Source organism: Diabrotica virgifera, chromosome 9, assembly GCF_917563875.1.
Source record: "Diabrotica virgifera virgifera chromosome 9, PGI_DIABVI_V3a".
Classification (NCBI taxonomy): Eukaryota; Metazoa; Arthropoda; class Insecta; order Coleoptera; family Chrysomelidae; genus Diabrotica; species Diabrotica virgifera.
In genome coordinates, this window is record NC_065451.1 from 182,222,492 (window position 1) to 182,345,217 (window position 122,726).

The 122,726-nt window shown below is 33.6% G+C and overlaps 2 protein-coding genes across 2 annotated transcripts; both read left to right on the plus strand.

Annotated features, from left to right (window-relative positions):
- The first annotated feature begins 17,984 nt into the window (after positions 1–17,984).
- LOC126891875 (zinc finger protein 271-like) lies at positions 17,985–70,160 on the plus strand. The gene is made up of 2 exons (XM_050661211.1): positions 17,985–18,286; positions 64,479–70,160. Exons 1-2 carry the CDS (start codon positions 18,058–18,060, stop codon positions 66,815–66,817), a joined length of 2,568 nt encoding a protein of 855 aa, XP_050517168.1. The 5' UTR covers positions 17,985–18,057; the 3' UTR covers positions 66,818–70,160.
- A 13,754-nt stretch (positions 70,161–83,914) lies between these two features.
- Positions 83,915–120,857, plus strand: LOC126891878 (zinc finger protein 271-like). Its single transcript, XM_050661215.1, has 2 exons — positions 83,915–84,314; positions 118,613–120,857. Exons 1-2 carry the CDS (start codon positions 84,080–84,082, stop codon positions 120,457–120,459), a joined length of 2,082 nt encoding a protein of 693 aa, XP_050517172.1. The 5' UTR covers positions 83,915–84,079; the 3' UTR covers positions 120,460–120,857.
- The last annotated feature ends 1,869 nt before the right edge of the window (positions 120,858–122,726 follow it).

Sequence of the window (122,726 nt, forward strand, 5' to 3'; positions counted from 1 at the left end):
TTTTACTAAGCAACAACATTTTTGTTTATTTAGTATTATTTTGTATTTTGACAACGACACCCGACTTGGGCGTCGAAACGTTAATAAAATCATTTTTAGGTAAAATTGTGGCTTATTTCCCATTTGAATGTACTTGATTATTAAAGAAAAGGCTAAAATAAAAAAAAATAACGGAATCCATCTGTTCGCGAAAAAATCAACTATGAAAATCAGCAGAATTTTCTATATCCCTAACTTTTGACGAGCAGTTTATTACAAAATCTATTTGACATTAATTTACAATTGTTTTGATATTATTTTCCACAGCTAGCTCTGATTTTAAGATAATTATGAAAAAAATCAATGTATGTTGATGTAAGTGATGCAAAGGCCACGATTTAGCGATTTTTTATTATTATTGTTTGAAATAAATAAAAAGATCACAAGGTTAATGTTTTCAATAAATATTAATAAAAAAGGCAATAATAATTAATATATATATATATATATATATATAAAACAAGGCTGAAATATTGGGGTAGCAGCAATCTCAAAGAAAACTCTTTATAATAGTTCCAAGCTTTCGAAAATGTTTATTTTCATCATCAGGGAAACTACAATCATAAATAGACAGTATTTAACAAATAGGCTAACTGAAATCAATAATAATTGCTATATTTGTGTTACCAAAAATCCAGAACACCATAGTTTCCTCTCACTAAACCAGGTGTCGAGGATCCCCAAAAACACAAAAACAACAAAAAATTGTTTTGAGAAATGCAGAGTCAATACTTTCACTAAAAACACTGCACATCACAAAACAATCTTACTAAAGAGTTACTTATATGTTTGTACTTACATTATTTGAGGATGTTGAGCCTAGTTGTTAAACACTGACATATAAAACGAAATTTTGTCCTGGTACAAATCGTATATAAAAATTAAAATTAAAAACTATATATAAAAAATTGTTCTAAAAATCGAGTATAAATTGAAAAATGGTAAAATATTTTAAAAAATGATGTATGTCAAATGGCATTTTTGAAAATGTCTAACAAATGTTATATCGATTTTTATTAAATTTTGTTTGAATTCATACGGAAACGTCACTACCACTGAACCAATTATAATTATTTAATAAATGTTTTTTAAATTTTGAAATAGGAAAATTCCGAAATGAGAATAAAACAGTTTTAATCAATGCAAAGTTTTTTTAAAAGTAGATGTCTTTTTTATTATGTGATTTATATTGAAAAAATCTATAAATTATATATTAAATGAAAGAAGAATTTGAATTATTAAATTTAAATTGGTTATTTTTATCTAAGGTGAGTAAATAAGAATAAATTTCACTGAGATGTCTTACATCTGATTTTTTGTTTATTGAATTTTCTTCTTGAAAGATAAAAGCCATTTCCAAAAAGAGTCTTTTGTTATATGAGTTCTCAGAAGCTAGTACTTTAGTATATTGATAATCCATTGTATGACCCTCTTTGGAAACGTGTTCTGCTAAAGCACAACGTTCAGGATGTAGTCTAGAATCACTTTTATGTGATATTATTCGAGATGATAAAGTTCTCGAGGTGATACCTATATAGTTCATATTACAACTATGACAAGGTATACTATAAACTACATTGGAACAAGATAATGCAGGAGTTTTATCTTTCAGTCTAGTAAAAATTGAGTTTATAGATAATGTGATACTATTAGCTATTTTTATGCCACTAATTTGATTAAAGATTCTGCATAGCTTTGGTGTGATGTTTTTAATGTAAGGGAGTGAAAAATATTTAAAGTTAATGGGTTCCTGGTTTTCTGTAACATTAGGAAGATTATTTAAATTTTGGTTGTTAATACTATTATTATTTGTGTATGAGATGTCAGATGTGTTAAAAAGTAATTTCTTTATAAGGGTTGTTGGATAGGAATTGTCAGTGAATATATTAAATAATATTTTTAGATTTGTATTATGAAATGAGCTGTCTGATATTTTTAAAACCCTTGATTTCATTTGTTTTATTAAATTAACTTTTTGAGAAAATTTATGGTATGACCAATAATTCATATACCTACCTGAGCTTATTGGTTTTTGGTACCAGTCAATCATTAAGGTGTTTGTAGTAGTATTACGAATAAATTTAGTATCTAAGAAGGGTAGAGTACCATTTTAACAAATAATCAACATTTTAAGTCAACATCCTCAAATAATGTAAGTACAAACATATAAGTAACTCTTTAGTAAGATTGTTTTGTGATGTGCAGTGTTTTTAGTGAAAGTATTGACTCTGCATTTCTCAAAACAATTTTTTGTTGTTTTTGTGTTTTTGGGGATCCTCGACACCTGGTTTAGTGAGAGGAAACTATGGTGTTCTGGATTTTTGGTAACAAAAATATAGCAATTATTATTGATTTCAGTTAGCCTATTTGTTAAATACTGTCTATTTATGATTGTAGTTTCCCTGATGATGAAAATAAACATTTTCGAAAGCTTGGAACTATTATAAAGAGTTTTCTTTGAGATTGCTGCTACCCCCAATATTTCAGCCTTGTTTCCTAACTGTTCAGCAAATATTATATACCTGTTATATATATATATATATATATATATATATATATATATATATATATATATATATATATATCAATCGGTTTTAAAACGTCTTGCGACGTTGTCCGATGCCTAATTTCCATGACACTCTATCATCCCATTGGCCCTCTCTAAGATCTCTTGCGCTCATCGCCTTCGTTACTCCCTCTCTCCAAGATTTCTTGGGTCTTCCTCTCTTTCTGCGGTTTGGTGGTACCCATTGCATAATTATTTTAGGGAGTCTTGAGTTATCCATCCTCTGGACGTGTCCGTACCATATCAGCTGTTTTCTTTCTATGTCTGTTGTTAGAGAGCCGTCCACCCCCATTCGCTGTCTTATCTCATCATTACGTATTCTCTCTCTGCGTGACACTCCTACTGATCTTCTAAAAGCGTCCATTTCTACTGCCTCCAGTTTTCTTCTGTTGTTTTCGGTTATCCGCCAAGTTTCTGCTCCGTACAATAGACTGCTTTTAATAAGAGATTCGTAGATATTGTGTTTTCTTCTTTTTCCTATTTCATGATTCCACAGTACGCTGTTTAGACAACCTATTGTTTTTCTGGATTGTGTTATTCTTCTCTTTATTTCTTCATCATCTTTCCCCGTTGTGTCAAAAACGATTCCTAGATATGTGTAATGGTCGCAGGGCATGATGATTTCATTATTTTCTAAAGTGATGTTCGATAGTTCGGTACCTATTGGCAGGTATTTTGTTTTTTCTGTATTATTTTCTGTAATAATTAATACGGGACTTATAAAAATATGTAGATTATCATTTTTTGTTTTTGGTAATTGCCATAAACTGCAAATTCCAAAGGTGGGCCAACTGAAATGGAAAGGGGCTCGTATGATTTTGAGGTCGTTGATATAAAAAGTTTACCTGCTTTTTAAAGTTGTTTAGTTGTTCAAAAAGAGAAAATTTAGTGTGATTTTTAATTTCAAATATATCATTCAAAAGCTTTTTATTTATTCTAGGGGACTTTCGGCCATCGTTAATAAGTTAGTCTTTCATTCTAAGTTAAAATTTTTCAAAAATGTTTATTTTTTTGAGGATTCGAAAAAAATGAAAACATGTAAATAGCATTGGCACCGAAAGTTTGCGCCTATCACCTTAATACAATGATTGAATTATGATTATGAATTAATGAACCAATTTGTCATGTGAAGGGACGAACGTAGAAAAAAGAATGGAAGAAATCGCCCAAAGTCGATCTCGCCCTTGTTTCGCCCACGCATAGCCTCAATTAACTGCAATCTTCTTCTTCTACTTCTTGGAGATCTTTCGATCAGGTTAATTCTGAAACTGCCTCGGGTTAATTTCCTGGTAGGTAGATTGCCCACTATCCCTCCATCTTTTAGGTGGTCTTTAGGGGGTCTTGAGCCGGGCGGTTTGTTTTCTAGGGCAATTTTTGGGAGTCTATTCTCATCCATTTGAAATACCACATTACAATTAACTGTAATGATTTTCTAAAATGTAGTGAAATATGTCAACAATTTACAATAAGGAACACGTTATCTTTTAACTAAACTAGTATTATGTGTTGCTATGTTGTGTGTTACTAGTACAGTAACGAATCGTTACAAATATTCAAAAGAAACGGAAATTTACGTCACTGCTAAATAGCTCGCGGTGACATTTTAACAGGATTGTTCCGAAATCTGTTTAATAAAGTTGTGATTATATTATCTACGTTTAGATTTTCGTAGTGCACATAGTTGACAAATTTCAATTTGCATATTAAAATGTATTTTCGCTCTTTGGCCTAATGGTTGAATTTAGAAAAAATGGTATAACACTTTTTTGCTCTACAAGGACCCATACCTTTAAGGAACGCGCTATTTTCGGGGAGACCCTGTATATTCAAATTTATCCATGTTGCAATACAAACAAATTAAGCAGTAGATATGTGATTAAATTAATTACTTTGTTGATTTATATTATACATTTTATATTTTGAATATTACAATATTAAAATGAATTTGAGGTTTAATTTTCAATATCCTGATCGTCTCAAAGAGTATGCTTTTTACTTGACATTGCGCATGTGCCACCTTCTCGATTCAAAAATATGTACGAGAATTATTTACCTTCTACAATCGAGTTGCTGTCATATAATCCAGTCTTTAAAAGTTACAAAAAAGTGACTGATAATAAAGAATATAATAACTGTCGTTTATTGAAGCTTACAAGGTTTAAAAATGACGCAAAATAAGCTCATATCATGTAAAATTAATAGAAGAAAGGCTCATCTGATGCTGCGAAGGACCAAAACTGTATGAAAACTGCAGAAAATATGAAAACTAAGTTGACAAAAACTTGATTTTAAAATAAAACGGTTCCACAAGTTTTGCACAAATCGCTTACCTCAAAATTGGTGTTCTTTAGGATTTGGTTATGCTTGCAGCCCCAAGGGTGACGATTAATGGACTTCTTCCATGGAACTCCCGATGCACGTGCCAAGCCGACGGTACCGTCAAAGATCACGAAAAGTTCGGAATTCGGGAGTACTTTCACCGCTGAAGGTTTTAAGCGAAGTCAAGTCAATCAAAGTCATACCTTCTCTTAAAGCTACTCGACGGAGCATGTCCATTTTGATACATGCGCACCTAAAGCGATTTGCGCTTGTGGCGGGTAGAAATTGATATCGCGCTTTTGTATGAAATAAATGAGTACATGAAATAAAGTTATTCTGCATCATTTTAAAGAGGGCCGATAAAAGCAAACAAATTTAATTATTAAATTATCTAAAAACTTATTCTACCCGAAATAAATTCAATATTAGATGATTCAATATAAAATAAAGAAATAAGGATTCCCGAACACTATGGTTACTACAATTACGTTACGACTATTGCTGGGAATCTTTTTCTCATGAGCATCTTTCAGTGCGTCACAGTTTTTCGATTTCTTTCTAACGCATTAAATTGTACGTGACAGAAAAAAGGCACGTCCGTGATTACAGACATTTATAACATTTATTCTAGTTGTCGATAGATGGCGCTATAATCGAAAAAAAAATTATTACGAATTATATAATATATCTACGAATATAATCTGTACAATTTATAAGACTATACAAATCAAAGAAAGCACAATTTTATAAATGCAATAAACACAATTGATTTGTTTTTATGCAAAATTGCAAATAAAATGTGACAACTGTCAGATTTAACTAAAATGTGACTTACCTTTTTTTCTATCATTTGTGACGCACTGAAAAATGCTCATGAAAAGGACTCCAAATGTACTTATTTGAAAACTAATTAATTCAAAATTCATTCAATTTTTTTGCATATAAAGAATAATTTAGTCGGACATTAAACGTTGAAGGCACCACGGGTATTATATAATAACGCTTTCGGTCAACGTATATCCCTCGGGCCAAAGGTCCTCGGTATATACATCATTGACTTAACGCGTTATTATCCTTAGTCTTAATAACTATAATCTATTGTCAACCGTTGTTTACATAATTGGTCTGTTCCTTTGTTTTCTAGTGTAGCACTTTCGAATGTAGACTATACACAGGCTAGTATAAAAACGTAAGTCATGGGTGTACCACTAAACAAAGGAACGTTCTATAGTCCGTTTCACCTTGACTCTACAGTATAAGGAACATAGGCAATGCAGTCCTTATGATAGTTTTTAGCGCGGTGATGCCGATTTTATCAAAAATAATTTGCAGTCAAACATTAGAGAGATTAAATGAAAACTGTTTTAGAAAAGCAATCTACAATTTTAGGATTCATATGCGTTTAAGTTTATTTGATATCCTGTAGTTATTACTTTCAAGTTTATTTGCTATACTATAGTATAATATATAAATCCTAAAATTGTAGATTGCCTTTCTAAAACAGTTTTAATTTAATCTCTGTAATGTTCGATTACAAATTCTTTTTGATAAATTTGGCATCACCTCACTATAATTCTCATAAGGATTGCATTGCTTTTTGCTTATGTTCATTTCACTGTAAAGTCAAGGTGAGACGGACTATAGTGTAGTCAACGTTTGAGCTATTTGGTTAGGTTCGAAACAACAAAATAAAAAATTAAATTAAAATTTGTAGGAAATTTAGTTCTTAAAGTCACTAAAAGCTTTTTGAAGATTTTAGATTTAAATTAAACTGAAAAGAAAAAGATATTTTGATGTCAACAAACACATCTAACAGCTAACCTCAGGGCCGTGCTATGATGCAGTCGCATCAGGGGGCATCAGGGAAATCAAAATACAAATTGAACCATTCAATAATTAAAAATATATACAGGATGTTTGGTAAAGAATGGGCCATAGCTTAACCTTAGATTCCTGAGCGTAAAATAGCGTAAAACTTACTTTAGTACGAAATTTGGTAAGCGGGTTTTTTTTGGATGAGAAATCTAAATTCGCCACCAAAATGATGTATTAACCAGAGGGCGCCACATACGTCTTTCAACGCTCATTTAATACGTTCAATTTTTTTTATCCCCCACTGTACATATTTTTTGAATCAAAACTTTTATTCTCTTAATATGTTTACTTAAAAAAGGTATACTACGAGTACATTTTGAACGCATTTTAAATCTGCGATACAACATAATTTTTTGTATAATATGCTATCATCAAGATAGTCAATAATATGCTATCATAATATAGTCAATCAAAAAGCTAGTCAAAGCGTACAGACATTAATAATTAACCTTCCTGTAAAGAAATCAAAATATCTTAAGTTAAACATTGAAACTGATTATAAATTTAGTATCAATTTAAAGCTAATTTTTTTGGTTTCTCAAGTATTCACAGTGTTTTTAATTCAATTGTGTAATAATTGGTTAATCTTCAATTAACGGGAAATAACTCAATATTTTTACCTTTTTTGGTGGTATTTTACAAATCGCAAAAAAAAACAGAACTTGTCCATTATCTGTGAGGCAATTGAAAAAGCTGATTAGAGTACAGGACCGGCTTTCAAAATTTTAATTCAGAAAATGAAGTGTATGGAATGCAAGAAAGATGGTACTGAAGAAGAAGTGCTTTATTGTGATAGCTGTGACCGCCCAGTTCACAAAGAAACTTATTGTTTTGGTCTTTATTCATCAGAAATTAGGGTTATGGAGTGAAAGAAAAATCTGTTCTGCAATTTTTGGGCCAATAATGTAAATCTGGAATGAAACTTGTTCCAAAACTATTCAAATTAATTGAAAAACTGCAGAATGGGGTTAATGATATGAAATTGCAGAATTCCAAAAACCAAGAAGTGGATATTCTAAATCAGGTGTTTGAAAGACAAAAGAGAATGAGCAACTTAATTATTCATAATCTAGCGGAATCTGGGGACAGAAGAAATGCAGCTTACGATGATTTAGCTAACGTGACCTCAATTTTTAAGGATATTACTCAAGAGGATGAATGTACAAAATGGGGCGGCCAATAGAGCCTGATACACTGCGACCTTTGCAGATCTATTGTTCCCCCTTCTTTTAAAGCACTTCATCTAGCTTGGTCCTTTTAATGCGACTTAACAGGCTTGATAGTGGCCTTTTATGGAGCCTGGTGCTTCCGGTTTTTCCTCCCCGAGTTCTAGAAATCGCACTCGAGACCTTTGCAATGACACAGAACGTGTAGAGCGGTTTACTCTTCTTCCAGACAGAAACGACATAGGTATCCTCTTCTGTCAGGCCTATGAGTCTCAAGTGTCTATTGAGTCTACATAATAATACATCATATATTAAAAGGATTCTCTTCTAATCTCTCAAAAAGCGTACGATGCTCATGAGCAGTAGATATTTTTGGTCTTCCAGAACCTTGCTTTCTTTCGAGAGTTTCTTGTTCTCTCCATCTTTTATTAATTTAAAAACTGTTGCTCTGCTTACGTTAAAATGATTCGCTACGGCAGATAGTAACCAACCATCTTCTAATTTCGTTACAATTTTTGCTTTTATTTCTGTGCTAGCATGTGGAGCCATTTTTTGAGGTTGAACAAAATAACTTACAAATAAGTATTTAAGCATAAATAAGTTACAAATAAGTTTTTTTTTGTATTTGTCATTCAAAATACACTGCTCAATTTTTTACAAAATCCGCTTAAACAGTCGTATCAGTTTTTTTTGGAACCAGCTGTACATACCTTTTTCTTTTTTAATTAAATATCTCACCAATAATACAATAAAAATCAATAAAATTGAGCATAAATTCCCCATGAACTATTTTCAATAGGAAATAAGCCACAATTTTACCAAAAAATGAATTTATTAACGTTTCGACGCCCAAGTCGAGTGTCGTTGTCAAAATACAAAATAATACTGTATTATTTTGACAACGACACCCGACTTGGGCGCTGAAACGTTAATAAATTCATTTTTTTTTTGGTAAAATTGTGGCTTATTTCCGATTGAAAATAGTTCATTATAAAAATGCCACAAGGAAATAGCTTCAGAACAACATTAAACTCCCGATCATAGATAAGGTATATATAAGTAGGTATGCTCCCGATATAAATAAATTCAAGGACTACTATCGGACTACCTTCACAATTGCCAATTTACTCATTTCACGGCTTGTTTGTTAAGGTGGCTGTGGTACCACATATACATTAAAAGGACATGACAACAGTGCCAAACTCAAATATTTTAATGTTCTGTTCTTAGATAAGGAAAAAAGAGAGGACGGGTAACACCCTTAGAATATAGATTTATTTTATATTCTAAGGTAACACCCATTTAACACACACGTTCCAAAAGTGAAGCCAGTTTTTGGTTTGTTTGTCACCAGAAACATGGCGGTCACGTCAAAAATAACAATAGGTTGCCAGTGGTGGGTGTTCGTTGAAGGTTAAAATTTCATAAAGTAAACCATCATCTAAAATTCGTAATAAAAACATATGTATGTATTGAAACATATGTACGTAATATGAGCAACTTAATAAAACATTTACCGTACACAAATTCTTCATTTTAAATACATTTCATGTTTTTATTTTAAATACTCAATGCATAACAATACCCCAAAGATACTTCGATGATCAAAATCTCTGGTGTCAGTTTGGCTTCACTTTTGGTCATAGGATAGGGGGCCTGATTCTAAATCAAATTTCGACACTAAACAAGTCGCTTTCAATATGGCGACGGTTGAAATGCGATTGTGCGAGCCTTGTGGATTTTAGTTGAACTAACGAAGTGACGTCATGAAATAGCGACTATCGAAATTAATAGCGACTTTAAAAAGGGTGTTGATATTATAATTTCGACTGTCGAAATTATTTGACACGGAGATGAATGATTGGCCAAAAGCGAGGTTAGGTTTAGTTTAGATGTGTTTTGTTTATTTCTTGCAAGGAAAACTAAAGCAAAAGGTATTATAATATAGCTGGGTTTAATTGAAATTTGCTTGTTTTGAGGAATTAGATAGAATAGTATTAAATTAGAAATATAATAATTGAGAATGTCCACAACATGAATCATCAACTCAATGAAAGATGTAAGGTAATAATCTGGGAAAATTAGTAAAAAACAAGAAAAATTAATTACCAGCTATTTTATTGCTGGACATGCTGAAATCAAATCTTAAGACTTCCTATATTAGTAATATAGCTGTGCAAAGTCCACAGAAAGTGTGCTATTTTGTTTATAAACAAATTAGTGCTCCGAAATCTTTTTTTATTATTGCTCTATAACTCCGAAAATTTTAACTTTAAACCAAAACACTCACATAAAAATTGACAGTAATTCTGCACATTGATAATTTATTCCAATTTCCTTCGACGGAAATTTTCCTCGGAAAATTCGGGTTTTCCAAACAAAATCTTTAATTTTCAACTAAAATTTGAGGGAAGTAATTATTTATCAATAATTAAATAATTTGGTGACAGTGTCATAAATCTTTTTTGTTATAAGTGTCTTGAAGATATGAAAATTTGTATGTACAAAGAGGACCGGAATTAAAAGGTATCTAATGGTTCAAAGATTAAAATCCTGTTGTTTATAACTCTGTCGCAAATGCCGGTCAAATTTGACCGGTTATACCTGGAATCACTCCTCGCAATTCAATTTGTTTTTCTTCGTAAAGGACACAGAAGCCGTGCCCTTTTCAACAGCGTTAACTTAATTTAATTAAATCTAATATTTTCTGAGGGGTTCTATTTGTTTATAAGCCAAAAAATTGTTTCTTTATAACATTCCTGAGACCGCTCAAATGGTCCAATTTCAATCCTGTAAGGAACGTTGAATAGGTATAGTGCTTTTTTATACGAAAATCATAGTTATTCTGGTGTATCATAATCTTTCTGGTTATTATTTCGACCGAAATTTTTTAATTAACATTTTAATTATTGCTAAACTATTGGTTAGATTGTCGCCGGTCTCCTGATATACAGAGAGGGGCTAAATTATGGAATAAATTCATTTTCTCTAAAATGGACGATTTTAGAGAAAAATCCCGAAACAGGTCGATTTTTATTTTTAAATTAAATTTCTTGGCATATATTTCAAACTAGTGACGTCATCCATCCGAGCGTGATGACGTAATCGATTATTTTTTTTAAATAGGAATAGGGGTTCGTGTTGTAGCTCATTTACAAAGGCGTTCAATTATCTATTCAGTATTATAAACATTAATATCATTATTTATACAGGGAGGCCAAAAAAATTTTTGAATTAAATTAATTGACGCAAGAAGAAGAATGCATGTAATTTATTTAACTCAAAATACATTCTATTGCTGTCAGAAAATAGAAAAAAATGTTTATTTTGCAAATAAACATTGCTTTTAGCTTAAATTAAATGTTCAAACTGCCAATAGGTAGGAGGGAGGCTGTTTGTGATTTAATTTAAGCGAAAAGAAATGCTTATTTGTGAAATAAACCTTTTCTTCTATTTTCTGACAGCAGTACAATGTATTTTGAGTTAAATAAATTACATACATTCTTTTTGCGCCAATTAATTTAATTCAAAAATTTTTTTTGGCAACCCTGTATAAATACCTAATGATAATAATGTTTATATTACTGAATAGAGAATTGAACGCCCTTTCAAATGACCTACCACACGACCCCTATTCCCATTAACAAAATTATCGATTACGTCATCACGCTCAGATGGATGACGTCACTAGTAAGAAATATATGCCAAAAAATTGTAATTTAAAATTAAAAATCGACCTCTTTCGGGATTTTGCTCCAAAATCGTCCGTTTTAAAGAAATGAATTTATTCCATAATTTAGCCCCTCTGTATAATCTACTATAATAAATCTTTCATGTCATCAATTATTTAATTATTGATAAATAATTAGGTACTTCCCTAAAATTTTAATTGAAAATTGCAGATTTTTTGGGAAAACTCGGATTTTCTGAGTAAAATTTTTGTTGAAGGAAATCAGAAAAAAAATAACTTTGTGCAGAACTAAATTACGGTGAATTTTTATTTGAGTGTTTTTGGCTCAAAGGAAAAATTTTAGGAGTTACAGACCACTAATTGAAAAATAAAGAAGATTTAGAAGTGCTAATTTGTTTATAAATAAAATAACACACTTTCTGCGGACTTGTCATACCCCATATTACTAATAAAGTAACGCATAAATTCGTTATTTCGTAAAGTGGTTACTTTAAGGAAAATTCCCGAAACACGTCGATTTTTATTTTTAAATTACGGTTTTTTGGCATATATATCATACTAGTGAAGTCATCTATCTGGGCGTGATGACTTAATCAATGATTTTTTTAAATGAGAATAGGGGTCATATGATAGCTCATTTAAAAGGGTATTCAATTCTCTATCCAAGAATATAAACATTAACATAATTATTTATACAGTGTGTTCAAAAAACATTTTTTAATTAAAATAAGTGAGACAAAAAGAAGAATATAATGTAATTATTTAATTCAAAATACATTTTACTACTGTCAGTAAACAGAAAAAAATTTTATTTGACAAATAAACATTGATTTTCGCTTAAACGAAATGTTCAAACTGCCAAGCGACAGGTGGGTGGCAGCTTTAACATTGAATTTAAGCAAAAAACAATATTTATTTCTCAAATAAACATTTTTTTCCTGTTTTCTGACAACAGTAAAACGTATTTTGAATTAAATAAATTACGTACATTCTTCTTTTTGTTTCAATTATTTTAATTAAAAAAATGTTTTTTGAACACCTTGTATAAATAATTAGGTAAATGTTTATATTAGTGAATAGAGAATTGAATACCCTTTCAAATGAGCTATCACATGACCATTCTCATTTAAAAAAATCATCGATTACGTCATCGCGCCCAGATGGATGACGTCACTAGTATGATATATATGCCAAAAAATCTGAATCTAAAAATAAAAATCGACCCGTTTCAGGATTTTTCATTAATGTCGCTGGTTTACGAAATAATGAATTTATGCGTTACTTTATGGACGCACTGTATATGCAATCTTAAGATTCGATTTTAGCAATAAAATAGCTGGTAAATAATTTTTCCCAAAAATGGCATTTTTTCGATAATTTTCCCAGACTATCAACAAGTTCCAATAAACGGGAGCGCCAACCCAAATTCTGAGCAGTCTCAACATGATAAGATTAATATCCCCAGTTGTAACTAATATCGAAATGAATAAGAATCGCTATATTCTGCGGCTGTCATGGCGGTGTCGAAATGAAATTGCGACTGTCGAAATGAATTAGAATCAGGGCCCAGGGCCAGGATTACTCGTCCTCTCTCTTTCCTTGTCTAAGGTTCTGTTGCTTTCTGGATATCATTTATAGCTATCTTCACTTCACAGATCTTCTTCACTTTCATCAGTCATTTCTCATCATTTTGTTGGCACTAGTTGGCATGTGGCATGTCATAGCCACCTTTACTTAACAAGCCATAAAGTTGAAACTTGGCAACATCTATTGGTAGACCGATTAATTCTGGCAGTTCTCATTTGTTTTTAAATAATTTTCACTGTATTTACAAAGAAACTGAAATATTTTACAATATTTCGTGCTCCAAATTATAAAGAACATTAAAAGGTATGTTATTAAGATGATTTTAGTTCAATATAATATATTTTTATATAAACTTGCGTGCATATAGAAATCCGTCCACTTAAAAATTTTGTCATTTTTAGGGCCGGTACTTTATGTCTTGATTAACAGCCCGTTAGTTAACGGAGGTTTAATCGGGACCTCTTTAGGGTCTCTTGCGTTGTAATAAATGCAATTACAAATTACAAGTATTATTATAATTATAAATAAGTATAATAATAATTATAATTGCATTTATTACAACGCGAGAGACCTTAAACAGGTCCCGATTAAACCTCCGTTAACTAACGGGCTGTTAATCGAGACATAAAGTACCGGGCCTTAATGTCTTATATTTCCTAAACCTGTTGGCAGATTTAAGTGAATTTTTTAATATGTTATACGCTGTGAGCTCGTACGTAGAGGGGATATTTACAAATTCGCGAACGCCAGTAGTGGCAAGTCTGTAAACGTTTACCGGAAATTTGACATAAATGTCAAAGTGATTAATTTAAAATTAAAATTAAAAACATTAATTATAAAAAATATTAGTTGGTCAAAGCTGTGGTATATATTTTTACCTTAAATATACTTACGTTTTAAATACTGAATTTAAGTTTTTTTAATGTTCCGCAATATCGTTGATTGAAGTAAACGGTAATCTTAGCGCCATCTACACGATAATTGTGAAAGTATCCGAAGTAAGAAATTCATATTTTATCAATAGAACATCAAAATGATTAGCAAAATATTAAAAAAAAATCGAGTACAATTTAATTAATTTTTTGCGTTGTAAATATTAAGCGATAACAATTAAATAATAAATTTAAAAATTACCGGTGGAAGTTGAATTAGTCATCCGCCAGGAGCGCCACCAGCGAAGCTCAGAGTCTATTCGCTCCGAGCGTTAACAAAGTGTCAAAGCATAATCAACCGACCTGCTCATCGTGGCGGTTTTTTGAAATTTTATAAGGACGCTTTGTGTATGTTTAAATGAGATATTTTAAAAAAATGCCGTGTCACGCTAGTGATACTATGTATTAACATAAACAGAAAATAAAAACACTTAATCTGATATAAATTCTTCACTTTCCAATATTGATTATCAGTTTGATTTTGTATACATAACCTCACTATCGCAGTTTATGGCAATAAATCTTTATTAACGAAAAAGAAAATATTTTTGTTGCACTATAAATTACAGTATAAATTAATAACTAATGAAAAATGAATAACCATTTTCAATTTCGTTGCAAAACGAAAATACAGCCGAACCATATTCCAGTCCAATCAGAGAGTGCTGCAAGCACCTCTACCGGTTTCGAAACTTATTAGTCTCTCATCAGGAGGCACATATGCTGCTCTCCCTGATCCAACCAAAACAAACCCCAGCGTGCAGTCCCGAATTGCAACGAACAAAATGGCATAGATGCCCTAGCGGCAACTGCTAGCAAAAGACTAAGTTTTCACTCTAATGGCACATAACATATCCCACCAGAATGAAAACAATGGGAACCTTCTCTGGTTACACCTCCGAGGCTTCTACAATTTGCAAGCCATACGGATGCTGAGACTAAGGAAGATGAGGGAATTCTACAATTTACAATTCACGTCACATCTGCTCAGCGCGGTAAAGTTCCAACGAGACTGGTTCCCTTCATACTCCACACAGAGTAAATGTAAATCAAAAATGAATAACCATTTTCAATTTCGTTGCAAAACGAAAATACAGCCGAACCATATTCCAGTCCAATCAGAGAGTGCTGCAAGCACCTCTACCGGTTTCGAAACTTATTAGTCTCTCATCAGGAGGCACATATGCTGCTCTCCCTGATCCAACCAAAACAAACCCCAGCGTGCAGTCCCGAATTGCAACGAACGAAATGGCATAGATGCCCTAGCGGCAACTGCTAGCAAAAGACTAAGTTTTCACTCTAATGGCACATAACATATCCCACCAGATGTTTCATTCTGGTGGGATATGTTATGTGCCATTAGAGTGAAAACTTAGTCTTTTGCTAGCAGTTGCCGCTAGGGCATCTATGCCATTTCGTTCGTTGCAATTCGGGACTGCACGCTGGGGTTTGTTTTGGTTGGATCAGGGAGAGCAGCATATGTGCCTCCTGATGAGAGACTAATAAGTTTCGAAACCGGTAGAGGTGCTTGCAGCACTCTCTGATTGGACTGGAATATGGTTCGGCTGTATTTTCGTTTTGCAACGAAATTGAAAATGGTTATTCATTTTTGATTTACATTTACTCTGTGTGGAGTATGAAGGGAACCAGTCTCGTTGGAACTTTACCGCGCTGAGCAGATGTGACGTGAATTGTAAATTGTAGAATTCCCTCATCTTCCTTAGTCTCAGCATCCGTATGGCTTGCAAATTGTAGAAGCCTCGGAGGTGTAACCAGAGAAGGTTCCCATTGTTTTCATTCTGGTGGGATATGTTATGTGCCATTAGAGTGAAAACTTAGTCTTTTGCTAGCAGTTGCCGCTAGGGCATCTATGCCATTTCGTTCGTTGCAATTCGGGACTGCACGCTGGGGTTTGTTTTGGTTGGATCAGGGAGAGCAGCATATGTGCCTCCTGATGAGAGACTAATAAGTTTCGAAACCGGTAGAGGTGCTTGCAGCACTCTCTGATTGGACTGGAATATGGTTCGGCTGTATTTTCGTTTTGCAACGAAATTGAAAATGGTTATTCATTTTTTATTTACATTTACTCTGTGTGGAGTATGAAGGGAACCAGTCTCGTTGGAACTTTACCGCGCTGAGCAGATGTGACGTGAATTGTAAATTGTAGAATTCCCTCATCTTCCTTAGTCTCAGCATCCGTATGGCTTGCAAATTGTAGAAGCCTCGGAGGTGTAACCAGAGAAGGTTCCCATTGTTTTCATTCTGGTGGGATATGTTATGTGCCATTAGAGTGAAAACTTAGTCTTTTGCTAGCAGTTGCCGCTAGGGCATCTATGCCATTTCGTTCGTTGCAATTCGGGACTGCACGCTGGGGTTTGTTTTGGTTGGATCAGGGAGAGCAGCATATGTGCCTCCTGATGAGAGACTAATAAGTTTCGAAACCGGTAGAGGTGCTTGCAGCACTCTCTGATTGGACTGGAATATGGTTCGGCTGTATTTTCGTTTTGCAACGAAATTGAAAATGGTTATTCATTTTTGATTTACATTTACTCTGTGTGGAGTATGAAGGGAACCAGTCTCGTTGGAACTTTACCGCGCTGAGCAGATGTGACGTGAATTGTAAATTGTAGAATTCCCTCATCTTCCTTAGTCTCAGCATCCGTATGGCTTGCAAATTTTAGGAGCCTCGGAGGTGTAACCAGAGAAGGTTCCCATTGTTTTCATTCTGGTGGGATATGTTATGTGCCATTAGAGTGAAAACAGTCTAATAACTAATGAATTCTAACAATTGTATTCGGTTATTATCACTACAAAATAAAATATTCAAGTTTAACAAAATAATCCCATAAGACTCAATGTTAAAACGTCCTTACAAAATCTGACAGCGTGCCACGTGACTGTAAGTAGAGGGGAGACGCACGGAGCCAATAGCCTAAATGCCGCTGTAATAATATTGTTGCTAACCAGTTAAATTTTTAATGTGTACCGGGCATTTATAAAATACTGAAATTAAAACCCAACTATAGACTCCGGTTTTCTTAACATTCTGTTTTTTTGATTAATTCGCTTATGTTTAACAACTAGATTTGTCCTTTGTCAATTCAGGGTGTTTCTAAATAAGTGCGACAAACTTTAAGGGGAAAGGAACAAAATGCAAAATTTTGACGCCAGTATTTTAAATGTAATCATTTTTTTCGAATTCTGAGAAAACTAATAAGTATTTTTGACAAATTTAAACGCAGAATAAAAGATTACTTTATTACCGAGGGCCAAAAGTCCCTTAGAATGAACAAAAACTTTTTTTAATAACATATTTGAAACTAAAAATCACACTAAATTTTCTTAGTTTTTCACCCCTGTAACTTATTAAAATAAACATAGAAGTTTTCAGGGACTTTGGGCCCTCGGTCCTAACGTAATCTTTCACTCTGCGTTTAAATTTTTGAAAAGTACTTATTATTTTTCTTAGGATTCGAAAAAAATTAATCCCGTTTATATTCTTGTTATTGGTTTTTTTTTGTATAATAAACGTTACTTACAAGGAATTACTTTTAATATTATTTTGTACAAACTTCTAATTAATAATATTTTCTTGTTCGACTCAAAAAATACTATAAATTTTACCAGAATTTGTACTTTAAAATCGTAGTTTCGAAAGCGGTAGTCCGAAAGTCAGACTACGGACGTCATCAATTGCGACGTTGCCTTTTTCTCTTCATGGCTTGTAAAGTAAAGGTGGCTATGGGCATGTCAATTATGTCACAGAATGTTTGTGTTGTTATTTATTCTGTGATTATGTCAAAGTCAAACTCAAATAATTTGTAGCATTTTGTAGTTTTTTACTGTTGTAAAGTTATCGAAAATCGAAATCTATAAAACCAAATGGATGTAAAGCAAGAGGTTACTGAAGAGATGTGTGAAGTAGAAATATATAATAATGAGATGGATGATGGTTTCTTGAATAGCTGTAAAATTGAAATTCATGAGGAACCCAAGAAAGAAAGCATACATGACACATTTGTTTATTCAGACTCACAGGAATTCCCTACAAAGATTGAAGTAGATCCAGATGAAAGCCAACTTAGACCAGCTGAAGAAATAGATGAAAAAGGTATGTAAATAATAATGAATATTTCTCCCCTCTTTATATATATCTCAGGAGCTTGATTCCAAAGGGGCCAATGTCAGTTTTAGACTGTTTGAGCATATGTGTGTTTTTAACTTAGATTTCAAATAAACAATACTGTGTAAAAGGGGCCAATGTTTAGATAGAGTCCCGAAAGATTTTTAGCAGTGTCTAACTCCAATGAACACTAATTTATAACACATTGCGTGCAGTTGTCTAATCCTAAGACATACTCATGACTGACAAATGAAATTCATATTCCAAATGTGTATTATCAATGCCATACATGCGAGCCGTCCGGCATACATGGAAGGCATCATGTGGCTCACATATATGCCATCCGCACGGAACATGTTAAAGCAAAAAGGACTATTGCATACTTTGGCCTCGATGCTTCTAAAAATTTTATTTCTATACAGGAAAATGTTGACAGCACTTCCTTGGATTTGTTTTGACATTGGCCCTTTATTTCTAGGTTGTAGTAATGTTGATTGTAGTTACTTTCAAGTATTCGTTACAAATCGTTACTTTTGTAATCATTTACAGTATTCGTTACTTTGATTACTATGATTATTTTTGTTACTTTTGTATTTGAGTACTGGTAATCATATGTAGAATCTTATTTCTTGGTAGGTAGGTATTTTGTATAGGTATTCTGTCACACCCTTAAAACACTTCATACCGATAACGATATTTGATAACACTCATAAAATACCAGTCCCGTCTGTTACTTGCTGGAATATGATTGGTATTTTTTAATAGAAAGTAATCAAGTGTACTGGTTGTAGATACAATAGTCGTTACTTGCTCTAATACGATTGGTACGAAATAACGAAGTAATCACGAGTAATTAAAGTAATCAAAGTAGATATAATAGTCATTACTCACTCTGATATGATTGGTACGAAGTAATCAAAGTAGATACAATAATCGTTACTCACTCTAATACAATTGGTACGAAGTAACGAAGTAATCAGAGTAATCAAAGTAGATACAATAGTGGTTACTCGCTCTGATACGATTGGTATGAAGTAATCAGAGTAATCAAATTAACGATTTGCCTCTCTGTATAGTAATCGTTACTTTTGGTATTCGTAAGTAACAAGTACTTTGTAACGAATAGTTATTTTTTCAACATCACTACTAGGTTGGGTTTCTGTGTAATTACACCTTCAATTTACCATGCACTTCTCATAGACTGTACCAATAAGCTACAGTCATGTTGAGGCACTGCAGGGTACCCAGTGGATTGCCTGTAAATTTTTTTTAATTAAAAAAATAACTGCGCATTACTACAATCTTCCTTGAGGCACTTAGGAGTGGAAAGTTATGTTGCAAAATTTTTCATCAAATTTAAGGGAAAAGATAAAATGTTAGATTTTTTTCTCCGGCTGGGTATATGCCATCAGGCCCTGGTGACTTGAAAGAGTTGAAGCACGATATGGCCCATCTTACCTTTTCCTCACTAATTAATGTTCTGGCAAGATGCCAGTTCATTCGGTGTAAGTATGATTATTTCTTCCGCTGAGTTCGGTGCTTTTGAGGCACTAGAACCGGGGAAGTGTGTTTTCATCAGAATCTCAGCACTTTCGCAAAGGTGGGAAGTTTTACTTCCATCTTCCTTCATTAATATGCCGATGAGCATCTCTTGAGAGCACTTTTTGTAGCCTGGAAGCCTGCGGAAAATCTTAGATTTCCTCACAGTAGGCCCTCCAAGCAGCTCTTTGTTTTTGTCTGCAGATTTTCTTAAACTCTCTGACGTTGGATTGATAAATATCCCAATCCTCTTTGAGTTTGGTGCGTTTTGCTTTATATGACGGACCGCTGCTACGGATTATTTGACGGACCGCTGCCAGAGGGTGAGATTTGCAGGTGTTGAATCGGAGAGAGGATGCTTGCGCATAGGAGTTCCTCAAGGCTCTGTGTTGGGTCCCTTATTATTCTTGATATACATCAATGATTTACCACTTTCATGTCAAACTGCGCATTTCACTCTCTTTGCAGATGACACAACAATCTCATCCTGCAGTAAGGATTTGGTAACAGCAGTGGGGAGTTCGTGGGGTTCAGTGTCGGAGGCAGAACAATGGTTCCATTCTAATAGGCTGTTTCTCAATACAACCAAAACACAGTCCTTACTTTTTTCAACTAGAAATATTCCTGATGAACTGGACAATGCATCCTGTGCTAAATTTCTTGGTGTTCTGCTGGACCCTGGTCTGATATGGGATGCTCATACCACCTCTTTAGTGGCAAAGCTATCATCAAATACATTTTTGCTTCGTGGACTTTCATCCTGTGTTTCCGCTTCCATACTAAAGCAGGCATATTTTTCTTTGTGTCACTCACATATCTCCTATGCTATTCTTGCATGGGGCCATAGTGCAGGAGCGAAGGATGTATTCAGACTGCAGAGAAGGGCCATTCGCATTGTCGCCGGCTTGCCATATAGAGCCGATTGCAGACAAGTTTTTATAGATTGGAAAATATTAACATTACCTTGCCAGTATATATATGATAATCTTATATATGTAAAATGCAATATGCATAAATTCCAGACTCATGAACAGATTCATAATATTAACACACGCTTTAGAGGGAACCTTGCCCCAAAGTTTCGTAGGCTGGAGAGGTGCAGAGATGGCCCATCATGTCTGGCTATACATTTCTTTAATAAATTACCCCTAATAATTCGAGAACTGCCCTTAGATACATACAAAATAAAAATCAAAGAACTTCTTTTGGTGGGTGCTTACTATTCTCAGGAGGAATATCTCGGGGCTACCCTGTTGTGATAGTCCGACAGCTCTCTTAAATGTTCTGTGTGCTCTTGTGTTTTATGATAATATTCTAACTTTGTGTTAAGTATTTAGACTGGGTGATAAAATTTTATAGATTTTACTTATTAAGTGTTAGCTTGCCAATGTATTTCAATGATGCATTTTAACAGACTTTGACTTATGTAAATACTCTGTATATTAACATCAATAAACTGAATTGAACTGAATTGAATTGAATATTAAAAGCTGTTCTTGTTGTCTTTCTAAGGTGTTGCAGTTCTGTGCACTACCAAGAGTTCGTTTTGTGACTTTCCTGGACCAGCCTTATCGGACAAAATTTTTTATAAGCGTAGCTTATTTTGTTTAGGATAGATATAGTGTACCTTTCCAATTCTGTGTTAGTTACCGGAGCTTAAGTTTTAATTCCGCAGAGCATCTTCTAAGAGGCAGTTGTAGAGTTCTACATCCATCCTCCTAGGGCCGCGAGATTTGATAAGGCTTTTTTCCAAACTAATGGTAGTATAGGTCAACCAGCGGTGATGTCCAGATGACCAGATGTCCTCTGAGACCTGCCAGTTCTGAATTTTATTAGATATTTCTGCTGTTGCTAGTGTGATATCTATGACTGTTTGACTACGAACATTGATAAATGTATAGGTCTGGATCCCGTGTATGAAAAAAAAGTTGATTAATAGCAAGCTGAAAATTTGTTAATAGCTTAAGGGTGTCTAGTCGGACAAACTTTGATATATGGGAACACTGGAACAGGGGAAGTTTTAATTGTGGCACAGGTTAAAAATTTGGAACGGTCAGAACACGAAAACGGCACATGTATTTTGTCCGACAGAACACACTTAAACTCTCCGAACAGATTATAAATTCTCATGCAAAAATCAGACTGCTATTTATCACCAAATGGGCGTTTTAATGAGTGGAACATGTAGAATATGTCAAATGACAGGAATTATGACAGGTGATAAATAGCAGTCTAATTTTTGCATGAGAGTTTAATCTCTGTTCGGATAGTTTAAGTCTGTTCTGTCAGACAAAACAAATGTTCCATTTTCGTGGTCTGACTGTTCCAAATTTTTAACCTGTTCCACAGTTAAAACTGCCCCTGTTCCAGTGTTCCCATATATCATAGTTTATCCGACTAGACACCCTTAAGCTATTAACAAATTTTCAGCTTGCTATTAATCAACTTTTTTTTCATACGCGGAATCCAGACCTAGTAGGTTCCGTGCCTCTATTTACATTATACAAATCTTTTCTAATAATATAGTCATAAAGAGACTTACCTCGAGCGTTGTTACCTTTACTGGCCCAGCCTAGATGGGGTGAGAATTCTAATCACAGTCAATAAATTCTACCTTCTGGCTGAGACAATGGTCTACCAGATCTTCCATCGGCTTTGTTGGCGGTAGGGTAGCTGCATCTGAGGATAGGTAGACCGATGCTAGTATCAACTGTCTGCTTTTGCCTTTTCCCCATGGGAATTTTACTTTAACCGCAGTTACATCTGAGGTGCAAAACTGCACCAGGGGGGAGGCTTTGATTTTCCTGGGAACATATATATTGCTGTTCTCGGTTGTTGGTTGCTTGGTAAGCTGAAGATTTGACCATTTAGACTGCTAAAACCAGTTATTTTGGTCTTAATTGTCCAAGGTTAATTTATGCTATTGCATCCTCCGTTACATCTAGGTGGCAGCAGAGTGCTGCTGTTGCCACCTTTTTGTGTTCGAGATTGCATTGAATAATAGTTACCTTTTTTCCAACATCCTTGCCCATGGCGAAGGTGTCGTACTGGTTCTTTTAGGCATCCATTTCCTCCTCACGTGGCAACCTTAATCATTTCAACCTTCCTCTGTAAGGTTCATCAACCATCATCTGATGGTCGTCGTCCTGCAGGTGTCTCAGTCTCAGTGGCCGTCTCCGGCTGCCGAGCAACTGAGGTCCCGATCATAGATAAGGTATATATAAGTAGGTATGCTCCCGATGTAAATAAATTGAAGGACTACTATCGGACTACCTTCACAATTGCCAATTTACTCATTTCACGGCTTGTTTGTTAAGGTGGCTGTGGTACCACATATACATTAAAAGGACATGACAACACTGCCAAACTCAAATATTTAATGTTCTGTTGCTTTCTGGATATCATTTATACGCTCTGAGCTTCGCTGGTGTCGCTCCTGGCGGATTACTAATTCAACTTTCACCGGTAATTTTTAAATTTATTATTTAATTGTTATCGCTTAATATTTACAACGGTAAAAAGTAATTAAATTATAATAGATTTTTTTAAGATTTTGCTAATCATTTTGACGTTCTATTGATGAAATATTAATTTCTTACTTCGGATACTTTCACAATTATCGTGTAGATGGCGCTAAGAATAATTTATAATTACATATTACGGAACATTAAAAAAACGTAAATTCAGTATTTAAAACGTAAGTATATTTAAGGTAAAAATATATACCACAGCTTTGACCAACTAATATTTTTTATAATTAATGTTTTTAATTTTATTTTAAATTAATTACTTTGACATTTATGTCAAATTTCCGGTAAACGTTTACAAACTTGCCACTACTGGCGCTCGCGAATTTATAAATATCCCCTCTACGTACAAGCTCACAGCGTATAGCTATCTTCACTTCAAAGATCTTTTTCACTTTCATCAGTCATTTCTTATCATTTTGTTGGCACTAGTTGGCATGTGGCATGTCATAGCCACCTTTACTTAACAAGCCATGAAGTTGAAACTTGGCAACATCTATTGGTAGACCGATTAATTCTGGCAGTTCTCATTTGTTTTTAAATAATTTTCACTGTATTTACAAAGAAACTGAAATATTTTACAATATTTCGTGCTCCAAATTATAAAGAACATTAAAAGGTATGTTATTAAGATGATTTTAGTTCAATATAATATATTTTTATATAAACTTGCGTGCATATAGAAATCCGTCCACTTAAAAATGTTGTCATTTTTAATGTCTTATATTTCCTAAACCTGTTGGCAGATTTAAGTGATTTTTTTAATATGTTATACGCTGTGAGCTCGTACGTAGAGGGGATATTTACAAATTCGCGAACGCCAGTAGTGGCAAGTCTGTAAACGTTTACCGGAAATTTGACATAAATGTCAAAGTGATTAATTTAAAATTAAAATTAAAACCATTAATTATAAAAAATATTAGTTGGTCAAAGCTGTGGTATATATTTTTACCTTAAATATACTTACGTTTTAAATACTGAATTTAAGTTTTTTTAATGTTCCGTAATATCGTTGATTGAAATAAACTGGCCGTCTCCGGCTGCCGAGCAACCGAGGTCCCTGGTTTCGAGGAGGTGCCCTCCATTTTTTAATTTTTTTGGTGCTCACGTTTGGAGTCAATAAGGTGAACTCGTAGCTCAGCCTCATTGTTCTGTTCTTAAGGACAGCCATATCCTCGTCTCCAATTCCAAAGACGAACAGGTGTCAGTTTGGATCTGTTTTTGCCTTATGGTGAAAGGTGCACCATCTCGCAACTGACATTATCTGGATTTTGTGCCGTTAGCGTCCGCAGCACTCTTTCTGGATCATCGGAGGTGTTAGTAACATCCTCCGAGATTCTTAGAGAGGCTTTGGTAAGCTTCGGGAGCTTATCCTAACTGACAACAGCTAGTGATGCGTCTTCTCACGGTTTGAAGTCATCTATAACCTTGTTCAGCCATGCAAGTGTCCCGTTGTCATCACAGACTACTCCGATAGAATAGGTCCATGACTTAAAAACGTAGGTGCTTTTGCTTGGCTGTTAGAGGTGGACAAGATTGCTCTGTCCAATTCCTCCATCAGGCTGCGCTTGATAAGGTTTTCCCGATCAGCAGTGACATTGCCGTACGGGTTTACCTTATCTATAATTGCCACATTAAAGACCTGGTTTGTCTGACCAGATCGACCCGAAATATTTCGTTGATACAGCACGAAAAAGATCGCTCTATCTCAGGAAATTATTCAAGCAAGCAAGCATAGTGATTTAACCCAGCCTGAGAGACTTGCTCACCCCTAGAGAATGACATTCGGGTGATACAATTCATTGGGGCGAGGAGGATTAACTCCCGTAAGCAGGAATCACTCCACCCCGCTTCAATGCTCCAGACCATCCACTTACCCCCCGATAGCACTCTGATGCGCTATAGGGGCTCTCAATCAGCAAAGTGCTTATCATATGGGAGTCTTGGGTACACGAACTCCCATATGAAATCCTACCCCGATCAATGCCGGCCAGCGTGAGGCGCTCTATTCCCGCTATCTCTAGTGACTTATCTTCGATCTGTTTTGCTTGCTCGGGCGCCGAGTCCCCGCTCTGGGCTATGTCCAGTTCGGCGACTCGGCGCTCGAGGATGTGGGCCCCTCATGCCCTTTTTTGGGTTTTGTTACTAATATTTTTTTTGTGGCTTTCGCCTATTGTTAATATTTTATTGATTTGTTTAGTGGCTGAAGCCGTTTTGAAGTTTTTTGTATATTTTTTTTGAGGGATGTCTGAAAATTATAAAAATCAACATTAATAAATATAATGAGATGCCAAAGGTGAGCAAGTTGTCTTCTTTTGATAGAGCTACTATTATCTAGCCTTTATTATATATTTACTAATATTTGTTGTTTGGGTCTCCTATGTTTCCATCTATGGTACACATCATACCTTAATATCTCTTTCAAGATCCGGTTTGGGTGGTCTTCTAGCTCAGCAAATTTTGTTCTGGCTTTTTCCTCCATAATATCCAGTACTCTTATTTGTTTTAGGTCTCTAAATAAGAACCGTTCGGCGACGTATCTGGGCACGTTTGCAGCTTCTCTGAGGCAGTTGTTGTGTGCCGCTTGTATCTTCTTTTTGTTACTTTGACTTATGTGACCCCATGCAAGAGATGCGTATGTAATTATTGGCAGTATAATGCTATTTATCAGTCTTAATTTTGTTTTCATAGCTAATTTGCTTCTTCTTCCTGTGGGTCCTCTTATTGCCGATCTGGCCGCTGCTGTTTTCTGGACTGTTGCGTTGACATGTGATGTGAATGTAAGACCTTGGTCCATTGTGACTCCTAAATATTTAACTTCGTTTTGCCATTCGATGGGTCTGTCTTGCAATGTTAGCTGTTCTTCTGGGTTATTCTAGCAGGAAATTATTCCGTTCAGAAGTTTCATCTGTTTGTGGTTTGTATCATACAGTCATTTCGTTGCCATATAAGCTTCACTGTCAATTTTATGTATTAAAAAGAATGGATGCAGACATGACTTTGTTTATTGCTATGGTCTTAGAAGAAGAACAGGGTGACGACGAGGCGTCTGCGTTTTTTTATTTAATGGCATAGACATTAGTCATTCAGCCAGATGCAATAAAGAATATACAATCCTATCCCTAATACAAAATTAATCAGAATCAATATACTAATACAATAAATAACAATGCAATAATAATACAATAAAAACAATGATGGATTTCTGATAAATTGATATAACATGTATGATAAAAAAGGATGCAAATCTGAACATAAATCATAAAAAATTTCACTCCCGCGTACAAATCTTATAGGACCGTTCGTGTACCTGACAAGAAATCTATAATGATATTGTATATTTGTTGTGAGCCTGTAGCCAACAGAGACTGGATATTGAATGGTGCATGCATATTAAGTTTAATTAAATTTTTATAGAGAGAGTTTGAATGCTGTTTAAACTTAGTACCTACATTCAAAAAATATATGATCAAGATCACCCTGTTTTCCGCAATGTTTGCAATTATCATCTTCAATCAAATTTATTTTATATAAATGACTTGGATAGCAAGCATGCCCAAAACGTAGTCGATTTATAGTTGTTATAAGTATATTTACGTGGAGCTTTAAAACTCTTAAACCAAGTACTTTGTTTGTGGAATCACTGGTTGTAAAGTGGTGTATCTTGTGGGGTTTGTTAAGCAGTAAAGGTTCCATTGATCTTTCCATATCAATAGTTGGTTTCTTTTAAAAATAGTAATAACATCAGATACACATAAAGAATAGCAGCTGAAAGTAGAAAACATGCGTTCATTAATTATAAACAGAATCCAACGCTCCAAAATTTAATAGAGTATAAACGACTTGACGCTGTTGCAAAGAAAATCTTCAAACAGAAAAAAAAGAAGAATTGGATTGATTTTTGCGAAAGCCTAAACTCAAGAACACCATTAAAAGATGTCTGGCGAAAAGTTAATTGTTTTAAAAACCGCAAACAAGCCAACAGAGTACCTATTGATCCAGAAGATACATGGTTGCAAGATTTCCACAGAAAAATTGCTCCGGCATGGGTTCCAAATGACGACACCGTACAAGAAGATATTCAAACAGTATCCAGACAAAACCACAATTTTGACGAAAATTTTCATCTATGGGAATTGCATCGAGCCCTTGAACAAAGAAATAATACTTCTCCAGGTATAGACAATGTGTCATATTCGCTGTTGTACAACTTACCGATCGAACATAAAATTTCACTACTAAACATTTTCAACAATATTTGGACAAATAAGATACCAGTACCAAATAGTTGGAAAGAATACCTGATAATTCCTATTAAAAAACCTGGCAAACCAGACCGTGATCAAAATTCTTACCGACCTATCTCCTTGTCTTCATGTCTTTTAAAAACATTCGAAAGAATAATTAAAAATAGATTTGAACATTGGTTAGAACACGATGGTATACTTCCAAGATCCCAATATGGTTTTCGCAAGTCTAGGTCTACTCAAGATGCAACTGCAGCTCTAGTTACGTCAATTCAACTTAACTTTACAAGAAATAAGTCTACAGCAGCTGCGTTCCTTGACATTTCCGCTGCTTTTGATAATGTTAATTTAGACATTCTTTACAAAAAAATGTTGTATATTGGAATCCCTAATTCATTTGCTCTCTTTTTAAAATCTTTATATTCCAACAGATTAACTTATTTAAAAATTAATAATGATGAATTTTCATATCCTCGACTAACTAATATTGGATTGCCACAGGGAAGTATTTTAAGCCCGATTTTATACATCCTGTACAACATAGATCTTTTGTAAAAAATTTTTATTTGATTAGTAGTTCCAAAATGACACAAAATCTAGGCATCGGATAAAAAAGTTTATTTGAAGAAAGTGTATTTTTTGTTCTTCTTAATGGCGGTACAGGCTCGTTTTTTAATATTGTATTTAATTACAGAGTCATTTCCACATATTAATATATTTTTCAAATTGTTCTCTGTACCGCCATTCTTTATTATATTACGAATACGTGTGTCAAATATCTCGAAAAACTATTCAAAATTACAGCCGCAATCTTGGAACGCGTTTTCGCTACCTGTTGATCGCTACTGTTTCCTCTTAATAGTTTGTTTACTTTTACCAAACAAACAATTTTTCTTTTTAACATGACACAATTTCGTTTTATTTTTCTCTTTTTTTATCATAAGGTAAATAGTAACTACTTGACTTTTTATTCTAATAATCAGGACTTTTATGTAAAACAAAAGTGGCACTATAAGGAATTTTTTTTAAAGATTTTTTTCTAAATTAGTTACATTATAACTTGCTTTCTTCGGTAGAAAGTAACTACTTTAATCAAACTGTTAAATAACATTAATTATAATACCGGGTGTCCACTTATATTTTCCCCCATTTTAACTGCCTATAACTTCTAAAAGGTTCAAGATAGAAATATGCGGTTTTCGCTGAAATGTTTTATTGTAGTAAAAGTTTTGTCTGAATGGATTGAATTTTTTATATCGCTTGCAAATACGAAATAAAAAATGGCGGATTTTTGAAAAAAACTTTGTTGACTTTTTTTAATGGAACACACAGTATATCTTTTTGTAAATTCAAAGAAAGGTCATTCACCTATCCAGCGATATAAAGCTTTTCAAAATCGGTTGTCAAATCACTGAGTAATTAATTTTTAAAATGAGGGGTGCAACGTGGATATCACATACCTAAATAACATAACTGAGCAAAATGATATTATGTAACGTGATTTCCACATTGCATCTCTCATTTTAAAAATTAATTGCTCAGTCATTTGGCAAACGATTTTAAAAATTTTTATATCGCTGGATAGGTAACTGACCGTTTTTCAAGACACAAAAAAATATACTGATTGTTTTAATAAAAACAGTCAACAACGTTTTTTTTTTCAAAAATCCGCCATTTTTTATTTAAACGCGATATAAAACATGGCCATTTACCTAAAAACTTGAAAAAACGGTCATTTATCTATCCAGCAATATAAAATTTTTTAAAATCGGTTGTCAAATGACTGAGCAATTAATTTTTAAAATGAGAGGTGCAATGTGGAAATCACATAACATAATATCATTTTGCTTAGTTATGTTATTTAGGTATGTGATATCCACGTTACACCTCTCATTTTAAAAATTAATTACTCAGTGATTTGACAACCGATTTTGAAAAACTTTATATCGCTAGATAGGTGAATGACCTTTCTTTCAACTTACAAAAAAATATACTGGGTGTTCCATTAAAAAAAAGTCAACAAAGTTCTTTTCAAAAATCCGCCATTTTTTATTTCGTATTTGAAAGCGATATAAAAAATTCCATCCATTCAGACAAAACTTTTACTAAAATAAAACATTTCAGTGAAAACCGCATATTTCTATCTTGAGCCGTTTAGAAGTTATAGGCAGTTAAAATGGGGGAAAATATAAGTGGACACCCGGTATTTAATTCGGTTATTTTAGTTCAACATCCATTACAGAACTGTTCGAAAAACTTTAAACGGTCATACTGAAATATCTAGATTTTGGGATAATGTCACTTTTGTTTTCAAGGTGCGAATTGATAACACCTAGTGTTACATCTAAAAATAAAGGAACAGACCTATTTTTATATCATTTACTACTTCTGCTGATTATTTCATTATTTTCCTTTTTACTCAAATATCTAATTACATTAGAGTTGGTTTGTATTTTAGGTTTACATCTCCAAGATGAAAACAGAATGGAAATTACGGAAAAACTCGTTGAAGATTCATCTTGCGAAGGAAATGACATGAGTCGCCACACTGAAGAAAAACCACTAAATAAAAATGTGAAAGTTGTTACTGGAAAAAAGCCTTATAAATGTGAAATTTGTTTTAAACAATTTAGGAAAGCAAGTCATTTGAAAGAACATTTGAGAGTGCACATTGGAGAAAAACCTTGTAAGTGTGAAATTTGTTTCAAGCGATTTCGTCAAGGAAGTCATTTGAAAAGACATATGAGAACACACACTGGAGAAAAACCTCATAAGTGTGAAATTTGTTTCAAGCGATTTAGTAAAGGAAGTGATTTGAAAAGTCATCTGAGAATACACACTGGAGAAAAACCATACAAGTGCGAGATTTGTTTTGAGCAATTTCGTCAAGCAGGTTATTTGAAAGGACATTTGAGAGTGCACACTGGAGAAACACCTTACGAGTGTGAAATTTGTTTTAAGCAGTTTAGCGAAGCAAGTAATTTAAAAGGACATATGAGAATACACACTGGAGAAAAACCGTACAAGTGCGAAGTTTGTTTTAAGCAATTTGGTCAAGCAAGTGCTTTGAAAAAACATTTGCAAATACACACTGGAGACAAACCTCATAAGTGTGAAATTTGTTTTAAGCAATTTCGTCAAGCAAATACTTTGAAAAGACATATGAGAACACACACTGGAGAAAAACCTCATAAGTGTGAAATTTGCTTTAAGCTATTTAGTCAAGCAGTTAATTTGAAAGAACATTTGAAATTGCACACTGAAGAAAAACCATATAAGTGCGAGATTTGTTTTAAGCGATTTAGTCGAGCAGGTACTTTGAAAAGACATTTGAGGGTGCACACTGGGGAAAAACCTTACAAGTGTGAGATTTGTTTTGAACTGTTTAGTCAAACAAGTACTTTGAAAAGACATTTGAGGGTGCACACTGGGGAAAACCCCTTACAAGTATGAGATTTGTTTTAAGCAATTTTATGTGAAAAGTGTCTTTCTGGTGAAAAATAACATTTGAAACTGCACCTTGAAAAATTTCTTTTAATAGTTAATCATAAAAATGCCACAAGGAAATAGCTTCAGAACAACATTTCTTTTAATAGTGTGCAAAGAGAAAACCCGACATACAATATCTGCTGACGAGGTTTTCTTTAATTTAAATTTGAAGCAAGTAGCATTAGATACTAAGTAGCAAGATAAAGTGAAGTGACAGACACAACATGTCATAAATAAACTTTCTTAAAATTAATGTCATAAATAATTAAGACATTATTAACGTAGAATAATTATTAGCTTAAGCTGTTGTTACTTCATATTTTCAGGTAGTATAATATTAAGTTTGTAAATATTAAAAAATTAATAAACTTCGTATTTTCAGAGCAACACCAATTTAGTTTTAAAAAGTCAAAAAGTCCCAATAAGGAACTTGCACATTTTTTTATTACATATGTTTTGTATGTATTTTCAAGATGCATGGCAAATAGCTCTGCTTTTTGTGCGCTACTTCTGGCCCAGTTACCATTTTCTAGTTTAATAGGAGGAGAGTGCATAATAGGTCTTTTCAGTCTTTTAGTAGCTTTCCATAAGGAATAATCTGTACTACCGTCATATGTTAGCTCCTGTAAGTAAGAATTAATCTAGTCATTCTTTAATTGAAGGATAGTTCTTTTGAGTTGTTGACTTGCACGATTTAGTTTAGTCTTATCTTGAGGAGACCTTGTTTGTTGCCAAATTCTTCTCAGTTTTTTTTCAATTATCATGTTCCTTATTTCCTTTGGATAACCTTCATTCCTTCGTTCCTTTGGATCTTGAAAATACATTCAAACCAAATGAACCTCAAGGGGATGAAGAAATATGGGAGGAACCCGTTCAATTAGAGGAAGAAATTCGGCTAACTACACCAAAAGAAGTGCTTGAAGAAATAAGGGAAAATATTAATCCGAAGAAAGCTCCGGGCTATGATCTAATTACGGGTGAGCTGTTGAAAAATCTTCCCCGAAAAGCTATCGTAAAATTAACAAACCTCTTTAACGGTGCATTCAGATTAAAATATGTACCAATGATATGGAAGATGGCGGAAGTCATTATGATTCCTAAACCAGGAAAACCAGCACATGAGGTTTCGTCATACAGACCGATATCTCTGCTTCCTGTAATATCGAAGCTGTTTGAGAAACTGCTCCTCAAGCGAATAAAACCAATTATTGAAGCAAGAAATTTGATACCGACACATCAATTCGGATTTAGAAATAAGCATTCAACAATTGACCAGGTGCACAGAATCACAAATATTATCGAAAGATCCCTAGAAGAAAAGAAAGTCTGTTCAACTGTATTCCTTGATGCTGCACAGGCTTTTGATAAAGTCTGGCATGAAGGTTTAACATACAAACTAAAATGTTTTTTACCTATACAGTACTCAAAACTTTTACAATCATACATAAAAGAACGACATTTTAGAATTAAGCAAGAAGACTGTTTTTCAGACTTAAAAGAAATTAGAGCAGGTGTTCCACAAGGCAGTGTGTTGGGTCCAGTCCTATACCTATTATACACGTGTGACATACCTGTACTGGAAGACAACACAGTTGCCACCTTTGCTGATGATACAGCTATTCAAGCAGTAGGGACGACAAGTGAAGAGGCGACCAACAAGGTCCAAATAGCAGTTAACCAAATCCATAAATGGACACAAAAATGGAGAATCAGGTTGAATGAAACTAAATCTGTCCATGTTAATTTCACCAACAAAAAAATAGAATATATACCAGTTATAATCAACAATATCCAAGTACCATATGCAGATACTGCTAAGTATTTGGGTATAACATTAGATGCAAAACTACGCTGGAAGGTGCACGTTAAGAAAAAAAGGGAAGAACTAAATATAAGATATAAAAAATGTATTAGCTAATTGGAAGAAACTCCACATTGTCGATGCATAATAAGTTACTAATTTACAAACAAATATTGAGACCTGTATGGACTTATGGATGCCCACTATGGGGGTGTACTAGACCAAGTAATATAACAGTAATACAAAGATTCCAGAACAAAATACTAAGAAATATTGTAGATGCTCCTTGGTATGTTACAAACAGTGATCTCCATAAGGACCTAGGAATGGAAACTGTGGATTTAATCATCAAGAAAATGGCAGGAAGTCACGAGCAACGACTTCATATGCACGAGAATATTGAGGCCATCCAGCTCCTCGATACCACTGGGCAAGTTAGAAGACTGAAGAGGACAAAGCCTTATGAACTAGTTTAAGTGATAGGTGATAGTGAAAAGCAGAGCATAGTGCTTGTGCGCGTTAGTGAGTATGCTAGAATAGTGCACTATCTTGTTAGGTTAGATAAGAGACGCTATGGGGTAAGCTCTTAATTTTAAGAAACATTAATAATTTAGGTTAGACTAAAATTGCTCATTGGTCAAGTATGACCAGATTGTAATTGTAATAATCATCATCGTAGTGATGATTATGGAAAAAAAACATATGTTTTGTTTAAAAACATGAGATTCCCAAAATTTCACGCTTCAAAAACTCGTAATAACTTAGAAATACAACTTTAAAATCTTCTGCGGTATAAAATAGTCCAAACGACTCGTGACGTCACATAGTTTTATTATATAGTCATGATTATGGTTATATTTAGGTATATTATTCTTCTCCTTTAGTTTATTGGCCTCCACCTACTTGGGTATTTGGCCAACTCATCGTCGCGGAATACGGGAAAAATATTTATATTCTAATGACATGTATCGTATGTCATTGTAATAATATATATCAGTTTGTTGAGATTGGAGTTTGATACAGTTTTTTAAGGAAAAGAAAGAAGGTTTACTATGGAAAATAAAACCATTTTGTAAAAGTACAAGTTTTCTATGAATAGTTCAAACGATCAAAAACACTTGTGACGTCACATAACTGTATTTTCTACCGACGGACGTTTATAATGTCTAATTTAAAATTATATACAATTTTGTTTACTTTGTTGGTGCAGAATGTAAACATTAACCGTATGACGTCACAACGCGTTTTGGGCTAGCTGCTTCAATTTGAATTTAGAATCATCTTTAGGGGCCAAACGAAACACAAAACAACTTTTTTTATCATTGATTTGTTTTAAATTATGCTGTAATTTAGCCATTTTTTTCGAATTTAAAATTTTATGCAAGTTCCCTAATCCCAGTCTATAGTGGTGTAAAAATTAACATATTACAAAACAACAATTTTGCGACACTCAAAAATGGAAAAAGTAAGGTTTGACTTTAAAATGGTAGAAGCACAAGATGGAAAAACAAATATAATGTACATAACTTCAATTGGCACACCAGATGAAAAAACCTTTTTATTACCAGATGAATTTCAGCCAGCAACTTTGCACAAAAAAATGTGCAAAACACAGGTATGTACAGTAATAAAAAAAACTCTATAAAGAAAAGAAATCAATCTAGAAAAGTGTGGATAACCGTAACAGAAGAATTATCACAAACATATCTAAATGAAGATGAAAATTTATATTTTGAGAATCAATATTTAGAAGACCTGACAGAGAGTGATAGTGAACCCACACTAGATGTTCAAGTTGACACAATACAAAAACTATTGGAAAAACTGATTGGAAAATAAAGAAACAAATCCGAAATTCAGAATTTAAGCAAAATAGCAAAAGATTTTAGATTGAAAAATTTGATGGAAAGAATATGAACGCAAACCAATGGCTATCTGAATTTAAAAAAGAATGCGAACGGTGTGTAATACTAGAAGAAAAGAAAAAGATTGAAATTTTAAAAATTTTCCTTGATAAAGCAAGTATGGACTGGTACAGCTGTATGATATTAAAATAATTTACAGTAGAATCAGATTGGAAAGACCGGAAAAATAATTTTTGTGAAACTTTTGGAAGTATAGGGTGGTCTCAAATCCGATATTCTCACACATTTAAATACCAAACTGGTTCCTTATTAGAATATGCAACAAAAAAGGAAAAGCTACTACTGCAGGTGAGTAAATCCATTGGCACAAGCACATTCATAGATTTAATAGCTATTGGCCTACCAAATAATGTTGCAGATAAAATTGATAGAGGAATATTACAAGGTACTCAAGATTTATACAATGAGATAGGTAAACTTGATCACCGTGCAACTAGAAATCTAATGAAAAAGCAAAACTATGCAGAAAATAAATTCAAACAGAGGAAACAACTCCTTGTAAAATATGCGAAAATGCAAATAAAGGGAAACGGTTCCATTCTGAAGAGAATTGCTGGTTTAAAGAAAAAAAAGATAAAGCTGGTCAAGTGAGGACAATAAATAACAATAACAATGCAATGTTAGAAGTGGAATTGAGCAACGAGAATCCAAAAAACTTACAATAATACCATTAATTGTGTTTAACGTAAAAATAAACAACATAAGTACTGAATTTTAATGCACTGTATGATCCAGGATCCAATGTGTCACTGATAAATTCAAAAATATTGAAAATAAAACCAAAGGAATGTAATAATAAACATTCAGTTAATCTAAACACAATTAATAGTACATAGTTCAAAAACAAAAGGTATGGTTACATTAAAATTAAAAGTTTTAGACGTTGAAAAAGAAATGAATGTTTTTTGTTGTAGAAAATGAAGAATTTAAGTATGATTTTTTAGCTGGTTTGGATTGTTGTTTAAAATTTAATATAAGTCACAATGAGAAACTAGAGATTATACATAACAATGATATAAATAGAAATAAAGAATCACCAGAAAAAAATAAATATGTCAAAATTCCTGATGTACTAGGTGACATAAACAAAAAAGAATAAACATGAATTTCAATGAAAATTTAAATATTGATCAATTTATAATAATAAAAAATCATCTGGATTCAGATAAACAAGCTAAAATTGAAAAAATAATAGATAAATATGCAACGGTATTGGCCAAAGATAAAATATGATGTTGGTACAGTTAAAAATTATGAAGCCCACATTGATCTAATGGTATAAAAATCAAGTAGCAAAATTATTGGAAAATGGTTTAATTAAAGAGTCATATTGTTGCTCCCGTCACATTGGCATATGAAAAACAAGAGGGGAAAATCAAGACTGTGTATAGACTTTAGAGAACTTAACAAAATAGTCGCATCTCAATCACAGCCTTTTCCATTGATAGAAAATTGAATAGGTAATTAAAACAGTAAACTGTAACTACTTTAGAACATTAGATATTAAATCAGCATTCTGGTCAATTCCAATGAAAATTGAAGATAAACATAAAACAGCATTTGTAACACAAGAGGGACAATTCCAATGGACCTGTCTACCATGTGGATTGAAGACATCACCAGCCATTTTCTAAAGAATACTGAGTAACATAATAAGAAAATATAAAATGTCAGATTTTGCAATAAACTTTATCGATGATATAATATTCTCAAAGACATTCACAGATCACATTTCACATATATCTACATTATTGGAAACAATTATGAAAGAAGGGTTTAAGCTAAAATTCTCAAAATGCTAATTTGCGACAAATAGTGCAAAATACTTGGGTCATATAAGCGAAAAGAATTCGGTGAGACCATTAAAAGACTACGTGACCGCTGTAAAAGATTTTCCAGTTCCGGAAAAAAGGAAAAATATCTGCCAATTTTTGGGAAAAATAAATCTTCATCAAAAATTTATACCACACAGAGCAGTTATACTTGACCCGCTATATAAACTATTAAGAAAAGATGTTAAGTTCATCTGGACAAAAGAATGTCAAGAAGCTTTCGATAAGATAAAAACTTGGTTGTGTTCACAACCAATTCTGAAGATATTTGACCCAAATGTGCCAATTAAAATCTACACAGATGCATGCATGATTGGTGTGGGAGCTGTGCTTAAACAGGACGATGAAAATGGTAATAGTAGACCAGTGGCATATTATGCAACGAGCATTTAATGATGATCATTATTATGCAAGTATGAGGGCTGCGCTATAAGCCGCGAAACAGAGAATGTCATATAGAATACGAGCATTATAATGACATGGTAACTAAATGCTAGTTGTATACCTACATGATTTTTTATACATTTATTTTGTAACATAAACAAATTAAGTAGTTATGTGATGAAATATTAAATTAATTATTTTCTTGATTTATATTATGTATACATTCTTATATTTTGAATATTACAATTATTAAAATGAATTTGAGGTTAAAGTTGGATTTATAGTTTGACGTAGCGTAGACGTAAGAAACGGACTGCAGACGTAAGAAAATATTTTGTCAATTTATAAATTAACGCAGCGAAATTTTTGCGCATGAGTAGAAACAGTGACTTAATTCAACAACATAGCCTAAAAATTATACGAACCGTAAACAAGATTTTGTGTTTATTTATTTATACTATTATTTATTATGATATTTATCCGTTTTGTGTGTTACAATGGATTAGGAAATAAACGAAGGTATGCTCCTTGGTGTCGTGGAATTTCCAACTATGTTGTTTCATTTCTTGGTCTTTAAAATGTTCATTGGATTTAATTATCGTATATGTGTGGATAACCCTGAATTAACAGATACTCATATTTATCTGAAGTATTGAAACTACACTATGAAATATTTTTATTAAATTAATAACTTAACATCCATTGCAACAAATAATTAACAAAATTCGAATATGTTGACAAACAAAAGGGATGAGGGGCGGGTCCACTTTGAGTGACAGAACAAAATTCTTCCTTATGATTGGCCAGACGTAAGAAACTCACTGTAAAAGATGAAACGACCGAACGGACGAGTTTGGCAACTACCACTGTCACAGTGACAGCTTTAGTTGACATACTCCTCTGATACGTCTAAAGGTGGGAAAGAATCAATATAATGTAAATTAATAGGTTAAATCGCTAAATTTCCCAGCTCGACTAGTTTCATTTCTTTTATCTCACAACTTAATACGTTTTCCATCTTTTGCGCTATTTTGCCGGTAATTAGCGCGCTCATCACTATATATTGGGACCGTGCAAGTTCGGAAAAGTGACACCTGGGCCCGGATTACGAACACTCGATACGCATCGTATCCGCCATGTTTTACCGTAGGGAGTGATTACGAAACCTCTTTCCCTACGTTGTCGATGCGAGTCAATTCGAAGGCACTGCTCGATACCGACGACCCTATCGAGTTGCCAACTCGAACTATCTATCTCTCTCTGATAGATATCTGATCTCCTATAACACTTTCTCTCTTGCTGGTCAAAGTATAAAAATTAACAAAAGTGAATACATAATGACATAACCTACTTACTTCACTTCATACTTTGATGACTTTGATTTCTTCAATTTAAAAATAATGTAAATCGTTGATCAAACGATATTTAGATTATACGATTTTGATAAGAATTCTCATATTTTGAACATTCAAAAAATATATTGTTTAAATCTCCCAGTGAGGTGTTATTACACTCATTATACTGACAGGAGTTCTCCAATACTTAATCCTATTTTAAAAAGATCTGAAGAAAAACGTCCATGGTTAATTTTTATCCTTATAATATTTGCAGAGTAGGGTTTAATGGCGAAAAGGTAAGATAAGGAATGCTCTGGCTCTGAGGCAGAATTCGATGAAGGGAATAGGTAGTTAGCAGTGACTCTTACGAACTTTAGTAATATTTTTATATAACGTCTCCCATCTTTCCCTGGCCATTTAATCTTTAATAACGGTAAAAAATTATAATTATTCTCAGATTCTACTCATGTTCGAAAATCATATATTTATATATCTAGGTATGTATACGTTATCACTTAATCATCCTTAGAATATAAAATAAACGTTTATAATAATTAAATAATAAAAAGTTTATTTTAATTTATAATAATTGAGGTTATAATGAGAGAAATTCCGTGGCATATAACGTGCAAATAATTCCATTTGTTAGAAATGTTATCCCGTAGGTTCAAAAATACGATGATTGCCGATCATTTTCTGACAGTTAACTCGAACCCAGTTCGTAATCACTTTTTGGCTTCGATGCGTATTCGCATCGAGTTTGCCTACGGTTCGTTTTGCGATCTCGCATCGAGTGTTCGTAATCCCGCCCCTCGAGTGGGATTACGAATCGTATCCGCCATGTTTTACCGTAAGGCGCTACAGTAAAACATGGCGGATACCATTCGTATCGAGTGTTCGTAATCCCACTGTTGGTTTCATAGCTCAGCAACTTTTTTCGCACTTTTAATTATATTGGCCAATTATATTAGTCCTGGTTGCTGGACAAATTGTCAAGGCCGTAGCACAAAAAAAATTATAAGAAGAAAAAGTAAGATGAGGTTATGTTATTAAAAGGCAAACAATTGTATGTAGTAAATAAAATTAGTTATTAAATTGCAGTACTGCAAGCAAAATACAATTAATTAAATTTATTTTATATAATATTTGCATATCATATCAATATTGTGGAGCAACATATAATTTTTCTTCTTCAATGACAGTAGGTATACAATATACGTCAATTTGACAATATGAATAATTTACAGTCGGAAAAATGAAAGAATACCCATGAACGATCACATCATTTGCTGTCTTTTTCTATAAATAGCAAACATTTGTTATAGAAAATGACAGCAAATACAAAATAAGTAATTGATGTGATCGTTCTTGGGTATACGCTCTGAGCTTCGCTGGTGTCGCTCCTAGCGGTTACTAATTCAACTTTCACCGGTAATTTTTAAATTTATTATTTAATTGTTATCGCTTAATATTTACAACGCTAAAAAGTAATTAAATTGTAATAGATTTTTTTAAGATTTTGCTAATCATTTTGACGTTCTATTGATGAAATATTAATTTCTTACTTCGGATACTTTCACAATTATCATGTAGATGGCGCCAAGATTAATTTATAATTACATATTACAGAACATTAAAAAACGCAAATTCAGTATTTAAAACGTAAGTATATTTCTCTCTCTCGTTCCATCCCTCCTTGTGGAGTATTGGGCGCTTATGCGTTTCTTGGCCAAAAGTGTAAGGTTGCTGTCTGGCCGGGACAGCGCATCTTCTTTTGTTTTTATTCTCTGGATAAATTGTGAACTAATTCCCTCCACTCTCTTCTATCTTTTGCTCTCTTTTTGACTTCGCCCCATCTTAGTCCAATTTTTTCGTGTTCTCTCGTTGTTGTTCTTTTCCAGCTGTTGTCTGGTCTGCCCCTCTTTCTTTTCCCCTCTGGTTGGTATTCAAGTGCTTGTCTTGCTATGCTGCTTTGGTCTTTCCTTAAAGTGTGGCCGATCCATTTCCATTTTTTTTCCTTGACTGTAGTAGATACGTTAGTTTGCTTTGTCCTTTCCCATAGTTCTGTATTAGTTATTTTGTTTGGCCAGTATATTTTCAGGATTTTTCTTAGAGATTTGTTTACAAATGTTTGTAGTTTTTTAGTTGTATTTTCGTCCTGTTTCCATGTTTCTGCTCCATAGAGCAGTATACTTTTAATGCAACTGTTAAAGATTTTAATTTTTGTTGTTTCTGGTATTTCGTTTGTTTGCCAAATTTTATTTAAAGCGTTGAATGCGTGTTGGGCCTTTGTTATTCTCGTCTGTATATCCTTTTTACACCCCCCGCTCCTTTCCATGACAGATCCCAGATATGTGAACTTGTCTACCTCTTCTACTTCTTTACCGTTTATCATTATTTTATTATTTGAATGGTTATTATTTTTTAGAAGTTTAGTTTTTTCTGTGTTTATTCGAAGTCCGATCGTGTCGGAGTACTGTGCCAATTTGTCAATTTTTGCTTGTATATGATTTCGGTGTTCAGTTATCAGGCAGATGTCATCTGCAAATTCGAGATCTTCTAGCTGTTTGAAAAGGTTCCACCTGATGCCTGTTCGATCGTCGATTACTTTCCTCATTACCCAATCTATCATAATAAGAAATAAGGTAGGAGATAGTACACAACCCTGTTTGACTCCACTTTCTATGGATATTTCTTCTGTTACTTCACCTGAATGTTCTAGTTTGGCTTTGTATCCTTCGTAGAAGAGTTTAATAAAGTTTATGATTTTTTGTGGTATCCCATATAATCTAAGGATTTTCCACATCTGTGCCCTATTTACACGGTCAAAGGCCTTTTCGAAGTCGATAAAACTCACATCTATATCTTTATTTCATTCATTTGTTTGTTCCAAGATAATTCTAAGGGTGCAAATGTGATTCAATAGTGGAATGGTTGGAACGGAAGCCTGCTTGGTTGTTTCTCAGTTTTTTATCTAGTTCCGGCTTCAATCTTTCCAAAATGATTTTGGTCAGCACTTTGGATGTGGCACTTAGTAGTGTTATTGCACGCCAATTATTGCATTTGCTCAGGTCTCCTTTTTTGGGTATTTTTATAATCAATCCCTCTTTCCACTCCTTTGGCAATTCTTGGTCCGTCCATATTTTATTCAAAAGTGTATGTAGCATCTCTACTGACTGCTCGGTGTCTGCTTTTATTATGTCAATGGGTATATTGTCGATTCCTGCGGCTTCGCCATTTTTTAGTAGTTTTAGGGTGTTTCCAATTTCTTCCATTGTAATTTCTCCAATATTCACTTCTAGCTCTGGTGATTCTACTTCATCTTCTATGATTTGAGTTATTTCATGCTTAGCATATATCTCTTCGAAGTATTCCTTCCATCTTTGTATTATTTCTTTCTCATTTTTTATTCTGTTTCCTTGTTTATCCTTTACTTCTCGTATATTTCGTTGTGCTTTTCCTGTTAAGTTTCGTATGATTGTATATTGTGTTCGTAAGTCGTTTTCTTTCGCTGCTTCTTCTGATATATTTAGCATCTCATTTATATAGTTTCTTTTATCTTTTCTGGCTTGTTTTTTTACTTCTGCGTTTTTTGCCTTGTATTTCCTTTCAAGTGCCCTCTCTTCTTCCGATCCTTCCTTTTGTAGAATTTCTTCTTTGATTTTTTTTCTTTCTTCTATCAGTAGTAGAGTGTCTTTGGTAATCCATTTTTTATTTTGTCTTCTTTTTAATCCGATTGTTTCTTTTGCTGTATTCATCATCACTTCTTTAAAATATTTCCATGTTTCTTCGACTGACTCTGCAGTTTGTTGTGATACTGTTCGGTTTATTGCCAGTTTCTCACTGAATTTATTTCTTATACATTCTTGTTTTAGGGCATCAACGTTGTACTTGTTCCTTCTGCTGATTTTTTGGTTTTTATCTCTGGCTAATTTCATTTTTAGTCTCGCTTTGATTAGCATGTGGTCTGATCCCACATCAGCACCTCTTAAGCTCCTGACATCTTGCAGCCAGCTTCTCCATTTATATTCAATTATCATGTGGTCTATTTGATTCTTGTATCTCCCTCCCGGTGATTTCCATGTTTCCTTATGTATCCGCTTATGTTTAAAGATGCTTCCGCCTATTAAAAGTTCATTTTGCTCACAAAATTCGATTAATCGATTTCCATTGTCGTTTCTCTCTCCGATTCCCTCCTTTCGCATCACATGTTCATGTCCTTTATTATCATTTCCTATTTTTGCATTAACGTCTCCGATTACTATTTTTATATCTCTTCTATATTTATTATTAATCTTATTAAACGTTGTTTGTAGTTGCTCGTAAAATTCTTCCTTTTCATTTTCGTCGTTTTTATTTGTGGGAGCATATACATTTATTACTATTATGTTATAATATCTTGCCTTCAGTCTCGCCCAAATAATCCTTTCTGACACTGGTTCCCACTCTACTAGAGCCTTTCTCCCCTTTTGGGCTAGCAGTATTGCCACTCCCTTTTCGTGTTTGTCATTTACATCCGTGTTCCCAGAATATATCATTAGCTGTTGGTCACCTACTCGGGTTGATCCACTACCATTCCATCTTGTTTCGCTTAGTCCGACAATGTCTAATTTGTACTTATCAATCTCTTGGCTTACCTGCTCCAATTTGCCGGTTTCGTGTAGGGTTCTTACATTCCATGCACCTATAAATATGTTCTCTCTTATGTCTATTTCATGTTTATCTTTCGTTTTTGCTCTATTTCTATTTTCGTCCTTGCTCAATTCCTTTTTCTGTGCCTTGTCTGTCGTGATTTGTGCTTTTGTTTGTGTATTTTCATCTTCTGTTAGTTTTTTGGATTTCCCTGGTCTTCTTCTAGCTGGTTGCTGCATTGATTCCATTTGTGTGTTTTTCCATCTATTATTAATTTATTATATTTTATTGTAACACTTTTACCCTTATTAATTTCTTCATTTGCGACTTGTCTTATTTTTTCTGTGTTTGTAGTTCTTCTTTTGTTATGCCATTATTTATATATACTTTATTGCCTTTTATGTGTTTTAGTTTAGCTTTATTTTGCATGATCTTTTCTTTTTCAAACTTGTTCTGTAGTTTGACCAAACATGTTTTTTCTCCCAGTTTGATAACTTCTTCGATTTGAACATTGATATTCATTTCTTTTTCCATGAAGTTTCCTACAGTTTGTTTCAGTGCATTTCTATCGATTGTATCTATTGGCAAGCCTTGTATTACAACATTATTTACTTTCCTTTCCTTTTCTAGTCTTTGTACACGTATTTTCATATCGTTTAGTTCTTTTTTCATTTCTTCCTTCTCCTTGTGTTTAGTTTGGTTTTCTTGTTTAACTTTCTCCAATTCTGTTTTCAGGTCGTTTAATTCCTCCCAGTACTTTCTCTGTTCATTCTTTATCTCTTTTACTTCCGTTGTTAAATTTTTTGTTTCTGTGGTTAAGTCATGCATCATTTTAAAGCGTCGTTTAAACACAACGACAAGTCACAGCAACTAGTTGTGATGATAAGTTGAAACGCTGTTTAGACGCTGCGATTCAATGCGATACCACCTTCAACCCAACTCCAACTTTGATAAGTTGTGCGATGCACCGTTTACACACAATGATAAGTTGCAACAACTCGATTGACCTTGATAAGTTGTTTGATTTATCGCTGTGTTTAAACGACCCTTAATAATTTGATCGAGCTTATTATCTTCGTTACGGGTTTTGTTAGGCGATCTAGACACTTTTTTACTTTTTCGGAACAATTCTTCCTTTTCTTCTCTGCTCCTCTTTCTATGGTCTTCTGATGTGTCGTCGTCCGAATCCACTTTGTATCTATCCATTATTTTTACCGGTGTTAACAAATTCGAAGCCATTTTTTGTGGCGCAGCGTGCATGTATTATTCACTCCCGTTACTTAATAGTCCAATCGTTATTTTGTCACTGTTCGGTTTGCGAAAAAGTGCCGAGCCCGCCTCAAAAGCGCGGAGGCTCTTCACCTTATCAAACCTAAATAGTTACTGTTATTTATAGTTCGTTAATTTGCATACGATATTTTTGTTCTTTCCCAATAAATATAAGAAATTGTACACATACAGATTATTTTCACTTACTTATATTCACTCCCGTTACTTAATAGTCCAATCGTTATTTTGTAACAGTTCGGTTTGCGAAAAAGTGGCGAGCCCGCCTCGATGGCTCAAAATCAAGTCACCTTATCAGAACTAATTAGTTTCTGGTTTTTATAGTTCTTTAATTTGCAAGCGATATTTTTGTTCTGTTCAATAAGTATATTTAAGGTAAAAATATAAACCACAGCTTTGATCAACTAATATTTTTTATAATTAATATTTTTAATTTTAATTTAAAATTAATCACTTTGACATTTATGTCAAATTTCCGGTAAACGTTTACAGACTTGTCACTACTGGCGCTCACGAATTTATAAATATCCCCTCTACGTACGAGCTCACAGCGTATAGGGCTTTTCATTCACAGTCATTTGTTTCGAGCTTCTGTCATGTGTCACATAATATTAATATATCTACGTCATACGTTATTGGTATCTACCAATGATACAAACCTATGACGTAGCTATATTAATATTATGTGACACATGACAGAAGCTCGAAACAAATGACAATCGATGAAAAGCCCTATAGGGCCATGATAATATGCCAGGAAGATATGCACACTTGCAATTCTAAATTCAATCGACTGGCGCATGACGTCACGGCGAGACTAAACCATGGAACTTGTGTGTATCTTATTTTGACGATGAATCACATGGCAACGCTGTTTCATTACTATAAATGAATAACTTGAAACTTGAACTGTTAACGGTGAGTGGCCCTTGATGCCATATGTTGCACTAAGAATTCGTAACTAGTTACTTTATGTGAATACGTGGTTTGAAAATGCATAATTAATTTGTAAAATTAATTATAGAAATATGTGAATCTACGATTTGATTGTGTACATTACAAACAAAATAAATAAAGCTATAAGACAAATTAAATATTATACAAAGCCGATAAAACGTAAATAATTTGAAAAATAAACGAAAAGCGTGTCATACTTCAGACTTTATGAATATTATTTATTTATGATATTTATTTATGATAAACCTCCCTCAGAAATGTGGTTTACCCAAGTAAACGATTTATCGTTAGCATCCGGAATCCCATCGTCTTAACGTTCCTACAGCTGGAAGGGGGTGGTAGCCTCTTTTTCTTAATAAACGATAGGACCTTGCCCCTGCAGCGTGCAAAGAAATTGCTGAAGCAATATCTTCAATTGACCACTTAATTTGTTTTTTAGTTTTTAATTTTTTTAACTGCCCTTTAGTAAAAATTCTTTCTGTACTTTTTTCCTCCTTCTCTCTACTAAGAAGTCCCTTCAATTTTTTATTTTCAGTTTGCAAGTTCTTTATTTGTTCCATGGCTTTTTTGACTATGTCGTTTTCACTTAAATTAAATAATTTTTAAGTAGATCATAACAAATATGTATTATGTAAATTTGTAGATTTTAAAAACAGGTTTTTTCTCTTACATTACAGTTTGAGTAGCGATATCCTTAAATTTTGTGTCGCAAGTTTCTGCTACTGCTTGTTTTGCAATCTGATCTAACACATTTGACATTTCGGATTGTAGTTCATTTATGTTTTCTCTGTAATAAAAGTTAAATATATAAATAACACATTTCATTACCATATTCGTAGTAAAAAATACATCCAAAATGAGTTATTTATGGAGCTATCAAAAATAAAGTGTACTTCGAATTCAGAGTTCTATTAAAATGGCCATTAGTATATATAGAAACATTTTGTCTGTCGTTAAATTGTGTATAAAATCAAAATACTTACATGTTTTTAATACATTTCTTATCTCTATTCTTCTTTTGAGTGTATTTTCAATCGATGTTTTAGCACTTGGGGCCTTTATTAAATGAAGAGAAAGTATTGCATAATTTCTTAACTTCCACTTGTTGTCAGGTAATCCCAATAGTTTTTCTTTTAAACAATAGTCAGATTCTGTAAAATGTTTTGAGCATATTATTCTCGTGGTATCTACATTAATTTTGTCTCGCTGAAAACACTTGGAGACCCACACTTTACGAATGTGTTTGTCTCTAGGAAACACGAAAAAACGACACTTCGAAAAAGTTTTACTTTTTTACTTTATCGTACTATATACGTAGTATAGTATAATAGATAAAGTTATAGGATCGTGCAAAAAAATTTTTTCAGATTTCACTTTTTTTCGACGTTTTGAGTCCCCCTGAGTCTAAAAAGCAAATAAAAAAACATGTCGGAAGTATGTACGTACGTACGTATGTCGCCACCGCCCAGCAAAAACTACTGGACCGATTTTGATGAAATTCGGTATGAGTAAGTTTAAGAGAATTTTGTCGAGAAACTAAGCTTTTAAAAAAAACCTCTCAAAGGGGGGCCGAAATAGGGGGGTTATTTAGGGCCCATTTTTGCAAATTTTGACCGAAATGAATGAAATTCAACTCAAAGTAAGCTCATCGATAGGTAAATAAAAATACGGAATTTGACATTTCCAAATTCAAAATGGCGGCCAGCATGGCCGACCGCCCACCCGACACATTTCCCTATCTATCTAAAAACTTGTTTAAGATAAGTTTAATTTGAAAAAGTCGTTACATAGCCTAAAGATGGGGCTATAAGAAGGATGTTATCGTTTTTCAGAAAAAGTTACGGGTTGCCTATATTTAAGGGGTCAAATTTTGACATAAATTTGAACTAGATTTTCTCAAAAATGGCTCCAAGGAATTTTTTTATTTTTTGATATATTTTTGATATCCTATCAGTAAATTGAATGACATTAGTCATATATCTTAACTCCCCATAGGAGGGGAGTTATGAATTTTTTATAAAAAAATATTCGAGTGCCCGTAACTTCCTTCTTAATAGAAACTAAAATTTGAAATTTTGCAGACATATATGGTACAGTGGAACCCCGTTAACTCGAATTAATCGGGACCGCGGCCGATCCGGGTTATCGAAAATCCGGGTTAGCCGGAGAAAATGGTAAAAATTAATAAAATATGGTATGCTTACAGATAAACTCCGTTATAACTGGCACACAGACACTGGTAAACCACGTTCGCGTTCCGCACAAAACCACACATACAGAGCGTCGTCGAGAGTCTCATTTTTAGCTTTATTAGCTTTGCACCGATTGTCCAAACTGTCTTTTGATATCATTTTGAAACAAAAACAACATTTTTACGTTTTATTGCCGCAAACACAAAATCTGAATAGATTTACGAACGATTACAGAACGGAAGCGAACAATGCGACTTTACTACACACAATACCGTCTCAATCGCAAGGAAGTTATGTTATTTAATAACAGTGAAGACTAAGGCCATTGTTTGAAAAAGAATTTTAATAGTCTTTTAATCTTTTCTAAACAATGCTAAGACAGTTTCAAATGAATAAAGGATACTTACAGGTGCCTGTTGTTTTCGATAACACGACAATGAACGTTGTGTGCCATGAGTCATTTTTACTATGGTATATTATGTAGTTCAAATTACACAAATACGTATTATCTCTCAAATATTATATTACATACATTTTTATTGTTGAAATGTTTGTCTGATAATTAACTATGTACTTTGATGGGAAATAAGCCACAATTAAATTGAAAAATAATTTTATTAACATTTCGACGCCCAGATTGGCTGTCGTTGTCAAAATACAAAATATGTAAAGAAAATCAAAATGTTTATCTGATGAAAATCGGTCCGGGTTAGCCGGACTTCCGGGTTATCGGGGGCCGACTTATCGGGGTTCCACTGTACTTTATTATCTATTATCACAATAAATTTTACCAAAAATATGGCTTCCGGTTGAACCGGAAATGAATAAAAAATCTTAATTTTTTTAGATACGCCCTGTATATTTTAACATATTTTGAAAGAATGCAAAATTACCTTTCCAATGACATACAATTCATTGCTGTAGCTCAAAACTCGAAAAGTTACGGTAAATAGAAATTTTGCTATAATCTTATGTGTGTCCTCTCTCACGCGTTCATAGCAGAGCATTATTGTAGGGCAGTCAATGAGGGTACTTGACTCCGAATTCCATCCTACTACATTGATGTACTTGATATTTTCACAGTAAGTAGGGAATAGCTCAAGAAACAAAATCTACCCTATATACTATGGCGCTTTTATCTTGGGGCGGTTCCCACTTCTTCAAGGGGGTGGAAAATTTGTTGGTCAAAATAAGCACGGAAGTGGCTAAAGAACCTATTTCTAATCAAAAACTGGTCTATACTTTTTTTTTTTGAGAACTCAATACTTTTTGAGTTATGCGTAGTTGAAAATTGGCCATTTTCATTGAAAAATGACACCTTTTCGGACGGATTTTTTGTAAATACCTTAAAAACTATGCATCGAACTAAAAACACTATATAAAACATTTTTTAGATTATAATTAATAAAGAGATTCGTTCCTTCGTAAATGTTCTATTTATAATACAAAAAGAGATAGGTATGGTAGGTGAAAATAGTTTGTTTTTTGGTGCATGCTCAAATTGGTGTATTCAACTTGAAATAACAGAGGAACGGTAGGTTTTAGGTGTATAATGCTACCAACACCTTTTGTAGTGTTTGAAAAGGCCTTTAAAACGAGCACCGTTAAATGTCAGTTACTTACAAACTAAGCGAGATATGGTGCAAAAAAATATATGACTAATGTACTTTAAGGAAAAATGAAAAGTATATACATTTAACTCCCCATCTACCATAATTTAAATGCATTGTTTTCCTTCTACAATACCTTTTAATATATAGTTTTATTTCTACTTTCAAAAAGTTGAACGGGTTTAAAATGAATGGTTTTTGTAAAAAATGTGATCAAATTATAGAATGAATTTTTAAATTTTCTTAAAAATCTTCCTTTTTCTCCATGTAATTCGAAAATAAAAATATTTCACCCCTGAGAAGTGGTGGGAACTTCCCCCATGATAAAAGCGCCATAGTATATAGAATAGACTTTGAATTAGGAGATTGGGCTACTCCCAAAATTTCATTAAAATCCATGCAGTAGGATAGAATTTGGAGATAATATCTTGTTCTTAATCTCGCGCATTGACTGACGTAATCGAAATAGAATTAAATGCAAATATTGTAAACTATTAATTTCTCAGAAAAATGAACTAATTTGAAATGAAAGTATGACTATAATATTCTATTGATTTATGCAATAATCTACACATCTATAGTGTGTCCCCGAAATATGGCATCGAACATTTTCTCAAATGCAGGAATTGATGATGCGTAGAACCATAAAATACTTTTAAGTACAGTAGGTGTTTCTAAAATATCAAAATAACGAGTAACTTTGTTATTTTTATAGAATTCCAGTATCTAGTACTATAACGATAATAGATCAGTACGATAAAGTTCTCGGGCGGCCCTTCCGTCCAGTGTTTTTATTGTTATTGTTTAAAGAACCCACCAATACATGGTAAACAAAAATTAGTCTTCTTTATAAAGTAGTTACAGATAGCCGAGAGCAACTTGCGTTCGATAAACAAATTAGGTGATATTAACACAGTAAACTGAACGTTTTCACCACAAAATTTATATAACTATATAATATAAAAGTTAGGGACCTCAGACGTTCGGAAACAATTAGCGTCTCTTTGCAAAGACAATGACGTCGACTTTGCAAAGTAACAAGACACTTACTCAACACACACACTGTTTAGGCAATACGTAAAGTATCCTTAACAATAGTAACCTATACTTATTGTACGGTTATAGAGTATATTCCCATAGGTAAGCTGGTTAAGAGTAGATAACGATTTTTCATATGTAATTTAAAGTATTATCTGCATAAATGGCACAAAGAATATTTGCTACGAGAGGTATATGGTTCAAAATGCATACAGTATCACGACTAATAAGTTATGTTCACATACATGTAGAGTACTTACAGTTTTATTCCTTGATGACGTGTCACATCAGAGCTCTGATTGAATTCCATAATCCATTTGGTTCATTTGTAAGGCACTCACTAATACGCTAAATAAATCATCGTCGATAATACTGAGCAGATTGAATTATCTGAGCGGTATAAAACGATAGCAAAAAAAGCCGGTAAAATGCGGCCTTTTTACGAATAGCGGGAGCGTCGATAGATTAGAGATGATTCTCGTTAGGAAGCTTTTTACGATCTGCCCCGGCGAGGGGTTCAAATGCGAGTCTCAACAATAACCTGGAGTTTCCAGAAAGGTTACATAAATACTACTTGAATTTTAAGTAATCAGTAGTACAGGGGCGTAACTAATTATTTTAGTGAGCCGTGTATAATATATTTATTGTACATATTGCCGGGGGCGACAGGCGAGAGAGATGGCCTATATCACCTCGAAGAGAGGGGATTGGCAAAGATGTGCACAACGATAAGAAATGTTTGAAGAAATTAGAGTTTATATACACAAGGGGTAACAACGATAAAATGGAGGAAAACGATAAGTTTTCCCCCTAGGGATAGATTTTAATCTTCCAGGGGAATCACAGCGATTTTCGTAATACCACGAAGAAAATCACCGTGAGTAGTGTGAATCTTGACAGTACGAACTAGACCATCCTTACCAGGCAATACATCTATTACCCTGGCAGTTGGCCATAAGAGTGGAGGAGTACCATCCTCCTTCAACAGAACCAAATCCCCGATCTTGACAGGGTCAGTAGGGTCGGTCCATTTATTTCTTTGCTGCAGGAGGCAAAGATAGTCTTTTTTCCACAATTTCCAAAATTGCTGTTGAATTTTACTAATACGCTGAAAAAGATTCAACCTATTTTCAGGTATCTCTGAAACACTTGGTTCAGGGGGCGCGGTTAAACTTCTTTGAACTAGGAAGTGAGCTGGAGATAGGAAAGCGAAGTCATTGGCGTCAGACGACATCCTAGTGATGGGTCTCGAATTTAGAATAGCCTCGATTTGGCATAATACTGTGTTAAACACTTCAAAGGTGAAGTGGGAATTTCCTATAATTCGATAGAGGTGATACTTCACACTCTTTATTCCTACCTCATGGAGGCCGAATTGATGGGGGTTGCGGGGAACACCCATCTTGAAAGTTATGGAGTTTTGAGTACAGAATTCCTTAATCTGTTCCGAATTATTTTGATTTAAGAAAAAATCATAGAATTCGCGCATTTCATTTTTTGCCCCATGGAAATTTGTGGCATTGTCGCTCCAAATAATACTGGGCGTGGATCTTCTGGCAATAAACCTTTTCAGAGTAAGAATATAGGCTTCTGCGCTTAATCCTGTGACGAGTTCGATATGAACACATTTAGTGCTCATGCAAATGAAATAGGCTACGTATGCTTTGTAAAGCGGTGCCTTCCTCAAATGTGAGGACTTAATTAAGAAGAACCCCCCATAGTCCACTGAGACGACTTGGAAGGGTCTAGTGGGGAGTACACGATCGGGATGCATATCTGCCATCTGTTGAACAGAATTGGGTGTCATGAATCGGAAACAGTTTACACACTTACGAATTAAGCGTTTAATCTGTCTTAATCCGTCAATTGGCCAGTACTTCATTTTGACATACGAAAGTACTGTTTGCGCGCCTGAATGTAATAACTTATGATGAGCTTGAGTCAAGATTAGTTCTACAACTCGACATTTAGAAGGAAGTAGAATGGGGTGTTTTTGATTATACGATATGGGGGCGTGTCGGAGACGTCCTCCCACACGAATCAGCCCATCATTATGTTGTAGGAAGGGGTTGAGTTTACGAATGGCTTTATTGGTCACGAGTTTAGCATTTTTCAATTCAAGAATCTCTTTTTTAAAGTAGATACTTTGGATATACCTGATGATCGCGTGATCAGCGATCTCCATTTCGGGTGGCGTCAATATATCCGTATCTCGTGGAGAGTTATTTATTTTCTTTTTAATATTACTGATGAATCTAAAAAGATAAGCGACAATTCTTTGAATTTTACGAAAAGAAGAAGATTTAGCGAATAGATTTTCAAAGGTGTCGTTGAGTTCGTGATTTGTTGCTATGTTTGAGACAACTAACTTCCTTAATTCAGGAAGATCATCCTGAAAATGAGGAATTTGATGAAGAGAAAAATCGATGGGATTGTCTCTAATAAAGCTAGGTCCGCATAACCAGTCTTCGGTGGTCTGGGGATTATCAAAGACATTTATCCCTCTGGAAGCGGGGTCAGCGATGTTTTCGTGACTTCTGACGAAATGGAAATCACAAGGAAAAGTTTCCAACAAGGAATTGACCTTTTGAATTCTGTTTTGTACAAAAATGTTCCAAATGTGTTTTTTAGAAAGTATCCAAGACAAGGCAATTGTAGAGTCAGCAAAGAGATGAGATGAAGATATACTCAAATTTTTCTTGAAGATGTGAAAAAGTCTATGAGCCAGAGTGACTCCCAACACTATTCCACAAAGTTCCAATTTGGGGATGGTGAGTTTATTTTTTAGCGGAGAAATTTTGTTTTTAGAAGCGATAAGCCGCGACGATACAGAAAAGTCTGAGTATGTCGCTTTGAGATACACACAAGTGCTGTATATTTTTTCCGATGCGTCGGTGAAAATAATTAATTGAACATCAACAACTTTCTTTTGTAAAAGTAAGCATCGAGGTACCTTGACCTCTTCTATAGTTTTGAATGTCGATAAGAGGTTTTGCCAATTTTTCATAATGATGGGTGAGTCAATGGGTTGATCCCAGTCCAATTTCTGGGACCATATTTCCTGTATCAAGAGCTTAGCGTTCACAAGGACAGGGGATAACCATCCTAGCGGGTCATACAAAGTAGCAATGTAGGAGAGAATAGTACGTTTAGTAACAACATTAGCCAACTTGAAGATAGGAGTTTTAAACGAAAAGTGGTCGCGTTCTGAATCCCAGAATATGCCTAAGACTTTATCAGATCCCGTGAAGTTAAGACTGACTTCAGAGACGGGATTTAAATTGTGTTGAGACAGAAATTCTGAAGAACTGCAGTTCCACTTGTGGAGGAGGAAACCATGGGTTTCTAGCAAAGAAGTTAATTGTTCGAAAAGACAACTTAATTCATGAAGACTGTCAGCACCGCTGATCAGGTCATCCATATAGATAGATTCTTGCAGAACACTAGTAGCAAGTTCGTGGGTATGTTTGTTGTTGTCAGCGATGTGCTTGATAACTCTTTGAGCGATAAATGGGCTACTTGGGAGCCCGAAGGGTAATCTTTGAAATTGATAGCACCGTAAAGGCTGCTGAATATTGTCCCTAAAGAGAAAATTTAACAGAAATGTTTCAGTGGGACAAATGGCGATTTGTAGGAACATAGCCTTGATGTCGCCTACTAGTGCGAATTTAAACTGACGAAACTTAGCGAGAATGTCAAAAAGTTCATGTTGGACGACATAACCTTTGTCTATGACGTCACTGAGGGAGATTCCCGTAGACGATTTATTGTTTGGATCGAAAACTATACGAGTGGAAGTAGTAGAGTTGGATTTGAAAACGGGAAAGTGAGGGAGAAAGTAATTAGGTTTACCTGAGTCATTTAGCATTTTTAACGGCACTTGAATTATTTGTCCGTTATTGAGATATTCCGATATAATGTCCTGATATTTTTCCAATAAATCAGGGTTGAGTTGAAAACGTTTCTCGAGACTGAGAAAACGTCTTTTTGCCGAGAGAAACGAATTTCCCATGTCTATATCTTCGATAGGGAGTTTGAGATTGAGTGTGGACTCATATCGTCCATTGGGGAGAACATTAACATGTTTTACAAAATTAATTTCAGCGGGGTGATCATTAATGAGATCGGTGTTCTGAGGAGCGGCTTCTTCCAGCTCCCAGAATTTTTGTAAATGATCGGATAGTTCCTCGTTGGACACTACCGGCTCATTTACGGCGGAAGGAGTGTTATGAGAACAACAAGTAACGAGAGAGTTTGAATAAAATTCCAAAGCCTTTTTAGTATTTTTCGACTTAAGAGCAAAGTCTGGAACTGACCCTGATATCGTGTACCCGAGTAGAGTGCGTTGAAGAACGGGAAGACCTTTTCCCAAACGAATTATTTCAGGTTGAATGATATCGTTATACAGGTCTGCACCGAGCAGGATACCAATTGGGGATGTTACATGGAACATCGGATCACCTAATGGTATCTCTGAGGGTATGTTTAGTTTGCTCGCCGAAATAGAAATTTGAGGAAGCGGATTTGTTATCTTTGGGAGTACAGAGCACGAGATGTCAAAAGGAACGTCGTTAGCGACAGCGAAAATTGTTGTATCTACAATAGATTGAGACGAGGATGAGGTGGAGTTAATTCCATTGATCCGTAATTTTCCATCTCTAGTGGTGAGTGACAGTTCCTTTACGAGGTCAGCACTAATAAATGAAACCTGTGAGGCCGAGTCTAAAAGTGCCTTTGCGAAGACCCTCTTGCCGCTAGGAGCGACAAGATAGACCTGGAGTGTGCTTAATAACACCAAATGATTATCAAGCGAGGCTGCAGATAGAGCCATTGAATGTGGAGTCGAATTTTGAAGATTAACTTCCGTTTCAGGAGCTCTAACATGTGAGGGCCCCTGTTGTGAATTACCCTGTGTATGGGAGTTATTTGAGATAGCGGTTTTATTATGATTATTTGAGTTGTGTTGGCCAACAGCCGCGGAAGGGTTACTATGACCCGTTTTGTCGAAATGGAGCAACGTGTGATGACGAGATTTACAAACTATGCAAGAGAATTTGGATTTACACTGATCGAGCATGTGAGACCCAAGACAATTAATACAAAATTTATTTTGTTTGACAAAACTAAAACGTTCTTTAGAATTCAACTGCTTGAACTGAGGACAAGAGTAGATCGAGTGAGAGTCGTTGCAATAGGAACATTTCTTAGGACCTAAGCGAGGCGAAAGGTTACTGGTAGAAGTGTCTGAGGCTAGGTGTAAAGAGTGTCTGGAAGTAGTAGTCGATTTTGGTTTTGATTGAGATTGAATATTCTCAAGATGAACAACGCGTGTCTCGATTTCCCCTAGAAAATGGACAAAATCAGGGGTAGCTTGGCTACCACCGGATTGGAACTCAAGAGCCCTAATGGTAGGTGCGTCGAGTTTCTGAGTAGCGATATGTATGAGAAGTAAATGCAAGAGATCTGAAGGGGGCCTATTCAAGTTCAATAGGGCCTTGAAATTATTTGACATGACCGTATGAAAATTTCTTAATTGTGAGTGATTTGCGTTTCCAGAAATAGGAGGCGCATCAAGAATTTGAGAGATGAGAGTTTTGATAAGCGATTTAGAGTTGGCGTACCTTTGTGTCAGGTTATCCCGGGCTATTTTGTAATTGTCACCTGTGAGTGGGATATGCTCGAGAAGCGTCAAAGGCTCGGAAGTTAGAAAACTTTTGAGGTAAATGAGTTTTTCCAGATCACTTAATGTAGTATCAGATCCTATTATTGTATCAAAGGTCTCAATGAATGAATTGTATTCAGTAACTAAGCCACTAAATGGTTTTAACTGAATACGAGGGAGGTTTACTGTTCGTTGCCTAGCCATAGACTGTGAGGTTAGAGAAGAATTAGGGTCAAATTGGAGGGAGGGGGTAGCAGTCACATTAGAACTTTCAATGACCTCTAACCTTTCTTCCAATAGAGAAATTGTATCCAAATATTTATCAAAAACCACAGAGGAATCAGTAGAGGGGGTAGGTTCCTCGGGGATCGTCTCCAGCACATTTTGAGCATCGCGGAAAAGTCCGTAAGAATGTTTGAGTTGTGAAATTATTTCACGAATTTTATATTTGTTTAGAGAATTAAGAGTTGTGGGAACCGAATCAGCCAACTTGGTTATATCAAGTTTTGCGGTGAGCCTCTGTCGGTTATATTTTGATCGGTCAGCCATGTTGCGAGAATGTGAGATTAGATAGATTATTTGCAAATGTCTAAACCTATAAATCGATGCGAAAATGAGAGAATATGTACAATATATTATATATTACACGTTTAATAGTGTGAGATTGGCTTAATAGTATCACCCTGTATGAGCGCAGATTAGTATATGAAATGCAAAACTATAAAATTTCAAAATATATGCAATTTTCCAAAATGGGTATTTTTCAGCAAGTGTGAGACACCCTTAACAAGTATTTAAATTAATTAAATTGAAGGAAAAAACAATTATTTATTTTCTATAGTTTTCTAGAAGTGTAAAATGAGCTTAAGCGAAGCTAAATGTAGCAAAAACTTACAATTTATGCAAGAAAACAAAATTATTTTTAATAATTTTTGTAACCTGTGAACCAGGCTTAATCGGATTCAAAATTATAAATTTAATTTAAATCAAAAGGTTGAACAAACAATGTTAAAATTATAACACCCGTACTATCAGCCAAGAAATGAGTACACTTTTTGTATACTATAAACAGAAAAATATATTTACGAAAATAAAATAATGTAATATATGCAAATATTTTTTCATACAAACAAAACGACTCCTTTATTTGAACAAAGCAAGTAGTTTCTGAAATTGCACGTGTAGACCGGGCTTAACAACCTACCAGCTATTGTAGAGACGTGCTGGGTTAAATACTGAGAATTTGAGTGCAGAAAGAGAGGAATATTTTATTTTTGTGCCGGGGCGGCGTGGCTTGGAAATTTCCAAATGCAACAGAAAGACACTATAAATGAAAAACCGTTATTCTCAGAATAGAGATTATCAAAATATGCAAATACGAAGGACCTTGAGGATTTAATTAATAAATAATTAATATGATACGGCTCGATGGAACAGAAATGTTTAGGCAATACGTAAAGTATCCTTAACAATAGTAACCTATACTTATTGTACGGTTATAGAGTATATTCCCATAGGTAAGCTGGTTAAGAGTAGATAACGATTTTTCATATGTAATTTAAAGTATTATCTGCATAAATGGCACAAAGAATATTTGCTACGAGAGGTATATGGTTCAAAATGCATACAGTATCACGACTAATAAGTTATGTTCACATACATGTAGAGTACTTACAGTTTTATTCCTTGATGACGTGTCACATCAGAGCTCTGATTGAATTCCATAATCCATTTGGTTCATTTGTAAGGCACTCACTAATACGCTAAATAAATCATCGTCGATAATACTGAGCAGATTGAATTATCTGAGCGGTATAAAACGATAGCAAAAAAAGCCGGTAAAATGCGGCCTTTTTACGAATAGCGGGAGCGTCGATAGATTAGAGATGATTCTCGTTAGGAAGCTTTTTACGATCTGCCCCGGCGAGGGGTTCAAATGCGAGTCTCAACAATAACCTGGAGTTTCCAGAAAGGTTACATAAATACTACTTGAATTTTAAGTAATCAGTAGTACAGGGGCGTAACTAATTATTTTAGTGAGCCGTGTATAATATATTTATTGTACACACACTACACATTACTCCCCTGACTTAGTGATAAGTTATACAATTACGTGGCTAAAGGTTCTACTAAACCAAAGCCAGAATCAGAGAAAAAAAATAATATAAAAGTTTTCCTACATAAACGATAAACAAAAATCTCATTCAATACGTTTTGAAGCAACACGTGAGAGATAACTATTGTACTAACACGAATGAACATGAACACAAATAAAGAATTCAACTTGGCGCCAGGAAAGTTGTCTCTGGTTTACGTCACGGTGAGCGATAGGGATGCAAGACCATCATGCGCGTTGATTTATCTTCTTGTCATAGTATCATGGTATAGGGCTTTTCATTCACAGTCTCTCGAAACAAATGACAATCGATGAAAAGCCCTATTATTTCATTTTTCCGACTGTAAGAAAGTTGCAAGATTTCTCCGCTATTCTCGCATTCCCTCCAAGTACTTACACACTTCGAATACAAAAGTTTGTAAATTTTTATGTAAATTGAATGAAGGTAATAAAATGTTATGTATTTGAAAAAGTTTTTTTTATTGTCATAAATTGAATGGGTCCGCCGAATAACGTTGTAAGCGCCACATCACTCGTTTTTAAGGAATAGAAAAAAAGTTTTAAAATTATAACAATGACAAGCTTATACATTTTAAGGGTCGGTAATACAGTTTGTAAATTAATACAAATTACAAACTGTATTACTCGCACTCTCAAAATGTAAAAACTCACCATTATCACAATTTTAAAACTTTTTCTTCGACTTCTCGAAAACAAACAATGTAGTCTAAGAGCTGGGAGCGGATTTTGTGTGTGATAAGTAATATGGAAAAACTATACGGGGATATGTTGAATTAGTTGTGTACATAACTTTCAATAAACGGCCGGAAACCAGAGTTGGGGCCGAGGGTAGTTATAAGGGGTCAAAGTCGCGTATTTTATCATTTTTTTTTATGACGCTCATGATCGAGATAGTGTACCAAAATTTGGGAATAAGTAGGTCATGACGTACCTAAGTAAAATCTTTAGGGGCGGAACGCTGCGTGGCCGACAAAGGGGTGGGGGTAGGGGTGAATATAAAAAATATAAAGGGTTTTTTGCGCTGTTCGTGATTGAGATAGTGGGCCAAAATTTGGAAATAAGTAGATCATGACATTACTAAGTAAAATCCCCAGAGCCGGAAACCAGAGTTGGAGATGAGGGTAGTTATAAGGGGTCAAAGTCGCCGTTTTTATTATTTTTTTTTGTGACGCTCATGATCGAGAGAGTGCACCAAAATTTGGGAATAAGTAGGTCATGACGTAACTAAGTAAAATCTCCAGGAGTGGAACGCTGCGTGGTCGACAAAGGGGTATGGCAGGGGTGAATATAAAAAAATGTAAGGGTTTTTTTGCGACGTGCGTGATTGAGATATTGCACCAAAATTTGGGAATAAGTAGACCATGACATAACTAAGTAATATCCCCAGAGGCGGAAACGAGAGTGGCGGACGAGGGTACTTACAAGGGGTAAAAGTCGCTGTTTTTATTATTTTTTTTGTGGCGCTCATGATGGAGATAGTGCACCAAAATTTGGGAGTAAGTAGGTTATGACGTAACTAAGTAAAATCTTCAGGGGCGGAACGCTGCTTGGGGTACAAAGGGGTGGTAGGCAGGGGTGAGTATAAAAATATATGGGTTTTTTTTGCCGATCGTGATCGAGATAGTGCACCAAAATTTGGGAATAAGTAGATCATGACATTACTAAGTAAAATCTACAGGGGCGGAACGCTGCGTGGGGGACAAATGTTGTGCCGGGTCACAAAAAAATAATACACACTGCGACTTTGACCCCTTAAAACTAGCCTCATTCCCGGCTCTGGGGATTTTACTTAGCTAAGTCATGGTCTACTTATTCCCAAATTTGGTGCACTATCTCAATCTAGCACGTCGCAAAAAACCCCTTATATTTTTTATATTCACACCTACCCCCACCCTTTTATCGGCCGCGCAGCGTTCCACCCCTGGAGATTGTACTTAGTTACCTCATGACCTACTTATTCCCAAATTTTGGTGCACTATCTCGATCATGAGCGTCACAAAAAAAATAATAAAAACGGCGATTTTGACCCCTTATAACTACCCTCATGCCCAACTCTGGTTTCCGGCTCTGAGGATTTTACTTAGTTATGTCATGGTCTACTTATTCCCAAATTTTGGTGCACTCTCTCAATCAGGAACGACGCAAAAAACCCCTTATATTTTTTGTATTCACCCCTGCCCCATCCCTTTGTCGGCCACGCAGCGTGCCACCCCTGGAGATTTTACTTAGTTACGTCATGACCTACTTATTCCCAAATTTTGGTGCACTCTCTCGATCATGAGCGTCACAAAAAAAATAATAAAAACGGCGAGTTTGACCCCTTATAACTACCCTCATCTCTAACTCTGGTTTCCGGCTCTGGGGATTTTACTTAGTAATGTAATGATCTACTTATTCCCAAATTTTGGTTCACTATCTCAATCACGAACAGCGCAAAAAACCCTTTATATTTTTTATATTCACCCCCTACCCCCACCCCTTTGTCGGCCACACAGCGTTCCGCCCCTAGAGATTTTACTTAGTTACGTCATGACCTACTTATTCCCAAATTTTGGTGCACTATCTCGATCCTGAGCGTCATAAAAAAAATAATAAAATCCGCGACTTTGACCCCTTATAACTACCCTCGGCCCCAACTCTGGTTTCCGGCCGTTGGTGAAAGTCATGTACACAACTAATTCAACATATCCCCTTATAGTTTTTTCATATTACTTATCACGCACAAAATCCGCTTCTATCTCTCTGACTAATGTGGCGTTACGACGTTTTCGGCGGATCCCTTCAATTTTTGGTATGTTTATCATTTATACAATTGATATGAGTATAAAAAATATTGCATATACAGGGTGAGTGGGGAGGAACGCACCAAACTTTAAGACTGTATAATATACGTAATAATTAAAAATAACTCATGTTGTTATTCGATTTTCATTTGTTTCCGAGATACGGGGTGTTAAATTTTTCTTACAAACTGACGATTTGTTTATTGCTCAAAAACGGGTTGAGGTGTGCAAATTAAATTTGGTTGGTGTTAAGACATAGTTATTGCGCATTTTTTGTTACACAATTAAGAATTTTATATTCACCATTGGCGCGCGCACTAGTAATGGTCTGAAATTTTTTAAAGAAAAAATAGTACGCCACTAAGATATTTCAAATTAAAAATTATTTTTGAATTCCCTATTCAATTTCTGACAAACAATCTATTCACATGTTTGTTCATACGACGCTTCGTTTTCATGCAAAAAATAAAATATCTTAACGCTTACAAAGTATTCAAAATAAGTTTCTACACTAGGGTGGATCGATTATCGCAATATTTTAAAAAAATTAATACATTGATTTGGAATACCCACCAAAAGTTTCCTTTAGTAACGACAATAAAAAAGTGTTATTACAACTTTTTGATAAAATTACATCTTCTGCCCTCTACCGGCCTTTGAAAAACGAAAAAAAAAATGTTGGAATAATAATCGCAAAATAAAAAAAAATTGACAAATTGAATTCGAATACCCACCAAAATTTACCTTTAGTAACGACAATAAGAAAGTATTATTACGACTTTTGGATAAAATTACATCTTCTGCCCTCTACAGGCTTTTGAAAAACGAAAAAAAAAACAACTTTTTGGCATTATTAACACAAGCCCGGTCCTGGCGTCCCTGGTTTGTTTAGTATATTGGTCCCATCTTCGGGGTGCGGGGTGCTGCGATTTTGGACTTTCAAGAAACAAACTGAGAAGAGCAAGAGATCAATCAAGAAAAGGTTTTATGCAAAACTCTTCCGAAACTTTGAAGGCCATATATTTTGACGGAAGGAAAGATAAAACCTTCGTTATCGAAAATATTGAAGGCAAGCCACACACACAGAAGAACCGCACTTGAAGAGCACTGTTCAGTAGTTCAAGAGCCAGGCTCCATATTTTTAGGTCACACAGTACCCCTTTCTGGATCTGCTCTAAGCATTTATCAAATTGTGAACTATTTAGAGAGTTATAGGTAAAATCTACAAGAACTAGTGGTAGTAGGATATGACGGAACTGTAGTAAATACGTGAAGAAAAAATGGTATAATTTCTCAAATATGTATAGAGTTAAAATTAGGCCGCCCTTTACAAAGATTTATCTGTCAGCTTCACGCTAATGAATTGCTTTTACGGCATCTTTTCCAAAAGCTTGACGGTCAAACTCAAAGTCCAAGAGCTTTTGCAGGAACTATAGGAAATCAAATAGTGCATTGTGAAAATATGCCGGACTGTGAGTTACCAGAAGTAGATTTAATTGACTTAAGTGCCGATCAAAATATTTGTTTCAAATTTGTGTCGCAATTTCTACAGGGGAATGTTCTGTGGATTTATTAAACCAAAGCCCTGGAAAGTTAAGTCATTCTCGATGGCTAACGTTGGCGAATCGCATATATCGCAATACGTCTTTATGTTAGCACTGAAAATCCAACATTAGAATTAAAGGAACTGGCCAAATTTATTGTCACGATTATGCTCCTTTATGGTTTCAGATCAAATGCAATTCATCATGTGTGAATGGTGCAAAGCATGTTTTACAAACAATTAAGCGTAGTTGATACTTCGAGCAAAATTTGAAAAGTTTTCTAGACCCTATAATTCAAAGAAATGCCTATTTTGCACATCCGGAAAATCTTCTGCTATGCAGGCTGCATGACGCTCGCCCGCATATAAGAGAGCTTGCACTTCGTCGCATTCTAAATGCAAAAACTAAGACCAATAATAATTCATCTAACATCCGACCTTTTATTATTCCACAAATTAATTTTGAAGCAGAAGACTATATTGATTTTATTGATTGACAAAACAATAAAATAACTTGCCGTCCATTGCTTCAAGGTTTGAAAGTAGAGGATTTGAAAAATATTATTTCCGGATCTCCTGAGAAAATCATTGACATCGCTAGATTTCCCTGTCACACCCAATCTGTAGAGAGAATCATAAAGATCGTAACCGAAGCATCTTCGTCGGTTATTGGGTCACAAAAAAAGAGACAATTTTATTAAGGCAAAAATTGATTCGCGCAAAGATATGCCAAAATTTGAGTTCAAAAGAGACGACAAACAATAGATAATCAAAATTAAGGGGGAGGGTAAGGAGTGGGTAGAAGAATAAGTATGGCATATTTCAAAAATATTACAATTGGATATCATTTTTATAATAATAACATGTACTTATTACTTAACTTTTCAATTAAAATCAAGTTCGTATTTTTTATTTTTTTTTATTTTTTTCAACCCCCGGTAGAGGGCAGAAGATGAAATTTTTTTGAAAAATCGCAAATAAAAATTAGGTTTGTAACATTAATTGGCAACTTTTGCGCACTACTCCAAAACAGTTGTCGAAACTTCGATTTTTCGATCCACCCTATTCTACACATCCCTATAGAAATTTCATCGAAAACTTTATAAGCGTTAAGATGTGTTACTTTTTGCATGAAAACGAAGCGTCCCATGAAAAAAGGAAAATAGATTTTTTGTCACAAATTGAACGAGGAATTCGAGAAAGGTTTTTAATTAACGGGACGTAAAAATAAGACATTTAAAGTCAAGAAGTCTTCTTCTTCTTTTTTCTCAAAATGTTATTTTATGCGATTTTACAGTTATTTGGTGCATGATACTATAAATAACGTTATTTATAGTATCATGATTTGGTGTTTATTTAAACAAATTTGCATTTTCTATCGTAGAGTATCAATGGAAAAAATAATTAAATATTTTAATAGAAGGGACTCAAAATGTCATTATAAGGAATTAAAACAAGTAGTTTTGATTCAAAACACGTTTTTGATCAAATTTTAATGTAGAAAACGTTAAAATACCGTTTCTTTTTTACATTTTCCTCCATTCCCAAAATACATCATATTCGATTTGGCTTAAAATTTGCCCACGGATAGCAAAAACATAGGCCTTTAAGTGGTTAAAAGGATTTGAATTATTTTACAATACAAAAAAAGTTACATGCAACAATATCAGACTCAAAAAGTATATTATTCCAGTCGGGATAGCATTTGACCTTGCATGCCGAGCTACCCAAAATTTTATTTTTCTAAGCTTTAGGGGTGTCAATACTCGCCTAAATTTAAAATTGCGAATGAATTCTTCTGTTACGTTAGCCGCCATCTTGATTGTAAAAGAGAACCGTTTTTGTAGGACAATGTAAAAACGGTATAATGGTTACTACACTCCGTATCATGCTACACTTTACAATTTGATCAAAAACTTATTTTGAATTAAAATAACTTATAATGACATTTTTAAGTCCTTTGTATTAAAATATTATTTTTCCATTGATACTTTACGATAGAAAATGCAAATTTGTTTAATCCGTAGTCCAAATCACCGTAAAATCGCTTAAACTAACACTGTGAGGAAAAAAAAAGAAGAAGAAGAATACAATTCGACCTTAAATGTCTTACTTTTACATTCCGCAGATGCTATACACCAATTTTCAGACAAATCGGGGATCCAAAATTGAGTGATTTGAAATGGAATCACCCCTGATTATTTCATTCATTTTCCTTTTTACTCAAATAATTACATTATAGTTTTTTTGTATTTTAGGTTATCTTCAAGATGAAAACAGAATGGAAATTATGGAGAAACTCATCCAAGATTCATCTTACGAAGGAAATGACACGAGTCGCCACACTGAAGAAAAAACACTAAATAAAAACGTGAAAGTTGTGTCGGAAAAAAGACCTTACAAATGTGAAATTTGTTTTAAACAATTTAGTAAAGCAAGTAATTTGAAAAGGCATTTGATGGTTCACACTGGAGAAACGCCGTACAAGTGTGAAATTTGTTTTAAGCAATTTAGAGATGCAAGTGATGTGAAAAAACATTTGAGAATACACACTGGAGAAAAATCTCATAAGTGTGAAATTTGTTTTAAGCAATTTTGTCAAGCAACTAATTTGAAAGTACATTTGCGAATGCACACTGGGGAAAAACCTTACAAGTGTGAAATTTGTTTTAAGAAATTTAGCGCAGCAGGTACTTTGAAGCGACATTTGAGAGTGCACACTGGAGAAAAATCTTATAAGTGTGAGATTTGTTTTAAACAATTTGGTCAAGCAAGTGATTTGAAAAAACATTTAACAATTCACACTAGAGACAAACCTCATAAGTGTGAAATTTGTTTTAAGCAATTTAGTAAATCAAGTCATTTGATAAGACATTTGAGGGTTCACACTGGAGAAATGCCTTACAAGTGTGAAATTTGTTTTAAGCAATTTCGTCAAGCAACTAATTTGAAAGCACATTTGAGAGTGCACACTGGAGAAAAACCTTACAAGTGTGAAATTTGTTTTAAGAAATTTAGCGAAGCAGGTACTTTGAAGGGACATTTGAGAGTACACACTGGAGAAAAACCTCATAAGTGTGAAATTTGTTTTAAGCAATTTAGTGATGCCAGTTATGTGAAAAAACATTTGAGAATACACACTGGAGACAAATCTCATAAGTGTGAAATTTGTTTTAAGCAATTTAGTCAAGCAGGTACATTGAAAACACATTTGAGAGTGCACACTGGAGAAAAACCTTACAAGTGTGAAATTTGTTTTAAGAAATTTAGCGCAGCAGGTACTTTGAAGGGACATTTGAGAGTGCACACTGGAGAAAAATCTTATAAGTGTGAGATTTGTTTTAAACAATTTGGTGGAGCAAGTGATTTGAAAAATCATTTGAGAATACACACTGGAGACAAACCTCATAAGTGTGAAATTTGTTTTAAGCAATTTAGCAAAGCAAGTAATTTAAAAAGACATTTGAGGGTTCACACTGGAGAAACACCGTACAAGTGTGAAATTTGTTTTAAGCAATTCAGTGATGTAGGTTGTTTGAAAAAACATTTGAGAATACACACTGGAGACAAACCTCATAAGTGTGAAATTTGTTTCAAGCAATTTTCTCAAGCAACTAATTTGAAAGCACATTTGAGAGTGCACACTGGAGAAAAACCTTACAAGTGTGAAATTTGTTTTAAGAAATTTAGCGAAGCAGGTACTTTGAAGGGACATTTGAGAGTACACACTGGAGAAAAACCTCATAAGTGTGAAATTTGTTTTAAGCAATTTAGTGATGCAAGTTATGTGAAAAAACATTTGAGAATACACACTGGAGACAAATCTCATAAGTGTGAAATTTGTTTTAAGCAATTTAGTCAAGCAGGTACATTGAAAACACATTTGAGAGTGCACACTGGAGAAAAATCTTATAAGTGTGAGATTTGTTTTAAACAATTTGGTGGAGCAAGTGATTTAAAAAATCATTTGAGAATACACACTGGAGACAAACCTCATAAGTGTGAAATTTGTTTTAAGCAATTTAGCAAAGCAAGTAATTTAAAAAGACATTTGAGGGTTCATACTGGAGAAACACCGTACAAGTGTGAAATTTGTTTTAAGCAATTCAGTGATGCAGGTGGTTTGAAACAACATTTGAGAATACACACTGGAGACAAACCTCATAAGTGTGAAATTTGTTTCAAGCCATTTTCTCAAGCAACTAATTTGAAAGCACATTTGAGAGTGCACACTGGAGAAAAACCTTACAAGTGTGAAATTTGTTTTAAGAAATTTAGCGAAGCAGGTGCTTTGAAGGGACATTTGAGAGTGCACACTGGAGAAAAATCTTATAAGTGTGAGATTTGTTTTAAACAATTTGGTCGAGCAGGTGATTTGAAAAAACATTTGAGAATACACACTGGAGACAAACCTCATAAGTGTGAAATTTGTTTTAAGCAATTTAGCGAAGCAATTAATTTAAAAACACATTTGAGGGTTCACACTGGAGAAACTCCGTACAAGTGCGAGATTTGTTTTAAGCAGTTTTCTCAAAGACATCGTTTGAAAGATCATTTAAGAATACACACCGGAGGGAGAAACACCATACAAGTGTGAAATTTGTTTTGAGCAATTCAGTCAAGCAGGTCATTTCAAACAGCATTTAAGGTTACACACTGGAGAAAAACCTTACAAGTGTGAAATTTACAGCATACAAACACAGCATAGGTATCAGTGATAACCCATATTGCGCCTGTGGTGGAATGGGAGATCTACAGCACCTCATATTGGAGTGTGGACAGTATAGACAAAATATTAAAGTAATGTATGAAAAGTTAATTAATCTAAATTGTCCTTTACCTGTCAATTTAAACGAAATTCTTTTTCCAAAAAATAAGCAGACGTTACAATGTCTTTACGAATATGTAACGTCCTGTAAATTTAAATTTTAAATAGGCTTAGATAATAAAATTAAAAATTGTAAAAATATCACACAAAATAATTGAAAAATGTATCCATTAACATATTATAACACCCTGTAAATTTAGATAATAAGTAGATTTAGATATTAACTTAAAATTGTTATAGTACTACCATAAAAAAAACAAATAGTCTGGCTCAGGGGTGGCGAACGTGCGGCCTTAAGGCCGCATGTGGCCTTTTCATAAATTAAAAATTATAAAAATTTTACGATACTAAACGATAAAAAAAGTTTACGATACTAAAAATACCATTAGTAATCATTTATTCAAACAAAAAAATTGTATCAAATACCGTTCAATTATTGGAAGGTTCACTAAGAAGGAAATGTCACATTCTATCTGCTATCACCTCGATTCCTTCCCCGCGCTATAAACTGTTTGGCTTCAAATTTCGGTGAACAAAGAGTAGAGCATGCCTAGTTCATCTTTATTTATACGTCCATGAAAACGATCCTCGCAGTTGCATAAAGGAACGCAGCCAAGTAACGTCGAGGCAACGAAATTGCCGGTGTATAACTGTATCAACTTTACTAAATGTTGTTTATTTTTTGAATAAGGTAAGTTGTAAGATAATATATATTACAAACATCGAACAATGTTTTCTATTTTATTGTAGTAAAATACGGGTCAATTAATTTTAAATTTTAGTAATCATTGCACAATTTAAAAATTTTTATCAGTTGAACAATTATTAATATAATTTTTTTTTCTGTGAAAGCAAACTTATGTAAAAAAAATGTGGATTTTGATTTCAGTCCAGGGCCCCCGCTACCATATGTGCAATGTACACGGGCGCCATCCTTCGGGGGCGCCAAAACCGAGGGTAAAAAATTGCAAAAATATTTACAAAAAAAATCAAAAAGAAAAAATTAATTTTAAAATAAAAGTTGAGAAATTAAATAGTTCAGTTTTACTTTTTTTGGATGACATTATTAGTCTTTCTATAGATATAAAATAAAAAATCACGCTATAAAAATAACAAACACCCATTCCGTAGACAAAAATGTAGATAAGAAATACCTAACTCCTAACTATTTTATGCCCTATTTAAGTGTAACAAGATGGTCCAGCAGAATTAATTCAATAAACCCCTTAAAATTTATTCAATTAAGATTTGCTATGGTGTTGCAATGGTGTTATTTGTTCCTATTTTGCTTTATTTGAAGCACCTACCTACCTACCTTCAAAAAAATAAATAAAAAACATTATCTTAAGCCTTAAGGGGCGCCAAAATCCTTTTTTGCACACAGGCGCCAGTAGTTCTTACGGGGGCAATGTTTCAGTCCATTTCTCCCGTATTTTCTCCCGAATTCTTTCATGTTTTGGAAGTACATATTGTTGCGAGGCAACATTTTCATGCATGACTCAAATTAAAACACGCCTAAGAAGTCAAATAAGTGATGTTCATTTGGAAGATCAACTTAAATTACGTACCACGTCAATTGAACCAAATATTTCTTTTTTGTCATCCAATAAACAACCACAGAAATCCCATTAAATTTTCTGGATCGTAAAATTAAATGTAAAATTTTTTGGAATTTATTAATTGTATGCCATTTTAAAAAATAAACTATTAATTGCAAAGAAAATTATGTATTTTAATTTTGCATATAAATCCCTTTAATTAAATCGTATATATATGGATGCGGCCTTCTCAAAAATGGTAAAATGAAAATTGGCCTTCTAATATAAAAAGGTTCGCACCCCTGAGTCTGGCTAATTGGCTATGTCAAAGCCATTAATAAAAAAAAGTGTGAAATTATTTGTTTTAAGCAATTTAGTCAAGCAGGTGCTTTGAAAGGACATTTGAGAGTGCACACTGTGTGCAGTGATAAAACCTCATAAGTGTGAAATTTGTTTTAAAAGAATAAGATAAAAGATTGCTGATGTTAACTAGTTACCAGAAGGGTAATGTTTAGGTCAATTAAACCCAAATATAAGTTTCGAGACTGTTCCCTATGAATCCTATGATTAAGCGGATGGGTGCGCATTTTCGGCTGCAATGCTATTCAAATGGGGATTTATTTTTTTCGAATCCTGAGAAAACTAATAAGTATTTTTTAAAAATTTAAACGCAGAATGAAATATTATGTTCTTACCGAGGGCCGAAAGTCCCTGAAAACTTCTATAATGTGTATTTTAATAAGTTACAGGGGTGAAAAACTAAGAGAAAAAGTAGTGTGATTTTTAATTCCAAATATCTCATTCAAAAGAAAGTTTTTATTTATTCTAAGGGACTTTCGGCCCTCGATAATAATTTAGTCTTTCATTCTGCGTTTAAATTTTTTTAAAAATATTTATTAGTTTTTTCAGGATTCGAAAAAATGGACACCATGTCCGTGGTGACATTTTCCAAATCGAACATTCGCTATCTTTGTCATACAACGCACTGAGTCAAATAGAATATGATGACAAGACACTGACAGTTTTAAATATTTGACATGGCATCGGGAATATTTTGAGTTGTTGATTAAATAATTGTGAATTGTGAAAAACTTCAAATTTATTTACAGTAGAGCGTCTATAATCCGAACCCTGGTAATCCGAATGTTCTCTAATCTGAATACAAAAAAATTATAAAATTAAAAAATATGATCGCAGACCGAATTTTTGGATTTAATATGACAATATGGGCAAAATATGACCGCGGATTTTTGTTTTGTTTATGCAGAAATACATACAATATATTTGTTTATCATGCAGGTGTTTTATTCCTTGTAACTAAAACGTATGTACATATGTACTATGTTTATGAGCTTTGTATGTATTTTGAACATATGTTCGATGATCCGAACAATTTGATAATCCGAACTAACCCTGTACCAATTAGTTCGGATTATCGACGCTCTACTGTAATTGATTTAATACGTGAACTTAATAAAAAGTTATTTATTGGTTATTATTTAGGGAAGATCCAAGCAGAGAATACGTCAGGATATATTCTGTGATCCGAGTATTTTATTGTTAAAGATGTTAATTGTAAGCGTTCCATAGTAATAATATATTATTAAAAAATCACTTTAACGCTTTTGCTCTTTTCTCTATTGAGTATTGGTTGTTGTTGTACATATAAATTATTACAATCACTGAATACATAGTTAGTGAAAAAATGATCACATTTATTAACTCAATTAAAATTTGCAATTATACAAATAACAGTTATCCAAGAACATTCAAAAGCCATCTCTTTAAAGTTAATGATACATTGTCAAGTAGAATGACATTCTAGTAATGTTTACATATCCATACCAGTGTGAATTTTACTACACGTAATTTGCTGTGTAAAGACAGAAGTAGGGATAGCCGTAAAATATTTGCGAATTATGTACCGATGGCCTTAAAACAATCGAATACATGGTTCAGATCCCCGATGGACTCGTTATTACACGAACAGAAGGAAGTTTCGTAGATTCCAATCCTATGTAGATGCTCTGGAAAAAGGCCATAGTTAAGTTCTAGCCGAGTTATTAATGAGGAATGTACTTTGTTATAATTGTAGTTAAAATGAGAAATATTTTTAGGAAATAATGGATGAATAGAAAATAGTATATTGTACAGCAAGAGAGAAAAAAGACATATTTCTCACGAGCGCAGAAGTTTGTTCGAGCCGAGGCACGAGGCGAGTGCCGCAAATCAAGCGAGAGAGAAATATGTCATTTTCTATCGTGTTGTACACTGTACTTTTTCTATGGATGCGTTTTTGTCAAGAGTTCAAACTTCAAAATTAAATAATTTAGGTATATTATATGCCTAAATTAAAATAAAATACATATATACACATAAGTATTTAATATTCTTAATATTTATATACTTTATTTATTTAAAATTATAATTCACAGTTGAACAGTCTTAAAAGATAATTTTTGATAAGTTTTGACAAGTTTGAACACATTTTGTTTGACAAAAATACTTGTGTTTGTATTGTGCATGTTACCATGGAAATGGCGATCATATGTATGTAAACCGGGGGTGAACCCGTGAGAAAAAATATTTCTCACTGCAATGGCCGACTTTTCTCACTGCCTGAGAAATTGTTTATTTTGATTGTATGTAAGTAGTGAGAGAAGTTGCACATTGTATAGCATCCATAGAAAAATAATGATTTCTTGATGTCTGCTGAACATTTTTATATCTGGACCTTCATCTTTCCCTGCTAACACTTCTGATAATAGAAAATAGGTTTTTAAAATTGAAAATGTTTGTGATTTCTGGTATCTCAGATGTATTTTTTGCCATTTCATCCACTATTTCGTTTCCAACTACTCCACTATGTCATTTAGACCAAAGTAAAGTCACTGTTTTTATGTGCATTTTAGATTATGTAATGTTTTTTATATCAAGAGTAATGGAGACTATTACAACGTTCTCGCAATAATTAGAAACACACCAAGTTAGTGCTTTCTGTATCGCAGCAGCATCAGCTGTAAAAATAGAACAATCGGGAATTCGATATTTTTCTGCATAATTGTTGTTGGAAACAAAAAATGCGAAACCGTACTTTCATCCGTTTTTGATCCATCTGTATAAATTATTGTTAAATTTTTCCCTAATTTGCTTAATATGGATTTAAATATCAGATTTGTTAAAGTCGGCAAGTCTGAATAAGATGGCATTATAATGGTTGGTTTGTCTGACAGAACTTCAAAGTTATGTTCGTAAAAAGGAATTTTTGGTAGCTGGAAAATATTAGATTGGTAAGATTAAACGTTCTGTATTTTATTAGACGTTTGTTGACTAATATTTGCCTACGTTTGTATAAAGGTGGTTCTTGAGTTTAAGCTAGAACTGCATGGGTTGGTGAGGACATAGCTCCTAGACAGATTTTTATAGATTTATAGAATTATATTCTGTCTAATGTTAAAAGATTTGTTTTGCAAGTAGAACCATAAAGAATACAGCCATAATCTAGAATGGATCGTACGTAGGATCTATAAAACATTAAGGAAATATATTGGCCTGAACCCCAACTCTTTTTGGAAACGAAACGCAGGTTAATTCCACGCTCTGACTTTTGTTTCAAATATTTTATATGGCTAGACCACAAGAGTTTTTTATCTAGGATCATGCCCAGATACTTATACTCTTCTGCTAAGCGAAAATCATAATCACCTATATGGTATTTGTCTCTGATTTTTGTCTACGTTTTGTAAAACATACAATCGAAGACTTTTCTTGTGATATGCTTAATTCCCTGTTTTTAACCCACCATGCCACCTATACAATACACCTAGTCCCATACAATCATCGTAGGATTTACGTCTGGTATGCAGGGTGTTTGGTAAAGAATGGGCCATAGCTTAACCTCAGGTTCCTGAGGTTAAAATAGGCCGATTTAAGCTAACTTACCTTAGTACAAAGTTTGTAATAACCGAGATACGGGGTGTGAAAGTTAAACTTTTTTTTATTTATTATTGAATATTTCCTGACAGGTATGAGATAACAACATGAAATTTGGTATGTGGGGGTTTTTTGGGTCGAGAAAACTAAATTCCCTACCAAAAATTATGTTTTGCCCAGAGGGCGCCACATACGCCTTTCAGCACTCATTTATTACGTTTAATTTTTTTTGTCCCTCTGTATAATTTTGACATTAAAATTTTTATTCTCCTATTAGTTTTACTTACAAAAGGTATACTTCTTTCATCTCCCTAAACTCAACCGTTTTCGAGATAAACGCATTTTAAATCTGCGATACACCATTATTTTTAGCATAATATCATTGTAGTTACACCCGAAAAATAACTTAAAGCTATAATAATTGTGCCAGTTCTCAAATTTATGTAATTGTATGGCAAATTCCATTTGAAGAAATTTGCGATACATTTTTGGATAATTTTATGGTTTTAACTTATTTTTCTGGTGTTACTACAATGATATTATGCTAAAAATTATGTTGCACCGCAGATTTAAAATGCGTTTATCTCGAAAACGGTTGAATTTAGGAAGATGAAAGAGGTATACCTTTTTTAAGTAAAACTAATAGCGGAATAAAAATTTTAATGTCAAAATTATACGGAGTGACGGATAAAAAAAATTGAACGTATTAAATGAGTGCTGAAAGGCGTATGTGGCGCCCTCTGGGCAACACATAATTTTTGGTAGGGAATTTAGTTTTCTCGTCCCAAAAAACCCCCACATACCAAATTTCGTGTTGATATCTCATGTCTGTCAGGAAATATTCAATAATAAATAAAAAAAAAGTTCAACTTTGACACTCTGTATCTCCGTTATTATAAACTTTGTACTAAGGTAAGTTAGCTTAAATCGGCCTATTTTAACCTCAGGTACCTGAGGTTAAGCTATGGCCCATTCTTTACGAAACACCCTGTATAAACATAAGTGTTTTGAAAACTCATTTGAGAGTGCACACTGGAGGAAACTCCTTACAAGTGTGAAATTTGTTGCAGTTTTGCTGTGAAAAGTAAGTTAGAATCACATTTTTGAGATTGCACCATGAAAAATTTATTTTTAATGCAACGAGCATTTAATGATGAAAACACACCTCAAACATCATTATGATGCAAGTATGAGGAATACGCAATGCCAATTAAATGCTAGTTTTATACATACATGATTTTTTCTATAATCATTAAAAGCATAGGCGCAAAATTTCGGGCCAATGCTTTCTAAATGAATTCATTTTTTCAAACCATGAAAATACTAATAAGTATTTTTTTGAAAAATTTAATCGCAGAATGAAAAATTCGAAAGTCCCTGGAAAGTTTTATAGTGTTTACTTTAATAAGTTACAGGGGTGAAAAAGAAGAGAAAATTGGGGGTGATTTTTAAATTCAAGTACAGTAGAACCACGCAAATCCCAACCAACGGAAAGTGAAAAAAATTTAAGACAAAAACTTAAAAATATGTTTATCTACTCTGTCATAATATTATGTATAAGGTTTTAGTTTGTGAAAACGGTCATTATAGATAGCAGTGCGTGAAGGATTTAAAGTGTGCGTGAAGTAACAATGTATTTTAAATGGGATTTACTTTTTCGCACTGTTTTTAACTTTCGATAGTTGTCATGGTGACAATCCTTAACTTTCGCGTTGTCATGGTGATGACAATATGAGCAATGAATTACAACAAAAGTTTTCACAGTTTTGTGGTTTGAAAGTAGTTAGAATTTTTAAATGTCAAAGTTCTAAAAAGTGTAGAATAGAAATGAATTCCAGTCAAAAGAGTTACAGTTTTTTTATTAGTTTATCGTAGATAAAGTATTGTATGAAACTGTGCGTGAAGTGCTTTTTGCAAACTTACGCGATGTATAGCACTCGCTCCGCTGTCGCTCGTGCTCTAAACATCGCGTGCGTTCGCAAAAAGCATACTTCACGAACTGTGTTTCATAAATAACTTATTATACAGAGTAAAACCAGAGAATTTAACAATGTAGGATTAATAGGACTTTGACAATTAAAATTTCTTAAAAATAAATAGGTACAGTTGAGTCCGCGAGTCTTTACCCGTGCGTCATCATATAAAGCATACGAAATAAGTCGGAAATCTATTTCACGCAACAACAACTGACAGAAAGTGGCTACTGTTCCGATTACGGGTTTTATTATAAAATTTGACGTTATCAAATATATAGAATGTCAAATGTAAGTTTTGCTTCAAAATTTTTGTGCAGAATTACAGCTACATTTGAAGTAGCTTAATAAATTCTTTTATTATTATTGATTAATAAATAAATAAACAATTTATAAAAAAATTCAATAACATATTTTATTTTTGTTATTTTATTCACTTTGACGGAAATCTAAACACAATCATTTCTTTACTGTGTGAATGACGTTAGCTTTGTATGTTTTAAATATAATTGCCAAAATATAATTATTTACATTAAAATTTCAAAGCCCAATATAAAATTAGTTGTGAAAACAACTGTTTGTGTAATATAAAGAAACTTCAAAACGCAAAAATTCGACAAAAACCGCAAAAAATTCAACTGACTGACATTCACAAAAATAAACAAAGCAGAAACGTCAAACAAATTGTGCTTAAAATATGAAAACATACCGAATCGTATTTTTTTGTACCTATCTCTTTTCAATGCACTGAGTCTAGATGGTTCATAAAAATAACATGTGTTATTACTTAATAACAAACGGCAGCTGGTTTGTCATGAGTTTCATGCGTGGAAGAGAATGATGCTAGATCAAAAGTATGTGTTTTATCTCGCCAGGTATTAATGACGCACGGGTAAAGACTCGCGGACTCAACTGTACGTACTTTAATATGAAGTGCTTATACAGGTTAAACATAAATTATTCTCCAAACTCTTGCGAGAATGTTTTTGCGACTCAAAATCAACTACAATGAAAAATGAATAAGCTTTGAATTACTATACTTTATTTTTTAAACAGGGAGGAGTAAACTAAAAAGACAGATTCACACCCAAGAAAGTCACTAGAATAATAACCAAATACATCGTTTTTGGTTGATCTAGTCGGCCCTCGACCCCCCTCAACGGTATTCCATAAATATTATATTAGATTAATACGTCGCAAAAGAGTTCCAAAACAACTGCTTTTTGTACAAAAGCAGACTAATAATCGCAGACTTAATAATCGCCGATATAACTTAATTAACCTATGAAATGCCACAAGTGTCAAAATTTTATAACAGTGGAGTAAACTTGCCTGAGGTTAGACCAATTACAAGCAGGCAATACAGCGCGGTAAATTTGAATCACTCCTCTTGGTTAAAAAACAAACAACCCTAATAGCACAAGGACGTCCAATGGACGTCCATTGGACGTCCTTCACGGACTTTAGGGACGTCCTTTGGACGTCCGTTTTCGTCCGAGGAACGTCCTTTATACGTCCTATTTTGGTCCAAATGTCGCGCTACCGAACGTCCATTGGACGTCCATCTAAGGTCCGAGGGGACGTATATTGGAACTTAATCGGACGCAAATTGGACCTTAATCGGACGTCCTAGGGGACGTAAATTGGACCTTAATCGGACGTAAATTGGACCTTAATCGGACATAAATTGGACCTTAATCGGACGTCCTAGGGGACGTAAATTGGACCTTAATCGGACGTAAATTGGACCTTAATCGGACGTAAATTGGACCTTAATCGGACATAAATTGGACCTTAATAGGACGTAAATTTGACCTTAATCGGACGTAAATTGGACCTTAATCGGACGTAAATTGGACCTTAATCGGACGTAAATTGGACCTTAATCGGACGTAAATTGGACTTTAATCGGACGTAAATGAGACCTTAAGCGGACGTAAATTGTACCTTAATCGGACGTAAATTGGACCTTAATCGGACGTCCTAGGGGACGTGAATTGGACCTTAATCGGACGTCCTAGGGGACGTGAATTGGACGTTAACAGGACGTCCAATTTTGGTCCAAAGGCCAAGTTGTTAAACGTCCAATGGAGGTCCACCTAACGTCGGAGGGGACGTTCGGTGGACGTCATTTGGGCATTCATAGGATGTCCCAGTTTGGTCCAATGTCTTGCTGCTGAACATCCATCTAACGTCCTGGAAGGTCATTCGGTGGACGTCTAGCGACGATATTTAGACCTGTGGAGAATGTATTGTGGGAAATAAAAAATATATTTTTTAAGGAACTTATATTTCATCTTATATCAAATTACAATTATTGGATATTACAGTATTTACATTAAATTACAATACACTTCTCCAAGAAATTAACGCACCACCTTAAATATGGGGTATATTTGATGTCTCGTATTTCCTAAACCTGTTGTCCCATCTAAGTGATGTTTTTATAATATTATAGCCTAGGCTATAGGTTACCTCCTTAAGCTTGTCATGCTGTAATATATGTATATTATATCATATCGCTCTCTATAGTAATGTGATATAATATATATTACAGTATAGCTCCCTGTGCATGACAAGCATAAGGAGGTAACATATTCTAGGGCCTAGGCTAGAATATTATAAAAAAAATCACTTAGATGCAACAACAGGTTTAGGAAATTCGAGACATCAAAAATGCCCAATTTTTAAGGTGGTGCGTAATGGGCTGTATATACAGGGTGTAACAAAAATACAGGTCATAAATTAAATCACATTATTCTGGGACCAAAAATAGTTCAAATGAACCTAACTTACCTTGTACAAATATGCACATAAAAAGTTACAGCCCTTTGAAATTACAAAATGAAAATGGATTTTTTCGATTATATCGAAAACTATTAGCGATTTTTTATTGAAAATGGACATGTGACATGTGGCATTATTATGGCAGGAATATCTTAAAGAAAAATTATGGTGAAATTTGTGCACCCCATAAAAATTTTATGGGGGTTTTGATCCCTTAAATCCTCCCAAACTTTTGTGTATGTTCCAATTCAATTTTATTATTGTGGTACCATTAGTTAAATTCAATATTTTTGTTTCTTAGTATTTTTCAGATAAGGCAGTTTTTATCGAGTTGCGACTTCTTTTTTAATATGTCCACGTAAAAATTTTATGGGGGTTTTGTTCCTTTAAACCCCCCAAATGTTGTATGTTCCAATTAAACTATTACTGAGGTACCATTAGTTAAACAGAGTGTTTTCAAAACTTTTTTGCCTCTTTGTATTTTTTCGATAAGGCACGTTTTATCGAGTCTGGCTTCTTTTTTAATATGGTTCAAAATATACCTAAAAATGTAAAGCATAAATAAGTTTGCATATTATTACCAAGTCTCCATAATCGTACTTAACCATATACAAATATGTGGTGGATTTGACAAATATTCACAATATTTCGATAAAAATTGACTTTTCGAAAAAGCAATAAGAGGCAAAAAAGTTTTTAAAACGTTGTTTAAATGGTAGGTACTACAATAATAATTAAATTGAAACGTGCACAAAAGCACATTGTTTTCGATACATTGGAAAAAATCACTTTTCATTTTGTAACTTCAAATGAGTGATAAAGGCACAGAGACTTAGATCACGAGGTCACATTGAAAGGATGCCAAAAACGAGGACTCCGAAAAGGGTACTAAACTACACTATAGCTTCAAGAAAGAGAAGCTTTCCGGAAGACCGGAAAATAGATGGAAGCAAGAGGTCGAAAAAGATTTGGAAAGAATGGTGTTACAGGGTCAGAAAAGAAAAATGAATAAGAGGAAGGAATGGAGAAAAATCACATATCAAGCCAGAGAAGATCTCAGTACATAAAGAAACGTGAAAATGAAGAAAAAACAAACTTTTCAAGCCATGGGCCTCTAAGGCCCTTGGTGCTATTAATATATAACTTCAAAGGGCTGTAACTTTTCTTTTGTGCACATTTGTACTAAGGTAAGTTAGGTCCAATCAAACTATTTTTGGTCCCAGGATATGTGATTAAATTTATGACCTGTATTTTTGTTACACCCTGTATATATATAAAGGTTATATTTGGTTCTTGGGACATCAAAGTATATTTTTTAGACATTCCCTGGATATAGTCACTGATGTGACATACCTCCGATTTGTTTTTTCATGAGTTTTGTAAGAGAGACTAAAAACTTTTTTATGGTTACCTCCTGTTTTCATATATTTTTTGACATGTTTTGTAGTAAATTCAACTATCTATTTACTACAAGACATGTCAAAATTTACATGTGAAAGCAGGAGATGATCCTAAAAATGGTTTTTCGTCTCCTACAAAATTCATGAAAAATCAGATAGGAGAATTTGTACATTACAATTCTCTGATGTTTGGGAAAAAGGGCTTAAGTCAGAAATGCACATCGATAATGTTTTGATGATTTCTGGACCAGAAAAATCGGCTCTTTTTATTGGTACATACAGTTTACGTCTACAACAGTTTTTTGCTGGTCCAGAAATCATCAAAACATTAGCAATGTGCAATTCTGACTTACGCCCTTTTTGCCAAACATAAAAAAAGCAATCTGGTCATAACTGACCAATGAGCAATTTTAATTTAACCTAAATTACTAATGTTTCTTAAAATGAAGAGCTTACCCGATAGCGTCTCTTATCTAATCTAACAAGATCGTGCACTATTCTAACATACACAGCCACATCACGCACTATGCTCTGCTTTTCACTATCACCTATCACTCAAACTAGTTCAAAAGGCTTTGTCCTCTTCAATCTTCTAGTTTGCCCAGTAGTATCGAGGAGGATTTCCTCAATATTCTTGTACTTATTTAAGTTGTTTGTCGGGATTCCTGCTATCTTCTTGATGATTATATCCAGGTTCCATTCCTAGGTATTAATATTTGTTTATAAAGTAATAACTTATTATGCATGGACAATGTTGTTTCTTCCAATTAGCCAATACACTTTTTATATCTTTATTTTGGTTATATCTGGTTTTTTGTAGACCACTTTCAGCTGATTCTAAAAAAAATTAAAATGAACGGTAATTTTTCTATTCTTTACAATTAAAAATCAAAATATTTACAGGTAATACATGCATAAATGATTCGTTTCATAAAGAAAATTGAAAACGGATTTTATAATACTTACATAATTGTTTAAGAGATCCAGCCATAGCCAAAACTAGCATACTAAACAGTACAGTTGAGTACAGCAAAAAAAGCCACTAATTTCCATTTTTCACCCCCTTATCGATGCATTTTTTTCCAATCAAAATTGTTACTAAATTTTTAGGTTATCTTATGATGAAAATGAAATAATTGATGACTTGATGACCAATGACCACGCGACGCTACATAGATACTCGCGCGGCAAATTTGAAAATGAACGCAAATTGAATAGTAAATGGCCTCTCTTTAGAGTATGGAAAATTTTACCCCTCCAGGAGGACATTGTACTCTTTTCATAGAATATCTTGTGGTAACTTTCCAGCCATAATTTAATCAGATGTTCACGGAATAGAACTTTGATAGTAGAATTCCTGGAATGTTTTGTTGTTAGGGGAAACTTTTATTTTATTTATTCTTGAATATTTCCTGTTGTTAAACATTGTAACCAATAATTTACAAATAAGATTTTCATTACATTACATGAAATCAAAACATGTTTTGGATATTAAACTATATAGTTTTATAATTGTAATAATTTAATATACAATTTTGAATTAAGATTTAATCTTTCGATCTAATCGATTTAAACTACAGTAAAACTTGTGTTACCGGCCCCCTGCCAACACCGGCCACCTGTACTAACGGCCAGTTTAAAAATTCCCCACACTAATTACAGTAAAACCTGTCAGTAACGGCCGCTAAAAATGAAAAAGCTATTGGCCGATATAGAAAGGTGACCGGTATTGCCAGTTTTTGTAGTCTAGATATAATTGGTTTGGGGAATTTTTAAACTGGCCGTTAGTACAGGTGGCCAGTAACACAGGTTGTACTGTATATCTAGGCTACAAAAACTGGCAATAACGACCACTTTTCTATATCGGCCAATAGTTCTTTCATTTTAGTGGCCGTTAGTGACAGGTTTGACTGTATTTCATTAACGTAAAGTTAACGCAAGTTAATATTTTATTGAATTATTTTGCTATTTGATCTCGTAATTGGTATAATGTGTCCAATATAAGCGTTCATAAAACGTCCGTATTTCGTCCAGTATGGACGTCCAAAGTCGGACGTCCAAAGGACGTCCATATTTATTCCGTCCGAAGGACGTCCATATTTATTCCTTCCGAAGGACGTCCAACATGGGACGTCCGTTTATAGTCCATGGACGTTAGGACCAAAAATGGACCTATTTTGGACGTCCAAATGACGTCGTGTGCTATTAGGGAATTGTCCGTATTTCGTCCAGTATATATACGTCCATATTTGTTCCATCCGAAGGACGTCCAACGTCGGACGTCCATTTTTATTCCGTCCGAAGAATGTCCAACGTCGGACGTCCAAAGGACGTCCATATTTATTCCTTCCGAAGGACGTCCAACGTCGGACGTCCATATTTATTCCTTCCGAAGGACGTCCAACGTCGGACGTCCAAAGGACGTCCATTTTTATTCCGTCCGAAGGACGTCCAACGTCGGACGTCCAAAGGACGTCCATATTTATTCCTTCCGAAGGACGTCCAACGTCGGACGTCCAAAGGACGTCCATTTTTATTCCGTCCGAAGGACGTCCAACGTCGGACGTCCAAAGGACGTCCATATTTATTCCTTCCGAAGGACGTCCAACATGGGACGTCCAAAGGACGTCCATTTATAGTCCATGGACGTTAGGACCAAAAATGGACCTATTTTGGACGTCCATTGGACGTCGTGTGCTATTAGGGAATGGTTAGGCTTCAGATAATCCGAACTTTTCGGAGTCTGAATAGGTTCTGTCCCCCCAAATAGTTCGGATTTTCGGAGTTCTACTGTATCATTAAAAAGAAACTTTATTATAAGGTACTTTCGGCCCTTGGCTAATTACGTAGGACGAACATACCTTTTTCTTTTTAAATCAATTATCTCACCATAATAAAAATCAATACAATTATTAGCTCACCATGTAAATGAGGTAATGGGCTTCTATCGGACCACCTTCAACGTTGCCAATTTACTCATTTCATGGCTTGTTTAGAAATAAAAATATATTATGGCTGTGGTACCACATATACATTATGAGGAAATGGCAACACTACCAAATATTGTGTTCCGTGGATATCATTTATAGCTATCTTCACTTCCTTCCTCAAGCACGTAGTCGTATGACAGATGACTTTTACATGATGGCCGCTTTCGATTTTTATTCGATAGTTATCAATTTGAATAATTACTAAATCGGTAAAGTTTTGATTTGTTTTATATGAATATAATTACAAAATACTACTGAATTTCACTTTTTGACATAAATTTAATTAATAATAACGTAAATTTTAAATATTTATAATGGGAAATAAGTCACAATATTGTTAAAAAATTATAATTTAAACAAAATTATAGTAAAGTCAGAGTTTGGTATTAATTTTGAGAGTAAATTAAATGTAAGACCAAATATTTACGATGTCGGGATAGTATCAAGAGGTTTTCCCTCGTGATTTACTATGAGATCTCTAACGCGAGAATTTTAATGTCACCGTTGCATGTGGTTGTCTTTTTAAAGACAGATCACATGCTATGATTTTTTTGTGACGGATATTCTTGAGTTGGGGTTGATTTCATGTAATCGAATGAACTATCTTTCAGTAAAGTCGTCCCAGGAACGCAACTCATAAATATTGGCAATATCATTTTAAAGTCTTCTACTTTAAAATGTATCATATGTATCTGAATTGCCGATATAAATGAGTCAAATTAAATAAATTATTAGAAGAATTTTTTTACTAAGCAACAACATTTTTGTTTATGTTAATAGTATTTTGTATTTTGACAACGGCACCCGATTTGGGCGTCGAAACGTTAATAAAAAATCATTTTTTAATAATATTGTGGCTTATTTCCCATTATAAATATTTAAAATTGTAAAAATGCCACAAGAAAATAGCTTCAGAACAACAACGTAAATTTTGTACAATATTTTTAATAGTTCAATAATTGTACAATAATTTTAAGTTCACTCAAATAAATAATCGATTACTGCCATCAAATTCACATTAGCTAAACTTATATTATCTGTTGTTTGTATTATAAAAAAAATCATAAAGTATTTATACAAATATGTTAATAAAGGTTTTAGTATATTTTAGTTTTATTTAGATTTTAGTTTTTGTAGATTTATGTTTAGTAGATTATTAGATATTGGCCAAACATGCACTAGATTTCGTAAATAAAATGTGGCAACTGTGGTTATTTATTCTGTGGCAGTGGCAACGCTGTGTAGTAGTTGTTTTGTTTTTTGTTTTGTTATTGTTGTCAGTGTGTTTATAAAGGCCCCGTCTCACCATCAAATAATTGACAGTTATTTGATCAAACTTGACAGTCAAACTTGACTAGTGACACAAACTATACATACTAACTGTCACTTTGTGTCACTAACTGTCAAGTTTGATCAAATTAACTGTCAATTATTTGATGGTGAGACGGGGCCTTAACAATGAACTGTCAAGGCCCCGTCTCACCATCAAATAATTGACAGTTAATTTGATCAAACTTGACAGTTAGTGACACAAAGTGACAGTTAGTATGTATAGTTTGTGTCACTAGTCAAGTTTGACTGTCAAGTTTGATCAAATAACTGTCAATTATTTGATGGTGAGACGGGGCCTTCAAACACTAATGGAATGGGCATGAAGCGAACTTAATGCCGCCAGGATGAGAGAGTCTAGTCAGGGAAGGATAGAAGATAATCGCCATCTTTCCTAAAAAAAAAATTGATAGTGGTAATCAGGGTTGCCAGCTTGGGGTATTTTCCTACAATTTTGGAGTAATTTAAAAGCGTCTATGGGATTTTTTCTAAGCAGAAATGGTTGGGGGATTTTTTGGGGGGAGAGTTATGGAAGATTTTAAGGAGTCATGGGAAATTAAATTTGCGAATATACATAGAACTGTATATTATACTCTCATATAATCGAAGAAGATAGGACCTATGAATTATTTCCAGGGCCCTCTGTTGATAAGTAGTATAATTTTGGTTTACTGTTCTCTACACTTGAATACTAATTTATTAACATGCGGAAAATATTTTAATTTGTGGGATTTGAGCTTTTGAGGAAATTCTAAGTGGGGAATTTATAAAATCACATCTGGCAACTCTGGTCACTACGATAATATCCAACCAATGAAGAAGTCAAATTTTCCCTGACAAGCTCTGTCTCTCTCTCTAGGACCTCTCACTTGTATGTTGGCCGCAATCTCGTTTCACTATTTGAATGGGACGGGGCCATTCCATCCGTATTGGTTTATAACCACAGTACAAACAAAGCAGGTTTTATAACAAAACAACCAATAACAACGAACTGTCTGACAGTCCGTTGGTTTATAATTTAATTTGTAGCATTTTATAGTTTTTCACTCTAAATTTATTATTGAAATATACATAAAATCAAATGGATGTAAAGCAACAGGTTACTGAGGAGATGCGTGAAGTAGAAATATATAATAATGAGGTGGATGATGGTTTCTTGGATAGCTGTAAAACTGAAATTCATGAGGAACCCAAGAAGGAAGGCATACATGACACATTTGTTTATTCAGACTCACAGGAATTTCCTACAAAGATTGAAGTAGATCCAGATCCAGATGGAAGCCAACTTAGACCAACTGAAGAAATAAATGAAAAAGGTAAGTAAATAACAATAATTAATTATTTTTCTCCCCTTTTTATAATATCTATGGAGGAGGGTACAATAGACACATGTCCAAAATGCAACTTTTACAGGAGAGACCTTTAAAAGTTACCACACTTTTAAAGGTCTCTCCTGTAAAAGTTGCATATTGGACATGTGTCTATTGTACTGTCCTCCATAGATATTACCAAAAGTTTATTCATTTTTTTCCTAAATCGAGTTATTTGTCTATGATCTTTAAATGACATGGATTGTTATTAATTTATGGGACATGTATCTCTCTTGGACCATGACTCCTAGTGCAGTATTGGGCGCATCTGCGTTTCTTGGCCGGTGGTGTAAGACAACTGGTGGCCAGCTCAGCGCACATTCTTGTGTTTATTCTCTGGTTAATCTGCCTACCAGTTCTTCCATTCTCCTCTGTTTCTTGCTTTGTTTTTCACTTCCCCCCAACTTAAGTCGATTCTATTGTGTTCTCTGGTAACTGTTTTCTTCCAGGTATTATCTGGTCGTCCCCTCAGATGTTACTAGGATCTTTCCTTAACGTATGGCATGGCCTATCCATTTCCATTTCTTCTGTCTAATTGTTGTTATTATACTGATTTGTTTCGTTCGTTTCCATAGTTCTTCATTTGTTATTTTATTAGGCCAGTAAATTTTTAGGATCTTTCTGTCTGTAGCCTTTTTGTTGTACTTTCATCATGCTTCCAAGTTTCGGCTCCGTAGAGTAATATGCCTTTTACACAAGTATTGCATACATTGATTTTTGTTGACTCTGATATTTCACTTGTTTGCCAGATATGGGACATGTATAGGGCTTTTCATTCACAGTCATTTGTTTCGACCTTCCATCATATGTCCTATAATCCATGTATATTAATATTATTGGAATATGTTTTTGTAATGTTCATATAAACCACCCTTTAGGTTGTTATTTAAAATGTTTATAAAAAAAATAAGTAGGTTGTTGTTGATAAAAAAAAGATAGTTGAAGTTGTTGAATAAATAAAAAGCAGTTTTTATGAAAAGTCAAATCTCTAGTTCTTTCTTAATTAAATATATAAAATCTAATAGGTTATGTGGCCCCAGATCATACTTAACTACTGCGTATATTTAGTTTAAAGTATCACTGTGTCCGAAAAGGCAAGAAAGTCTATTTAAAGACTTTGCTGGTGTGTCCGGAAGTATAAGGGTTTGAAAGAAAGAACTAGAGTGGTGTGTGTCACCGGAAATTTGAAGCAAAAAAAATAATGGGTGACAAAATAGATACATCCACAGTTGGTAAATTTGATGGCGTTAACTTTCAACAGTGGAAGTTCCAACTGAAATGTGCCTTAAGGGCCAAAGGTATATATGGAGTTATTGATGGCTCGTTAATCAAACCAGAAGTAGCAGGAGACGAATTACAGGCATGGTTTAAAAAGGATGCCCAGGCTATGTTCACTTTAACATCTGCAGTGAGTTTAAATCAGATTACTTTGATTGAAAGTTGTAATAATTCTTAAGAGATTATGGAGACCTTTGAGTCTATTTATGAGCAGAAATCAGAATCAAATAAAATGATGTTGCATGAACGGTTTCATCAATATAAGATGAGTAGCCTAGATACTATCGCTCAACACATAGCAAAAGTGCAGAATCTTGCTAAGCAAATTAAAGAAGCAGGTGATGATGTGAGTGATATTGCTATTATGACAAAAATACTGAGTACATTGCCCCAAAAGTATAGAAATGTTAGACAGGCATGGTTGTCCGTAGACAGTGCTAAACAAACTATAGGTAACCTCACCGCAAGACTGTTAGATGAAGAAATGAACTTAATTGCATATGAAGAGACAGAACAAGCACTGGCAACAATGTCATTTAAAGGAAAATATGATCAGAAAGGTCAAGAAAGGGGTGTAATATGTTTTGGATGTAGAAAGAGAGGGCACATTGTCAAATTTTGCAGAGAGAAAAAGAACGAACAAGGAAACAGTAGTAGCAGGTCATATAGAAGTCATAATCGAGGCAGAGGTGGCTTTAGTAACTACAGAAAAGGTTATAAAAAGAATGACAGAGCACAAGCTGGCAACTCTACAGAAAATCAGCATGGTGGTTCTTCGAGTAGCGCATATTATAATGTTAATAATGAGAGTGCATTCAACATAGAAGAAAAACAGCTAGAAAAAGTGGATACAAGTGATGATTGGATTATGGACAGTGGTGCATCAGCACATGTGTTACAGGGAAGAATATTTTTTTAATATTGACAGAAATTTTACATCACAGGTATCACTTGGCAATAATCAAACACTACCAGTACAAGGTAAGGGAACTATTAAAATAGAGAAGTTGATCAATGGACAATGGTTTAAATCCACTATAAATGATGTGCTATATATCCCACAGTTGAGAAAGAATTTATTTTCAGAAGGTGTTTTAACAAACAAAGGTATGAGTGTAATTAAGATTAACAATGAAGCCAAAGTATATGAAAATGAGAATCTAGCAGCAGTTGGTATAAAGGATAGAAACAACACATATAAAATGATGTTTCGAACAATAATATATAATGCATGTGTAACTACAGTAGATGATTTAAAGATATGGCATGAAAGATTGGGACATGTTAATAAGAAATATTTAGAAGAAATGGTAAAAATGAACTTAATCAAAGGTGTTACAGAAAAGAAACAAGATTTTGTGTGTGAAGGTTGTTTGATGGGAAAGCAACATAAGAAGACTTTTAAAGAGAGACCACACACTAAGTTACCTCCTGGAAAAAGAATATTCAGTGATATTTGTGGACCTATGCAAACTGAATCTATGCAAGGAGCACGTTACTTTGTAACATTCAAAGATGAGTACACAAGGTATAGAGTAGCATATTTTATTAGACATAAAGCAGATGTACTAGATTGTTTCAAAGTATATAATAGAAAAATTAAGGCAAAGTATGGCTATTCTGTTGAAAAACTGCATACAGATAATGGTACTGAGTATACAAATAATGCTTTCAAATTGTACTTAGAACAAGAAGGTATAGAGTCAGAAACCACAGCACCATACACTCCAGAACAAAATGGCAGATCTGAGCGAGATAACAGATTGATTGTAGAAATGGTTCGATGTATGTTATACCAATCTGGAGTAGGTAAGAGGCTATGGGCAGAGGCAGTTAATACTGCCATCTACATTTGCAACAGAATTACAAGCAAACAGACACCAGGTTCTACAGCTTATGAACAGTGGACAGGGCAGAAACCTGTATTTGACCACATGAAAGTGTTTGGGTGTGATGCATATGTACATATTCCTGACCAGAAAAGAAGGAAACTAGATGCAAAGAGTGAGAAGGTTATATTTGTTGGATATGACAAAAACTCCACAAATTATAGATTATTCAACCCAACAACACAGAAAATAGTGATATCTGGAAATGTGTTTTTCAATGAGAAAATGTACAGTGCAAAGAAAAACAATGTGATCAAGATAGCAGCAGAAGATGATGAGACAATTTTTGAAATACATGAAAAAGAACTTGAAGAGAGACAAGAAGAACAAATAAATGTTAATAATGAAATAGAAGTTTTACAAGATGTTGATAATATACCCAACTTGAGACCACAACGAAATAGACGTTTACCAGCCAGATTAAATGATTTTGAGGTAAATTTTACTGAAGTTGATACACCACAGACATATGAAGAAGCAGTGTCAAGTAGTGACAAAGAAAAATGGAAAATTGCCATAAATGAAGAGTTTGATGTACTATTGAAAAATGAAACATGGACTATGGTTAAGAAGCAAGACATGCATTTCGATATACAAACAGCATTTGTATATGGACATCTTGACGATGACATTTTTATGTCACCACCTCAGGAGCTGAAGTGTGAACTCGGACTAGTGTGCAAGTTAGATAAGTCGTTGTACGGTTTAAAACAATCACCACAGTGTTGGAATCGAAAATTCTACTCGTTCTTGGCTAACTACGGTTTTCAAAAATCATTGTTATTTTCTGAGAAAAAGTTAGCAATAGAGACAGTTTTGTGCACGTTAAAAGACTCTTTTAAAGTGACCGTGACGGTTGGGAACTATTTCGTCGGACTAGAAATTACAAGAAAGTTAGAGACTGGTACAATGTTAAGTCAGGCAAGTTATACAAAACTAATAATAGATAGATTTGGTCAACAAAATGCAAATCCTGTAAGTACACCAGAAGATGTAAGTGCTGACTTAACAGGTGAGTCAAATAAGAGGATGTTAGAAAATGAAATGCCATGTAGACAGGGAATATGTGCATTAATGTGTTTGGTCGTGGAGTCAAGACCTGACATTGCACATGCGGTGGGAGTAGTCAGCCGCTATACAAACATTTATTATGAAAAATACAATGAAGTTAACATGCATGGATACAGTGATGCAGATTATGCAGGTAATATAGAAACTCGTCGTTCCACCACTAACTATGTGTTGGACACTGGACAAGCAAGAGATATACACTCAAGAGTGCAATAAAGTGGACATTTGTTATATTTTTTTTATTTAAAAGGTTTGTTTATGAGTTGAACAACTTAACAAAAAGGTGGGAGTATTGGAATATGTTTTTGTAATGTTCATATAAACCACTCTTTAGGTTGTTATTTAAAATGTTTATAAAAAGAATAAGTAGGTTGTTGTTGATAAAAAAAAGATAGTTGAAGTTGTTGAATAAATAAAAAGCAGTTTTTATGAAAAGTCAAATCTCTAGTTCTTTCTTAAATTAAATATATAAAATCTAATAAATATTATACACACATTATACAACATATGACAGAGGCTCGAAACAAATGACAATCGATGAAAAGCCCTATAAAGGGGAAATGAATATTGGATCTAAGGCAGCTGTTCTCAACCTTTTTGAGTCATGTGCCACCTACAGCTATTTTTATTATTTTTGGTACCACCTATTTTTTAGATTGTATTTCAAGACTAAAGCCAGCTTTACATTTACGAGTACTGGGATCTGAGTTACGAGTAGAACTGCGAAAATTTACATTGAATGCGAGTGATTCTTTTACTTTTTCTTCACTTTATATGTAGAAATATTCATTATATCTGCAATAGCTTTACATGTATTATTTATTTTGTTATCACGATATCCCTTGAGATATGATATTCCTTGATTACATTCCACAAACATTCAACTGATCGGTAAAAATCAATAAACTGTCCCATCTGTTCTCCAGAAAATCTCAGTTCCGCCATTTTCTATTTGTAAATTACACATGCTCTCATACCAATTCGTACTGCTACTCGGACTTTGTTCAACTTCAATCCATACTCGTATCCGAGTTACAAGGGGTTCCGAGAAGGCATTTACACTTCCGAGATGCCCTCCAAGTAGGGTAACTCGGATCCGAGGACTTAAATGTAAAGCCGACTTTACTAAGTGTAAGGGTGTAAGGAAGCCACTTAGGGCCTTTCCTTTTTAATATATTTGTTAATGACATTAAATCTCAAATTAACTCTAAATTTCTGCTCTTTGCTGATAATTTAAAAATCTATAGAATTATCGAATCCATCTCAGATTGTGAAAAACTTCAAATTGATTTACAGTAGAGCGTCTATAATCCGAACCCTGGTAATCTGAACGTTCGCTAATCTGAATACAAAAAAATTATAAAATTAAAAAATATGATCGCAGACCGAATTTTTGGAATTAATATGACAATATGGGCAAAATATGACCGCAGATTTTTGTTTTGTTTATGCAGAAATACATACTGTTATGATCTGCTTCTTATTGATTTTATATTAATTATTATTTATTTGATTAATTATTTAATTGTCGCAAATCATACATCAAAATTGAATAAAAAATCTCAGGGTGCCTTTTTTATACTATTAAAAAAAAATCCAAATTATCTCACGTTATACTTATCTTCTCTCGTGGGTTCAGTATCTCTGAGTTGATCCTAATCGGGATAAAATAGGGAAAAGAAATAAAGCAAAATATTAAAATAAAAATACAGAATTGTCTTTTATTTATCAAAATCAATACTCTGAAATCTATCGAATCTAAAAACCTGTGGACACAGATGTCCGAATGAAATTTATACCACTTAAATTTATTATAGTTAAAAAAAAACAATTTATCGGTTTGTTCCCGATGACTTTGGTAAAACAAACTAAACAACACAAATTTATGTATTCGCAAGATTACCTATTCTTTTTCTCATGATCATCTTTCAGTGCGTCACAGTTTTTCGATTTCTCTCTAACGCATTAAATTGTATGTGACAGAAAAAAAGGCACGTCTGTGAATACTTTGGTAATTATTCTAGTTTGGTGATTATTCTAGTTGTCGATAGATGGCGCCATAATCAAAAAAGAATTATTTATTAAATAAAATAATACTATTATCAATATAATCTGTACAATTTATAAGACTATACAAATGAAAGAAAATACCATTTTATAAATGCAATAGACACAATTGATTTGGTTTTATTCCAAATTGAAAATAAAATTTGACAACTGTCAGATTTAACTAAAATGTCACGTTAGAATAAATGTCATAAATGTGTATTATCACGGACTTACCTTTTTTTCTATAATTTGTGACGCACTGAAAAATGTTCATGAAAAGGAGAATATATTTACTATTTACTTTTTGAAATATTGGAATTTTAATTCATATGCTTTTTACTCAAAAATTTAGTTTCCGAACATAAAAATTTCTTTCACATAAATTGACTGACCTTTTGCTTCACTCACTCTGATGTCTTCTCGTGACCCAAAACAGCTCTCCCTCGTTGACTATGTTAAAGGCTACTCATCAAAGCCTCTCTCCGTTGTCCAGCTTCAAAACTATCAGCATACCAGCACCAATTCTCCTACAAGCCGGGTCTCTTTTGACACGTACTCGATTCAAACAAAACTCCAAAAATTCTCTGCTCTCCTTCTCACAATAATACAGAATCAAAGAGGTATTTCGTCTCAATTTGATCTGTCTCTCGTTCCACTTTTCAACACTATTCTCCACTATCAAACAGCCACTGGTATCTGCTAACTATCTATCCACTAACACGTCGAACCGCTCCTTAGCGATGCCAAAAACATAATGACTTCTTTTTCAAACTCTCTCAATCATCCAATCCACTTTTCCCCTTCCACATTGCCAAGCATCAGAAACCTCGACTTTTCCATTCGACAAACAAAACAGTCCTTTTCAAAATTATTTCGACAATCCTAATTACTTTCGGAGAAACTCTCCAACATATACTCGTGTTGAAATAAAGATATTAAAATCCCAACTTTCTTTTCAATTATCAATTTCGAGAAATTTATAATTACCTATACCCTAAACAATCTTTTTCCATTTTAAATCTAAATACATCGTTATTTTCACTTTAATTATTCACAAAAGTCTTTAATGGTTCATCGGAAAGCTCATTAAAAGAGAAATCTACTTACGTCCAAACTACATTCTAAGAAATATCTACAGCTCAATATACAGGGTGTATCAAATTTATGTGCCCGCGTTATTAAAAAAAAATTTAATTTAATTTTTATTTTGCTTTTGATTTATAAAATTGAAAACACAATAACATCCCCGCCTTGTTTTGAGATAAAATCAGTATTAATAAGTGCAACCAAAATATGATTTTCTCTCGACAACAACACTTTTCTATTGTGTCAAAATATTGAGTCCCACCTGAAAAACAATTGCTTTCTCTTCCCCAGAGTCTGTACTTAGATGGGATAGGGTAAGTTTTCGATCGAAAATTTCCTGAGTCTTTAGTTTCAAGTGAATTTTCATACTTTTTGGCTACTCTGTTTTCTTCATTTATTAAATTTTCACATTCCCTCAATATTACACGCAGTTCCTTCTCCTTTTCTTCTCCACATATCAATTCTCTTTCTTTCTCCTCCGATTCTCTACACATGTTTATTGTGTATTCTGTCTTCTCCATTTTGCATATTTTTTCTTTAAATACCGCAGTCTCAATTGTATCTTTTCCGCTTTCTTTTTCTATTCTGATCTCTTCTTCTTCTGGGCTCATCTCATCTTTTGAGGAATCCCAAGCTTCATTTTCCTGTGTCAATCTTCTTTCTTCCTTTTCTTTTTCTGGGCTCATCTCTTTTTTCGAGGAATCCCAATCTTCATTTTCTTTTATCCATCTTCTTTCTTCATTTTCTTCTTCTGGGCTCATCTCTTTTTTCGAGGAATCCCAATCTTCATTTTCTTTTATCCATCTTCTTTCTTCTTTTTCTTCTTCTGGACTCATCTCTTTTTTCGAGGAATTCCAATCGTCAATTTCCTTTGTCACTCTTTTTTCTTCTTTTTCTTCTTCTGGGCTCATCTCCTTTTTCGAGGAAACCCAGGCTTCATTGTTTTTATTTATCTTCTGTTGCTTTCTCCTCTTTCTTCTCTGTCCTTGCTTCATTGCCAAATTCATTTCCACCGTTTGTTTTTTGTCTGCATTATCCTTTTTTCGTTTCTCCTGTTCCTTGTCCATTTCCAGAATGTTCGGTTCTTCTTCTTTTCCATCTGTGATTTTCATCGTGTTATTTTTGAAATCTATCACCACATGTTTTTCTGACAATTCATCCACTCCTACGATCATATCATGAATCATGTTTGGCACTATAACACATTGTAGTGCATAAAATTTCTTCCCCAATCGAACCTTTATTCGTATTCCTTCATTTATTGTTGCCAAAGTCCGTTTATTTGCGCCCACTAAATTTACCCTGGGAATTTTGTAAACCAAATTCGTCAAATCAACCTCTTCTATTAATTTCCTGTTAATCAAAGTAATTTCTGACCCAGTATCAATCATAATTTTAATCGGTTTCTCATTGATAAAACCATCTACAAATTTTAAATTATATCCACTTCCTTTATCATTATTTCCTGCTAATTTAATAAATTCCTTCGGGTGACAAAAAATTCCTGTTTGTTCTTTTGTTTTTAGTGAGCGCCTTCGTGAAAAAACGATTGCTGTTCTTCTTCGCTTCTTCTTTCATCGCTTTGTCTCTCATCCTCATATTCGCCTATTTGCGTATTGTTTACCGCTCTTCTATTTTCTCTCGGTCTGTTGGACCCGTATCGGTTTCCACGATTTTCCTGTTCATTCCTTCTATTATCATTTCTGTCTCCTTGATTTGTGCGGGTATTATTTCTATTCTGGTTTTCTCGGTATCTGTCTTCGTTCCATTGCCGATTTCTTTGTTCATAGTTTCCTCTTCCATTGTCTCTATTTTCGTTTTCACTCCTCGGAATAAATTCTCTTCTTGTATAGTCTCTCCTAAAGTTTTGTCTTCTATCTCTATAGTCTTGATTTTCGCATTGTCTATAATTTTCTTGCGATCTTCTTATTTCTCTTTCCCTCATTTTTGCTTTTCGTATTTGTAAAAATTGGCACAAACTGTCGATATCTTTGTAGTTTTGTAACGTTATGTGATCTTCTAAGGTATCTTCAAAATGTCTGGCTATCAGTTGTAGTAGCTGTTCGGACGAATAATTGTACTGTAGATGTTTTGCATTATTATATAATTGTAGTGAATATGTTTTCTCTGAAATACCCATTCTATCATGGTACCTCCCATTTTGCAATTCCTTGTTTATTTCTAGCTGTTGTATTTTTCCCCAGAAATAACTCAGGAACTTTTGTTCGAATTTATGCCAATTGTCCAATTCTTCTTCTTTGCTATCGAACCATAAACTTGCCTCATCTTTAAGATGGTTCCTTATCGTTTCTTTGGCTGTCTCGAAGTTACCGATGTGTCGTATTTTCTTTTTCAAATTGTTTATGAAAATTACTGGGTGTAATTTTTTTACATCCCCGCCAAATCTTATTTTCACATCCTCTGTACTATGGATAATCGTTTCCCTTCTTTCTCCGAAATTTTGTTGTTTTCTGATATCATCAATTAGTTTTTCTATTTCTCGTCTGTCCTCTTGTAAAGCATTTTCAAATTTGGTTTCCAAATTTTCTAGTTCCTTTTTCTGGCAATTTTTTATCTCCTTCATTTTGATTTTGATTTCTTTAATCTCTATCTCCTGTTTCTCGCTCTTTTCTGCAATATCTTCGATTTTTTTAATCATTTCCTTTTTTATACTCGCTATATTTCTGTTGTTTTCTTCTATCGCTTGTTTTGTTTCCTGTTGATTGTCATCCATTTTTTGCTCCACTTTATCCATTTTCTGTTCCATTTTTTGTTGTGATTCATCCATTTTTTTTGATGTTTCTTCCTGATTTTTATCCATTGCTTGTTTTGTTTCTCTTTGATTGTCATCCAGTTTTTGTGACTGGAGTTGCATCAGTTGTAATAGTTTATCTATTCCTGATAATTCCTGTGGTTCTGATGCCATGATTGTTGTTTCAAAATTGTCTTCTTGTTCTATATGTTCTTCTTGTTTTTTGTTTTCTTTGCTTTTGCTTCTGGTTGTTATCGACATGTATTTAAAATTTATCCCCGCCTAATATGAAATTCGAAAATACCTTGTATGCTGTCGAGACGAAAATTTTTCTCTCCCCAAATATAATCAATTTATCCCACAAATTTTTAAATATTTCAAAATTCAAATCAATCAAAAATAAAATAAATATGTAAAATTGTACCTAGATAAAAAAAATTAAGTCAAACAAATATTTCAAAAATTTTAAATATATCAACTTTTTCCGACGGGCAAATAAATTTTCCTTCACCTGTTTTTCCGTTTCCTATTCAATTCAAATTCACAACCAGAGATACTTTAATGCCCTAACGTTGGCTCGCCATGTTGTTATGATCTGCTTCTTATTGATTTTATATTAATTATTATTTATTTGATTAATTATTTAATTGTCGCAAATCATACATAAAAATTGAATAAAAAATCTCAGGGTGCCTTTTTTAAAAAATCCAAATTATCTCACGTTATACTTATCTTCTCTCGTGGGTTCAGTATCTCTGAGTTGATCCTAATCGGGATAAAATAGGGAAAAGAAATAAAGCAAAATATTAAAATAAAAATACAGAATTGTCTTTTATTTATCAAAATCAATACTCTGAAATTTATCGAATCTAAAAACCTGTGGACACAGATGTCCGAATGAAATTTATACCACTTAAATTTATTATAGTTAAAAAAAAACAATTTATCGGTTTGTTCCCGATGACTATGGTAAAACAAACTAAACAACACAAATTTATGTATTCGCAAGATTACCTATATTTACTATTTACTTTTTGAAATATTGGAATTTTAATTCATATGCTTTTTACTCAAAAATTTAGTTTCCGAACATAAAAATCTCTTTCACATAAATTGACTGACCTTTTGCTTCACTCACTCTGATGTCTTCTCGTGACCCAAAACAGCTCTCCCTCGTTGACTATGTTAAAGGCTACTCATCAAAGCCTCTCTCCGTTGTCCAGCTTCAAAACTATCAGCATACCAGCACCAATTCTCCAACAAGCCGGGTCTCTTTTGACACGTACTCGATTCAAACAAAACTCCAAAAATTCTCTGCTCTCCTTCTCACAATAATACAGAATCAAAGAGGTATTTCGTCTCAATTTGATCTGTCTCTCGTTCCACTTTTCAACACTATTCTCCACTATCAAACAGCCACTGGTATCTGCTAACTATCTATCCACTAACACGTCGAACCGCTCCTTAGCGATGCCAAAAACATAATGACTTCTTTTTCAAACTCTCTCAATCATCCAATCCACTTTTCCCCTTCCACATTGCCAAGCATCAGAAACCTCGACTTTTCCATTCGACAATCAAAACAGTCATTTTCAAAATTATTCCGACAATCCTAATTACTTTCGGAGAAACTCTCCAACATATACTCGTGTTGAAATAAAGATATTAAAATCCCAACTTTCTTTTCAATTATCAATTTCGAGAAATTTATAATTACCTATACCCTAAACAATCTTTTTCCATTTTACATCTAAATACATCGTTATTTTCACTTTAATTATTCACAAAAGTCTTTAATGGTTCATTGGAAAGCTCATTAAAAGAGAAATCTACTTACATCCAAACTACATTCTAAGAAATATCTACAGCTCAATATACAGGGTGTATCAAATTTATGTGCCCGCGTTATTTTAAAAAAAATTAATTTAATTTTTATTTTGCTTTTGATTGATAAAATTGAAAACACAATAATACAATATATTTGTTTATTATGCAGGTGTTTTATTCCTTGTAACTAAAACGTATGTACATATTATATACTATGTTTATGAGCTTTGTATGTATTTTGAACATATGTTCGATAATCTGAACTACCCCTGTACCAGTTAGTTCGGATTATCGACGCTCTACTGTATTAAAATTATGGCTAGGTGTAATTGGAATCAAATGAGCATTATTTATTAGTTTCTGTAGAAGAATTAACATCCTCTTTTATAATTACAAATCAGCTGAAGAACCACTGAAGGCTGTATCAACTGTTCAATTAGCTTCCAAACTAAATTTTTGTGCTAATTTGATTATGTGAATAACCAGGCATTTAAAATGTTAGGCTTCATTATCAGAACTTCTAGATGTTTGCAACATTAATTTCATCAGACTGATTTACATTTCACTAGTTAGATCTGTTCTTGAGTATTGCTCAGTTGTTTGGTCACCCACTTATGAAGTCCACATAGCCAAGCTTGAAAAAGTTCAAAATAAATTCATGAGATATTTAAGTTTTAAATTACACAAACCTTTAAATAGAATAGAAATAGATTAAACCTTCCTAAGCTCTCTTCCAGACGGATTTATGCTGGTGTTTTGTTTCTACATAAACTATTGAATTCAAAAATAAATTGCAATGAACTACTGTCTCTAATTGATTTTAATGTTCTCTCTAGAGTCTAGAGTTACTAGATCATCTCAAAATTTTGCAATTAAATTTCATAGCTGCAATTTTGGTAGGCATTCTCAACTGAGTAAAATAATTCTAAATGGCAATAAAATAGACTTCGATTTGTTGCTGTGCACTTCAGAGAATATTTGTAGACAGTGTGTAAAAATTTTTTGTAATTTAGGTGATTTATATTTGTTATGTGCTTTAATCTCATTTTAATATTTATTTTTTCTATATGGCTGCATCACCAATTTTTGTCATATTTACTATATTTTTATGTTTAATGTATCACTAGATAATAATTGTAATATTTTATGTACATATTTAATAAGGTTCCATGACATCTCGTAACGCGAGAGTTCGTAACCGGACAATTGGTGACGGACAATTCATAACAGCGACAGTTCGTAACGGCGACAGTTAGTAACTATACACATTCATAAAGGACAATTCGTAACGTGCAAATTGAGTTATTCTGTTTATTTTTGTTAACATGGAAACTAAATGTTCTTTCAGTTATAAATGAAATTATGTTTATCAATTTAACGAATCAGTATCAGGATAAACATTTTTAAGGCATTTCATATTTCGTGTTTCAGAATATAATAAAAGTATTTAAACCAAGTATTAAAGCCATCCCTCGTATCAACTATAATTGTTGATTGAATACCCCAACGCTATAACCAATCAAAAGGTTGATTATAATAACAGGTAATTATAATCTTTCTTTTACAAACTACTAAAAATTGGGAATGTCTAAAGACGGTTGTGGGCTTAACGATTTCACGAATTACTTCATTATTCCTTTGTCTAGGTATATGCAAATTTAAGGAACAATAAGAGGGATAATCTTTTAAAAATATTGTTAAAAGTTTGTATGTATTTAAATATTTGTATGATTTTAAAGACTTTTAATATATTCTGAAACACGAATCATAAAATGTGTTAAACATGTTTATCCCGGTACTGATTCGTTAAATTTATAAACATAATTTCAATTATAACTGTAATAACAGTTAGTTTCCACGTTAACAAAAATAAACAGAATAATTCAATTTGGACGTTACGAATTTGTATAGTTACGAACTGTCGCTGTTACGAATTGTCAGTCACCAGTTGTCCGGTTACGAACTGTCGCGTTACGAGATGTCTGGTGACGATTTAATAGGGAACTTGCATAAAATTTTAAATTCGAAAAAAATTTTATAAATCACAACAGAACATAATGGCGCGTCCGCATTGGTAAATTTTTCGTGCGTTTTGAACTAATGGTTCGTCGCAAGAATTTGCGTCGCAAATTTTTACCAGTGAGGACGCGGTGGTCTACCAGCGAAAATTTATTTATCGTTCGTTGTGCGTACCTGCTCAGGTTGTGTGGAGTAAATCATAAAATTGGTTTTCGGTTTAAATAAGTAGACGGATAGAAGATATTATTATGGATTTATCCAGGGAAGATGTTTTACTATTAATCCAGGAATATAGTAAGCATCCTAATCTATGGGATCCAAAGAATAAATTTCATTATAACAAAAATAAAACAGCTGATTCTTAGGAAGAAATTGGAAGAGTTTTTGATGTTGAGGGTGTACAAGGAAAACAAAAAAATATTTAATTTATTAGGTTCTTACAGAAGGGAAAAAGCCAAAGGCAAGGAAACAGTTGGAACAGGGAGATGTATAGAATTTTGGTATAGAAAATAAAATATATAACATGGTTTTCATGAAATATTTCATGTATATTATCTTAAGTATAAGAGGATTCTTATTAATGATTCTTTATTTGTATTGGGCTAAGGAAGTGTACAAATCAGAATGGTATACATTCAAAAGCATTGCTTTTCTTAGTGACAAGGACAGACCTAGAGAATCGAAGAATTCTGAGGATACGTCTTAAAGCACTGCATAGTTACTTCTGGAATTATTTCTGATATTTTCTGTTTGGATACCTTGAACAGATATTGTAGACTGGGATAGGAATCACCGGTTACCAGGAAGCGTAAAGTGATAACCAACCTTTCCTTGGCAGAGATAGCTTTTCTTAAGTTTGTATCCTATTTTTGAATGTTACGTCCAATTTTATTTAACAAAATTTTAAAGTTTTGCGGAGACATTCTTAGCAAGTTCTTGAAATAACCGGTGCTTTCATCAACCGACAACACATCTACCTATTCAGTATCGGGGAACTATCTTCTAAAGTTCTTTGTTGATGTAAATATTTGATCCGGTATAGCCGTATCTTTTTTTTTTCCTTTTTTCTGATCGAACCTCTACTCTATAAGTAAGCCGCACATAAACACTGCACACTTTTTCTTTTCATTATTAAATCGTTACTCATGATTAATAGACCAGGGCATTTAGCACTAAAAACACCCGAATAAATAGATTTTTAAATACAGCACCTAGAGACTTACAGTTTTTTGCATTATGTTTAGAATGACGTCAGGAAAAAAAGTCTACCATTCAAAAATGGGTGGAAATGCATACCTGCACTGTAAAGTGCATAAAATGAATCCAATAATTACATAAATATAAAAATAAAGTCAAAATCAGTAAACTAAGGAACAAAATTTATTATTTGGGGGATTTTGGGGTCACTGAATACGATTACGCCATCAGAACTGACCCCCGGATCACCTGGTGCCCAAGGTCACGGCAAGATACGTCATCTTCAGGAGTTTCGATGGCTTTCGAGACTAAATCGATGCTAAGTCTACCATTGTTTCGAGGGATTTAGGTACTAAATTGATGTAATTGAACTACTCTGGGGTTTTTCAGGTGGTTAAACCCGAAGATGCCATCAATACAGACCTTAAGATCACCTGGTGCCCAAGGCCACTGTAAGGGACGTCGTCTTCTAAAGTTTCGAGGGCTTTCGGTATCAGATTGATGCAAACGGATCACTTACGGGTTTTTGAGATCGCTAATCACGAATATCTCATCATAATTTAATTACGGAGCACTTGTTGTCCAGGATCGCTACTATGGCACGTCATCTTCTGGTATAAAAATAGATACAAATGGATTACTCGGGGGGTTTTTGAGGTCGCCAAATACGAATATACCATTAGAGCAGACCCACCTGGTGACCATGGTCACTGCAAGGGACGTCATCTTCTGGAGTTTCGAGGGTTTTCGGCAATAAATGGTTGCAAATGGATTACTGTAGTGTTTTTGGAATGGCTAAACGCGAATACGCCATCAGATCTGACCCACGGAGCACCTGGTGTCTAAGGCGGCTCATCTTCTGGAGTTTCGGGGGCTGTCGGAATTAAATTGATGCAAACGGATTACTCATGGGTTTTTGGAGTTGGACGAATGCACCATCAGAACAGACACCAGGGGTCTGGCGCCTAGGTCAGGTCATCTTCTGAAAATTCGAGAGTTTTTGGTACTAAGTTGATGCAAACGGGTTACTAACGGGTTCTTGGGATTGCTAAACACAAATACGCCATCAGAAGAGACATCGAAGCACCTAAGCCTAAGGCACGTTATCTTCTGGATTTTCGAGAGTTTACGATACTAAATTAATACAAACGAATTACTCATGGGTTTTTGGGGTTGCTGAATACGAATACACCATCAGAACAGACACCAGAGCACCTGGTGGCTAAAGCATATTATCTTATAGAATTTCGAGAATTTTGATGCAAACAAATTGCTTATAGGTTTTTGGGTTTGCTGAACACGAATATGAAATGAGAACCGACCCCCTGCGTTCCTAGTGGCCAGAGTGGCTGCTATGCACATCATGTTTTAGAATTTTGAGGAATTGTGACACTAAATTGGTACACACCGAATATTCGGAGGTTTTCTGAGTTGCTGTTCAAAGAAATCATTCAAATTGGTAACTTTTTTTTTTGCTATTTTACTTAGACCGTTTATTAAAATAACTAGGTTGTGCTATACAATTTTTTAATTGTTTATAAATATAAATTCAATTTATATCTGACAGCATATTTCCTTCATTTATTTCAAAATCGATTTACTATATTTTAATTTTATAGTGTGATCCCTCGTGGTCACTAGATACTCCCAAAGTCTTCCATCTAAGTCATATTCGTATTCAGCAACTCCAAAAACATAAGAGTAATCCGTTTGCATCGATTTAGTACCAAAACTCTATAAATTCCAGATATTGCGTGCCATTGGCACCTGGTACACCGGTGTCTGTTGTGATGGAGTATTCGTATTCAGCAACCCCAAAAATCTATGAGTAAGCCATTTGCATCAATGTAGTATTAAGACACTCAAAATTCCAGAAGATGACGCCTCTTGTAGTGACCCTTGGTACAGGCTGCACCAGGGGTCGGTTCTGATGGCATATTCGTATTTAGCGACCTCAAAAACCTTCCAGTAATCCATTTGTATTATTTAAATGCCAAATATGTTCGTAACTCCAGAAAAAGCCGCCCCTTGCTGTGATCTTAGTCACCAGGTGCTCTGGAGCTCGGTTCTGATTGCGTATTCATGTTTAGCGACTTTAAGCCCTTGAGTAATATATTTGCATCAATTTAATGCCGAAGACACTCAATACTCCACAAGATAACGTGCCTTAGTAGCGGTCCTGGACACCATGTACTCTGGAATTCAATTCTGATGGCATATTCGTGTTCAGCGACCCCAAAAACCCGTAAGTAATCCGTTTGCATCAATTTAATACCGAATGCCCTCGACACTCCAGACGGTGCCGTCCCTTGCAGAGACCTTGGGCACCAGGTGATCTCGTGGTCTGTTCTGATGGTTTATTCGTGTTTATCGACCTCAAAAACCCCCCCGAGTAATTCATTTTTATCAATTTAGTACCGAAATCCCTCAAAACTCTAGAAGAGGACGTCCATTGCAGTTACCTTGGGCTCCAGGTGCAGAGGGGGTCGTGTCTGATAGCAGATGCGTGTTTAGAGACCTCAAAAACCCTCCAATAATCCATTGGTATCAATTAAATGCCGAAAACCCTCAAAACCCCAAAAGATGACGTGTCATAATAGTGACCCTGGGCACCAGGTACTCCGGACTTCAATTCTGATGGCATATTCGTCTTCAGAGCCCCCAAAAATCCGTAAGTAATCCGTTTGCATCAATTTAATACCGAAAGCACTCAAAACTCCAGAAGATGACGTCCCTTGCAGTGACCTTGGGAACCAGGTAATCCAGTGGTCTATTCTAATGGCATACATATTCGTGTTTGGCGACCTCAAAAACCCCCGAGTAATCCGTTTGCACCAATTTCATAACGAAAGCCCTCGAAAGTCCAGAAGATGACGTCCCTTGCAATGACCTTGGGCACCAGGTAATCCGGTGGTCTGTTCTGATGGCATATTCGAATTCCGCTACCTCAAAAACCTATAAGTAATCGGTTTGCGTCAATATAGTACCGAAAAACCCCGCCCAGAGGATGACGCCCCTTGCAGTAACGTCACTGACACCCTCGCGGGCACCATGTGCTACGATGGTTTGTTTTGATCGCATGTTCTTGTTTAACGACTTTAAAAACGCCCGAGTAATCCGTTTCTATCAATTTAATGCCGAAATCCCTCAAAACTTCAGAAGATGACGTCTCTTGCATTGACCTTGGGCACCAGGTAATCCGGTGGTCTATTCTGATGGCATATTCGTGTTTGGCGACCCCAAAAACCCCCCGAGTAATCCGTTTGCACCAATTTAATACCGAAGGCCGAGGAGATGACGTCCCTTGCAATGACCTTGGGCACCAGGTGATCCAGAGGTCTGTTCTGATGGCATATTCGTGTTTAACTATTAACTATTCGTATTTAGCGACCCCTAAGACCCGTGAATAATCCATTTGCATCGATTTAATGCCGAAAACCATCGAAACTCCAGAAGATCACTTTTCTTGCCGTGATCTTGGGCACCAGGTGATCCGGGATGCAGTTTTGATGGCGTAATCGTATTCAGTGACCCAAAAACCCCCCAAATAATAAAGTTTGTTCCTTAGTATACTGATTTTGACTTTTATTCTTATATTTATGCAATTTTGGATGCATGTTATGCACATTACAATGCAATTATGGCAGCGGCGGCTCGTGGCCTAAAAAAGTGGTGAAGATGAGGAAAGTCTGCCGGACCCAAAAGAAATTTCGGTATACTTATACCTATGACGCGCCCAAATCTCATTAAAAATTCTTTAAAAAATGTTTAGAGTTTAGGGCCCTAACAACTTGAAAACTTTTTTATGGCACTTATATTAGAGACGAGGATGAAGAGATACTTAAACAAAAAAGCAGTATGTATTAGATAGATTAATAAAACTGACTTAATCAATTTTTATAAATCAAGTCGAGTCTTTGATCGTTTATGGAAGCAAATCTATCAATTATATCTTCATAGAAAGGATAAACTAAAAGTTTTTAGCCTTTTTAAGCACGAAAAACTTCTCTTTCTACAGATACGGTATTCGATGGAATTTTCAGAATTAAACAAAACAAATTATAGGCTTCTGTAACAATGTCTTTAATTGGTTGTAATTTTATAACCATTTCTTGCAAATTACCATTTTTTAAATTTCCGTCAGCATAAAAAAGGCAGAGCTCTCTTTTATGTCTTTGAGTTTTAGTAAATATTTGCCAAAAACTCAAAATAAATTTTGAAAAGCGTCGGAAGGAATGATCAAACTGTATGACAAAACTTTGTTGTATCTGCTAAGCTTATTCATCACAATCACAATTCACAAAGAATTTTAATTCATCACAATCCTGAAAATGTAATCCATTTCCATTAAAATATATATATTAAATAAAAAAATTGGGTAGAATTTGCATTCGTGCTCATACCATCATCACACCTATAGATCTTTTCAAAGTATTAATAACGGTCATTGTGCTTGCTTTGTCAAAAACAGAATTAAAAAATTATTCACTTCTTTTATCACGTATTAATTGACGAGTCCTTTTTATCTAGTTTAAACAAAAATGAATATCTAGGGACGTTTTTTTTTAAGAACGTCATATAAAATATCTGTTATAATATGAAACATGTCGATAAAAACTGCTAAAAATGTAAACTCAAAATCATTTAAATCTCATAAAAAGCCTTTAGCCAGCTGAACTGATTTGCGGTCTTCCATCTTCCGAAAAAAAAAACGAATACTGCCCATCATAGCACACATCCAACTAAAATTTTACTAGGTGAATACGGCGGACTTATTTTTAAATTCATCTGCACTTGCTAATTTGGGTACTACCAGTGCCGATATGATGACGTCACGTTGCCATGACAACCGTTGACGCTTGTGCAGCCGAGAGCCGAAATTTCATCTACGTCTTCATCTAACTCTGCTCGAGTCATAGAAGATAGAAGTCAAATGACACAGGTCAGTATCTGACCGTCAAGGACCTACAGTTTTAATTTTTGGATTACATATTGAAATTCTTTTTTAATTTTTGGATTACATATTAAAATTCTTTTTTAAATTTTGGATTAATTAAAAAAAAATAGGTTTATAATTAATTTCAGTATTTAGATATAATAATGCTACTTATATTTTTTTTATTTTTTTTTCTCAATTTGATTATATTTTTTGGTGAAGATCACCTTCACCTACTTCACCTGGCCGGCCGCCGCTGAATTATGGATTTCCACCCATTTTTGAATAGTAGACTTTTTTCCTGACGTCATCCTGAACATAATGCAAAAAACTGCAAGTCTCTAGGTGCTGTATTTAAAAATCTATTTATTTTGTGCTAAATGCCCTCGTCTATAATATGCCCACATGATTAACTCAATCGATGTTGTCAACAAACAAACAAACAAAAACACACACTGTACCAAGAACGGCGTCCACACTGGAAAACGAATGCGACGCAAATCATTTGATTTCGCTCGAATACTGACAACCGATGGATCGTGTGCGTTGTGTGCGTCGAAAATTCTTGCGTTCGTTTTATGCGTCGAACACGTCCACACTAGCACAATTTACTTCGAGCACGCAAATATTTGCGACGAACAGCTGGTACGCACGAAAAATTTACCAATGCGGACGCGCTATTATAATTGAAAACATGTATCAAAGATAAAAAAGTTTTGTTTGTCTTTCATTTGGCCCCTAAAGACGATTAAAAATTCAAATTATACCAGCCAGCCCAAAACGTGTTGTTACGTCACCCGGTTATATGTTTACATTCTATACCAACAAAGTAAACAAAAGTGTATATAATTAGACATTATAAACATCAGTAGAAAATACAGTTATGTGACGTTACAAGTGTTTTTGATCGTTTGAACTATTCATTGAAAACTTGTACTTTTACAAAATGGTTTTATTTTCCATAGTAAACCTTCTTTCCTTTCCTTCAATAACTATATAAAACTCCAATCTCAACAAACTGGTATATATTATTACAATGACATATGATAAATGTCGTTAGAATATAAATATTTTTCCTTTATTCTGCGACGACGAGCTGGCCAAATACCCAAATAGGTGGAGGTCAATAAACTAAAGAAGAAGAAGAATATACCTAAATATAACCATAAACGAAATCATATACAGTCCGTCTAATTTACTTACCGTTGCACGTCATTATCTACGCCAGAGGTCTAAGTTGACATAGTTGCCAAAGTATAAAAAAATCATGAATCCATTTTAAATCAAATAGATCACATAATTATTGTAAACTAGGATTATACAACAAAACAAATTAATATTCAATGTAGATAAATAAAAACTTTAGAAATAGAGAACAAGAATTAAGTTATAATCTTACGTTAAAGTAAATAATAAAAACAGTAAATATAATAAAACAAATACTTATAGTAAAGAATATAAACAAATATGAAGTGTCATCACCGCAACTGTCAAATAAATGGTAAACATTTATTCTAAAATGTCACAATCGTTCGATTACAATTACAGTGGGTTCCGAGCAAATGTGTTTCATAAAAACGCTTTATAATCCATTTATACAAATTAAATGAAACATATTATTGTGTATTTCTTTAGGTTAACGTTAATAGAAATCTTCAAATATTATTTTTACGCGTATATAATAAAATATGTCTAGTGGCTGTAATTAGAGTGTACTAGGCAAAATGATTCTAAGAAAGAACACACCTACCGCCTAAATATTTCGTGTTAGTATCATGTGACGTCACAGGCTATGACGCGGATGACGTGCAATGGTAAGTAAAGTAGACGAGGTATAGTTAAACTATGTGACGTCACGGGTCGTTTGAACTATTTTAAAATACAGAAGACTTTAAATTTGTACTTCTAAGTTATTGTGAGTTTTTGAAGCGTGAAATTTTGGAAATCTCATTTTTATGTAATATGAATATTGGGTGGTATCCCGCCGTCAATAAATAAATAAATTTTTGTAAAATGGAGGGAATGTAGAATTTTAAACTTTTTCTTATATATAATAATAAACAATTTCAACTACCTTTCCTAAATTTTCATCCTTCCTTTTTTTTGAGGTTTTCATAAAATTTTGTGTTTTTGATGGGGCTAATTTAGAAGCAAAACATTATAAAAAAATTTGAAATCATTAGGTACCTGCATATAGTTGAAAAATAAGTAATTATAAGAATCAAACACACACGTCACTGTTCATCTGTTTCATTTTGAAGATCAGGGTCTTCATCTGCAATATTGTCACATGTCAATATATTATTATAAAATTCGTGGAAAATAGGCGGTAACAAACTAAGAATTGAAATTAAATATATTTTTTTCTCTTTAGAGGTATCCCGTCAATAAATAAATAAATTTTTGTAAAATGGAGGGAATGTAGAATTTTAAACTTTTTCTTATATACCCGAAAAGATTGGTCATAAATTATACCACACATTCTGGGGTCAAAAATAGTTCGATTGAACCTAACTTACCTTAGTACAAATGTGCTCATAAAAAAAGTTACAGCCCTTTGAAGTTACAAAATGAAAATCGATTGTTTTCAATGTATCGAAAACTATTAGAGATTTTTTATTGAAAATGGACATGTATCATTCTTATGACAGGAACATCTTAAAACAAAATTATAGTGAAATTTGTCCACCCCATAAAAAATTTATGGGGATTTTGTTCCCTTAAACCCCTCCAAACTTTTGTGTACGTTCCAGTTAATGCATTATTGTGGTACCATTAGTTAAACACAACGTTTTTAAAACTTTTTTGCCTCCTAGTATTTTTTCGATAAGCTAGTTTTTATTGAGATGCGGCTTCTTTTTCAATATATTTACGTAAAAATTTTATGGGGGTTTTGTTCCTTTACACCCCCCAAATGTTTGTGTACGTTCCAATTATTAAACTATTATTGTGGTACCATTAGTTAAACACAGTGTTTTTAAGACTTTTGCCTCTTAGCCTTTTTTTATTAGTCACCTTTTATCGAGATGTAGCTTCTTTTTCAAAATATACCTAAAAATGTAAATTATAAATAAATTTTCAGAATATTAACAGGTCTCTATCTATAACCGTACTTAACCATATACAAATATGTGGTGGATTCGACAAATATTCAAAATATCTCAATAAACACTGACTTATCGAAAAAGTACTAGAAGGCAAAAAAGTTTTAGAAACATTGTGTTTAACTAATGGTGCCACAATAATAATTCAATTGGACCGTACACAAAAGTTTGGGGGCGTTTAATGAAACAAAACCCCATAAAATTTTTTATGTGGTGCACAAATTTCACTTTAATTTTTTTTTAAGATGTTGCTGCCATAAAAATTCCACATGTCCATTTTAAATAAAAAATCTCGAAAAAATCGATTTTCATTTTGTAAATTTAAAGGGCTGTAACTTTTTTTGTGTGCACTATTGTATATAGGTAAGTGAGGTTCCATCAATCTATTTTTGACTCCAGAATCTGTGGTATAATTTATGACCAATCTTTTCGGGACACCCTGTATAATAATAGACAATTTCAACTACCTTTCCTAAATTTTCATCCTTACTTTATTTTTTTGAGGTTTTCATAAAATTTTGTGTTTTTGATGGGGCTAATTTAGAAGCAAAACATTATAAAAAAATTGAAATCATTAGGTACCTGCATATAGTTGAAAAATAAGTAATTATAAGAATCAAACACACACGTCACTGTTCATCTGTTTCATTTTGAAGATCAGGGTCTTCATCTGCAATATTGTCACATGTCAATATATTATTATAAAATTCGTGGAAAATAGGCGGTAACAAACTAAGAATTGAAATTAAATATATTTTTTTCTCTTTAGAGCTATCCCGTCAATAAATAAATAAATTTTTGTAAAATGGACGGAATGTAGAATTTTAAACTTTTTCTTATATATAATAATAGACAATTTCAACTACCTTTCCTAAATGTTCATCCTTCCTTTATTTTTTTTTTGAGATTTTCATAAAATTTTGTTTTCTTTGATGGGGCTAATTTAGAAGCAAAACATTATAAAAAATTTGAAATCATTAGGTACCTGCATATAGTTGAAAAATAAGTAATTATAAGAATCAAACACACAAGTCACTGTTCATCTGTTTCATTTTCAAGATCAGGGCCTAGATTCCGTGCACTGTAGATATCTACATGTCGCTTTCTATCGATATTTGAATATCAAAATATATGAATTTTTAGCTTTAATTGAATTATTTTCTAGTTTTGCTCTAGTTTATCAATTAGAGTATAACCTAGCAACACTAGAAAATAATTCAATTAAAGCTAAAAATTCAAATATTTTGATATTCAAATATCGATAGAAAGCGACATGTAGATATCTACAGTGCACGGAATCTAGGCCCAGGGTCTTCATCTGCAATAATGGGTGCGTTCGGACGACCATAGTGGCTGACTGTCAGCAGAAATCGGCTGAGTGGTTGAATCCAGCCGTGATAGGGAAAGCTTAGTAAGTCCCGGCGCATATTGAACTTAAGCGAATCACAACCTGCGCCGGTGGGACGGGTGACCTGTGCAGTTATTTTTCTAGCGTGCCGCATATTAAACACAAGCTAACCCGACCATCGGCTGTCGCCGTAACGAATAGAGACGGGCAAAATAAGTGCAAACGTGTAACGGTTACTATTGATACCGGTTCTCAGTAGTACTGAGTACAAATACTGATTACAAAATACTGATGTATCTGATCCTTGTACTGAATTGAGTAGGCAACTAAAAAACGGTAGTTTCGTACATGTAACTAGTAACGTTTTAAAAATATCTTACATGTCCCTAGTAGTCGTAGCGGTATGACTTTCGAAAACATCGAATTTGATCATAAGCGGGTGCATAAAAAGATATCTTACACTGAGTATTCTATTTCTACATACCTTTATAATAACAAGCATAAGTTAAACACTGCATTGATTGTAATTGCAAAAACGGTTCGCATGTTTTAAATAAGATTTTTGCTGATTATGTTTTTGATAAAATATTAAATCACACAAAAAATACAATTCCCAACCATCATTTATTTTTAACGATAAACAAAAGTCTAATAAATATATGATGACGAGTTTAAAATTGAGCGACTTTGTCGATAACAGTGTCATTAATAAATATTTTTTACCATGAATCATTTTCCAATGATTGTGTGGATTTAGAAATACATACTAAACAATTTTTTGATCTGTATAAAGGAGATTATAATTATGACACATTATGGTACTCCTTATTTTTCAAATAATATGCTCTTGTAAACGCATAACTTTGATTTATTGGCTAAAGCCACACTAACTAGATACTTCACAAGAAATTAAAAATACTTACTATTCGACAAGCCAGAGGTGGCGCGTGACCTTGAGCGAAAATACACGGCGACAAATGCAGAATACGAGAAGGTCAACCGCCAGCACTCGCTTGTCGCATAATAACATGTAAAAAATTCACTGTTTTAATCAGATATATTATATTCCCTACTATTGCGCCTACTATATTATATAATAAAATACATATTAAAACAAATAAACGAAAACTTGTAGAGTAGTGCTGATTGATACAACAGAGCAATAAAATGTTATTCATACAAGATAGTGTAAAATATATCGCCGCTTATTCATTTCAGATATTTCCATCTCGCAAAACAAAAACACGTAAAAATTAACATCTGGCGCTGAGTCACCCGTCCCAAGCCCAAGAAAACTGTACGTCGATGACAAACCTTCCCGAGCTCGACCTGCGAACGCATGAACTGATAGTAGGATGCGCAGAACGGTCTACGCAACTCGCCGGTGCCAGTTTGTGTCTGCTTAGGATCAATTTGCACCGGTACTAAATCTCTCAGCGGCTGACTTCCAGCGGTGACGTCTGACAGCTACTGGCTACTGCTGGCTCAGCTCAACTGTCCAGCCGCTGTGGTCGTCCGAACGCACCCAGTCACATGTCAATATATTATTATAAAATTCGTGGAAAATAGGCGGTAACAAATTAAGAATTGAAATTAAATATCTTTTTTTCTCTTTAGATACAGTACGTAAATCGTTCAGCTGGACATAGGGAACATACACTGTATATATTTAGATACATAAATACATACATTGTATTATATTGAGATAATTGTGGCAACTGAGGTCTCTAGTTCACAATATGGTTGTTAGCATTAAGGGGCATTAACCTCAAAATTTACAACTCATTTCGACTGACAAATAAACGTCAAAATATGACAATGTAGTAGCTAAATATTTTTGGCCTAAGGGAATGGGAAAACTGTTTAGTTTCGAAATTAGTTTTTAAATAAAAAAGAATGTGTGTGTACTTTGTACGCACGTAAGAAGATATTCTTCTATTATATAATAGGTAATTTAAACGAAGTAAATATATTCTTTTTCTCATGATCATCTTTCAGTGCGTCACAGTTTTTCGATTTCTCTCTAACGCATAAAATTGTATGTGACAGAAAAAAAGGCACGTCTTTGAATACTTTGGTAATTATTCTAGTTCGGTGATTATTCTAGTTGTCGATAGATGGTGCCATAATCAAAAAAGAATTATTTATTAAATAAAATAATAATATTATCAATATAATCTGTACAATTTATAAGACTATACAAATGAAAGAAAATACCATTTTATAAATGCAATAGACACAACTGATTTGGTTTTATTCCAAATTGAAAATAAAATTTGACAACTGTCAGATTTAACTAAAATGTCACGTTAGAATAAATGTCATAAATGTGTATTATCACGGACTTACCTTTTTTTCCATAATTTGTGACGCACTGAAAAATGTTCATGAAAAGGAGAATACTTAAAAGGTTATTTGTACTTATTTTATTTAAAAATCAAACTAACTTTCTTATCTACCACTTTCAAAAAAGAAGAATATCTTCAAAAATTATATAATAATATACTTACAATCATAAAATCTATAAAAAAAATAAAAAAATAATAGCTTGCTTGGGGCTTGAACCCACTTCACGTCTACCGCGCCGTACGAAAGTTGACGGCATTTCAAACTGCACCACATTCACGTATACGTCATGTGGGAATATACACAAACTAAACGTCTATACCATAAATTTATATGAATTTAATAAAATTATTAGTTTGATTTTTGTCGAAATAAAATACAACAAAATATAGAGTAAGAAAACGATATATGAGATGAAGATTTGTAGAAAGTTTGTTCGTAATCAGATTATGTAAATTAAACCATTGCCTACTAATAGGTAACTACATTATTTTGTTTACATTTTAAAAATCGATAAGTATTGAAACTATTAGGTATTTCCAACTGAAACATTTAGAATTACGTACCTGCGGCTTTTCAAAACTATTTAAAAAGTCACTATAATTATAAATTTGATTTTATTTCTGTCCACACATCAATAAAAACTAATATACAATATTTTTGTTTACCGATAACCTCCATATTGAACAATTATTGACAGATCATTTCAAAATTTCAACACCCAATCAGAGCCCGTATAACGACTAATACCATACTGTCGGTGTGCGCATGCGCGCGGATCAATCAAATTTTACCCTCAATCGATTCGCCGCTAAAGAAGAATATCTTCAAAAATATTTTAAAAATTAAAGTAAAAGCATTAACTCATTAATCATAAACTTTGTTTTTGATTTATTTATGGAGAGGCTTGCTTCAAAACTCACTCATTCTATTCGTTCTAACAGCTCTATTGCACCAAAAACTCGTACTTGCACAGAAGCTTCAACTAACACAGGTTAGCGCAATTGCCACAATTCTCTCAATGTATATTCTCTATGTCCAGCTGAACGATTTACGTACTGTATAAGTAGTTGTGAATCATATCTGTGAGATACAGAAAGAGTTTGAAAATTTTCCACGGCGTCTAAAGTTGATCACATCAAAATTATCATCAGTCAGATTTTTCTTATATTTGATTTTGCTTGGCTCGTTAACAGTGGCGGCTCGTGATTTTTATAATAGGGGAGGCTATAACCAGGGCCGCCGAGAGGGTGGTACAGCCGGTACATTTTACCGGGGCCCGGCGATGTAAGGGGCCCGGCGTCGACCAGACCAAAGACGTAATTTTTCCCGTTTTTTTTTTCTCTTCACTTTATGTCCATAATGCGTTTAATTAATACTCGGCTATATTTAATATTATGACCTTTAATCAATTTGGTTCAAAATTTTAACAGCAATAAATCACAGGAGCCAAATACTACAGTGCAGTTAGATAAAACTATGGTATGGACATGGAGATTAAAAATATATCAGAGCTTCTAGAAGATTTACAAAAAATCAGAAGAATCTAAATTAGTTACCAGCAATAATTATCGAATAAATCCAGAATTTACATCAAATAAAGAAAAACGGCGCAAAAAGTCTGTGAGATTTTTTTATGATTTGCCTGGGCCTGGTAGTGATGCGACTGATAATTTTGAGCCCGACGCAATATTTCGCTGGAAATATTTAATATTGTCATATACATAATAAGCAATTTAAACAGAAGATTTAATTCATTCGCTATTTAATATTTTATGGATATTCCGAAAGGAAGATGACGGCAATATTAAGAAAAAAATTGATATACGTATGTATTGCTCGAGTTTTATAAAGAAGACATTAGTGAAGAACTGATAGATAAAATTTTTCATTTGAGAGCGATATACAAGGATAATATTGGCGAATCTCAACTTTCTCCAATATATTTGCTTATTAAAATTAAACATCTCAAATTTGAATCGTTATTGCGTTGAGAATATTTTGCACATTACCGGTGACAGTTGCAGAAGCAGAAAGACCCTTTAGTTTTCTTTTTCGCATAAAAAATACTATGAGGTAATGATGAAATATGATCAGTTAGCCGAGTTAGCTGCCCATCAACTTTGTGAATTGAGAATGATTTGGCAAAATCACGCGATTTTTCGAAAGTTAGAGACATTTTTGCCAATCAGAAAACACGAAAAGCACCTGTATTATTAATATTTTCACTATTAGGTATACTCCATCTAATTTACTTACCATTGCACGTCATCCGCGTCATAGCCCGTGACGTCACATGATACCAACACGAAATATTTAGCCGGTAGGTGTGTTCTTTTTTAGAATCCTTTTGTCGAGTACACTGGAATAACAGCCAATAGACATATTTTATTATATACGCGTAGAAATAATATTTGAAGATTTCTATTAATGTTAACTTAAAGAAATACACAATAATATGTTTCGTTTAATTTGTATAAATGGATTATAAAGCGTTTTTATGAAGCACATTTGTTCGGAACACACTGTAACTCTAATCGAACGAAGGTGACATTTTGGCATAAATTGGCAACATTTATTTGACAGTTGCGGTATTGACACTTTAGATTTGTTTTTATTCTTGACTCTAAGTATTTGTTTTATTATATTTATTGTTTTTATTATTTACTTTAAGGCAAGAATATACCTTAATTCTAGTTTTCTATTTCTAATGTTTTTATTTATTTACGTTGAATATTAATTTGTTTTGTTGTATAATCCAAGTTTGCAATCATTATGTGATCTATTTGATTTAAAATGGATTCAGGATTTTTTTAAACTTTGGCAACAATGTCAACTTAGATTTCTGACATAGATAATGACGTGCAACTGTCAGTAAATTAGACAAACTGTATAAGTATAATCAAAATTTAATGAAATTTATATTTATATGAAATAAACAATTTTTTTCGCCCTCCACTTTTTACCGAGGGCCCGTTCTTCACTGTTTACCGGGGCCCGCTCATCTCACTCTGCGGCCCTGGCTATAACTATAAAATATCTAGACAAATTTGTACTATCAAAAAAAAATGATCAAAAAAATGTATGCCCCCCCCCTCAGAGGGGGTTAATCTAAAATAGTATATTACATACCTAGCGGGAAAGTACTCTATTTCAGCCGAGCGGCAAGGTAGTTTACCGAGGTGCGAAGCACCGAGGTAAACTACATACGCGAGGCTAGAATGAGTTCCCGCGAGGTTTGTATACTATTTTACTCACAATTGGTTAGTAGTTTATGGATTTCTAATACTCACAATCTACCAATAATAATTTCGTTTCAAATATCTGTATCCATTTTCATTATGTGATAAGATGAATTATTTTAAGTAACCTGTGAGATCGTTGCTAGGTAACAAAACAAGTTTGTTGAATCTGACATTTAGGCGATACACGACGCCATTAATTGTACATATAATCAAATTGTGTTTATTTTACAAAAATGTCTGATAGTGAATTTGAATGTACGCCATTCAAAAACCATCTTTTAATCAAAAATGACATTGACATTTGCAGGTAGAGACCGGGAAAGTACTTTCCCGGCTAGCTGGGAAAGTAAAGTAAGTAATAAGTCGCTTCCTGATTACTTCAAAGGTTAGAAATCCATAAATTACTAACCGATTGTGAGTAAACATTTTTAACATCCTTTAAAAATCTAACAATATAATGTAACCTCAACATTTTAAACAACTCAAGGGCATTTACCCGTATATTTTGGTGGCTTAAAGCTTAAAGCATGTAAACCTATGATAACACTGATGATGAAATTTACAAGAGGTCTTTATTTTTTGTGATTTATGGTATACAGCCGGTTACAGGAGTTTTTCCTTGTGATATTTTCACAACTAGTGATAATCTAAAAATAAAGGAACATAGGGAGAGTTGGACAAAACGGGAGACCATTCTTGTTTATATTTATTACGGAAAAAATGTTTAAGAAATTATCATATTATTATTTTTTATAGGTATAACATTTACTGAAGCACACAAAAAACATATTTTTAGCTATTTTTAATGACTGGAAAATAGTAAAAAAAATATTTATTAAAGTCCTGCACATCTCGTTTTAGCATACCACATATCTCCAGAACTAAAGACAATAGAATCATGAAAATGGGAATGGAGTGTTTTGAAGAGTGATCTATTTAATGAAAATATTTTATCTATTTCCTACTTCCAGTTATACCGGAAGTTGCTTATAACTTCGTTTTTTTAAATGGGACACCCTGTATATTTTTACATTTCTGAATTCTCTTCCATGTCTTCTTGCTGAAATATGAGGTTTTGTAATATTATATAGGGTAGTTTAAAAAGATAATTACGTTTTCTTATTAAAAATTCACAAGGAAAAAGTTTTCCTGTAGTTGGCTGTATACCATGTAATACAAAAAAACAGTAAAATCCTGTATAAAAGGTATATTTAAAGGTAATTTAAATATACATTTTATACAGGATTTTACTGTTTTCTTATTAATTTCGTAGCAGTTTTCACACCCTGTAGAATTGGTTATTTGCCATCAAAAACTTTATTTATGTTCAAATGATTTTTAATATAGTCTACTATTGTTAAAAATTATTAGTGTAGCTAAATGTTGAATTTGGTATTCAGGGTTGGTCGAAACTCGGAATGAATATTTTCTGAGTTTTCTTAAATGGAACACCCTGTATTTTAGTATTGTAATGAAATTATATTTTATGGTACTTTTTTATTTCTTAAGCATTCTCTATACCTAACTGCCTTAATTTGTGCTTAATTGTTAATCGCACTAACAATCTTAACTACGTAGGTATTTTGATAGCTCAACAATTATTGGTAATTTTTAGGATCAGTCTAGACTTCTAGACTCTAGACTCTAGATTAATATGTATATATTTCCGAAAAATTATTTGTTATTGAATTATTTGCGAACATTTTATGTTCACGGCCAACCTAATAAAATTTCACATATTTTTTGTTGCAAATAATATCTGGCTTGAATCACCAATAACTCACAAACTAAAGCAGTTAGGTATAGGAAATGCTTAAGAAATAAAAAAGTACCATATTATATCATTACAGTACTAAAATACAGGGTGCTCCATTTAAGCAAACTCAGAAAATACTCATTCCGAGTTTCGACCAACCCTGTATTCTAAAATTAAAAATTTAGCTATATGGTGTAGTCCACGAATATACGACTGTTTTGGATTATCGCGACGACGAATATTTTAGTATGCAACATAAAAAGTACGAAAGTATTTTGCTCTAATAATTACTCCAATAAACACCAATATAATTTGCAATTTTCTTTCGTCCTTCATATTTTGCACAGTAAAATATCCGTTGTCGCGATAATCCAAGAGAGTCGTATATTCGTGGAATGGGGTATACTAACAATTCTTAACAATAGAAGATTATATTAAAAATCATCTGAACATAAATATAGTTTTGGATGTCAAACTACTACAATTCTACAGGGTGTGAATATTGCTGCGAAATTAAAAAAAATTGAATTCTCTTTTAAACTACCTTATATAACATTACAAAACATTTTAACAACGAAGACATCGAGGAGAATTTAAAAATGTAGGTAAAAATATATAGGGCGTCCCATTCAAAAAAATGAAGTTATAAGCAACTTCCGGTATAACCGGAAGTAGGAAATAGATGAAAATATTTTCATTAAATAGATCACTCTTTAAAACCCCTTCGTTCCAATTTACATGATTCTGTTCCTTTAGTTACAAAACCAACCAAATTAATAAATGTATAAACAACTCACATCGGGTGGGGTTTGAACCCACGATCTAAACTATCCCTGGCTATACTCTCACTAACTGAGCTATCTACGATGTCCCACGGGAGTCAGTCTGTTTCTTAATAAACATCTGCATTTAATAACCTTACATGTGCTAAAACATGGTTAAAACACAAAAAATCCAATAAATGGCATAAACTTGACTGTATTAAAGAACATTGTCTAGAATGGTATTTTGTTTGACCCATTGATATAATTGCACACTCTGCAAAAAGTTTATATACCTACGATAGTCTTTAAACTGATAAGGAAAAACAATTAAGTGGGTGTCGTATTATATCAGCTTTGGTGACATCATAACAAGTTTCAAAAGGATATTTATTACTGTCGGCGTCAAAACATAAGATTATTTTATGAAAGGGTCTATTCTCAAAATCTAGACAATTACAATGAATTTCAGAGCGAAGGCGTCGTCTGCTATATATAAGAAATAATGTATTATAAAATATTTTATTTTTACATTGTACAAATTTATTATGACCTCTGAGTACGTGTCAAATAAATATGTGAAGTGTTCTTTTAACACTCGTAAAGCGGTGCTTAGATTCTTACGTAAACAACGGTGCGGGGTGCATTTGCACCCCATCTGTATATCCATTTTTTTATATGTGAACGTCGGGAAAATTGATTTGAAAGATAATTAGGACTTGTTTATTATAGTATGAAACATAATTTTACAAACAAAGTGCCCATTTCTTCTTAAAAAAAATTATTATCGTTGCAAGATAAACACATGAAATTTTTCACAGAGTGACCAACACAAAGTTTTTACACAAAATACAGTTATGTCGGGACTTTCGGTCTTTTTTCTCTGACATAAGTAACACCGACCTTGTCCCGTAGCTCTGTTAGCTCCAAGTGGAACACCAGAAATGTCCAATTCAGGATATGAAATTTTCATCATTTGCACAATACAGTCATTTTTCTAAAAAATCACGTAAACGTAAAACGTTTTAGATGCTGCAATGGGTGTAATGTGTTTAGAATTGAATTTAATGCGAATAAAAAAATGGACAAAAATCAAAAAAATTTATTAAAAAGATAGGTGAGAAATGCGAGGTCTGGGGTGCGCCTGCACCCCGCACCGCCTTACGAGGGTTAATGTATATTTTGATTCGCTATGTATGTTTATTGCATTGTTCATAATGCGCATAAGTCCAATTTTCCAAATTTGTTTTACCTTTCTTGCGTCTCATAATCTCTAAGCATATACCCGAACTACTATATTCCCTAAAACGACACTCAATCCTAACTGCAAGACGCAAGAGTCTTGCAGGCTTAGTCTTGTTCTTGCTCAAGTCTTGCACGGTCAGTCTTGGTCTTGGTCTTGCTAAAATAAAGCTGTCTTGGTCTTGGTCTTGCGAAAATGCAAGAACAAGACCAAGACTGCAAGACCAAGACCGATTTTGGGCAACACTAATTTTTATATCATTTATTACTTCTGCTGATTATTTAATTCATTTTCCTTTTTACTCAAATAATTACATTATAGTTGTTTTGTATTTTAGGTTATCTCCAAGATGAAAACAGAACGGAAATCAGGGAGAAACCGATCCAAGATTCAGCTTGCAAAGGAAATGACACGAGGCGCCAGACTGAAGAAAAACCACTAAATAAAAATGTGAAAGTTGTGACCGGAAAACGAACTTATAAATGTGAGATTTGTTTTAAGCAATTTAGTAAAGCAAGTCATTTGAAACGACATTTGGGTGTTCACACTAGAGAAACACCTTATAAGTGTGAGATTTGTTCTAAGCGATTTCGTTTAGCAGGTAATTTGAAAGGACATTTGAGAGTGCACACCGAAGAAAAACCATACAAGTGCAAAATTTGCTTTAAGCAGTTTTCTCGCAAAAATGTTTTGAAACATCATTTAAGAATACACACTGGAGAAAAACCATACAAGTGTGAGATTTGTTTTAAGCAATTTAGTCAAGCAGGTGTTTTGAAAGGGCATTTGATGGTTCATACTGGGGAAAAACCTGAAAAGTGTGAAATTTGTTTTAAGCAATTTTCTCGCAAAGATAGTTTGAGAAATCATTTAGGAATGCATGCTGAAGAAAAACCTCATAAGTGTGAAATTTGTTTTAAGCAATTTAGTCAAGCAGGTACATTGAAAACACATTTGAGAGTGCACACCGAAGAAAAACCATACAAGTGCGAAATTTGCTTTAAGCAGTTTTCTCGCAAAAATGTTTTGAAACAGCATTTAAGAATACACACTGGAGAAAAACCATACAAGTGTGAGATTTGTTTTAAGCAATTTAGTCAAGCAGGTGGTTTGAAAGGACATTTGATGGTGCATACTGGGGAAAAACCTGAAAAATGTGAAATTTGTTTCAAGCAATTTTCTCGCAAAGATAGTTTAAAAAATCATTTAAGAACGCATGCTGAAGAAAAACCTCATAAGTGTGAAATTTGTTTTAAGCAATTTGGTCAAGCGAGTAATTTGAAAACACATTTGAGAGTGCACACTGGAGAAAAACCTGAAAAGTGTGAGATTTGTTTTAAGCACTTTAGTCAAGCAAGTCATTTGAAAAGACATTTGAGAACACACACTGGAGAAAAACCTCATAAGTGTGAAATTTGTTTTAAGCAATTTAGCGAAGCTTTTACTTTGAAAGTACATTTGAGAGTACACACCGGCGAAAATAAGTCTGAGGTTGAAAAAGCTCATAAGTGTGAAATTTGTTTTAAGCAATTTAGTCAAACAGGTACATTGAAAACACATTTGAGAGTGCACACTGGAGAAAAACCGCATAAGTGTGAAATTTGTTTTAAGTTATTTGGTCAAGCAGGTGATTTGAAAGTACATTTGCGAGTGCACACTGGGGAAAAACCTAACAAGTGTGAAATTTGTTTTAAGCAATTTAGTAAAGCAAGTGATTTGAAAGTACATTTGAGAGTGCACACTGGAGAAAAACCATACAAGTGCGAGATTTGTTGTAACAAATTTCGTCAAGCACATAATTTGAAAGAACATTTAAGATTGCACAACGGGGAAAAACCCTATAAGTGTAGTATTTGTTTTAAACAGTTTTCTCACAAAAATGTTTTAAAACATCATTTAAGAATACACACTGGAGAAAAACCTTACAAGTGTGAAATTTGTTTTAAGCAATTTGGTCATCCAGGTCATTTCAAACAGCATTTGAAAATACACACTGGGGAAAAACCTAACAAGTGTGAAATTTGTTTTAAGCAATTTAGTCGAGGAAATGATTTGAAAGTACATTTAAGAGTGCACACTGGTGAAAAACCTTACAAGTGTGAAATTTGTTTTAGGCGATTTAGTCAAGCATGTACTTTGAAAAAACATGTGAGAATGCACACTGGAGAAAAACCTCAAGTGTGAAATTTGTTTTAAGCAATTTAGTCAATCAGGTACTCTAAAAAAACATTTGAGAGTGCATATTGGGGAAAACCCTTACAAGTGTTACCCCCAGTTCCACCAACGCGATTTAAGTGAAAATTTGTCTTAATCTATAGTATAAAGTAGTATACAGGGTGTTTCATTGGGAAACGGAAATACTTTCATGATGAATAGAGGTCACGGAGCCGATTCTATATATACTCCATTTTTTGCCCTACCGACTTTTATAACCGAGTTACAGGGTGTTTTATTGATTTTGCCCATTTCTTTCCTAAGTCATAACTTTAGAACCATCCTGTATATTTTTTTGAAATTTGGTTCACATATGTCTCATTCAAAACCCAAACGACCGACATACTAACCGTAAGAAAAATCCAGGTCCGGATTAACAAAAAATTATAAAGTAATTGTGATCTTAAAACAACACCCTGTATATTCAAATTTTGAAAATCTGTTTGCATATTTGAAAAGTGCACAAAAAAGTAAGTGTAATGGTTCTCTTTAATTTTTCGGCCAGACAATTTTATAAATTTAATTTTGAAATTATATTGATTTTTTTAAGAACTCTATTAAAGAGCAGATATTAACTTTTAGTTATAAATTATTAAAGTTGATGAATAAATACTCATTTTAAAAATAATAATCAATACTTATTTACCACATTGGACCCATTCACTAATCACAAGAAAAATCCAGGTCCGGATTAACAAAAAAAATATACTAAAAAAATATGTGACCTTGAAACAACACCCTGTATATTAAAATTTTGAAAATTTGTTTGCGTATTTTAAAAGAGTATAACAAACTGCGTTAAAAGGTGCATGTAAAATTTTTGCGCAGATAATTTAATTACGGCAATTTTGAAATCATATTGATTAATTCTGTCAAGGTGACAAGAACCGGCCAGAAAAATTAAGATCAATCCCAATGTAATTAATGTAATTAGAAAATCGATTCGAATCTTTTAAAATGAGCAAGGAAATGTTATAAAAATGTTAGAAAATAGTTTTTTGTATAGCATTTTGAGCAACTGTTATAGTTCAAATATTTTTAATTTATGTTAAATTTTTGAATTGTTTAAACGATTTTTTCTTATTAGTTATAGCTGTTTTTTTTTTAATTATTTACTAGATTATTAAAATATCCCAATTCTCGCAATTGTAATTTTTAATGATGTGCATACAGCTACAACTCCAGAGAATCTATGAAGCCAGCGTAGAAGTATTGACTCATTAACATTAAATTAATTAAAGTTAATAATACCTGGTTTTTAATCTCAGACTTCTTTAAAATTTCAATATAATTTCAAAATTGCTGTAATTAAATCAACGGTGCAAAAAATTAAAATGAACCTTTAATCACAGTTTTTTATGCTCTTTTAAAATGCGCAGACAAAATTTCAATATACAGGGTGTTGGTTCAAGGTCACAATTACTTTATATTTTTTTGTTAATCCGGACCTGGATGTTTCTTGTTATTAGTAATTGGATCGTTCCAATGTGGTAAATAAGTATTGATTATTTTTAAAATGACTATTTATTCATTAAGAGGCTACAGTAGCGAGCAACAGGTAGCAGCAAACGCGTTCCAATATTGCGGCTCTAATTTTGAATATTTTGTCGAGATATTTGGCACACATATTCGTAATATAATAAAGAATGGCGGTACAGAGCCCAATTTTAGAAATATGTTAGTACGTGGAAATTACTCTATAACTAAATAAAATATTGAAAAAAGGAGCTTGTACCGCCATTAAGAAGAAAAAAATAATAAACTTTCTTCAAATAAACTTTTTTATCGCATGCCTAGATTTTGTGTAATCTTGGAACTACTAAAATTTTTTATTTCTAACAAGAAATCGAACATATTATAACTAAATAACTAATTAGGCAACATAGAGAAATTATCAGTGTCATTTTGACAAACCTGCTTCAGATTTTCTCTAATTTGTTCTGTCATCTTTATCGATATCAGTCCAGTGCAGTAGTGTGTTAATTTAAGAATTCGTTATAGTTGTTTCATAGGAAAATAGTGTTTATTAATAGTTATTTATTATATTTTTGTTGTTGTTGTATAAGTTGTTGGCCTCTTTGAAATAATAGATTGTTGTTAATTGTGTTTTAGTTCAGTTCTATGTAGGTAGGTAAGTATATTTTACGTAAAAACATTTCGAATTCTAATGCGAGTATAAAGTTTTAGGAGGATATTTTATTTTTAACATATGTATTATCAATAGTTTAACGAAATGG

Coding starts and splice junctions, on each gene's coding strand:
- LOC126891875 (XM_050661211.1), top strand. CDS start 18,058: ATGGATGTAAAGCAAGAGGTTACTGAAGAGATGTGTGAAGTAGAAATA. Junction 18,287..64,478: donor TGAAGAAATAGATGAAAAAG/GTATGTAAATAA, acceptor TTTGTATTTTAG/GTTATCTTCAAGATGAAAAC.
- LOC126891878 (XM_050661215.1), top strand. CDS start 84,080: ATGGATGTAAAGCAACAGGTTACTGAGGAGATGCGTGAAGTAGAAATA. Junction 84,315..118,612: donor TGAAGAAATAAATGAAAAAG/GTAAGTAAATAA, acceptor TTTGTATTTTAG/GTTATCTCCAAGATGAAAAC.